The 134,555-nt window shown below is 36.2% G+C and overlaps 2 protein-coding genes across 2 annotated transcripts; one reads left to right on the forward strand and one right to left on the reverse strand.

The window, feature by feature from the left end:
* Window positions 1–32,132: 32,132 nt before the first annotated feature.
* On the reverse strand, window positions 32,133–101,527 carry LIPI (lipase I). Its single transcript, XM_057545583.1, has 10 exons — window positions 101,374–101,527; window positions 82,490–82,875; window positions 79,531–79,639; window positions 77,575–77,676; window positions 71,339–71,428; window positions 70,155–70,217; window positions 68,354–68,458; window positions 62,241–62,352; window positions 51,997–52,173; window positions 32,133–32,287 (listed from the first exon to the last, which is right to left on the reverse strand). Exons 2-10 carry the CDS (start codon window positions 82,799–82,801, stop codon window positions 32,200–32,202), a joined length of 1,158 nt encoding a protein of 385 aa, XP_057401566.1. The 5' UTR covers window positions 82,802–82,875; window positions 101,374–101,527; the 3' UTR covers window positions 32,133–32,199.
* Window positions 101,528–101,539: 12 nt separating this feature from the next.
* Window positions 101,540–114,832, forward strand: RBM11 (RNA binding motif protein 11). Its single transcript, XM_028167369.2, has 5 exons — window positions 101,540–101,670; window positions 105,148–105,310; window positions 106,640–106,712; window positions 111,068–111,164; window positions 113,537–114,832. Exons 1-5 carry the CDS (start codon window positions 101,575–101,577, stop codon window positions 113,819–113,821), a joined length of 714 nt encoding a protein of 237 aa, XP_028023170.1. The 5' UTR covers window positions 101,540–101,574; the 3' UTR covers window positions 113,822–114,832.
* The last annotated feature ends 19,723 nt before the right edge of the window (window positions 114,833–134,555 follow it).

Below are 134,555 nucleotides of genomic sequence, written 5' to 3' on the forward strand. Positions count from 1 at the left end.
AAAGCGATTATCATGGTAATTTTGGAGGTAAATGGCATTGTGGGTTATGGCAAAATGTCTCTGTTCAAATTACTTGATTTTTTTTTGGCCAGACCATGCGGTATGCGGGATCCCCAATCAGGAATCGAACCCTCGCCCCCTGCAGTGGAAACGCAGAGTCTTAACCACTGGACCCCCAGGAAAAGTCTGAATTACATGATTCTTAACAAAATAATTATCTCAAAGAAATATCTGTATCGCATGAGTACAAAAAAAAAGAGCATTCTCAAATTTAGATAACTTAAATCTTTATTTAAAAAGAGGCTACTGGGCTTCCCTGGTGGCGCAGTGGTTGAGAGTCTGCCTGCCAATGCAGGGGACACGGGTTCGGGCCCTGGTCTGGGAAGATCCCACATGCCGCGGAGCAACTGGGCCCGTGAGCCACAGCTACTGAGCCTGCGTGTCTGGAGCCTGTGCTCCGCAACAAGAGAGGCCGCGATAATGAGAGGCCCGCGCATGGCGATGAGGAGTGGCCCCCGCTCGCCGCAACTGGAGAAAGCCCTGGCACAGAAACGAAGACCCAACACGCCAAAAATAAATAAATAATTAATTAAAAAAAAAAAAAAAAAAGAGGCTACTTACAAAGGTGTGGGGAGATAGGAGTAGAGACACCACAGTAAGTAGTACAGTAACTCCGGCTTAGTAGCGGCAGAGAATCCTGGGGAAGAAGCCACCTTGAGACAAGAAAGGAACATGACCTTCTTAAGAGACAGATTGGCCAAGGAGACCTAGTAGGAAGGGACCTTGTGGAATAAACCCTGACCCCTCTCTTCCTCCTCACTAATCTCTTGAACACAGACAGAAGCCAAAGAGTAAGGGAGCCCACTGTTATATTCAATACAGGTCATTCTACTTGGATAGAAGTGGGGTAAAGTGTGGAGTACAACTCGGAATAAGGAGCAAACAGAATATTTCACATGTGCCAGTCTAGATCAATCATGTCAACAATGGGGATTTTCAGTATTTGAGTTCTCCAATGGAACTCACATGCATCACTGTATTGTTTTCCATTTACAATGATTCCAGATGTGGGTGCAGACATGAAACTTTTATTACCTTCATTGTGCTTAAATATGCAAAGGCTTTGGCACAACTACACACGATTTATCATATAAAATGTTTTATTATAAATTGATTTCAAATTATTTCTTTTTATTAATTGGGACATCACATTTTTTAATGACTTGAATACATATGTCTTCACTAACATTTTAGAGTAGTGAAGAGGCCATTTAAGAACTTGTTATGAAGTGGAGATATTGGATCAGATAGAGCTGAGAACCATTGACTTAGATTTATCACTATTCATTCTAGGGCCAAGGAGGGCCCACTGAAGCTCATGGTGTCCAATTCCTACATAAAATAGGAGTTCTGTTAACCAGAGGAATAAAGAGTGTTTCTTATGAAAGTAAAAAGTATATCCTCTATGGCTTATAACCTATGCACTGTCTAATAATCAAATAATTAAAAGTTAAAGCTTCATAATTTGAAAGACATTTGATAAGTAGTTTGAAACAAAAAATATGGTCCCTGTTTTCAAGTAGTTGGCAGTCTGATTGCTGAAGCAAAATAACAGGTCTTTTGAAGAACATTAAATGGAAGAGAATGTAAGAACGTCTTCTCTGTGTGTCTGCAGTGTGAGCTTTCTTTTGCTTCCTGTTAAGGGCACATTCATATGATTTTAATAACTGAGCATAGAGCAGCCTAAAGGATAGTTTATTATTTTATTTATTTGCCAACCAACCAATTTCTAGATCAAAAATCAGCCATCCTTTCCTCAGGAATCAGCCCTAGGAGAAGCTGTGGGCAAAGGCAAAGGGCAGTTGTAGCCCCACAATAACTTTATTCTGGAAATATCCAGGCTGTCAATGTCTAAAGACTACTTTTTTCTATCAGTCAGGTAACGATGTAATTGAGGTAAGCTTGGCATGACTCACTCTTAGTGAATCTCTGCTGCCAGCTTTTTATCCTAAGTGCTCTCAAAACACCTATTTAATGGACCTTCTTGAAATTGTGCTCACAATCAATATGAAGCTCATTGATATAGTATTTTTGGAATTCACCATTTGCTTCTTTATTAAACCTGGAATACTTACCTATCTTCAGGATTCTAATATTCCAAACCCTCTCCTCGAGTTTCTCAAAATCACCAACATTTTTTTCCACTAGGATTCCTAGAAGACTTCTTGATAGTGTATTTTTCTGACACTTAAATTATTTTATAGCAAGGAGAATATAACATTATCTTTCCCGAACCTAAATTCACAATTACACGTCTTGAATCATCATTGAGGACCTTATCCTTAATACCAGAGATCTCTTCTTTTATAAATTTTAGTCTTGGAAATAATTTCTAACTTCTCTATGAATTTAACCCACATTCTTGTATTCTGCTATTAAGAGAATTACGTAATATATTGAAGACTAAAACCTGCCCAATTTTCTGATGGGAATGGGAAGGGTTTTTTTTTTCTCCTAACTAGGCAAAGATCTTGATTTTTCATGACAAAATATAGGCAAGCTCAAGCATTCAGGCTCTGAGATTCTAAGAAACTTGACACAAGTTGGCTTTGGGTAGTTCTAGTTTCTAAATTATAACATGGGCATGTAAACATAAAGGGGAAAATTGACTACTACTATGTAAACTTCATGATATTCAAAGGAAACTATGTATCCATGTGTTTGGGCTTACAGAGCAAGAAGTTTAGCTTGCTTGGATGTCACTAATGAAAACTTTTATTACTATTCATAGAATTCTAATACATTTAAGCCATCTCCAGAGTAGCACCTGTGGGGAAACGAACATATGGAAAACTAATTGTTTTTTGATTTGGCATTCCTCTGGATTAAATTTAGCACTTTCTTTTTAAACTCTCTCCCTTTGCAGGTCATATGTAATAAACTTTCTAGCTGTACAAGAGCTACTTGCGTAGGAAAGGATGGAGAGCACTACACCCAACAGGGATTCTTTGCTTGATACAGCCAAGCTAGAGCAGCTTCCAAAGGTGCGTCTAAACAGTGTTCTTCTGGATTCATATTATTCACCCAAGTATGCCCTGAAAATCCTATCTGTTTATGCCATTTATAAAGCTAAACTAAGAGGTCACAAGTGTAGCATTCACAGACTTGAGATTCTGACAAAAATGAATAATTCTGTACAGTTCAAAGGATTTTTTTCTCATTTGTTTTATCCTTCTGCACACAGTTATAATGCTATTTTGCTGACTGCCCTCTGGGAGCAAAGTCATACCAACCACAAATACGTACCTTAAAGAGAGATGTTTATTACTCTGCTATGAATTCCATCTCCTATTATGCTTTAAGGATGCTACAAACTTGAACCATTACTATGTAGATGACATTTCCAGCAAGCCTCCAAGTAACATTTTATGAGATTTCAAATGCTAAGATTATGAAGCAGTAAAAGATTTAAGGAAATAAAGGAAAGAACAATATATGTATAGATGGTATTAAAACACAAATTTGCAATTATGAAAGCATATAATAAGTAGCAAGCTTTATTTTATTTTTTTTTAAATTAATTAATTAATTTATTTATTTATGGCTGTGTTGGGTCTTCGTTTCTGTGCGAGGGCTTTCCCTAATTGCGGTGAGCGGGGGCCACTCTTCATCGCGGTGCGCGGGGCTCTCACTATCGCGGCCTCTCTCGTTGCGCAGCACAGGCTCCAGACGCGCAGGCTCAGTAGTTGTGGCTCACGGGCCCAGTTGCTCTGCGGCATGTGGGATCTTCCCAAACCAGGGCTCGAACCCGCGTCCCCTGCATTGGCAGGTGGATTCTCAACCACTGCGCCACCAGGGAAGCCCGCAAGCTTTATTTTAAACACCAGTTAAGTCAGAACCACCACACAGGGAATAAAAGTGAATATTAAACGATTGTACCAACAATAACAGAAGTTTCTCTTGCATGATAGAATTTAGTATTTACTAAGGAAAGTATAAAATAAGATGCCTTTAAGAATTCATCTACCAGACACAGTGTGGAGTAAAGGGAACCCTCTTGCACTGTTGGTGGGAATGTAAATTGATACAGCCACTATGGAGAACAGTATGGAGGTTCCTTGAAAAACTAAAAATAGAACTACCATACGACCCAGCAATCCCACTACTGGGCATATACACTGAGAAAATCATTCAAAATTCAAAAAAGAGTCATGCACCACAATGTTCATTGCAGCTCTATTTACAATAGCCAGGACATGACAGCAACCTAAGTGTCCATCGACAGATGAATGGATAAAGAAGATGTGGCACATATATACAATGGAATATTACTCAGCCATAAAAAGAAACGAAATTGAGTTATTTGTAGTGTGGTGAATGGACCTAGAGTCTGTCATACAGAGTGAAGTCAGTCAGAAAGAGAAAAACAAATACCGTGTGCTAACACATATATATGGAATCTATAAAAAAAAAAAAAAGAAATAGTTCTGAAGAACCTAGGGGCAGGACAGGAATAAAGACGCAGACATAGAGAATGGACTTGAGGACACGGGGAGGGGGAAGGGTAAGCTGGGATGAAGTGAGAGAGTGGCATGGACATATATACACTACCAAATGTAAAATAGATAGTGGGAAGCAGCCGCATAGCACAGGGAGATCAGCTCTGTACTTTGTGACCACCTAGAGGGGTGGGATAGGGAGGGTGGGAGGGAGATGCAAGAGGGAGGGGATATGGGGATATATGTATATGTACAGCTGATTCACTCTGTTATAGAGCAGAAACTAACACACCATTGTAAAGCAATTATACTCCAATAAAGATGTGGAAAAAAAAAATTTGTCTACCAAACTTAAGAAGTGCATACACTGGCCAATAAATAAATAAAAAGCAAAATGAATATTAGTCAACAACAAATTACATTTATTACCTTTATATTAATAATATGTTGAACATTATTAAGCATTAACATTTCATTCTTTGAGCCAAAACATACTTAACATCCACCGCACACAGCACTGATATACTATTGAGAAAATAAAAACTTACCATCTTCCAGTTCCTTCTAAAGCCTTTATTTGTTATTTCATGCAATAATTACAATAAATCTATGAGGTATACACTGACTTTATCATTTTACAGAGAAGGGAATTGAGTTATACAGAGTAAGTTGTAATGACATCCATATAATCAGTGGCATAGTTGAGACCTGAAGTCATCAACTAGTAGAGTTTAATTTATGAAAGAAGTACAAATGATGGTTAAAAGCATGGGCTCTGGATTCAAATTCTAGCTCATCCCCCTTAGCAGCCGTGTGATTTGGGGGAAAGTTCCCTTACCTCTCTATGTCTTGTTAGTTTTACCTATGCATCAATCTGTGCCTCTTTTGTGAGCTGGTAAGTATTATACTAGTTGATGCTTATAGAACACTTAGTGCCTGGCTCTTGATAAAGATTAGCCATCTTGTACCATTTTCTTTACTTTGAATAGTTCATGGCCTCATAGAAATCAATGTCAATATGGATAAATGCTTATAAAGGCAACAGGAAGAAATATAAAACCATATAAACAACTCCACTTTACTGGAAAGCATATTTGAAATCTATGTTAAATTGAGAAGGGGAAGGGAAAGCCTCTAAGGGTGAGCTCATAATGGGGGATCAGTGACTGGAAACTGATGAGGCTTGTCTAGAACATTCTCTTGGAGACCCTGAGACTTAAAAGTTTTGACAAAGGAGGAAAGATGATTGAATAGTGTTGGGAAAAGACATTTCTGAAGCCAGCAGATATGATAATTCAATAACAAGAAAGACAAATGCAGTAAAGGGAAACAATATAACGTTATTTAATAAGTAATAACGTTATCAGGTATCAGTAATGTCTGTCCACAGCTGATCAGACCCTTACAGCTTGGATGAAATTGATTGTCTTTAAATGCAACTTTTAAGATTTAAAAATCTATTGTCAGTGAGTAAAGTGGGGATTACCATCAACACCTTTACCTCTAGTGGGTTCTCAGATCACATTACAATGTAACTCTCTTTTATCACATTCCAGACATTCCTTCTTCCTCCTGAAAACATCTTCTTTGAAGATTGTGGCATCTCTACACCTTTTATGTCTGTCATCCATAGACCATCAGCCTCTTGCTTAGTCTTCCATTTAATCCTGAATTCTGTTTATCCTATGTCACATGCCCTCTCCCCCAATGCAGGTTCTTGACTGTATTCTTAGCACTGACTGTGGTTACTTGGCTCTGTTACCCACTCCATTCCCCGAGCTACATCTTCAAGTATTTCTTTCTGAACTTCATCTCTAAGCACCTAGGATCAATTTCTTGCTTTCCAACTATACTTTCCCAGTGCTCCAAGTATCCCCTATGACCTCTTCTACTCTTGCTTTTCATTACACAGATCTCAAATTCATTGATCCCTCCAATTTATCACATTTTTTTGCTTATTCCAAGCCTTTATGTGTCCCTGCAATCTGTATATTTCCTCAGGAATTATGGCCCCACGGTGTATTTATGACAGTAGACCCTATGTTAGGCACTGTAAAAATAAGAAGAAATCCTGGCCCCTGCCTATAAGAAGCTAGTTTCTAGCCTAAAATACTGACAAGAAAGTAAAATGCAGAATGGTAAGTCTCCAGAAGCTGATGAGCACATACCCAATTCAGATTGGGAATATCAAGGAAAACTTCTTGAAAGTGCTATTAACGTGCTGTGACCAGAAGAACAAACAAAAAAATTAGAAATAAATAGAAATAGAGGATTATATGGATGTGAGTGCAGAGAAAGGACATCCCTGTAGGCCAAGGAAGCTTGGAGATGAGAGAAGGCATGAGAACATATAGGAAAGTTCATTAGCTCAATATGGTTGGAGAAAATGGTATGAAAGGAAAAGCAGGAGAGAAAGCTATAAAGAGAATTATATTTTATCACAGTAGGGTCTATATAAAACGCTAAGCTATTTGGACTTCTTCCTTATGGCTACAGGAAGACCTAGAAGAACTTGATGTAAAAGAATGGCACGCTTAGATGTGTGTCTTAGAGCACTCACACAGCAGTGTGGAAGACTTAGAGAGGAGACAAAACTTCCAACGACATGAGATTCTGAAATCAGGTACCATCAGTGGAGATAGAAGGAAAGGGTTATAGAGGTTAAAGAGTTGGAAGAGATGGGCTATGGAGGACAAGTGTGCATTGGAGTAGAGGAAAAGATGCTGAGTATGACCCATGGCTAGAGGTGGATGACCCAGTGGCTGGTGGTAGCATTCACAAAAGATTGAGAAGTAATAACCAGAGAAGTAAGGAGAAAATTATTGGAGTGTTATATTTCCTTCTTAGTAGAAACCTAAGTAAAACTTACAATCAAATACTTGATCTTTTAACTGATCTCTACTTATATTGCTCCTGAATTAACATACATTTCAGTCTGAAAAACTGCTCAACACTTTTGGCTGGCAGGTTTGCTATTATACCCAGGTATTTTTGCTAACACCAGCTGAGGTATAGGTTTACGAAGGGTGCCTAACCTGTTCTCTACCATATATACCGTATTTTATCATTGTACGTACAAGATTATTTAAATATTATGAGCATCAATAGCATGAGTATAAATTTAGTTATAAATACTGTGAAGATTAAATTGATGCTTTTTCAGTGGCTGTCACATCTTAGATGCTGAGTTTGCAGTATGTTTCTAATAAACAGAATAATTAAACAAACTATCTGATTCATGGTTGTCTATAGGGGAGAGACTTTAATATTGCCCTGAAACTTAGAAAACAAAGGACCATCAGAGGAGTGAATGGTGATCCAGAGTCTGTACAACTTTAGCATAAAACACAGTTCACCTGAGTCAAACATTATTGCTTTAGGGAACTACACTTTTTAGTCAATATCCAAAATTTATAATTTCAAAAATAAGGCATTGGTCTGGGAAAATTACCATTGCATATATGAAAAAATGGAGAAATCTTCCCAAGTGTAGAAATTCTAATGATTTCCTTCATCAGCTGTTTCCAAATGCAAGCCTATGGAAAGCATACGTTCGGGTTATTTGGAAGGACATGCAAAAGTAATACATATCCTCAGCTCCCCAACCCAGAAATCTAGGAGAAAGGCTAAAATCCTGCCCAATCATAGATAGATATCTCTATGTTACAGTGTTGTCCGTAAAGGCTTCTAACAATGCCTCATGGTTACACCAGATTTGATAATTAAAATGACTGAAAGACTCTCATAAATGGTTCTTGTTATTCACATGACATATTAAAATAATATTTCCCAAACTAAATATTGTCTTTCATGAAAAATAGCCAGAAAATCATGACCCAAGCTTAGTCCATAATAACTGCAGAAGCATTCAAGGCATACCAATGCCTCCTGTGTTGAGAGATTAACAAGAAATTACATGTTGTTATAATGTAAAATTTTATCTCATTTGATAACAGGTGATCTTCATTATGCAGCAATAGAGAATTCTAGGATTTATGAGATTCCAGTTTCTCAGGAAGCTGACATTTCAAGAGGAAGCCATAAGGGAAGGAAGAACGTCAACCCTCATTGCAGGTAATCAGAATTTAGCAAATATCCTTCCTTTGTTGACGTCGCAATGGGCACTTCAATGCTATCATTAATTCTTTCGTTATTAGATAATACTGTGGGAACTTCATGGGAAATAGGCAGTATAGCTCCGTCACAAATAGAAACAAGGTCTTTTTTATGAGAAGAATCCCCATAAAAGCACAGTTGCAAGATCACAACTCCTAGATAATTTACTTATTACCTCTACAGATCATGAATTGTCTGATCAGCTTTCCTGTATCTTCACTTGTTCACATTTGATTCCATCATTCTATCAGTTGTTACAGAAACATCTTACATTAACTTCCCAACTACTGTTTCGTATAATGTCGGCTTGCCATCTTGAGCAACAAAATAGAGGGCTCACTCAATGAGGTGATGTAGACTCTGGCCTGTGCAGTCTTGCTTATATATGGCACCATTTTCTACCAACGCCAAGGGCAGCCATACCTACAGCCATCCAGAGAACACTGAAATGGGAGAGTCCATAGATCAAAAGGCAATAATAAAGGGTTAGTATAGGATAAAAAGGCTACCTAGACTCCTGCTTAATCCAAATCTGAATGGATTCAAAATGCTGGTGCTATTCATGCCTGTTCAACAGTTCCAAATCTATTGATTTTTCTGGGCTACACCTTCCACTGCTAAAATTACTAAATGTATAGAAAATACTACTGAATGTTGATAACCTTGTTTTGTGCCTTTGAGTGTCCTTATCTATAGTTGTGTGTTTCAGTGATCTAACTTGGGTTTAGACCCTAAACTTTACTTGCCTTGATAAGGTAAAGTTGTTAAGATTCTGCTTATTTCTTGTTTCTTATTATATCAACACTTGATTTACTGAATTCAACAGTGAGAATAACAAATAGATATGTCCTGTAACCTGGACGCATCTTAACCAGGCATGTTCCTTGGTCGTGCTATGTACAAAAGTGTGTGGAGATAGATGACCTGCAATGCTGCATTTGTTGCCTGTGGGAACAATGGGAAATGCAGGCTACTGAGCTTTACTTATGCAAGGCATATTTCCCACCAGCAGTTTTGGGAAGCTTTACCCACAGCCCATATATCTTTTGATATGTGGGTTACCTCTAAGGGAGAAAAACTGAACACAAGCATCAACTTACATAGAGCTGGACCTGTCCCAGAGCTTTTGCATAAATTTGCTTATTAAGCAACTGTTGTACGTCAGCACATTCACACTATCAAACTTCAAAACAAGAGACCAAATTGTATATTTACAGTATTCTGTAAAATTTGATAAAAATATTTTTAAGCTTATACTCTTACAAATGCTGTTATTAGATTTGTATGGCATATTAGGATATGCCAATTAGGAGATTACTTTCAATTTAATTTAACCAGCCCCCTGCAGGTGGGCTAATTAGTTATACATCACAATTATATTGGTGGCCATGGGTCTCACAAGAAGGTCCCAAGAGTGTTATTTCACCTACAAGGGCATGAATGAAGAGACTTAATGAAAATCAATCATTACAAAGGAAGAACTGTGGTAGCCTAGCTTTTCACTTGTAAAATCCAATTAATTTTACCATTTAATATTTTAACCTGGCAGGCATTCCTCTTATAAACATGTAAGAATAGAACTTGAAACTTGCTAAAAATCCAACTATAAATGTCCTATACACTTTGACGGAGGTAGCTGTTTGGTGTTGAGCTTTTGCCAACTAGACACCCCTAGAAAATCTGGGGGGGGACTTTTCAGGAAGTCATCACACCCCCTAAACATCAAGGTTCTTGCTTTTAACATAAATATAAATAATTTATCCACTATCAATCACTTTCAAGAGTCCAGTAAGTAGTCTTTATTGCTCATTGCACTGGCATGATATACATAAACAGATGATCCATATTCTGTGGTACATTCAGAAAGTTCTACCTGGTAAAGTCAAGTTTTGAAGTTACCTTCCATCTGATATTTTTCTTATAAAAATTTGTCCACTTAAAGGCCTATTTCTATTTTTTCTCATTTTCACCTCCACCCCATCGTTTGTCTCCTGCCTGTACCTCATGATCAGTGCCCTGTAGCATTATTTCTGGAAATGCTTCAACATAAAGTTATTAGATATAGAAAAAAAGCACTTTACCAAACTTTGTTTTATTCATGGATATCTTTACCTACTCATCTATAGATAACTATTTATAGGTTCCATATGCTATTTATATGCAGTTTAGAAGAATTTCCTTCAAAATCAAAAGTTTTACATAATTTAAATTATATGCTATTGTAACTATACAGTGCTTCCAACTTGTATTTCAAAATTTAGAAATTGAAGGAATCAATGTCCAGGTGCATAGGATTTATAATACAAGAACAAAGGTTGCTACAGAAAGCTGTCTGCCTTATATATGTGTCTAATGACTGTTTATATGATTTTGTATATACCAGTAACTCTGGAGACCTGGACTGGTCAATAATTATATTAAACAAAAGAAAGAAATGTTGCTCAAATTTCAACAACCAGCCAAACTGAGTAGGTTAACCCTTTGAATTAAACAGACACTAGACAGCCTTTACAAATTAAACATTTTCACTGTTTTAAAAAATTATATAACCATCAGAGTAAGAGGAAAAAAATGAAATAATCTACTTTAACTTTTTAAATTGTATTAACCAGAGTGCTTATATCCTAACTTCATTAGTGTCCTTTGGGTTTAAAAAGAAATCTTTCTTTGAAAATTCACACAAACTAATGTTGGCATTTATTTGAGGTACTCTTTAACCTTGCGGACAACATTTTGAGAACTCATTAGCCACATATCACCATAATACAGGCTAGTAATACACGGAAATAATGAGTTCATTGTAAAGTTTAAATCAGTGATAGCGTGATCAGGAATTTTCGTTAACCTAAAATGCATAATTAGCTCTAGAGGTGGAATGAAAGACAAAAATCACTTCACATATTAGTAAAAAACGAATTAGAACATAACTTTATAAACCACTACTGTTCCTTGGGTACTAAGAATCAGTGAAATCTATAATTAGGGAACATTAAGGAAAGGTTAAAGATGAGAATACATGCAATCTATCTATAGGAAACCTTAACTGTTTAGGTTAATGAAATGTCTACTAATTAGCAAGTTCACAGGAACCTAACTTTTATTTTATAAATGCCATAATAGAAAGTATTAGAGCTCCATGCACACACCTGTGTCCCAACTAGGTTACTGCACAGTGCTACCTCTTTCAAACTTCTATTCAGTCCCCCCCCCATCCCCGCCCCGCCATGATCTGGATGCTATTAAGTATCACACATTTCTGGAAATTCTTCATGAAGTAGAAATTTCATTTAATGATATGGAATTGAAGATGTTGAGAAACAGTAGAAACTTCCTATTTTTTAGAAAAAAGGATTGTTGAATTTTCAACGTTTCATTAACATAATGTTATAAGATGCGATATTTCCTTATTTTCCTTTGTCATTTCTAATGTTGACCAAAACTATTCCTTTCATTCAAAGATGAGAATTTTACCCATAAAAATCCAGTTTAAACTGGAAAACAGAAGGCTAGAATCAAATCATATATGAGGGATTGATTGTATAATAAGTAGCAGGGCCAAAAACAAAGACAAAACCAGAATATTATCAGAATCAATCATTACCACAACACCAGTTCCATTTCTATACCATGAAGTTAACCACTTATCCACAGAAAAACAATCGCTGAAGGCAGATTTTTTTTTGGTGAAAGTTGATTATTGTTGTCCTTGCCTGCATCAACTAAAATGATACCTGCAAATAATACCTTTTATCACTGTTCTTACTTTCAAATGTATGGGTATATCTGATTAGCTGAGCCTAAATTTTATATGCACATCTGCCTACATGGGATATTGGAACTTCAAGCCTTGATTCTGTTTACAGAGGGATTTACAACTTGGAAATTTCTTTAAATATAGAGAGGTCTTTTCAAAATACGATGTACAAAAGTTTAAATTACAACGATGTGGTAGTAGCTCATATCTGACTAACTCAAATGCGGAGGAAAAAATATAAACTCAGATCAATTGAAAGACATTTGATATCATAGAATGAAAAAGTAAATAGGTAGAGATATCAGAGTATGAAAGAAGATGACAGCATTAGTTAAGTTTGCACTAATTCAATTTTATATCTGATGACACTCTGCAGTCTCTGAAGAACTGGATGACTATATGAAGCAGTAAAGTTTTTCTAACTTGAGGAATAAGTAATAAGTACCGAGTTCCAGGCTAAAAGAAAAGAAGGGCTGGGAAATTGAGTGGGGTGGGAGAGAATCCCATACAACTGAAAGTCACAGAGGAGAATGTCACAGATAGTGAAGATCTGAACTATGCAAATAAATACCATTCAGATTATGGGTGACCCCTAAATTACACACCCATAGAGGAAACTCCATTAGACCCCAGCAGAAAGCAATAGCTGGGGAATTAGAGCAGAGATTTCAATTACTACCCACCACAAAGGAATGAAAATTTGATGTTTGAGTACAGATAGATGCATAATACTAGAAGAAGGTCACTCTTCAAAGGAAAATAACAGAACCCAGAGTCTCTACACTGTATCAACCACAAAATCTAGTATATAATTAAAAATAGCTAGACATAAAAAGAAACAGGAAAATATGACACATTAAAAAAAGCAGACAATGGAAAGAGACGTTGAGATGGAGTACATGTTGGAATTTGAAGACAAGGACTTTAAATTAGCTATTATAAGTATGTTCAAGATTAAAGGAACGGGTGGTCATACATACGAATATATGGGGAATTTCAGGTGAGAAATAAAAACGGAGAAATGAGGAAATAGAAATTCTAAAACTGAGAAATACAATATCTGATATGAAAAATTTACTTGATAGGCTTACCAGAGATGGCAGAAGAAAATATCAGTAAACTTGAAGACAGGTCAAGAGAAATTTTCCAATATGAAGAATACAGAGGAAAATATACCAATTAAATTCTGCAATGGAATGTAATTTCTCTAAATTGACTGGAATGTTCATTGTCACATCATATGCCTTTTTCATCACTTTAATCCAGTGATTTTCAAACCACAGTAGATTTGCTTAAAGTTTTTAAAATATCTGTAAGAGCTGAATTAGTGTCTTAAGGAGTAACACCCAGACTTCTAATTTTTTTTGTTGTCAACTCCCCAGTGATTCCACTGTGCAATCTGGCTCTGCCTTATTCAAACACATGTACTTCATTAATTTTCTCCAAACTCAATTTTCTTTTATATGTGAAAGCCAGTTTTGACTATAAACATGACCACTTAGTTACTTTGCAACTACAGTATATCCATTTATTTAACCAATATTTATTGACAACTAACTATATTTTCAGTTGCATGCTAGACTCAGGAATGTAGCTGAAAATTACCCAGGTAATTTTGCTGTTTGTTTGAAGACAGAAAGAGAAGTACACTCAGTCTAGAATCAAAAATGAATGTAGAGTTCCAACAACAGAACTACATTATTCTATGAAATTCCCAACTGCTTTTATAATTTAGGCTGAAATTCTGCTAATACACAGGAAATTACTATACCATGTCATATAGAAATGGTTTAATTTTTAGGTTAATAATCTTCAGGTGTTAAAAATGTACTGTCAATGCCTTTTTAAAATATTTAATTTATAAGTACTTCTCTTGGAGTTTGCTTGTCTAATCTTCAAGTGTTAAAAATGTACTATCAATGCCTTTTTAAAATATTTAATTTATAAGTACTTCTCGGAGTTTGCTTGTCTAAAAATCCTTCAGTCATAAATTGATAAATAAGTTTATCTAATTACATTCATTTCATAAAATGCTGATTAATGGGGCACAAGGCTTTGAATTATAAAATAGAGATAAATTTTAAAAAGCTAGCCAAGTTCATAACATACATAATATATATATTTTAAACTATTGTCATTAATAATTCTCTTCATCTTTAATCAGATTTGTTCTAATAGTTTGAGACTAAAGTGAACTGTAGTGATTAGATTAAATGCTTTATTATGTACAGATGAAAATTTTTCAATGCAATTTTACATGATATTTTGCTGATATATTATCCAAGTTCCCACATAATTTATATTTTAAGGTTTCGCTTTTAGTTTTTCCAAAGAGTTTAATGAGTTTCTTCCCTGACATAAAGTAAGTTTAATGAAGCTCAAAATGCATTGAAATATTTATATTTTAGATTGAAAATTGATGAGTTACTATGATTTTTATCATCAGGAGGTAAAAAGTAGATTTTTAAATCTTACTAGTTTAAATAAATTCCACTCTATCTCACATAAAGATTAGCTGTGTATATGGTATCAATATTTAGGGGTAAAGAACATAGTTGCTCTATGTTTACATCTGGCTTGACAGGTGTGTAATGTTTCCCATCATTTTTTAAATTTATGAACGCAAGTGTCACTTTATACTAGAAAGTTTTCTGCTGGTGACAAGGCTGAGAATTGCTGTAAATTGCCACCAAATGGATGACAGTGGCTGATGCATGCACATGTCATGTGTGCAGCCACTAGACGGCAAAATTTAATTGTCACTTCACATTCCCCTTCATCTTCTCCCCAAAATTGCATCTAGATTCCAAGGACCACGGAGGGGTTTTCTGTATTGTTGAGATTTTGCAGTGGGTGGGAAGTAGCACCAAAGTTAACCATCAAGATAGACTTACTCTTATTGGGTCTTTAGTCATTAGTCCATGAAGATCACTGCTGTGTCCACTTTGTTCCAAGGACAACCATAAGACCTCTTCAGATCTGCCAGGTCTGTGGAACACATATTTCTGTTATCAGGTTCACAGGCTCACGAGGAAGCTCTCTTGTCATTCCACCTACTGCACAAAGTGCACTAATTTGACTAAGCACCTCACTTTTTTCTTGAGAGCAATGTCCAGGATAGGGTCACAGAGAAGCTTCTCAGGCCGATCTGATTCCACCACAGTGCAGACATTTCTCCTGCTCCTACAGGAGCTGCTACAGAGGAACTTTAGGATCTTGTTTTTAACCACTCTTGGATTCTCCAAATCCGTTTCCAACAGTCACCCCCCAATACCAGTTTAAATCTGAAGTGAGGAGAGGTTCTCACCATCAATTTCTAAGCTATCTTAGAAATTGCTATCTGTGCTTCTTCTCCTCTGTCTTTTCTCTTCCCTACCCACAACCTAACCTAGGGGATCAAGGGGAAGACAACTTCTCTACATCTGTGATCCCAAAATGTTTGGGTCCTGACCTAGGCTTTAAAACCCAAGAGCCTGACAAAAAGTTGACTGGTTTGTTTTTTTGCCCTAGGCAGTGTCATCCATATTCAAATAAAAAACATATAAATTTATAATTATACCACATCACCCAACAACTGGTCTTTGTAGTTTATTCTGTCTCTTATTTTATGATTTTTTTTAAATACATAGTTAAACAAATTTTAAAAGGGTATAAATAGTGACATAATTTAGTTTCCTCTCAATGAACGGATGTTTTATCTGGAGTCCTAGAGCAATACCCAGACTCTTTCAAGAGTGCTTAGTTGGTATCAAATTCTTTTTAATTAATTAATTAATTAATTTTTTAATCTATTTTGTTTTTGGCTTGTGTTGGGTCTTTATTGCTACATGCTGGGTTTCTCTAGTTGCAGCGAGCGGGGGCTACTCTTCATTGCGGTGTGCAGGCTTCTCATTGCAGTGACTTCTCTTGTTGTGGAGCACAGGATCTAGGCACACAGGCTTCAGTAGTTGTGGTGCGCAGACCCTAGAGAGCATGGGCTTCAGTAGTTGCAGCGCGTGGGCTCAGTAGTTGTGGCACACGGGCTTAGTTGCTCCGCAGCATGTGGGATCTTCCCGGACCAGGGCTCGAACCCGTGTCCCCTGCATGGGCAGGCAGATTCCTAACCACTGCGCCACTAGGAAAGCCCCTGGTATCAAATTCTAAAGACCATCTACAATGTCCACTTGCAACCCAAAAAAAGGCAAATTAAGGGGAAGAATAGTTCTTCACTAATTAAAAAAAATTTTCATATATGTATACATAAAGCTGATTCACTTTGCTATACAGTACAAACTAACACAACACTGTAAAGCAACTATACTCCAATAAAAATTAATTAGAAAAACAAGAGAAACTTTCAAAACTCACAAACCAGTGAGTATAGTTGAACAATTAAAGATCTATCAGGAAAGAAAAAACAATTCTTTCCTGCCCCTTTACACTTTAATTCCATATGTAAGCCAGGCTTATTTCACAGTTTGTATTAACCCCAGGAACTGTGCTGACTCATGAGTGTTATCTTGGAAATTTGTGAGGCAAATGTAGTTACTGAGAACCAAGCTGGGTAAAGAGGGAAAGGCCTAGCTCTGACATAAAGTCCACACAAGGAGTGGGTCATATGCTATTAGACAGACACCCCCAGCCCCCTTCAGGGTTTGGTAAAGAAGGTCTTTGCTACTGGGAGATAATACAGATTAAACTATTTGAATTACATTCAAGGTAAATGGATTGGCAGTGGTGTCTAAGATGATGAAAGAGTATATTACCCACAAAAGGACATTTAGAATAGTCAGTACTTGAAATTCAGAAAGAGATTAGGCCTTTAGGTTGAGTGAAACTTGCAAGAAAAGCGGAGATCCAGTTTTAGAATAAAATTAGGCCCTAGGAAGGTTTATAATTGAAAAATTTAGAAGAGGCCAAAGCAGAAGGCTGTCTGCTGGGGCTTTCAGGCAGTGAGAATGACTGGACTACTCAGCCAGTTACCAAAACAGGAGCTCAGGAATATGGATTCTTAGGGGCCAGAAACTTACTTGCCAGATTATTGAGGTAATTATGAGGTAGACAGTGGTAGAGAGAAAGAACATGAGTCTGGAAATAAATGGGGTAACCTAAGATCTTAATTGGAAAACTCCATAACTGTCAGAGGTGATGCAGAAATAAAACTTTAAATGTGAGCTCTTTTAATCCCCAGGATTGGTTCTAGAGACAGGGAGAGGGATATAGGCTACAGATAAGTGTGTGTTAGTGGCAGGGGATGAGATTGTGGATAGGAGAGGGGTATTGGGTTGGCCAGAAAGCTCATTTGGTTAACAAATATGTTGTTCAATAAAGTTCTTGGTGAAAATGAAAAATGTGTCTTTTATTTTTACTTCACACCAAATGAACTTTTTGGCAAACCCAATGTTAAGGCTGAAAACCGGATGCAGTCTTTAAACTACACAGGGGCATTTGGCCTTTGCTGCTCCCTGCCAGCAGCTGCCAGTAGTTCTCAGTCATAATCACCTGGAGGCTTGTGAAACCACAGTTGGCTGGGAGAGTTTCCAACTCCATAAGAAACCCAAATTGGAGCAAGAGGGGTTAAGGTGGACATTTATAACACTGTGGGGTGCTCCTGGAAAGAACATTGACTTTGAGAGAGGTAACTATTCAGCTTAGGACAGGGGCAGACAGACAGGGAGAAATGCTGACGCGGATGATCTGAGCCATACACCAAGACATCTTACACTTTACTCTTTATCAATATATCCACATGGCATTGTGTCTTTAGACGCTTTAAGAGGCTAAAAATTAGAAACATACATCCAATGACATTCATTTGCCCTTGGGTAATATATCAGTCTGGATGCTTCCAGCTTGCCCTTGCTGGGTTAGAATTTTGGGTAGCTCAGAGGAGAATTTCACCTGTGATCACATGAAATTTTAATGCATTCAACTCAGCCACTGACCTACTGTTGACATTTAAAAGATACAACCTATATAAACCCCTCTTTCTACATGAGACAATTCAGCTCTTGTTTTCCGTGTGGATTTTAAATATTTTTCATAGTAGTAATGCAAAACAACATGCATAACGCAAAAAGCTGCTTGAATGCTTTGTATTGTTTTATCATTATTTAGTTATGTGGATTAAAGTAACCTTAAAATTTCAAGGATTGACTATAGTTTGAGGAACAATTCATGTTAAAATGCTGCCCTCTTGTGACAATCTGTTGTGTGTTTTACGGGTAAAACGACCTTATACCCTTTAGAATCCAACTCATAATAGTATTAAAAAGAAATAAAACCTGAACATATTTTGAGATATTTTAATAATATTTTGCGTATATGGAAATTTTGGATAATGGATAGTTCTGATTAGATAGATGTTCCAGGGAGATGAAGGTTTAAACTTGTCTCGTTATTTAATTTACTTAATGGATATATTTCTAACATTTATAAACCACTTTTCTGTTTCTTTTAAAAAAATTAGTTAAATTTCACTATAGATCAAGGTGTCAGTGGCACATATCATAGAACTTAACAGCTTAAGTTGTCATCTATGTTACTGTAACTATGAATATCACCTCCAGATTGAAGAATCAGTTAATCAGTAAACATCAGTAATGGAATGATGACTAGTACATATCTTCTGGCTTTCAAATGCTCTTGGTCTAATGTAGGAGAGAGATGATATAAATAAACAATTGCAAAGAAAGACTGTAATGTTTTGTGATGTCAATTTTGGGGTTTCTTTTTTATTTCCAGTATTTTCTGAGGTCTTCTTCCCCAGTTCTAGGAGCAAAGCTATTCTGGTCTCACTGATTTAGAGAAATAGCAAAGAAGAAGGAAGAATTTCATGGAAAGGAATAAAAACCTGCAATTCTTTCTGTCTTTTGACTTCTAGAAGCCTGAGCCTTAGGGACAATTTAGAAGCATCATGGAACTGGTGGAGAGAAGTATTTTGCTGAGTGAGAAAGACTTGTATACATGTGAAAGGAGAAAGCTTGTCCCCAGATTAGGAAAAAATCCACTGTCCATACCTCTACACTCTCTTCCCATGGTTGAGATGAAGGGAAAGGAGGGGCCCCTTGATGAACAGTAGAGATCTAGGAGCAGTTCTCTAGAAATATCCCAGGAGATGTAAAGGTCCCAGAAAAAAAACAGCAACAAGGGTGTCTAGGCGGAAGGGACCAAGGGGAGACTCATGGAGGATTTTTGTGCTCCAAGTACGATAAAGCAGCAGAAGTGAGCTTGTTGTCCTAAATGTGTCATGCAGGAATGGACGAAGAAGAGGCCAGCAGCAGACTGTGTGGACAGATGGCCAAACACTAAATGCCTAACCACCTCCATCCCCCATGCTCTGGCTCTGCTCACCAAGGCTATGCTCTGCCACCCCGATGCCATCTTCAGGACTACGGCATCATTCTTCTAGCTCCTGGGAGTGTTGACAGCTGACTCCTTGCAATAATGCCCCCAGATGAATAAAATGATCTCATCCAAGTTCACAGCCCCTTTTCAGGGACAGTCCATATCCAAAGACTGGTCCTGTGGACATAAAAGGCGTGGCTTCTTTACCCTGATTTAGAAGAATTTTTAGACCCCTCAGAGTCAAAAGAGGAGTAAAATAATTTTATCAAAGACTTAATAATCAATCCTAATAGTGTAACATCAAAATTGCAATTAAACATGGCACTACGTGATTACTTAAAATGAATAGTTTAACTCCAGGTATGAGATATCTGGGATATACAAGAAATTGGTAATAGTTTTGTCTCTAGAGCAGGGAACTCTGGATCTATGTCCTTTTAGTGCATTTTTATTCTGTATCATATTGAGAGAGAAACCCTTAAACAAGCAATAGGAAATTCCCTGTAACACTATATACAGATTCCAAAAGTTCTGTAACTCAGACAACTTAGACAGGAAAACTATGGCCTACAAAACCCTGTAAGATAACTTTAAAGAGGGCTTAATTGATTAAAAAAAAGATACTTATGTAAAAAAATACATGTGAAGAGTTTGGGTAAATTGTTTCATGAAAAGTGAGAATTTCTATATCAGCATATCATCTTACATAATATGTATAATTAATAAATTTTATAAGTAGATGTTTGACTTTTATCCACAGCATAACTTCTATATTCAATTTATACATTCAAGTTTGCTCACATGAAAAACTGGATCTTCTCAATGGGAAAATTTGGGAGATCTCTAATACCCTCCCATTCCCCACCCAGGGACATAAGTAGATACATATAGTTATTAGTCAGTGATTTTTTTCCTAGGAAGAAAGAGAAAATAAAAATAACATTTAAGACACTTACCATGATCTCTTAAAAAAAAAAAAACTGAGCAAACAAAAAATACCCTTATTCTGCCTTATTCTGGAGAAGGAATTGCCGAGATGTGATGCAATTTGGGCCTAGAGAGTATTGATCTAACTCATTTGGGACCTCTATGTTTGGCAGGCATGGATTTTCAAACCATCACTACTAGTAGTACTTCAAATAGCAGGTCCCATTCAGATTTTATCTCTATTATGTAGATCAACTAAATCTGCCATGTTCTTCAAGTCCCTGCTATTGCCAGAAAGAAAGACTATAATATGGTCTTTCAAAATAAAACCCATACAGTTTTCAGGTGGATGGTATATAGCAATCCTTAATTGTTTCTCTTATGTTTTTACTCACTCCATTTGAGGACATTTAACAGAACTCCCACTGGGTTTTCCCTTTGGAACTCAAAAGGGGTCGCAGCATGTATTAGAGAGGGGATGAAGAAAATGATGTCACGTTAGAGGGCCACATCTACACAACACATGAACTTTTCCTTTGCTCTTTCCAGGCTGTTGTGACAAAACTCCAATGTATCACTGTGCTGAATCCCTCCATCTTTTATTTTCCTTGCTTACCTAACATCTCCTTTTATTATCCTACCTCGGTATGTTCAGGGCTCCAGCAGAGGGGTTGGTAACGTCCTCTCCAATAAGGCATATGAGAGATATGTCTTTTTAATAACACAAGTATGCTCATGCCCTATTGTTACCTGATAATCTTAAATAATTCCTAACTAGAATAACTCCTTTTCTATGACATACAAAACTTCATGTAATCTGACCCAGCTGTATAACATCTGTTCTCCCTTCTTGCCTCATACTCTACAACTGTACCAAGCTACATTCTCCTCTATAGGTCTCTCTTTGCATGAGCTAATCCCTGAACATCCATCAGGAACCAGCTTAATCATCTCTATCATCAGTCAAGCCTTCCCTAACCTCCACTGCAGCTGATACTCAGCGTCTGCTCCACACCAGCCCCCGGAATAATCATTATTTCTGCAATAATCACAGGGTATGACAACATATGTTTAACCAGGTCGCTTTTCTAATAGAATATAACTTCCTTGAGTCTAGGAATTCAAATTTCTCCCTTTTTATATTCCAAATACCTAGCATACTTGAGGAAGCCTCGTTGTTAAGTACACAGTAACCTCACTCCTTTCAAGGAGATGCATGAGGAACTCTTGAATGTTTACAAATATTTTAAAGCTGCAAAAGTAAGTCTTCAGAGATACACTCTCTAAAAATTGTTTCAGGAGATAGCTAGCACAAAATTGAAGGAGGTGAACAAAGTTGGAGGACTGACATTACCCAACTGTAAGACTTACTCTAAAGCTACAGTAATCAAGATGGTGCAGCAAAAGGATAGCCAACTAGATTGATGGAACAGAACAGACAGCCCAGAAACAGACCCACATAAATATAGGACAAAGGAGCAAAGGCAGGGCTTCCCTGGTGGCGCAGTGGTTGAGAATCTGCCTGCCAATGCAGGGGACATGGGTTCGAGCCCTGGTCTGGGAGGATCTCACATGCCGCGGAGCAACTAAGCCCGTGTGCCACAACTACTGAGCCTGCGCGTCTGGAGCCTGTGCTCCACAGCAAGAGAGGCCGCGATAGTGAGAGGCCCGCGCACCGCAATGAAGAGTGGCCCCCACCTGCCGCAACTAGAGAAAGCCCTTGCACAGAAATGAAGACCCAACACAGCCATAAATAAATAAATAAATAAAATTAAAAAAAAAAAAAAAAAGGAACAAAGGCAGTACCGGGAGCAAAGGTCACTTTTTCAACAACAGTGCTGGAACAATTGGACATCAATATACAAAAGAATGAATTTAGACAAAGACCCTACCCTTCACAAAAATTAACTCAAAATGGATCATGGACCTAAATGTAAAATGCAAAGCTATTAAACTCCTAGAAGATAACATAGAAGAAAACCTAGATGACCTTTATCATGGCCATTGCTTTTTAGATAAGACAACTCCAAAGGTATGATCCATGAAAACAGTAATTGATAAGCTGGACTTCATTAAAATTAAAAACTCTGCTCTTCAACAGACAATGCCAAGAGAATGAGAAAATAAACCACAGACTGGGAGAAACACATCTGATAAAGGACTTATACAAAATATACAAAGAACTCTTAAAATTCAACAATAAGAAAATAGACAACCCTATTGAAAAATGGGAAAAAACCTAAACCTTAACAGACACCTCACCAAAGAAGATATAAGGATGACGAATAAGCATGTTAAAAAATGCTCAACCTCATATGTCATCAGGGAAATGTAAATCAAAACAAAAGTTAGATCCTACTATACATCTATTAGAATGGCCCACATCCAGGACACTGATAGCACCAAATGCTGGTGAGGATGTGTAGCCACAGGAACTCTCATTCATTGCTGGTAGCAATGCAAATTGGTAGACAGTCTTTGGAAGACAGTCTGATGGTTTCTTATAAAGCTAAACACACTCTTACCATATGATCTGACAATTCTGCTCCTTGATATTTACTCAAAGGAACTGAAAACTTATGTCTACACAAAAACCTACACGTGGATGTTTACAACAGTTTTATTCATAATCGCCAAAACTTGGAAGCAACCAAGATGTCCTTCAGTAGGTGAATGGATAAATAAACTGTGATCTATCCAGATAATGGAATATTTTTTCAGCACTAAAAAGAAATGAGTTACCAAGCTATGAAAACACATGGAGGAAACTTAAATGCATATTACTAAGTGAAAAAGCCAATCTGAAAAGGCTACATACTGTATGATTCCAACTATATGGCATTCTGTAAAAGTACAACTATGGAATTTATCCAAACCCATAGAATATACAACACTAAGAATGAACCATAATGTAAGCTACAGGCTTTGGGTGATTATGATGTGTCAGTGTAGATTCATCAACTACAGTGTAGATTCAGCACATGTTCCACTCCGTGGGGAATGTTGGTAATGTGGGCGGCTCTGTTAGTATGTGAGCAGGGGGCATATGGGAAATCTCTGTACCTTGCTCTCAACTTTGCTGTGAAGCTTAAACTGCTCTTTTAAAAAGTCTTAATAAAATAAAATTTTCAAGCAGTATTCAAATTGAGACCCTCTGGCTCACAAGCAAGCCAAATGGGCAGCTTCCAGTGATGTCAGAGCACAGTGTTACCCTGACATATATTGCCCATGCATCATGGCTGCTCTGCAGCTCCTGAAGTAGCTGACACCAATGACCAGTGTCCTGCTTCTGGTCTCTACCATACATAAAGATAACAGTTACAACAATTACTATATCTCTGTGAATTCTGTCATCATGTTCTAGACATTATAATTATTTAATCCGCACACCAACCCTGTGAAGAAAGTATAATTAATACCACCACTTCTCAGCTAAGGAAGTGGAGACACAGGTGCTTAAGTAGTCAGGTGAAAAGCACCCAGATGGGAAGTGGAAGATCCAAGATTTGAACTCAGGAAGACTATCGCCCAGGCTTGGATTCGAAACCACTCTCCAGCACCACATCCTCCAGCAGAGTCAGAACCCCAGACACTCTGATTCTGTGAAATGCATTCAGAAATGCTTAAGACATGAAGTCCTGAGGGATGACCAATTTCCTTCTGTAGCTTATTTTGCAAGATGAGATTTCAGGGAGAAAATATAGTGACAGTAATAGAGACATTGTATTGTTTTCCCCTATACATGTATTCATCACAATGTTTTATGCCTAAACACGTAATTTGCATGTTCATTCCACACTTAAAAATAGATGCACTCAATCTGGTAAAACCCAGAGGAAGTGGGCAGAGTATATTTACAATCTTGATAAAATGTTTCAAAAATAACCCCATTCCCAGGCTCTTTTGGATCAAATGCAGAGCCACCCATGTACTGGATTCCTTAGCTTTAGCTTGGTAGCCTTGAATGTGGGTGTTCCATGTTGAGTTTAACTTTGATTGCTCCTAAACCATAGCAGTTGGTACATACAGGACTCTACAGAGTTCTCACTGATTTAGGTGTTCTGATATTCTGGCAGTCCTCACCATGAAGGGATGGTGCTTCATGGGCATTTCTGTTGAGATTCTCTTCTTTTTTAATCAGAAACCAATTCCTCTTGCCCCACCTACATTTGAAAATTTACCATTGAATTCATTTATTCTAATCTCTTTTTCTTTTTCGTCTATCAATTTTACAGTAGAAAATAATCGCTACACTATTACAACTAGAAATGATGACTGGCATTATTTGTACGTCACCTCACAATATATTGTTTTTTTTCTTAATACTGTAAAGTTAATATCTCATAGTTATTACACTATTTAGAGTGGTACTAAATAAAATCAAATTCATATTAATCTTCTAGACTCAAATTAATTTTTAATACCATTTCAGAATATGATAGCACATTAAAGGCATAGTGTTATGTATTTTAAAAACTTGTTTTTCTTTTTTAAAAAAACAGGATTTTGTAGGCAGTGGTGGGAGGAATGTAGATACAATTTTTGGGTCTCTTTCGTTTCTGCCCAGTTTGCAAGCACTGACCTCCTAGTTCTTGACTGTCTTTGAGGATGTCTATAAAGAAAACCGCCTTAGAATATAAACCAGTGTCTCCTTCCGGAGCAAAGGAAAGATTTGTTTACTCTACAGTATAATACAGATAATGTCTCCCTCTGGGGAAAAGTTCTGCAAGTGAAGTGCATCAGCGTCCCTACGCTTGGGTTGCTCTCCTGCACTGCAGTGTTCACGCATCACTTGGCCCACTTTGTGTTGCCCTGTGAGAGCTGGAGCTGTCAGAGTTGGATACTCTGCCTATGCTATTGCGAGGTTATTTTTTTCTCTGAGTCAGAAATCATATATCTTCAGCCAGCATCCATAAAACTATAGCAGAGAAATTTGTTAGCTTGCAAGTAAGGAAATGTCTCAGGAATTTCTAAGTTACTGACAAATATGATCTAAAAAATCTTTCAGTGTACCCTTTTATACAGAGATACATGTTTGGAGTCAATCAGTGAAGTGGGGAGAGAGAAAGAAATTAAGAAAAATGCTCAGAGGAATAAGATTTTATGATTTTAAATTTTACTTTTACTTAGTTTTCCATTTTTCTATAATTGATAGGTTTATAAACATAAAAATCAATGTTTTATAAAAAATAATAAACTAGGTATACTATACTTTATTGCAAATGTGAAGTAGATCTCTTTTATAATTGTATTTTCAATGTTTTGTAGCTAATAATATAGGGAAGTTATTAATTTCTGTGTATTCTTTTCTATCCTACCACTCTACTACATTCTTATTTGTTATGAGGGTAGTTTACTCAATTGTGTTTTGTTTGTAGACAGCATTATCATCTAATAACTTTGGAAAGGAGAACTCACAACATTGTTTGCAGATGGTGGTAATATATTTTATTGTAATATGTTATACTAAAGTATCCTATATAACATTCTTCTATAAGATACATATTATATTTTGTTTGTTGTCTAACAATTATATATATAAAATACAGTTTTTCTTGCTGTCATCCATGTTCTATGTATTTCAAGTTTCAGAAAGAATATTGCTTAACTTTTGCTGTATAACAAACCGTCCCAAAACAGTGTCTTAAAACAGCCACCACTTTATTTAGAGTTCATGACTTCGTGGGTTGGTTGTGTGTTTCTTCAGGTCTGGGCCAGCTCTGCCAGTCTCTGTGTCTGTGGTCAGTCCTTTCGATGGCAGTTTTTGGCTGGGGTGTTTCAGTTCTCCTCCATTTGGTGTCTCATCCTTCCAGGAGACGAGCTTGGGCATTTCCACTGAGGTCTCTGGGATCCAATGGTATCAGGTACTTTTCAGGACTCAGCTTGCGTCACATTTCGTTATTGTACCAGTGTCCAAATTAAGACATATGTTCAAGCCTACAGTGAGGGTTTGAGGGGCTTATCTACAGGAATGGTTACAGGGAGATTGTAACAAATTGAACAAATTGCGGGCCATTACTGAAAAAAAAACTTTACCACAGGTGGCAAACCATCATTGCCTGTCTATATTTGTTTCCAACAGCATAATTTTCCTGGACTTGTGGGCTCCTGATGACTGGAAAGTGAAATAATGGAGGAGAGTGTGAAAATTTTCTTGCTCTCAGAAAGTAATTACTTCCCAGTAGATAAACGACCATATACCTCTAGTTGGAAAGTGAAATGGAATCACAGAGCAAATGGGTCAACCTCTTCCTCCTCATTCTCAGCTCAACTATCTGCCTCAGTGTCCTATTTGGCTTTGATTATTATAATTTCCTCCTGAAGTTTGGAAGATTGTGAACAGTTTTCCTAGATAGCAGAGATTTTCAAACCTAGATTCTGTGTATTTCCTTGACTCGTTCAATGGGAAGGGAGATAAGGGTGAATCCAGCACTGTTGGTTGCCAGCACCCTAACACTGGGGTGTCTTTCAAATAATTTTTATTTACCATATGTGAAAGACTGTGCCTATATTCAAATCTATAAATATTGATCAAGTGTTTTTTGGTACAGGCTGTGGGAAAATAAGGTTGAAATAAGATAGTCCCTATGTTCAGTAACTCATTATTTAACAGAAACCGTATCTTGGCATTTAGAATGAAAGTTTCCTGTGGGAAGTGACCCAGGTCACATGGTTCTGAGAATACATTTACTTTAATCATTAAAATAATATGTACTCTTAATAAATTCTGAGTCTCTTTGTCACTCTCTCTCTTTCTCATCCCATATCCCCCACTTAAAGAGTATTCTGCTAGGAGTAAACCCACTTTCTAGTTCTTCACTCTTCATTCATTTTGACAACACTTATCTTGAAAAAGCTTTTTCCATAGACATTTTCCTAATTAAACATCTCTCCTACCAAGTGTTAAAGTGAAACACAACACTAATAAATATTAGAGAGTAAAAAATCCTTTGAAAACTTAAGACAGGTTCCACTGACAAAGTTCCAATGATTTCAGGATCTATGCCTGCAGTAGACTTTTTTTTAACCCTCAGATTGTTTCTTTTCCCAGAGAGTTATTAAGGAAAAACCTAAAATTTATAATTCATCTGTGTTTAGAATGTTACTATTTTAGTACTTTAACACTATATGTAAAAGAACTTTTAAATTTAATTCTAAATGCAAATTATTCTTAAATACTATAATTGTCTTGACTAACATCGACTAATATTAAAATCAAATCTGGTTTTACGACATTCTTAGAAAAGAATGTAAGACAAAGATAATCTTAAATTATCTTCGTGAGGGCTCTCTGATCTCTAACCAGAACCACTTGAAACATTTTGTTCTTCTAAGTAGCCAGCAATCATTGGTGTCTGCCCACTCTTACCCAGCTAAGCCAAAAAGAAACTTACTGCTTCATTTATTTAATTTTGCATTTATCATTCAACAAATGTTTATGGAGCTCCTGAAACAAACCAGGCATTCATCTAGACCCTGAAAATACAAAAATGTATATATAACACAAAATTCCTTACTCTCAGGAAGATCCCATTCTAGTGATGGATATGAACAAGTAAGCAAAGAGTTATAATACCCTATGCCGTAACAGAGACATGAAATAGCATCTTTGGGAAACAGAGGAGGAGGCAAAAGCAAAGGAAGGAGTGAGTTTGGGAGAGATAACAAGTTAACCATGGAAAAGGCCAAGAAAGGGCCCAAGTGTGAAGGAAGGTGCGAGGGTAAACCTGAGTTAAGAGCTGGAAGGTGCTGATGGGGATCAATAGGAAATCTGGAAGAGTTTTCAAAGGGTCCTAGTGAATCTGGGTGAATGATCTGTTGCTTTGAATCTTCAAACACTTTCTGCAATATTATGTTCCATTTAAAGCACTTTAATCATGACTGCTAGCCTACATGCAAACATTCTTCCATGTCCCTGGGAGATATATAATCCTACCCCCAGCCAAGAGCCTCACATTCCAGAAACTCAAGCCATGGTACAGAAATCCAAATTCAACTCATCAACACCATCTGCATGACCAGCTGTTCACCTCCCATATAGCCTTCTTTTTTCATGTGCCACATGTTCATAGGAAAAAAGAAATTATGAATGAAAATGCTATCTGTGCACTGAAGTCCTACATTTCATAACTCCAATGTCATCCCCTAATGTCCTCTGACAGTTCTGTTTATGCCACTTGGAGAGGCAGGTTATATATTATCTTGGGGAAGGATTCAGGTATTTGGTAACTTTTAGCAGCGTCTTCATCCTAAGATCCTGAAAGCACAGACCAGAAAACCAGCACATGTGTCTGATGACTTGCTGGGCTGTTCCCATGTAGCAAGCTTCATGGCTATTGGCAGGCACTCACTGGCCACGTCACAGTTTCTCAGGGCCAGGCTTCCCCCTTTGTCCTGTGCTTTTTATCTGGAGGATTTGACTTCCTCTTCACCCATTCACAAACATTTACAGGATGCCTAATAATACCCAATAGATAACTATCAAAACACAACAAATATATCTTTCAAGTATTGAAAGTAATAGTCTGAAGGATTTTTTTTTTTCTATTTCTCCCCTTAGTCACTGAAGGTGATAAAATAACATACCTGATAGGGCATTTGTAAGGACTAAATGAAATATTACAAATCAAAGACTTAAAACACAGACTGGCATATAGTAATTACTCATTAAGTACTTGCTATTATTATTATTAGAAAAAACAGGATTAATGCATAGACCATAAATGTTATGACTCGCGACAACACTTTTATGATTACAGCTGACTGTAAGCTTACATAATTGTGCCTTGTCAATAATGGGCACACACACACAATTAAACAATTATCCAGTAAATTAGATTGGTATTGCAACTTATCTGAATGATGCAATCTTTTAAAATTGTAGTTTGTTAAAACAAACAAAATCTAGTTGCCCTTTGATTATGTCCACTTATCATTTCAGTCAACTATTGTGTGTAACAAAGTATGATTTGTTGCTTTGTTGATTTATTTTTTTAATAAGATGTTTATTATTCAGTGGAAACACAAAGAGGGCACATCAGTAAAATATGGAACATGTTATTTAGGTAAATCCTCAAATTAACTTAAAAATACACTATATGTTGTTGAGAGGACTTTGAACGACAATGTTGAGTTCGAGTCTATGACCCATGCCAAGTAGGCCTCCTGAAGGATAAAGAACTTAAACAGTTCATCTCTCTGTAGCTTTCTGTATCTGATCCAGAGCAGCGTGTCTTCAAAGCAGCCTGGTGTAACGCATTTTGTGCATAATGGCTGTCTGTTCCTTCTGTTGTCCTAGATAATTGCTATAAAAATACCTGTGTTTCACCACAGTCCTTCGAACAGTTAATTTTTTTCCTCTTACTACTATTTTTGATCTATGATTTCTACAAATTTGGAAAAAAACAAAAATGATTAAAAATATTGCTTGAAGACTTGTGGATCAGAGGAGTTTACTTCCCTCACCCTCAAGACAGGCTCCAAAGCTTTCCTTTCATTGTTCATCTTTTAAAAAGTAGAGGGTATTAGGACACTGGTGAAGGTAATGCAATAGGAAAACCTATAAACATTTCATAAGTTTATATCTTCAACTTATCCGTGAAAGATTCCATCACTTATGACAAGGAAGTTTTCTTACGATGGTTACAGGGCCCTAATTTAATATGCTGTGGGACAAGTCGGGTACTGTTTCTCTGCTACCCAGAGGCCCTAAGCAGTCACAAATACTGGAGCAGGATTTCTGCCCCTAGGAACATATCTCTAATGCATTTTATTTAATTTTAAATGTCACAAACTGAGATTCAAAATTTCTGGGGATATCTGACAAACTACTTGAGGGGGATTGGAAAAGTGAAATTACATAAGCGTTCGTGGTTTTGTTTAAGAATGTGGGAAGTTTGTGAGCAAATGCCTAAGTGACAGAGAGGAGAGAGAAGGTAACTATTGCTTGGAGTCAGAGCCCTCTAGAGTGAAGGGATGAGGCAGAAACTGAAGGAGCTATTTTCAAGAAGGACTGACAGACAGTAGAGGTGCAGGCAGCACTGCTTAAATCCCTAAGCAAAATGTGAAGAGCCTTCTACTTGTCTCTGCCTGGAACACGCATATAATACATCAAGGGTCTTACACATCAGTGTTTTCCAGGTAGGCACCAATAATGGTCCCAATTCACCTTCAAATGTCATTATACAAAGGTCATCATTGTGGAGCTAATGAGTGATAGAAGGTATTATGAGATGAACTTTTTCCCCCCAAAATTCATATGCTAAATCCCTAACTCCCAGTACCTCAGAATGTGAATACATTTAGAGACAGGGTCTTTAAAGAGGTGATTAAATTAAAATGAGTCCATTAGAGTGGGCCATAATCGTATAAGGACACAACTACCCAATCCTGGGTAAATTAGTTAACATTTCTTTGCCTCTATTTCTTCATCAGTAGAGATAACAAGGCCAATCTCATAGGGCTTTTGTAGGGATTAAATGAATTGATGTATATAAAGTATCAAACTATGCCAAGAATACAGTGATGTATGTAAGCGTTAGCTGTTATTATTTTTATTATTATTATCACTATGGGCAGACACTAGTCAAAGTGTTGAATCAATCTTCACAAAAATTCTTAGGTAACTGCAACATGGTGAGGTAAATTTTGTTACTCAAGATCACACCATTAGTAAATGGCAGACCCCAGATCTGACATTAAGGATTTCAGGCCCATAGATTATTGTGCTCCACAGAAACAAAGCCTTTATTTACAAAATGCCAAATAGCTCACTAAACGGAAGGTGTATTTATGTTTACAAGATTTACATTAATCCGTGAATTCTCAAAATGATAAATTTACAAATTTTTTAAAAATTCATTTATTACTGCATTCTGAGTGGAGAATGATACTGTTTAGACAGTGTGTTGAAGCAATAAGCTTCTCTCTTTTTCTAAAGACATATTATCTATTAATACTAAGTAATGGAAACATTCAATGAGAAACATTTGATTAAGGTAAACAGAAATAAATAGCTTTTAAAATATATTCAGAATGCTTTAGCATATGCATTTAAAAATATTCTATATTTTTGATTCTTAAAAATTTATTCAAGAAGTAGAAATATCGGGCTTCCCAGGTGGCGCAGTGGTTGAGAATCTGCCTGCTAATGCAGGGGACACGGGTTCGAGCCCTGGCCTGGGAAGATCCCACATGCCGCAGAGCGGCTGGGCCCGTGAGCCACAACTGCTGAGCCTGCGCGTCTGGAGCCTGTGCTCCGCAACGAGAGAGGCCGCGACGGTGAGAGGCCCGCGCATCGCGATGAAGAGTGGCCCCCGCTTGCCACAACTGGAGAAAGCCCTCGCACAGAAACGAAGACCCAACACAGCCAAAATCAATCAATCAATCAATCAATCAAACATACGCATCTGATTCAAGATCGTCAATTAAAAAAAAAAAAAAAAAAAAAAAAAGAAGTAGAAATATCTGAATTTCAGATTGAACAATGCATTTTGAAAGAAATACTAATTGCGTTGTTTCCATTTACAAGTTCTTTAATTCACAAACAAGTTGTTATATTTGATAGAAGAAGGCATTTTATATTTCATTTGGTGCGCATGTATTTGGACTGAGAAATATTTCCTCACTTTCTTTAAGTACAAAATTATAAGTGCATAGTGGTGGTCTGTGAAAGAGAAAAAGAGAGAGAAAAAATAACTATTAGTAAAACAGCAAATTTATTTTCTTCTCATAAATATTGGAATACCCTATGCCTGTAACTAACTAGTTCTCTAAATGCAGGGAGTTGAAATAAACCTCTGGGATCATTTCTACTCCATCTCATTTGTCTACATAGGGATGAATAGACACAGTATTTGTAAGAAAGAAAAAATTCTCTGTGCTTCAACATCTTCTCTCCTTGCTGCTTCACTGGAATACTTAACATTGAATGGGAAGTATTTTTGGATACTTAAATAGCTGAAAACTGAACTCAACTCTTAGTGGCTGGGCCACTTCTTCTACCATGATAGCCACCATGGAAGAGTTGGGCTTAATTGCACAGAAAATTTTGCCAAATGTTTTAATCAATCCTCTGCCACCTGCTAAAATGGAAATAATAACATTTAAAGTATTCTATATCTTGGAGAAATTGTGTATTTAGTATTTGAAGGTTTCTGAGAAGTCACGTCACTGTGGTGAATCAGGCATCTTGTCTCGTAATTTATCTTCCTGTTAATGTCTTGAAAACTTCAAAAAAGCAATCAACTAGAATAAGCAAAGATTGGTCAAAATTCAGGAAAGGAGCTAAAGGAAAAAAATGGTGTAATAAATGGAAATCTCCTGTATCAGCCATACTAACTTAGTCTAGGAAAAGGGAGCAATTCAGCTGCACAGGTGCTGGTAGTTCGCCTTTATTTGACATATGCACTGCTCTAGTTCAAGAGATATATTGCTCTCTGTCTCCTTCTAGCTTGATTAAGACATCATTGAACATGTTTTAAAAATATCAACAGTATTGTTAGGTTAAATTCTTCCATTTTAAATCAATTTCCTATATCTGCTAATATTTGAAAAGTAATAAAATATGAACATATTCATCTTTAATTCTAAAAGCTGATATAGAATACTACAATATTTTCCACTTGAAATAATAAATGCATCTAGGAATTTTAATTTTAATAGTGTAGAAGTAAATATGAAATGACAGTACCTCAATTTGATAAGATTCTGATTCTTAGATATTAGCAAAAGTAGCTTTTTGTTAGATTGTCAGAGTTCAGAACATAATCGAAAAATCAGATATAATCCTTTCTCCATTATTAAGAAATAAGTGGAAGAATGACTTTACCACTTCCCCTAACAAATACATATATACTTATGTCAATTTCTAATCTAGCCTGCTACAGCCTTTATTCAATGAGTGAGCCTTCAATGTTCTGGATATCCCTGATCCGCCTAATTTGTAAGTTGTCATCGTAGGACAAGGGTGTTATTAGACTTATTAATAAATTACCTCAGTCATTAAGTAATTGTTCTATTCACATATTCATAATACAATATTATGGCAAGTGTGCTCTTATTTATTTTCTATAAAAAAATAAAAGCTCATAACCCTGTTACCATTGAAATATGTTCAATATAGTAAATGTATATTTTAATTAAATATTCCACATTTTACAAAGCCTCTGCAAGCATTACAAAACAGTTTAGTCAGGTTCATTATGCCTACCAAAGTTAAATTTTACCAAAACATATGAGAAAAATTAATTTTCTTTGTTTTTACATTGTGAAAAGCCTATCTAGTTCTACTGCCAGGACTCTGATTTTGAGATCATTTATCCTATGTTTATTAATAGTTCCTTCTCCCCGAATCAAAATTTTTAAACTCTATAATTTAGAAAAAACTATGTGATATATGTTGAACTATCATAGGAAGAAGACTATTCAGTGGATTTTTTTAATTTAAAAAAAGAGCACTGAATATTGCATTTCTAATGCTTTGTTTACCACAAATTAGCAGAAATGAGCACAGTACATTGATAAAGTATAAACTTTAATAAAAAATAATAGAAGAAATCCAAGGGTTAAAAAATCTCTCTAAAATTCAAATATAATTAGCTTTTAATTTTAATCCATATATAGTCTACCAAATTATAGGGAATAGACATGCTTCTTTATTTGAAAAAGCTCCCTAGGGCTTTTGTACAACATATCACCACATCTATGCATCTAGTATTCTTTTTAAAACTTACTTAGGATCAGGTTCCCAGCACTAACAAAGGTGTCTGTTCCTACCTGCCAGATGATCACGTAAAAAGAACAGAATCGTCTTGCCTCAGTAGTGGGGGTAATTAACCCTAAACTTAGCACTACTCCAGTCCTGCCTAAAACACCTTGAAGGCAGGACCTCAAAGAATCAACCTGTTTAGAAGTAACTTAACAGCATCTTGAGAATAAACCTGAAGAATATTTATAAGAATACAAAAATATGGAGCACCTAACATGATAAAATACACAATGTCTGGTGTCTAATCAAGAATTACCAAGCATGCAAAGAAGCAGGAAAATGGAACCATATGAGGGTCAACCAATTGAAACCAACCGAGAACTAGCATAGATGTGAGAATCAGCAGACAAAGATATTCAAAGAGTTATTATAACTGTATTTCATATGTTCAAATAGCTAGGTAGAGACATAAGAGATATTAAGAGAGTCAAATCAAACTTCCATAGGTGAAAACTATAATATCTGAGTTGAAAAATACCCTGGATGGGATAAATATCAACTTAGACATTGCAGAAGAAAAGAATAGTGAACTTGAAGACACAGCAACAGAAACTATTCAAAATGAAATGTAGGGAGTAAATGAAATTTAAAACTTCACAGAGTATCAGTGAACTGTGGGACAACTTCAAGCAGCCTAATAAACTTGAAATGAGAGTCCCCAAAGGGAGAGGAGAGAGTAGGGGCATAGAAAAAGATATTTCAAAAGAAGTTAAAAATTTAGATAAAATCTGATGAAATCCATAAACCCATGGATCCAATAAGGTCAACAAACACTAAACACAAGAGATATGAAAAAAAAATTCCAAAAAGCCACATCGAATCAAACTGCTTAAAATCAGTGATAAGGAGAAAATCTTAAAACCAGCCAGAGAAAAGAGGCTTATTTTCCTCATAGGAACAAAGGAAGGATAGTAATATATTTCTCATTAAGATCAATGCATGGTCTAAGACAGTACAGCAACATTCTTAACGAACTGAAAGTAAAACAACAACAACAACCGTCAAACTAGAATTCTATACCCAGAGAATTTATCTTTCAAAATAAAGACATCATAAAGACTTTTTCAGACACACAAAAGTTGAAAGAATTCACAACCATCAGATCCTACAGAAAAATCTTAAAGGAACTCCTTTCGTTATAAGGTAAATTATACCAGGTGGAAATACACATCTACATAAGGGTTAGAAGTGCACCAGAAATGGTAACGATATGGAAAAAATATATAAGACTTTTCCTAATGATTTATGTATCTTTAATAGACATTATCTCTTTGAAGAAAAGTGATGCACTGTATTATAGAGATCTTAGCATATGTATAATTAAAATGTATGCCAACAACAGCACAAGAGAGAAATGGAAGTATACTACTGAAAGGCTCTCATGTTATATGTAAAGTAGTAAAATTCACTTGAAGGTACATTGTGATAAAATAAAGATTATAATATAAACCCCAAAGGAAGCACTAAAGTAATCAAACAGTTATAGATAATAAACCCACAAAGAAGATCAAATGTAATAATAAGACTCCTCAATTTACCAAAAGAAGGCAGACAATGAGAAATTGGGAACAAAGAACAGATGGGACAAACAGAAAACAAAATAGCAAGATGATAGATTTAAACCCAAATATATCTACAATTACATTAAATTTAAAGATGCAGATACCCTCAATTAAATGGCAGAGGTCATCAACATCATTTGTCATTTGAGACATGCAAATTAAAAACACAGTGAACTACCTCTACACAAGTATTAGAATAGCAAAAATAAAAAACAAACAACAAAAAAAAACTGTTGAAGATGCAGTTTTTGGTGTAAGAGAGCAGTAGAACTCTGGTAAGTGCCAGTGGGAATACAAAATGTACAGTCACCTTGGAAAACAGTCTGGCAGTTTCTTATAAAGTTAAACATACACTCACAATATGACCCCACAATCTCTCTTCTAGGTGTTTATCTAAGACAAATGAAAACTTATGTTCACATCAAAACCTGCAGGCAAATATTTATGTTGGCTTTGGTCATGGACAGATATCAAAAATTATGAACAAATTATATTTCCTCCAACTGGTGAATGGATAAAGGAACTGTGGTATAGCCATACAATAAAATACTATTCATCAATAACATTCCACTGATATAGGCAACAACATGGATGAATTTTAAATGTCTGAAGCTAAGTGAAAGAAGCCATACTTATAGGGCGACATACTATATGATTCCATTTATATAATGTTCTGGAAAGGGCAAATCTAGGTGCAGAGGTTGTCAGAGAGTGGGCATGGGGGGTTGAAAATAAAGGGGCAGCACAAGGCAGTTTTTATGATTGATGGAAATGTTCTGTATCTTAATTGTGGTGGTGGTTATATGACTCTATGCACTTATTAAAACTCATAGAACTGTATACCAAAAAGAGTACATTTTACTTATTAAGTAAAGTTTTTAAAAGTAGATTTAGTTCAGCTTTTCTCAGGCAGTCATCCGGGTACCTCCACTTGAATATCCCTCTCAGTCCCTAAGTTTGAAAGCCTAGTCCGCTGGAAAAGCTCAGAAGAACTATGTTGTTGGTGTAGTCTCTATCATAGTTTGTTACAGAGAGCTAATTACTGATTGAGTAGATACACAGTTTAGTCTGGACCATAAGGCATCATATTTTTATAACTCACATTCCCAATGATTTGGCAGTGCTAATTCTCATTGATTGCACATTATCTGTATGGACAGATCTAAATGGGAAAAGCAACTAAATGGTTGCTGCAATTATCTAGGTAATTAAACTTAAAGCACACATTTCATCCAAGCATCTGTTAGCATCCAAAGCCAACAGGGAATGTTAAGAGTTTTGTCAACCACCCACAAAATGTATTTTAGGTTTTTTCTTCCCCCTGAGTAGAAGTAATTGCATCTAAATTTTGTAAATTTAGTCAATTTTCATAGTCTATCCACTGTTTAGATTTTACATAAAAACTAAAATGACACGCATGCTTATTTTTTTCTCTGTGGCATATCCCAATGACTTTACCGCATTTCTTACTTAACCAATGAAGGGGTTGTATATAACATTTGTCTGTGTAAAACATGATTAAGGAGACAGTGAATCAAATATAATAGTGGACATACCTGTCTGCCTTTACACTTTCTTTTCCTCTTACAAGCGACTTGAAAAAGAGAAATAAATGGAGCAACCTATGACTGTCGGTAGGGTCACTGACATTCTGTGTCAAGGTGTGAACATCATGTGGTGAGGTAAAAGATTTGAAAATGTTCTTTCTATGAATATAAAAAAGGCACTTGTTTAAAGTGCAGATAGTTGTCTATGCATGGATAGTGTTTATGATAAACAAAACTTGGGGGAAAAGTATTCAACATAAAGGAAAATCTAAGTTGAATATTCTATAAAAGATGAAATATATTGAGTCATTAACTTACAGTTAAAAAGAGAAAAATTGCTTATAACCAGCTACATGATGTTGCACAGCTCCAAGTCCAATGTGGTCACATTATTATCTATGTGAACAGTGACCCTTGAAGCTATTATTGCAGTGAATAAGCTGCACGATTCTACACAAAAAGCCTGCTTATAATTCAATGTAAATAATTAAATTCATGATTCAACTATAGCATGTGTGATTATAAGTATGACAAAATATTAACAGTGTTATCTCTTAGTTGTAGGATTATATATGAATTAAATTTTCCAAATGTTCCACAGTGGGAATAATTGACTATATTAATTACTGAAAAACTGTTTATTCCTATAAAAAGAGCAGCAACTAAAAGCAAAGAAAACAACAAATGAAAAAAGCCAAGAAAAGTTTGGCTTCGAGTCATTGTGAAGGCACTTCTCAGCTGAGAAACCTTAGACATGTTATAAAACCTCTGAGTTTCTGTTCCCTTACTAGTAAAACAAAGAAAATACTTAACTCATGGAGTTGTTGCAAAAATTGTAAAAATAGCATTTGGGATATAGTAGATGCTAAATAAATTTAACCACTATAATTCATCTTGAAAGCAGTTCACTAATATTAAAACAAACTTCTCTGGGATATCCTTTTAATGCCTAAATCTTCAAATAAGTCATCAATCCTTTGTACACAATAATGTTTCCTTGAATCACATGCATCATCCAAAACATGCATCTTGGAAAAAAACCTAAAAATCCTCCTTCGTATATACTAGTTCCCTAAAGGAGAAGGTTAAATTGAGTTTAGGGCAAATAACTCACAAGATACATTCCACTTTATGAGATAAATTTGCAATCAATCCAGATTTCTTTTTCTGAAGTTCTTAACTCTGCTGAGAGTCTTCCTATATCCCCCAAAACTCTGATGGGTGAGGATTCTGATCACTACATTATAAGAGTGGGAAGTGTGGTAGAAGTGAATAGAGAGTTTGGATAAGTTTACAAAGTATTAATGAATGAAACTTGTACAAAAAGGTAGGGGTGTTTTTATGGTTGGAGAATGTGACATAGTTTCACAGAATTATTGGGAATAAAGCATTTTATTGATGAATTACTTCAGCAAAACAGGCCGATATTTTTCATACAATTATGGGCTTGGCCAGTCTATTGCTTGAGCTGTGTATTTGTAGCTAAAAGGAGGTATAAGAAGAGTTAAATTGGGGACCAACAAGAGAAGGGAATAAAAATGAAACGAAAGGATTGCTACTAACTGAGCATCTGCTATGAGCCAAATGTATACTTCACATATACAATGTCACTGAAAACATATGGAACATATTGCAAGGCAAATATAGAAAGAAAAGCAACTATTTTGTGAACACGGGTTGATTGTAAAATGCATTTATATTTATATATTTATTTGTGTAATGTACTTTTAATCAAATTTTGTTAAGATTTGTGTCAATTATTGGGTATTTATATAATAACTATAATTGTATCTTACAGCATAGTTAGTGAAAATATATGTGCTGTAGTTTTTAGGATTATAACCTGAAATTTCTTGCTTACATTGTCCAATTATACAATTACCATTTAAAATTATGTCATAACTTTAGGCAAATTAAAAAGATAATCACTTATCTTAATCATCAAATATTTTTTAAAAATTTATTTAACTGCAACAAAATTTTAATCTAAGATAAATAATTTTAGAAGTAGAATATGAATAAAGTATCTAGTCCCTAAATATGGTAAATAAAATATTGAATTTCTAAAAATATTTAGGTATAGTAACCTTTTTGTTCAATACTCTAATGGTATACAAAAGAAGCTCATTTCCAGTCATCCTAAAACCTTATTCTTATATGAGGCATAGTATAGTTTACATTACATATAGAAACACGCAGTGGCTATTCACACTGTTGACATTGTTTGGAGTTCTTTATCTGTATCACCTCTCAGCATTACACAGACCTAGAGCACCATTTGAGGACCCCCAAGAAAATGGGCTGTGGATAGTGAAGATGGAGGACAGGCTTCAGAATGAGTGAACAAACTTTGTAAAAATGTAAAACAGTTTTGCCAAAATTGTTACCTTTAAACGCCCTTCACAATTCTAGCGTTCCAATCCCCACATTCTCCCAAAGTACCCTTGGTCTTTTAACCGGGCAGTTTAAAAGACAAAAAATGAAGCAGCCGCATAGCACAGGGAGATCGGCACGGTGCTTTGTGACCGCCTGGGGGGGGGGGGGGGGGATGGGGAGGGTGGGAGGGAGGGAGATGCGGGAGGGAGGAGATATGGGAACGTGTGTATATCTGTAGCTGATTCACTTTGTTATAAAGCAGAAACTAACACACCATTGTGAAGCAATTATACTTCAATAAAGATGTTTAAAAAAAAATGAAGTGTTAATGACTTCAGCACAAATAGTATAACTGTAAATTGGTTTTCTGAGGTTACTCTCTAAAGACAGTTCTTTGGCTGTTCTTAACCAAATACTTACCCTCATTAAATCTAAGCTTCATGTATAATATTTTCAAAAGAATCTTGAAACTATTTAATGAAATGAAATACTAAATTAACAAGAGAAGTTACCATGAAGTAAGTAATGCATAGAGGCCAAAGCTACAGAATTATAGATTTAAATGTTTAATTAATTTGAAAAAGGACAAACGTCTAAATTTATACATAAACCCTCATGATACTGGAGTAAATTATTTGAGGAGTTACTTCGATGTTTAATCTCACATTGTCTTGTCAGTCAAAATATTACATTATAGTCATGCAGAACTATAAACATACCTATTTAAAAAACCTAACTTACCCCCGAATTGTTTGAAGTATCCAGACCCTGAAAGATCTGAATTTGAGTGCTCTAGCTTAGCTATTCATTTATTGCTTTCATTCACAAGTTAATTGTGTCAGCCAGTCAGAATTATATTTTTTAGTTAAATCAATATTTAACTTTAGTAAGATATATTACAAGCCAGACAGTCAACGTTTAATTAATGTTTTGCTGACTTATCAAAATATTTTCAGTCTCTCTGTAGTGGTCTGTTCTTTTTGCCACCAAGCATCTATCCCTTTCGGGTAATATTACCATCATCATTCTTTACCCCACTCTCAATCTATAAACTTTGAATGAACTTGATCCCATCTTGTCTCAGAGTTAAGCATAAAACACTGAAAGAAATTATTTCCCTGGCCGATCAGAAGAATATAATTCCCCAAGCACAGTGTGAGGTTCAAAGATAGGTACTTGCCCAATCAAAATCAGTGAGATGCAGTGGGACCTTAAAACTTTTTTTTTCCCCCTGAGGGGTGTGAACTTGGAATCAGGTAGGTATGATATTTACCTATCATAGTACCTATTACCATCATAGTGTTAGCTAACACATGCATCACATCACATCACATCACATCACATAATTACCATTTAGTTTGTGGTGAGAACATTTAACATCTACTGTATTAGCAACTTTCAAGTATATAATACAATATCTGTTAACTATAATCATTCTGCTGTACATTAGTTCCCCAGAACTTATTCATCTTATAACTGGAAGCTTGTACTCTTTGACCAACATCTCTTTTCCTCCGCCTCCCAAGCTCTAGTTAACCACCATTCTAGTCTCTGGGTCTATAAGTTCAGCTTTTTTAGCTTCCACATGTGATATCATAGAGTATTTCTCTTTCTCTTTCTGACTTATATCACTTAGCATAGTGTGCCCAAGATTCATCCATGTTGTCACAAGCTGCTGGATGTCTTCTTCCCTGTGGCTGAATAATATTCCATCACACACACACACATATACACACACACACACACACCCCTTCCACATCTTTTTTTTTTAACACCCCTTTCACATCTTTTTTTTTTAACATGTTTATTGGAGTATAATTGCTTTACAATGGTGTTGTTAGTTTCTGCTTTATAACAAAGTGAATCAGCTATACATATACATATATCCCCAAATCTCTTCCCTCTTGTGACTCCCTCCCTCCCACCCTCCCTATCCCACCACTCTAGGTGGTCACAAAGCACCAAGCTGATCTTCCTGTGCCTATGCAGCTGCTTCCCACTAGCTATCAGTTTTACATTTGGTAGTGTATATATATCCATGCCACTCTCTCACTTCGTCCCAGCTTACCCATCCTCCTCCCCGTGTCCTCAAGTCCATTCTCTACATCTGCGTCTTTATTCCTGTCCTGCCCCTAGGATATTCAGAACTATTTTTTCTTTTTTTTTTTTTAGATTCCATATATAGCTAGCATACGGTATTTGTTTTTCTCTTTCTGACTTACTTCACTCTGTATGACAGACTCTAGGCCCATCCACCTCACTACGAATAACTCAATTTCGTTTCTTATTATGGCTGAGTAATATTCCATTGTATATATGTGCCACATCTTCTTTATCCATTCATCTGTCGATGGACACTTAGGTTGCTTCCATGTCCTGGCTATTGTAAATAGAGCTGCAATGAACATTGTGGTACATGACTCTTTTTGAATTATGGTTTTCTCAGGATATATGCCCAGTAGTGGGAATGCTGGGTCGTATGGTAGTTCTATTTTTAGTTTTAAGGAACCTCCATACTGTTCTCCATAGTGGCTGTATCAATTTACATTCCCACCAACAGTGCAAGAGGGTTCCCTTTTCTCCACACCCTCTCCAGCATTTATTGCTTGTAGATTTTTTGATGATGGCCATTCTGACCGGTGTGAGATGATATCTCATTGTAGTTTTGATTTGCATTTCTCTAATGATTAATGATGTTGAACATTCTTTCATGTGTTTGTTGGCAATCTGTATATCTTCTTTGGAGAAATGTCTTTGGAGAAGTTTAGGTCTTCTGCCCATTTTGGGATTGGGTTTTTTTCATATTGAGCTGCATGAGCTGCTTGTAAATTTTGGAGATGAATCCTTTGTCAGTTGCTTCATTTGCAAATATTTTCTCCCATTCTGAGGGTTGTCTTTTCGTCTTGTTTATGGTTTCCTTTGCTGTGCAAAAGCTTTTAAGTTTCATTAGGTCCCATTTGTTTATTTTTGTTTTTATTTCATTTCTCTAGGAGGTGGGTCAAAAAGGATCTTGCTGTGATTTATGTCATAGAGCGTTCTGCCTATGTTTTCCACTAAGAGTTTTATAGTGTCTGGCCTTACATTTAGGTCTTTAATCCATTTTGAGTTTATTTTTGTACATGGTGTTAGGGAGTGTTCTAATTTCATTCTTTCACATGTAGCTGTCCAGTTTTCGCGGCACACCTTATTGAAGACGCTCCCTTTTCTCCATTGTATATTCTTGCCTTCTTTATCAAAAATAAGGTGACCGTATGTGCGTGGGTTTATCTCTGGGCTTTCTATCCTGTTCCATTGATCTATATTTCTGTTTCTGTGCCAGTACCATACTGTCTTCATTACTGTAACTGTGTAGTATAGTCTGAAGTCAGGGAGCCTGATTCCTCCAGCTCTGTTTCTCTTTCTCAAGATTGCTTTGGCTATTCGGGGTCTTTTCTGTTTCCATACAAATTGTGAAATTTTTTGTTCTAGTTCTGTGAAAAATGCCAGTGGTAGTTTGATAGGGATTGCATTGAATCTGTAGATTGCTTTGGGTAGTATAGTCATTTTCACAGTGTTGATTCTTCCAATCCAAGAACACTGTATATCTCTCCATCTATTTGTATCATCTTTAATTTCTTTCATCAGTGTCTTATAGTTTTCTGCATATAGGTCTTTTGTCTCCTTAGGTAGGTTTATTTCTAGGTATTTTATTCTTTTTGTTGCAATGGTAAATGGGAGTGTTTTCTTAATTTCACTTTCAGATTTTTCATCATTAGTGTATAGGAATGCAGAGATTTCTGTGCATTAATTTTGTATCCTGCTACTTTACCAAATTCATTGATTAGCTCTAGTAGTTTTCTGGGAGCATCTTTAGGATTCTCTATGTATAGTATCATGTCATCTGCAAAGAATGACGGCTTTACTTCTTCTTTTCCGATTTGGATTCCTGTTATTTCTTTTTCTTCTCTGATTGCTGTGGCTAAAACTTCCAAAACAATGCTGGATAATAGTGGTGAGAGTGGGCAACCTTGTCTTGTTCCTGATCTCAGTGGAAATGGTTTCAGTTTTTCACCATTGAGGACGATGTTGTCTATGGGTTTGTCATATATGGCCTTTATTATGTTGAGATAAGTTCCCTCTATGCCTACTTTCTGGAGGGTTTTTATCATAAATGGGTGTTGAATTTTGTCAAAAGCTTTTTCTGCATCTATTGAGATGATTATATGGTTTTTCTCCTTCAATTTGCATCTTGACTTTCTGGTGGGCAGGACCGTGTCCGGTGGTGTGTTTTGGGGTGTCTGTGACCTTATTATGATTTTAGGCCGCCTCTCTGCTCATGGGTGGGGTTGTATTCCTGTCTTGCTAGTTGTTTGGCATAGGGTGTCCAGGACTGTAGCTTGCTGGTCGTTGAGTGGAGCTCGGTCTTGGCGTTGAGATGGAGATCTCTGGGAGATTTTCACCATTTGATATTATGTGGAGAAGGGAGGTCTGTGGTGGACCAATGTCCTGAACTCAGCTCTCCCACCTCAGAGGCACAGGCCTGATGCCTGGCCAGAGCACCAAGACCCTGTCATCCACGTGGCTCAGAATAAAAGGGAGAAAAAAAGAAAGTAAGAAAAATATAAAAAAATAAAATAAAGTTATTGTAATAAAAAATAATTATTAAAAATAAAAAATTTTTTTAAAGTAATTAAAAAAAAGAAAGAAGAGAGCAACCAAACCAAAAAACAAATCCACCAATGATAACCAGCGCTAAAAATTTTACTAAAAAAAACACAAAAAAACGGACAGACAGAACCCTAGGAAAAATGGTAAAAGCAAAGCTATTCAGACAAAATCACACACAGAAGCATACACATACACACTCACAAAAAGAGAAAAAGGAAATATATATATATATCGTTGCTCCCAAAGTTCACCGCCTCAATTTGGGATGATTCATTGTCTATTCAGGTGTTCCACAGATGCAGGGTACATCAAGTTGATTGCGGAGATTTAATCAGCTGCTTCTGAGGCTGCTGGGAGACATTTCCCTTTCTCTTCTTTGTTCGCACAGCTCCCGGGGTTCAGCTTTGGATTTGGCCCCGCCTCTGCATGCAGGTCACCTGAGGGCGTCTGTTCTTCACTCAGACAGGATGGGATTGAAGGAACAGCTGATTAGGGAGCTCTGGCTCACTCAGGCCGGGGGGAGGGAGGGGTACGGATGCGGGGCGAGCCTGCGGCAGAGGGTGGCGTGATGTTGCAGCAGCCTGAGGCGCGCCATGTGTTCTCCCGGGGAAGTCATCCCTGGATCACGGGACCCTGGCAGTGGCGGGCTGCACAGGCTCCCGGGAGGGGCGGTGTGGAGAGTGACCTGTGCTTGCACACAGGCTTCTTGGTGGCAGCAGCAGCAGCCTTAGCGTCTCCTGCCCGTCTCTGGGGTCCGCGCTGATAGCCGCGGCTCACACCTGTCTCTGGAGCTCTTTTAGGTGGTGCTCTGAATCCCCGCTTCTCGCGCACCTGGAAATAATGGTCTCTTGCCTCTTACGCAGGTCCAGGCTTTTTCCCGGACTCCCTCCCGGCTAGCTGTGGTGCGCTAACCCCTTCAGGCTGTGTTCACACCGCCAACCCCAGTCCTCTCCCTGCGATCCGACCGAAGCCCGAGCCTCAGCTCCCAGCCCCCGCCCGCCCCGGCGGGTGAGCAAACAAGCCTCTCGGGCTGGTGAGTGCTGGTCGGCGCCGATCCTCTGTGCGGGAATCTCTCCGCTTTGCCCTCCGCACCCCTGTGGCTGCGCTCTCCTCCGTGGCTCCGAAGCTCCCCCCTCTGCCACCCGCAGTCTCCGCCCGCGAAGGGGCTTCCTAGTGTGTGGAAACCTTTCCTCCTTCACAGCTCCCTCCCACTGGTGCAGGTCCCGTCCCTATTCTTTTGTCTCTGTTTTTTCTTTTTTCTTTTGCCCTACCCAGGTACGTGGGGAGTTTCTTGCCTTTTCGGAAGTCTGAGGTCTTCTGCCAGCGTTCAGTAGGTGTTCTGTAGGGGTTGTTCCACATGTAGATGTATTTCTGATGTATTTGTGGGGAGGAAGGTGATCTCCACGTCTTACTCTTCTGCCATCTTGAAGGTCCTCCACATCTTCTTGATCCATTCATCCTTTGATGGATACTTAGGTGGTTTCCATATCCTGGCTATTGTGAATAATGCTGCAATAAATACGGGAGTACAGATATCTCTTCAATCTTCAATATCCTGTTCTCATTTCCTTTGGATATATACCCAGAACGTAGAGTTGCTGAATCATATGGTAGTTCTGTTTTCAATTTTTTGAGGAACCTCCATTCTGTTTTCCATAGTGGCTGCAACAATTTACATTCCTACCAACGGTTCACAAGGGTTTCCTTTCCTCCACATCCTAGCCAACACTTATCTCTTGTCTCTTTGATGATAGCCATTCTAATAAGTGTGAAGTGGTTTTGACTTACATTCCTCTGATGATTACTGATATCTGTTTTATTTCTAAAATGGCATACAATGAAGAAAACCCAAATGGCAATATTTTATCTATCTATTTTTTTATTAATTAATTTATTTTTATTTTTTTTGGCTGCGTTGCATCTTCGTTGCTGTGCGCAGGCTTTCTCTAGTTGCAGCAATGGGGGGGCTACTCTTCATTGCAGTGTGCGGGCTTCTCATTGCAGTGGCCTCTCTTGTTGCGGATCATGGGCTGTAGGCATGTGGGCTTCAGTAGTTGTGGCACGTGGGCTCAGTAGTTGTGGCTCGTGGGCTGTAGAGCACAGGCTCAGTAGTTGTGGTGCACGGGCTTAGTTGCTCCACGGCATGTGGGATCTTCCTGGACCAAGGATTGAACCTATGTCCCCTGCATTGGCAGGCGGATTCTTAACCACTGCGCCACCAGGGAAGTCACTATCCTTTTTTGAGCTATAAATCAGATAACTACTTATTGAAGATAAAATATAAAATCCTCAGTGATTTTTTGGAGGAACCAAAGATCTCAATTCTAATAACTACCACAAACTATTATTTGCCTCTTTGTTTTTAAGGAGTCTATAATTTTTAAAAATTCAAGAGGTAAATATGGAAATAATTTTAAAATCACATCATCAACTTCAAAATCCAAAAACAATTTCTTGTTTAAATATTAAAATAGTCAACAATTTCACTTTTTGTAAACACTACAGTTTTTACTATATGCTAATTTTTCTACATAGTAATCAAGAAGAGCAATAATTGTTAAAGTATACAGCAAATTACAACTTCTTAAGAAAGTCCTTCACTTAGTATCGTATAAATTTATCAAGATCCCTTTATAAGAGAAAATAATTTCATTAAGTTTTTTCTAATTATGGCATACATATATTTTTGTTATATTAAAAATGAGTCATTAACCATTATGTTATGGTAATTTTGCCATTTTAATGATTGCCTAACATTTCATATTGTGGATATTCCATAATAAATTTATCAAGTGCCTCATTGTTGAGCAGTTAATTTATTTCTAATTTTCAGCATTATAAATCAGACTGTGAAAAGAGTTCTCTTCTATACAAATATTTATGTGCATTTCTGATATTGTATCTATTTCACAAACATTTGTGTAACCCTTATTCTATGTCAGACAATATTTTATATCCTTTATAAATGTTACAATATTTAACCTTAGTAGTGAAGTTGATTATCACTACGCTCATTTTACAGATTAAAAAACTGAGACACAGAAGGATTAATCAATTTGACAAGGTCACAGAATTACCAAGGAACTGAACTAAAGTGAAAACTCAGGCACTCTGAACATTACCCTATGTTACCTAGTCTCTGAAGTATAAGTTCTAGAAGAAGAAATAACAGGCTAGAAGTATTAACATTTGAGGATTCTTGACATATTTTGCTAAATTCTTTCCAGAATGTGCTTATAAGTTTACACACCTACCAGCAGTGAAATACAGTGGAAATTTCTATATAACTTCAGCAACAACAGATTTTTTTTTTTTCCTATTTGGGAAGAGATATATCTCATTGCCTTAATTTTAATTTATTTGAATACTATTGGGGTTACAATTTTTAAAATATGACTATTAGCCATTTATTCCTTTAATTTTTTAAACTGCTCTTTGTCAGTTTATTTATTTCTGTGGTTCTTCATTCAACTATTCACTTAGTGTCTATTTTGTACCAGGCACAGTTGAAGTACTTGTGTGAACAAAATGGATAAAATCAATGTCCTCAAGGAACTTAAATTCTACATGGCGAGAGACAACCAATAAACAACAAACATAATAAATAAGTATGTAGTATACTACCTATAAGTCCTATGAGGAAAAACAAAACTTGAGCAAGGTCAGGGAGATCAGGAGTGGTAGGATTGCTATATTGAAAAAATGACATCTGAGCAAAATCTTGAAGAGAAAGTTAGCCTTCTAGGGAAGGAAATTTTCAGGCAGAGGAAACAGCCAGTGCAAAGGTTCTAAGAAAGATCCTGCCTGGTATGTTCAAGGAGCAGCAAGGAGGCCTGCAATGCTGGAGCTAAAGAGCCAGTTCAGTGAAGGAAGAGCTGAGGTCAAGGAGGTATGGGATAGTGGAGGTGTAGCCCCCAAGTCAGGTGGGATTTGTAAACCATTGTGAGGGCTTTGGCTTTTATTGAGACTGTGGTTGAATACTGGATATGTTTAGAAGGTAGGGTCAAAAGTTTTTATGATTGGATGTGGAGTGTGACAGAAAAAGATGTCTATGCTGAACCCAGGTTTTTTGACTAAGGCAACGAAAAAGATGTTTCTCTATGTTTTAACTGAGATGTGTCTTTCTGTATTTTTGTAAAATGTATTAATATATAAATAATTGAAAGCCATTCTATATCCCATACATTATAAAAGTTTTCTTATTTTGTTTTTGTTAATAATGTTTGTGACATACAGATTTTATTTTTTTAATTTGTATGGAGGCAAATTGATTAATATTTTCCATTTAGTTTCTCTGTCTTGGCTTTCATTATTCTGTATACATAAACATTTGCCTATGTTTTCTCCTTACTGTTTTATATTTGATATGTTACTATATCTATAATTTTGAATATGTTATAATTAAGACAAACTCTTTTTCAGTTGTCATTTATTCTTGTGCCATTACTTGAAATGTTATTCACATCATCTACAAAATTACGTTTTGGAGTTTTCCTTTTACTCCCTTAAATGCATATATATTCTTCTGCCAGTATCAAACTTTTAAAATTATTGCTGTTTTGGAATTTGCTTTTCTGTTTCATAGTTAAAGTTATAAACACGACTCTCATTATTCAAATCTTCTTGGCTCATCTCAAAAATTTGTTATTCCAAGTTAAGTAGGAAGAGCTAAGCCATCTCTTCTGGAGATTTTGATGGGAGTCATGTTAAACTTATAGGCGAGTTTAATAAGAATTGCCATTGCTACAGCATTAAATCTTCCATTCCATGAAGAAGTCTTTGAATACTTGCAGAATTCTATACTTACCACTCAGTCTTAAAAATAAAATATATGAGTGGCTCTAAATGTTGCTCTCTTTTAGTTTCCTGGTTCTTAGTTCATTCTATCAATGAGATCTGTATCTTCTTCAGTTGAGGAGAGATTCTTTCATCATATCTGTAGTTACTTCTTCTGTTGTGTCTCCTCTTCAGCAATACTAGGTATCTACATTTTTGCATTTTAATTATTTTCCCCAAAAATTATTCCTCAATCTTCTCTATTATATTACCTTATTCTGTAGGTTATTAAAAATGAGTTTTCTACATTATAATTCTACTCTTTCTTGTTTTTAATGTTGACACTAAATTTGATGTTGACCTTAGTTTCTTAACTCTGTCAGTTCCATTTAATCACGGTCAGTTGCTTGATCATCTTGCTCTTCACTTGTTCCTTCACGGATTACTGTTTCCTTATATATTATTGAGAACACCAAGCAATTCTTTGTGAAATTTCCTGTAATAAATCTTTTAAAAAGTCCATCTTATTTCTAAATCTTGATTGTTGGATCTTTCTTATGTTGCTGATGCTGAATTAGGCACCATTTTGTTGTGTTTTTCCTGTTCACCTCTGCTTGAACAATGAGAGATGAGTATCTAGCTCTGGCACCTGCCCGTATATACAATATTATCCTTGGTTCCTTTTACTGTACACACGTATGGAACTAAATTTCTCTTTCTCATAGCGAGCTCATGTGCTGTTTTATATACAAAGATTCTAGCTAATGCCTGGCTGAAACTTACAGCATATGCTTCTTCTAGACTGAGGAAGAAACTCTTTTGTTTCTCTTTCCAGTTATGATATACAGGGAGAAGACTATATTCCAGAACAATATAAATCCTTTACATTTAAGTGCCAGAAACAGAGCATGCAAAACTATAACAACTACACTTCTTTATTCATAGTCAGCATCCTGAGGCTCAGAGAGGTATTAATGGAGGAGACTAGGGGAATATGATAGTGCAACAACCATGACCGGTTTATAATCTATTTTTTGAGGACTACAAATTTCTATTTGTAGGACTACAGTTTCTATTCTTATATTTAGCATAGGTTTTCGTTGTTAAAATAATAGATACAGAGATCAGTTGAAAATTAAAAATCTTGCAGCTCTAGTCCTTTAAACATGACCCTCCCCAAACTTTCTCTTTCTCTGATATACTTTGGTAGGGAATGGTTTTGCTAATGTTCCTAACTGAAAATGTCCATATATTTTGGTATTTTTGTAAGTATTTCAGTCAAAGGCAAAAGTAAAATTACCCCTTGTTATCCCTCCATTACAATGACGTTTCACTCATCGACTTTTTTAAATAAATTTATTTATTTTTTTAGTTTTTGGCTGTGCTGGATCTTCGTTGCTGTGTGCCGGCTTTCTCTAGTTGTGGCGAGCTGGGGCTACTCTTTGTTGTGGTGCGTGGGCTTCTCACTGCGGTGGCTTCTCTTGTTGCAGAGCACGGGCTCTAGGCCTGCGGGCTTCAGTAGGTGCGGTGCTCGGGCTCAGTAGTTGTGGTGAGCTGGGGCTACTCTTCGTTGTGGTGTGCGGGCTTCTCATTGTGGTGGCTTTTCTCTTGTTGCGGAGCACGGGCTCTAGGCCCGCGGGCTTCAGTAGTTGTGGTGCTCGGGCTCAGTAGTTGTGGCTCATGGGCTTAGTTGCTCCACGGCACGTGGGATCCTCCCGGACCGGGCTCGAACCCTGTGTCCCCTGCATTGGCAGGCGGACTCTTAACCACTGTGCCACCAGGGAAGTCCCCACTCATTGACTTTTGAATGACTATTCTCATACCAAAAGTTTACAAAATAACATACTTCAAAGAATTTTCCCAGTTCTGCTTTGTGAGATAGACCTCATCTAAATGCATATGCTTACCACTAATTATTTTTATTATTTTTATTCTCCAGAGATTCTTATTTACTGTGTTTGACATTCACAAAAAGGTAATTGGGAAATCAAGTATATAAATACAGGAACATAAACAGAGATAAAGAGAAAGTGTTGCAGTCAACCAAAGAAGAGAGATTTCTAGCAATCCAGAAACCCGTTGAAATGACTGATAAAGTTCTAAGGCAGACATTTGTCTCACTTTTTTCATGTTTATTGTGTCTCATGAAATGATTGTATGTGTTTTTTCTTTGCTTGGGTAATGTGATTCCAAAATGAATCTCATCTAAGCCAAAAAAAATTTTTGTATCTTAGATATTCCAATATTTATATAAAATACAATCTAAAATACACAATAAACAGATATTCGAGTACATGAATTTTTAAACCACTCCTTAGCAAAGCAATATTTTCAAGTTTAAGAGATAACATTGAGGGGCTTCCCTGGTGGCGCAGTGGTTGAGAATCTGCCTGCCAATGCAGGGGACACGGGTTCGAGCCCTGGCCTGGGAAGATCCCACATGCCGCGGAGCAACTGGGCCCGTGAGCCACAACTACTGAGCCTGAGCATCTGGAGCCTCTGCTCCGCAACAAGAGAGGCCACGATAGTGAGAGGCCCACGCACCGCGATGAAGAGTGGCCCCCACTCGCCGCAACTGGAGAAAGCCCTCACACAGAAACGAAGACCCAACACAGCCAAAAATAAAAATAATAAATAAATAATAAATTAAAAAAAAAAAAAAAGAGATAACATTGAAATCAAAATTTAGTTTTCTTACCTTTCTGGATATGTAAGTGATTTTAACTTGAGACGTTGAATAGTGTATTTGCATGTGGAACATTGCTGATTTGAGCTCTGAAAATATGCCAAACTAATGCTTGAAATATTTACAACATCATTTAAAAACTGAGCAAGAATCTTGAATTCTTGATGTTTACAAAATAATCTGTTCTTCCTAAACAGAAAATTTAATATCTCATCATATTAGTAATTTAAAATGTAATACAACTTCAAAATCAATATAATCTTATAAACATTAGATAGAAATACCAATATTATAAGGAAAAGGCCAAACAATAAAACATGTGGTAAAGTATTTATTAAAATAATTTAGATAGTAATTAAAAACAAAATAAAATAATAATAATATATATATCCCCACACTCAAATATTTTGGGAAAACTTTTTTGAGAAAAAGTGGGACATCTTGTCTTTCCGATTTGGTATCTAGATTGTACATATAACTAAGATTAGAGAAGTCACATTTTGCTTCTTTTTATAGGCCCCTGAACAACTATCTCCATTCTTTGAATAGACTGGGCCCTCAAATAGTGATCCTTTGTTGTTCTGTGCCACTTTATCATTTCATGGGTCTGCCTGACTCCAAAGGAAACAGCAAAGGAGTATGAGGAGGAGGAGAAAGGTAAGAAAGAGGAGGAGGAGGAAAGAAAGGGAAGGGGGAAGGGAGGGAGGGTGGGTGGAAGATACAAAGGAAAGAAGGAAGGAAGGGGATGAAGGAAGGAGAGAAGAGAAGGAAAGGGAAAGAAAAGAGGAAAGGAAACTGAAAAAAAATCTGTTGAAATAATTTCTTCCTTTGAGGCAACAATGACTTACTTGAACAAAGGTAACTATCACTCATAGAATAGCTGAAAAGCAACCAGCGGGACACCCAGCACTTCTGCCATCTTATATTTGTCCCTGCTCTCTTCTCCTTTTGATTCTCCCACAGCATCTAGATCCAAAAAAGGTTATCACTCCCCTCAAAACCCATCCCTGCTCCCTTGTGGCAGTGACTACCTCCTCTTTCACAGAATATAATGTCATTGGTCATATCTCTAATTTCTGTCCAAGAGCTTATCTAGATTTCTCAGAGATACTTCAGAGTCAACATAGCCAGATGGAAACATGTTGTCTTCCCCCCAAAACTCACATCTACTCCACTGGTTCCAAATACCAACTGTGTGCTCCACCAAGCTTCTGCCCCCAGCTGAGCCCTGTCTGATGAGACCCAGACACATAAACCTGCTGTTATTCACTATGTCTACTTGGATATCTCAAGGATGCCTAAAGCTCACTAAGTTCAAATTTAATGACATCTTCCCCAACACTCACCTCTCACCAAAAAAGAAAAAAAAAAAAAAAGAAAAACAAAAACAAAAACCCTACAACAGGGGTCACCAACCCCCGGGCTGCAGACCAGTACTGGTCCATGACCTGTTAGGAACCGGGCCGTACAGCAGGAGGTGAGTGGCAGCCGAGTGAGCGAAGCTTCATCTGCCGCTCCCCATTGCTCGCATTACCACCTGAACCATCGCTAGCATTACCGGCTGAACTCCCCCTGCACCCCCACAGTCCTTGGAAAAAGTGTCTTCCACAAAACTGGTCCCTGGTGCCAAAAAGTTGGACACTGCTGCCCTAAAACTTAGAAATTTTCTTATAATTTTAAGTGGCACCACTATCTATTGCCCAAGCCAGACAACTAGGCTTTGCCCTTGAGATCATCCTCTCTTTTTTATTTTTTAATTAAAAAAAATTTTTTTAGCATCTTTATTGTTGTGTTAGTTTCTGCTGTGTAACTAAGTGAATTAGCCATATGCATACATATATCCCCATATCCCCTCCATCTTGCATCTCCCTCCCACCCTACTTATACCGCCACTCTAGGTGGTCACAAAGCACCGAGCTGATCTCCCTGTGCTATGCAGGTGCTTCCCACTAGCTATCTATTTTACATTTGGTAGTGTATATATGTCAATGCTACTCTCTCACTTCGTCCCAGCTTATCCTTCCCCCTTCCTGTGTCCTCAAGTCCATTCTCTACGTCTGTGTTTTTATTCCTAACCTGCACCTAGGTTCATCAGAACCTTTTTTTGTTTGTTTCTTTTTTTTTAGATTCCATATATATGTGTTAGCATATGGCATTTGTTTTTCTCTTTCTGACTTACTTCACTCTGTATGACAGATTCTAGGTCCATCCACCTCACTACAAATAACTCAATTTCGTTTCTTTTTATGGCTGAGTAATATTCCATTGTATATATGTGCCACATCTTCTTTATCCATTCATCTGTCGATGGACACTTAGGTTGCTTCTGTGTCCTGGCTATTATAAATAGTGCTGCAATGAATATTGTGGTACATGACTCTTTTTGACTTATGGTTTTCTCAGGATATATGCCCAGTAGTGGGATTGCTGGGTCATATGGTAGTTCTATTTTTAGCTTTTAAAGGAACCTCCATACTGTTCTCCATAGTGGCTGTATCAATTTACATTCCCACCAACAATGCAAGAGGGTTCCCTTTTCTCCACACCATCTCCATCATTTATTATTTGTAGATTTTTTTATAATGGCTATTCTGACCGGTGTGAGGTGATACCTCATTGTAGTTTTGATTTGCATTTCTCTAATGATTAGTGATGTTGAGCATCCTTTCATGTGTTGGCAATCTGTATATCTTCTTTGGAGAAATGCCCATTTAGGTCTTCTGCCCATTTTTGGATTGGGTTATTTGGTTTTTTGATATTGAGCTGAATGAGCTGCTTGTATACTTTGGAGATGAATCCTTTGTCAGTTGCTTCATTTGCAAATATTTTCTCCCATTCTGAGGGTAGTCTTTCCATCTTGTTTATGGTTTCCTTTGCTGTGCAAAAGCTTTTAAGTTTCATTAGGACCCATTTGTTTATTTTTGTTTTTATTTCCATTTCTCTAGGAGGTGGGTCAAAAAGGATCGTGCTGTGATTTATGTCATAGAGTGTTCTGCCTATGATTTCCTCTAAGAGTTTTATAGTGTCTGGCCTTACATTTAGGTCTTTAACCCATTTTGAGTTTATTTTTGTGTATGGTGTTAGGGAGTGTTCTAATTTCATTCTTTTAAGCTGTCCAGTTTTCCCAGCACCACCCACTGAAGAGGCTGTCTTTTCTCCATTGTATATTCTTTCCTCCTTTATCAAAGATAAGGTGACCATATGTGCGTGGGCTTATCTCTGAGCTTTCAATCCTGTTCCATTGATCTATATTTCTGTTTTTGTGCCAGTACCATACTGACTTGTTTACTGTAGCTTCGTAGTTTAGTCTGAAGTCAGGGAGCCTGCTTCCTCCAGCTCCATTTTTCTTTCTCAAGATAGTTTTGGCTATTCGCGGTCTTTTGTGTCTCCATACAAATTTTAAGATTTTTTGTTCTAGTTCTGTGAAAAATGCCATTGGTAGTTTGATAGGGATTACATTGCATCTGTAGATTGCTTTGGGTAGTGTAGTCATTTTCACAGTGCTGATTCTTCTAATCCAAGAACATGGTATATCTCTCCATCTATTTGTATCGTCTTTAATTTCTTTCATCAGTGTCTTATAGTTTTCTGCATATAGGTCTTTTGTCTCCTTAGATAGGTTTATCTCTAAGTATTTTATTCTTTTTGTTGCAGTGGTAAATGGGAGTGTTTCCTTAACTTCTCTTTCAGATTTTTTGTCATTAGTGTAAGGAATGCAAGAGATTTCTGTGCATTAATTTTGTATCATGCTACTTTACCAAATTCATTGATTAGCTCTAGTAGTTTTCTGGGAGCATCTTTAGGATTCTCTATGTATAGTATCATGTAATTTGCAAACAGTGACAGTTTTACTTCTTCTTTTCTGATTTGGATTCCTTTTATTTCTTTTTCTTCTCTGATTGCTGTGGCTAAAACGTCCAAAACTATGTTGAATAATAGCAGTGACAGTGGGCAACTTGTCTTGTTCCTGATCTTAGTGGAAATGGTTTCAGTTTTTCACCATTGAGAACGATGTTGGCTGTGGGTTTGTCATATATGGCCTTTCTTATGTTGAGGTTGGTTCCCTCTATGCCTACTTTCTGGAGAGTTTTTATCATAAATGGGTGTTGAATTTTGTCAGAGGCTTTTTCTGTGTCTATTGAGAATGATTTTTATCCTTCAGTTCGTTAATATGGTATATCACAATGACTGATTTGCATATATTGAAGAATCCTTGCATTCCTGGGGTAAATCCTACTTGATCATGGTGTATTCTCCTTTTAATGTGCTGTTGGATTCTGTTTTCTAGTATTTTGTTGAGGAATTTTGCATCTATGTTCATCAGTGATATTGGCCTGTAGTTTTCTTTTTTTGTGACATCTTTGTCTGGTTTTGGTATCAGGGTGATGTTGGCCTCGTAGAACGAGTTTGGGAGATTTCCTCCCTCTGCTATATTTTGGAAGAGTTTGAGAATGATAGATGTTAGCTCTTCTCTAAATGTTTGATAGAATTCGCCTGTGAAGCCATCTTGTCCTGGGCTTTTGTTTGTTGGAAGATTTTTAATCACAGTTTCAATTTCAGTGCTTGTGATTGGTCTGTTTATATTTTCTATTTCTTCCTGGTTCAGTCTCAGAACGTTGTGCTTTTCTAAGAATTTGTCCATTTCTTCCAGGTTGTCCATTTTATTGGCATATAGTTGCTTGTAGTAATCTCTCATGATCCTTTGTATTTCTGCAGTGTCAGTTGTTACTTCTCCTTTTTCATTTCTAATTCTGTTGATTTGAGTCTTCTCCCTTTTTTTCTTGATGAGTCTGGCTAATGGTTTATCAGTTTTGTTTATCTTCTCAAAGAACCAGCTTTTATTTTTATTGATCTTTGGTATTGTTTCCTTCATTTCTTTTTCATTTATTTCTGATCTCATCTTTATGATTTCTTTCCTTCTGCTAACTTTGGGGTTTTTTGGTTCTTGTGTCTCTAATTGCTTTAGGTGTAAGTTTAGGTTGTTTATTTGAGATGTTTCTTGTTTCTTGAGGTAGGATTTCATTGCTATAAAATTCCCTCTTACAACTGCTTTTGCTGCATCCCATAGGTTTTGGGTCGTCGTGTTTTGTCATTTGTTTCTAGGTATTTTTTGATTTCCTCTTTGATTTCTTCAGTGATCTCTTGGTTGTTTAGTATAGCGTATTGTTTAACCTCCATGTGTTTGTATTTTTTACATTTTTTTTCCTGTAATTGATATCTAGTCTCATAGCATTGTGGTTGGAAAAGATACTTGATACGATTTCAATTTTCTTAAATTTACCAAGGCTTGATTTGTGATCCAAGATATGATCTATTCTGAAGAATGTTCCATGAGCACTTGAGAAGAATGTGTATTCTGTTGTTTTTGGATGGAATGTCCTATAAATATCAATTAAGTCCATCTTGTCTAATGTGTCATTTAAAGCTTGTGTTTCCTTATTTATTTTCATTTTGCATGGTCTGTCCATTGGTGAAAATGGGGTGTTAAAGTCCCGTACTATTATTGTGTTACCATCGATTTCCCCTTTTATGGCTGATAGCATTTGCCTTATGTATTGAGGTCCTCCTATGTTGGGTGCATAAATATTTACAATTGTTTTATCTTCTTCTTGGATCGATCCCTTGATCGTTATGTAGTGTCCTTCTTTGTCTCTTGTAATAGTGTTTATTTTAAAGTCTATTTTGTCTGATATGAGAATTGCTACTCCAACTTTCTTCTGATTTCCATTTGCATGGAATATCTTTTTCCATCCCCTCAGTTTCAGTCTGTATGTGTCCCTAGGTCTGAAGTGGGTCTCTTGTAGACAGCATATATACAGGTCTTGTTTTTGTATCCATTCAGCCAGTCTATGTCTTTTGGTTGGAGCATTTAATCCATTTCCATTTAAGGTAATTATCGATATGTATGTTCCTATTACCATTTTCTTAATTGTTTTGGGTTTGTTATTGTAGGTCTTTTCTTTCTCTTGTGTTTCCTGCCTAGAGAAGTTCCTTTAGCATTTGTTGTAAAGCTGGTTTGAATTCTCTTAGCTTTTGCTTGTCTGTAAAGGTTTTAATTTCTCCATCAAATCTGAATGAGATCCTTGCTGGGTAGAGTAATCTTGGTTGTAGGTTTTTCCCTTTCATCACTTTAAATATGTCCTGCCACTCCTTTCTGTCTGCTGAAAGATCAACTGTTAACCTTATGGGGATTCCCTTGTATGTTATTTGTTGCTTTCCCCTTGCTGCTTTTAATATTTTTTCTTTGTATTTAATTTTTGATAGTTTGATTAATATGTGTCTTGGCGTGTTTCTCCTTGGATTTATCCTGTATGGGACTCTCTGCACTTCCTGGACTTGATTGACTATTTCCTTTCCCATGTTAGGGAAATTTTTAACTATAATCTCTTCAAATATTTTCTCAGACCCTTTCTTTTTCTCTTCTTTTCTGGGACCCCTGTAATTAGAATGTTGGTGCATTTAATGTTGTCCCAGAGGTCTCTGAGACTGTCCTCAATTCTTTTCATTCTTTTTTCTTTATTCTGCTCTGCAGTAGTTATTTCCACTATTTTATCTTCCAGGTCACTTATCCGTTCCTCTGCCTCAGTTATTCTGCTATTGATTCCTTCTAGAGAATTTTTAATTTCATTTATTGTGCTGTTCATCATTGTTTGTTTGCTCTTTCGTTCTTCTAGGTCCTTGTTTAACGTTTTTTTTATTTTCTCCATTCTATTTCCAAGATTTTGGATCATCTTTCCTATCATTACTCTGAATTCCTTTTCAGGTAGACTGCCTACTTCCTCTTCATTTGTTTGGTCTGCTGGGTTTTTACCTTGCTCCTTCATCTGCTGTGTAGTTCTCTGCCTTCTCATTTTGTTTAACTTACTGTGTTTGGGGTCTCCTTTTTGCAGGCTGCATGTTTGTAGTTCCTGTTGTTTTTGGTGTCTGCCCCCAGTGGGTGAGGTTGGTTCAGTGGCTTGTGTAGGCTTCCTGGTAGCGGGGACTGCTTGTGTTCTGGTGGGTGAGGGTGGATCTTGTCTTTCTAGTGAGCAGGGCCGTGTCTGGTGGTGTGTTTTGGGGTGTCTCTGAACTTAGTATGATTATAGGCAGGCTCCCTGCTAATGGGTGGGGTTGTGTTCTTGTCTTGCTAGTTGTTTGGCATGGGGCCTCCAGCACTGCAGCTTGCTGGCCATTGGGTGGAGCTGGATCTTAGCATTGAGTCAGAGATCTCAGGAAGAGGTCTCGCCAATTGATATTACGTGGGGCCGGGAGGTCTCTGGTGGTCCAATGTCCTGAACTCAGCTCTCCCACCTCAGAGGCTCAGGTCTGACACCAGGTTGGAGCACCAAGACCCTGTCAGCCACATGGCCAGGTACATGGGCCCTGTCAGCCACATGGCCAGGTACGTGGGGATTTTCTTGCCTTTTGGCAAGTCTGAGGTCTTCTGCCAGTGTTCAGTAGGTGTTCTGTAGGAGTTGTTCCACATGTAGATGTATTTTTGATGTACTTGTGGGGAGGAAGGTGATCTCCACATCTTACTCCTCTACCATCTTGCAGGTGCCCCCCCCATCCTCTCTTTGACTCCTACATCTAATCTATCCCATGTGCCTGCTGACTGTCTAATGAAATATCCTGAATCTGCTTTGAATCCATCCTCATCCTCATTTTTCCATTTCCACTGTAAACACTTTATCTCAGGGCACCATTGTTTCTGGTCTTTATTCTTGCAACAGCATCCTGTCTTTTCCCTCTCCAATCCACTGTGGTTAAATTGTTTTTCCAAAATTATAATCCAGTCCTGGCTCCAACCAGACTGCCCCAGTGCAAACACTTCATTGGTTTTCTCTTGCCCAGTGAATAAAATAGAAATCCTTGAACATGTCCTACAAGTTCTAATTCCTCCAAAATCTAAGTGTTTTTTACCTCTCTCATCATTGTCTTCCTTTCCCTGCCTCTATTCTCAGACATAATAAACTTCCTTCAGCTCCCAAAATGGACTATACTTTCTCCTGCTTCAGGAGTTTTGCCTTTGTTGGCCCCTCTGCCCAGAATGCAGCAGAGCGACTAACTCCTGCTCCTCATTTTGGTCTCAACTAATATAAAAAGGCCTTAGAGAAAGTTTTAGTGACCCCACTAACTATTTCACATTCCCTATTTTATGTTCCCGTACATACTATAATTTTCCTCAAGACATTTTTCACAGACAGATTTTTATTTACATATTTTTATAATTATTTGTTTTATATCCCTCATTAGACTGTAAATTTAATGAGGGTAGGATCATGTCTGTTTTTCTCATCATAGTATATTCAGCACCTAGTACAGTGCCTAGCTCAATGTAGATATTCATTAAAAATTGTTTGGAAACAGGAATGATGAACATCATCATTTTATTTGTATTATGTATTTGCAAACTGCTCACTAGACAAAAATTATGAAAGGACAGAAATCTAATTTTCCCTAAATTTTTTCCTTAATTTCTAGTACAGTTCAAGAAATTTTATTGAATCATTAAATTGGCTCCTCTCCATGTATCTCCTAGCTCAGTAAATGGCACCATAATTCAAATAGTCGCCAAGCTTAAAACTCAAAGTCACTCCAGATTGGTTTTTTTCCCTTCACTTTCACATGTTTAATTAATCACAAAAACAAATCTACTGTAAATCCTAAAAACCCACTTCCACTGACTCGATCCAAGCCTCCATTATCTTTCATATAAATTATTACAATAGCAACCACTCTGGACTTGTTCCACACTAATCTCCCCATTACTCATCCATCTGGGGAGTCATTCTATCCTGAATACACAATATTGACACGCTCTGTTTAAAATCCTATATTGGCATATTAATATATTTGGCATCATATTATGATGTGTAAGTGATTTTTAGTGACACAGAAAAAATGATCACACTATCGCATTCAGTATAAAAATCAGAATGCAGAACACATTTGCAAAATGATCCTAATTTTGCTAAGTAAAAAAATAATGCAGGCATGTGCAGGGGCATGTAAAAGAAGAAGAAAGAGGAGGAAAAGGAAGAGATGAAGGTGGAAGAGAAGGAGAAGGAAGAGGAGGGGGAGGAAGAAGAAGAAGAGGAATGTTTATAAACCAAATAGTAATGTGAATATCCCTGGACAATGTAATTATAGATTATTCTCACTTTCTACTGTATAATATAACACATTTTCTACAGCAAAAAAAATTCCTATTCTAATTTTGAAAAGGGAAATAAAAGATCATTTAAAAGTCTCTGACTTCCCTGGCATCTAAAAGGGTTAAAATCCTAAAGCATGATTAAATTTATTAGCAAAGAATTATTAATAGAAACACAAGAAAGCCATTGGCCAGGCTTAGATGGGTAGATTTACCATGCGTATGGGTTTTATATGTTACATTGTTCATGAAAAATGCACTAATCAAGTGTTTGAATAAAAATGCATCAGTATTTCATGGTGTTCTGCATAGAACATGATTCTTGTAAAGGAAAGCAAGACTCACAATTTGTTTGCCTTCTGAACAAGTTTGAAACAACTGCTCTAGGACTGCAATCTGTGCTATTAATGAACTCACGTACTTTCCTATCCATGCCTTTGAAAGCACCATCTCCCATTCCCTGACTGCAATACCACCCTTTCAAATGCTTCCTTGCTTCTTTCTCTGTACTCCCATAGCATATAAGTGTTCTGCTACTATAAAACTTATTACTTAGAGCTGTAATTATGCATTAGTCTCCTCCAGGATTCTGTGACCTCCTTGAGCACGGTAACATTACTATTTTAGTTTGGATCCCCATCATTTGGTGAAATGCCTGAATACGTTTGGTTGGTTCTGAATAACACTCGTTGAATACGTGAATTCAAAAGCTAACAAAGCATGTGTCTGAAAAGAATTAGTGATGAATCATACGTATATGTGTGCATGGGTATATACATATATACACAATTCTAAGCAGTTTAAAGTAATAAACTGTTATGGGGTGATATTATTAGTTATTACAACACATTCTATCAGTGTTCAAAATTAGGTGGAAAGTTTCTTCTCTTCTTCTAACTCTTGTAGTAGCTAGATGTATCACGTGAACAAGTTATTTAGTTTCTTTCATATTCGGCATCTCCCTCCATAGAATGAATGAATTAGAATATGACACCAGAGATCCATTTAATATTTAACAGTTTAAGACTCACTGCATAGAAAATTTATACTATTTAGATTATCCTCCAAAAGCTCGAGAAAACATATTTTATAAAACAAAAAGATACTAAATTATACTTACTTATAGAGCCTTGGCTCTTCAACCATTCCAAGTTGGTTTAATAATTTAAATGTAATATAGCCATCCTTCATCGTTTTATCCAGAACAGTTATACTGAGAACAAAATAATAGGCTACAAAACAAAAATATGGAATGCAATTCATATTATTTTTTAACTTTGTTTTGGTGCAGATATGCATGTAATATATATTTATGTAATCTAGGCATATATAATATCTGCAAATAATATTGAGAGGCACTCATTTGGTACATAAGTAATATTTTTTACCTCTTGTTAATCTTTTTTTAATATTTATTTATTCGGCTGTGCCGGGTCTTGGTTGTGGCACGTGGCCTGTGGGATCTTTAGTTGTGGTTTGCGAACTCTTAGTTGCGAACTCTTAGTTCCTTGACCAGGGATCGAACCAGGCCCCCTGCATTGGGAGCACGTAGTCTTAGCCACTGGACTATCAGGGAAATTCCCTCTTGTTAATTTTTAACTAGTCTTGAAAATGAGGAATAAAAGTTGCCAGACAGTCATGGGTATGGTGAAAAGTTGGTCAAATAATTAGTAAATACTAACTTGTCTGCAAATCGAAAATTATCAGAATTTAGGTCAATTAAACAATTTTTCTCTATCAATAGCACATCTAAGGTAAATATGATAAGGTTCCTTAATTATCTGATTAATAGTCCTAGCTAAATTTGCTTGACAAATATAATTCCCAATTTCACTGGTTGTTTTGGAATGCCTGTAAAATTAGACAGTCCTATATAGAGTGAGCTCATAGTAGTTCTTTTTCAAAATGCCCATACAAAAAAATTGATATATCTTTCAGAGGCAAAGATGCTGAACTCATCCCTATACCCGATATTGTCTGGGCTACACAGAAAGTTCTTACTCTCTGTGAATTTTCCCAATATTGTGCAAAACTCTTGGAAGACAATGTATATAAACAGAACATGGGATAGATGAACTTTTCTTGTGAAATACATATGTACTAAAATTGTGCATGCTAGCTGTTAAATGTTGCTACTAAACAGCCCAGAGTAACTTCCTGCCTATGCCAGATGCTTAGTACTACCTCAAATAAGTTAATGGATTTATAATTGACCCTCATCAACTGCTAACACAAAAGACATAAAGGAACACTTCTTACTTTGAAGTGACTGCCCAGCTTTAGATAAAATACTTCAGTCCCCTCACCCAAAAAAGTGGGTGCTCATACTTGCTCAGATGATTCCTGGCAGTATGATATATTGAGATGTTACATAATAAGCCTGCCTCCTGCTACAGACATATAGAAATTATGGGTGTAAATTGAAAACACGACCAAGCTCAGATGAAGGAAGAGAAAATATCAGGAGACAGCAATGAAGAGAAATTAAAGGCAAGGCTTAAGAAGAACTGAAGCCCTGGATCTGCACGGGACTTGAGAACTGGGTGTAGCATGGAGACAAAGGATGAAGTGTCAATTTCCATGCTACAGCAGGAGACAACACTAAGTGATGGAGCTACAGTGAAAAACCTTGCACAGTCAGCGACCTTAGCTCTCTGCTTTGTCATTGAAAGAGAAACTTGAAAAATTCTTCCTATTGGTTGTGTATGGGTCTTAAGTGGAAAAATAAATTCCTTAAGACTAAATAAAACTCCAGGTAACACAGAATTTAAATTTACAAGTCCCCATTGGTTAAGGACCTCCAAAAATTTACATGAAAAATCCTCCAGTATTATGGTACCTAAATTCTGGAAAAAACAAAATCCAACTTGTTCTGAAGGGAGAATTTTGAAGAAGAGCAGACTGATGAGAGTTTTCTGTTAAAATGTGACATGAATCTTTATTTTGAAATAGCACAAATATTTTTTCTTTAATAGAGATTTGAACTGACCACTGAGACTAGAAAATAACAACAAATCATGCATAAATTAATAGATGGATAAATAAATACATATATACATACATAAGTTTAACCAGAAGAAAAATATAGATTATCTGCAGGGAACAATTAGACTGCTAATAAATGAAAAAAAAATTATCTTAAAATGAGAGAATTAATATCTTCAAAGTACTCAATGAAAAAACTCTCAATGTAGAATTCTATTCTGGACTAAATTTACATTCCAGAGTAAGAAAAAGATAAGGACATTTTCAAGGAAACAAACAAACAAACTGAGAGACATTACTTAGTGAAAAGTCATTAAGGATCTATTTTAGCAAGATAGAAATTAAATCCCAAAGGAAGGAGTTGGGAAGGGAGGAAAGGACAAGATAAAATGTAGAAAACTGAAATTGGTAAATATAAGTGAGCATTTGATTAATGATAATATTCATAATAATTGTTTATTGTTAAATAAGTGAAATAAAATACTACTGAATATAATATTGAGGATAGAAAAGAAGACACAAGATTCGAAGGCTCTATGAGACAAATTGTTGTTGTGACAAAATCTGATAAAATAGTCTGTGAGGCAAAAAATAATGCATTTTTATTTATGAAGCAAAAAAAAGGAGCAAAGGAAAGCAAATCACCAGGAAAATATGATAATCCTGAAGCTTTATGTAGCTAAAACTCACAGCCTCAAAATACATAAAGCCAAAACCTAAACAATGTAACTCCTGCTAAAATAGAAGATTTAAACAGGACTCAAATTGTTACATAGAGAAAATGTCCAAGATGTGATTGAAAATTACCCATTATACCAAGAACAAAGAAAATCACAACTCTGGTGAGAAAAGACAATCGACTAATGCCAGCACTGAAATGAATCAGAGGCTGGGATTATCTGACAAGGACTTTAAAGGAACTGTCATAAAAATGCTTCAAAGTCAGAGTCTCTTGAAAAAAAATAAAGGAATAGAAAAATCTCAGCCAAGAAATAGAAGCTATAAAAGAAAATAAAGTAGACATTACATAAATGACAAATACCATAATGGATACAGAACTCACTGGATAGTCTCAATAGCAGAGTGGAAATGAAAGAGCATAGAAATCAGTGAACTGGAGAACAGATCGATCTGCCTGAAACTCAACCTGAAAACAGAGAAAACAGACTGAGAAAAAAAATGGACAGAACCTCAGGGACCTGTGGGAGTATAACAAAAGAATTATAATTAAACTTCAGAAAACTAGAAACAAAGAAAAATATCTTGAAAGCAGCCAAAGAGAAATGATGTGTTATCTACAGGAGAACACCAAATTGAGTTACAACGGATTTCTCATCTGAAACCACAGAAGCCAAAAGGAAGTGACACAGCATTTTTCAAGTGCTAAAAGAAGGAACTCAGCTCTAAATCTTATACCCAGAAAAACTATCCTTTGAGAATAAAGGAGAAATAAAAGACATTCTCAGACAAAGAAAAACTTAAAGGATTTCTCTTTAACAGACCCATTCTTAAATATTGTAAGAAGGAACACAGAGGAATTGATGAAATAAATAATCTTGGAGTATCAGAAACAAAAGGTAATAATAGGAAGAGAAGAAATATGGGTGCATACAATAAATTATCCTTATCCTTGTGAATTTATACATCATATTTGATACTTGAAATAAAAATTATCACATGATCCGATACTCAAGATGATATATAGAAGTGGAGAATGTAAAATAACCTAAATGGAAGTGAAGTTCCCACATTTCACTTGACGTGGTAAATGTTGATACCAGTAAACTGTGAAAAGTCACATACGCATATTATAATTGTGGTAGACCTCCCCAAATATGTCCGTGTCCTAATCTCTGGAACCTGTGAATATGTTACCTGAAATGGCAAAGGATAATTAAGATCTCAAATGGAATTAAGGTTGCTAATCAGCTGCCCTTGAAATAGAGAGATTATCTTGAATTATCCAAGTGGGCCCAATGCAGTCCCAAAGATTGTAATCACAAACCCTTAAAGGTAGAAGAGGAAGACAGAAGAAGAGAATCAGAAAAGGAGATGTGATACAGAAGAAAGGTCAAATTGATTATTTCTTCTTTATTCTTCTTGGCAATGATTACTTTAGATATTCTAGGGTATGTACTTTTCAATATAAATTTAAAACAAGGTTGTCTATGTTTAAAGGAACACACAGAACTATAAAACTGTTAGACAAAAATTTAGGGTGAAAATCTTCAGGACCTAGGACTCAGCAAAGAGTTCTTAGATACCGAAAGCATAGTCCATGAAAGGAAAACATGATAAATTAGACCTCATCAAAAGTAAACACTTTTGCCCTTGTGAAAGCCCTTGTGAAGAAGATGAAAAGACAGTCAAGTTTCAGACTGGGAAAAAATAATTGCAAACCAAATCTTCAACAAGGAAACAAGGACTACTATCAAAAATATATAAAGAATCCTCAAAACTCAACAGTTAAAAAAAATCCAATTGGAAAATGAGCAAAAGATATAAACACACATTTCATCAAAGAGGATATACAGAGAAGATACACAGTCTCATAAGCCATTAGGGCAACAAAGATTAATACCTCAACAAGGCATCACTATATACCTATCAGGAAGGATAATTTTTTTTTTTTTTTTTTTTTTTTTTAGGAAGGATAATTTTTTTAAATAATGACAACACCAAATGCTAGTAAGAAATCACTCATTAGATCACTCATACTTTGCTGCAGGTAATGCAAAATGGTCAGCCACACTGAAAAACACTTTCTCAATTTCTTATAAGGTTAAATGTACAATTAACTTCTGACCTAGCATTTGTATTCCTGGGCCTTTCTAACAGAGAAATGATAACTTAAGTTCACACAAAAACTTTTATACAAATATCCATAGCAGCATTAATCATAACAGCCAAATCTAAACACGTGCCTAATGTCCTACAAGAGACAAGTGATTAAACAAACTTCAGTACATACATACTGTGGAATACTACTCAGCAATAAAACGGAATGAATTATTGATACATGCTGGATGAAGCTCCAGAGAATCATGCTGACTTTAAAAAGGCCAATTAAAAGGTCACATAGTGAACGATTCCCTTTATATAACATTTTCAAAATGACAAAATTTTAGGAGTATATTAATGGATGTCAGGGATTAGAAACAGCAGGACAAGAAGCTGGTATATATGGCTATAAAAGTGCCACCCAAGTGGCCTGTTAGTGATGGAATTGTCCAATATCTTCACTGTGGTGATAGATACAAAGCCCTATATGATGATTAAGTTATACAGGGCTAAACACACACACACACACCAGTGAGGAAATATAAATAAAATGGATGGATTGTAGCAATATCAATATCATGTGGTAATGATATTACATTTATTCTATAGTGTTACAAAATTTTGCCACAGAAGAAAACTGAATAAATTGTACACAGGATCCCTCTGCATTATTTCTTATATCTGCATGTGAATCCAAATTTAATTCAATAAAAATTTTAGATTAAAAAATGGATGAGCCCAATTCTGAATGACAGGGCACATCACAAATGTTTAAAGAGTATCTTAAAAACTGATAATAACTTTGACTGCAAAACATCTGCAATAACTGACCTAAAATATTTTAAAATAATAAGTCTATTTTAAATATTTATTCCCCAGTAACCAAGATCAATGGCAGTGACTGGAAACTTATTTCATAAGATTCTTCATATAATAGGATTTGCTTTTATTTATAAAGCACTTTAAGATCTTGCTCTCCAAATAGAATAATTTTACTTTTTTAAATAGCTCCTCATAAAACTAATTAGTTAATACATTTCTGAGATTCTCTTCTGTTCTTCAATTTTTTTCCTCTTGTCTAACTCTAAATATATTGGGAAGATTATTATTTACTTGCATATTTTTGCATTTATATAATTTAGTTTCAGTTTCTGAAAGGGTGGTAATAGTGTAGATAGATGTCTTAAACTCTGTAAGCTGTTATATGCTGACATAACTCTAAACGTGGGAAGGATAATCATGGAAATTGGGGGTAAAAAAAGAAGATCTTGATTTTTTTGGAAGAATATTACCCAAAGCATATGCTCATTTTATTCAAAAATTAAGTCCTTATTTGAATTTGTATAACTGGCTCTAACAAAATTTAAAGTTCCTTGAAAGTACATTATGAGATTTGAATTTTGAATAAAAATATGAATTAGTATATAAAACTAATCATTGGTTCATTTGTTAAAAATGTTAACTTACTACAGAATGGATTTCTGCCAACAGTATCCAAAAACACAGTGGTCCTGAGAGTTCTGTTCTCTATTCTCTCTTTTAAAACATCTTTCCATAGCTCAGTTTGATAACCTGAGATTTGAGAAATAGAATATTAGTAATTGGACTTTCATCAAATAGCATACAAAAATATCAAATCACTAAAAGAACTAAAGGATCAATGTATTATAATAATAATTATAATTTATGAATTTTTATAATTTAAAAATCATTTTTCAAATAATTTCACATTCTATTTATTTCAACTACAATAACAACTCTTACATTCAAGATTCACAAATAAATCTACTCCCTGGAAACCTTATCAGAGCTTTGCATACGCCATATAGTTAAAGTCCATTTGTATAAGTCTTTACTATTACAAATGCAGAATTTTACTTGAAACTCTTTTCAGTGAATTCAGCAGAATAAATTGATTAGATAAAACTTGAACACAGAATTTAGCTCCATGAGCACAGCCTTCAATTATCCTATATACACATTCATACAGATACAGTACGCATATGTATACATTATATATACAATGTATATATTATAGATAGCATCTATGTACACTATATATTGTATGTATAATATATATTTCAGATACAAACAATATTCGTACATACAGAATATATAATATGTACACACACACACATATTTAATATGCTTCCTACTTATGTATGTGTCTATTTCTACACTGCTACCTCCGAATTTGAAATTTGAATGCAGTAGAAAGAATACTGAATTGAAAATTCAGAGATTTAACTCCAGTTTTCACTTGTGCACTTCAGCAATCCTTATGTTCACGCGGGGTCACAATTTCCTCATTTATATGGAAAAGCAACGGGACCAGAAAAGCACTCCCCAACATGAGGCCTGAAGAAAACTAATCCCACAAGATATTTTGTGGACAGAAGGGGTCTATGAGGAAATAAGTCATGCAAAGCCTGCATATTGCCTGCCTCTTCTAGCAATTCTCTAGTATGTTAGTATAAACCTCCTGTGAAAGAAAACCGCAGGAGGCTGTTTAATTCAGCCTTTGTAATTGCTATCCATTTCATTGAGGTTACTTGACTTTGGAAACGTTTCTGGTAGAGCCTATCATGATACTGATCAGATGCCTACATGCCCATGACATGCTTGGGGTCTGGTATTGTCTTTGGCAAACCCTGAACAAACAGCCTCTGAGATTCTTTCCAGCTCTAACATTCTATTTTTTATATGGATTCTTTTTTTCTCTACAATTTCCCACTGGCAGGCTTTAGTTATCAAAAGTTGCAACACTTAACTGCTCTTAAGTTTATTGATTTCACATGCATGGTGTGAACCTTGCATGATTCATATCTACTTGCTAATAGCAAATGAAAAGCTAACCATGGTTCACACCTCTTCACTTGTTAAGACTTCCCATAAAAATACAAACTAACAAACAAACAAAACCCTCAGTACCACTAAGAATGCACAAGTTTCTTTCTTTAGTGGAAATATAGATGGATGCTAAATAGTGAGATCCTTTTGTGAATCAAGAACAAGGATCATCATGAGGCCACCAAATGCGCCCACTACATGGAACACAGAAAGGAGGTTGACCAAGTTCCTCTCACTAAGAATCTGAAAAATATTTAGTAGGAAATAAACTATTTTCTCTGTTCCTCAGAAAATTTTTCCATAAAATGTTAATAGCATATTCACAAGTAAGTATGAAAGCTTCCAGCAGAAAATACTGACACAATTACGTTGTTCATTTTCCACAAAGAAGTACAGTAATTATGACAATCTCTCTTACCTAGTTTAGGACATGATTTTTCCTTAAAGTCGGCACAATCCACACATGAACCAGTCTTGTAATCTTTGTATGAATGACAAGGAAATGAAATAAAATTGCAGCTTGTTTCCAAAGCTGCCATGAATAAGTAAACTGCTCTCTGGTGGTTGCATTTAATAAATTCAAGTCCTTAAGTGTTCAAAGTCAAGCAGTTAGATGTATTAAGCCAAGTTCAAGTAAGTTTGAAAAAAAAATTAAATATTAAATTCTACCTAATGCTGTGCACTGTATGAATATCAAAGTGCTGACTACAATGCAGTTTTTTTTGTTTTTTTGTTTTTTTTATTTTTTATTTTTTTTTACAATGCAGTTTTATCTCAGGCAACTAAACAAATGTTACCATTTAAAACTTAAAAGTAATATGCCTTTTACATGAGATTTATTAGAAATTCTTCTAAAGTAATAACACAGCAAAATTGTTTAATTTCAATTATTCAACAAACTCTACACACAGAGCTACCATATTTAATAACTAGTGTACACATATCTCCCTTCTAAACTCCCACGCCTAACATTTCTGTTCAGTGTCGGAGATGTCTATAAAACAAGGTGACATTAAAACTTTATCATTTCTCTTTCCTTTCCTAACTTCTCACATCCCTATCGCTTTAACCAAACTTCTCTAGTTGCAGTGGCCTTTAATGATGTGGTACTTCACTGGTTGCCACTGTAGACATCAGAACATTTTTTTGCCATAGCTCTGAAGTGAGCCAAATTCCACACCTGGAGCTGTTGCTCAGCTATTTATGTACAGAATAACCAAGTGCAGAAGTTCATAAATCTGTGTTTGTACAATACTATGGTAATGGTAAAAATTAAATCCTGAAGCCAAACTTGTGTTATATAATTTTGCTATACATGCTTCTTCATTGACTTATAACTTCTCCTAATGTTTAAAATGATAAACTAAAACTGTTGAGACTATAATGTAATAGGTTTCACCCATAACCAAATGGGATGTCTACTGGTAACATTTATGAACTGAGAAGGATCACATTAAACCATTTTCCACCAATAACCCCTGAATCATGAGCAATGGTGATAAAAAAAATCTTGCCCCCAGATTAATAAGGGAAAAAAGTAAACTGATTTTCTTTCATTATTTTGACTCATGCACAATTTATACTAAAATACTATTGGTATACCTGAAAAAATTGATTTAGGACAGCCAGGTTGCTTTTTCCCTCCATTTGGATAGAAATCTATATGTCCCAAGGGTTCTTTAATGCCTAAACCTGAGAAGAAAAGCACCCAAGAATCACAAAGTAAATATAATCAGGTCAGCAACACTTATGTAAAACAAAATCTCCTATAAAATCCTTTGAAAGTGACTCAAAATTTGAATTGAAAATAAGATAAATGCCATTTTTTAAAAGATGAGTTTTTCTGGTATTAATTCCTCAATTAATTCCTCATGCAAATTATGTTTCATTAATTTAACATATTTACATGTGATCAGTTTATTATGGGTCCATCACAGTTCTTTGTGCTATGAATATATAAGTGAAAAAGGAAAATAGAGCAAAAATCCTTATCATAGTGGAAATTACATCCTAGTGGGAGAAAGACATAATAAACAAGTAAAAATACAGTATGTCAGGTAATAATAAGTGCTGTAGAGAAGAATTAAGTAGAATAAGGAACAGTGAATGCCTAGTGAGTGTGGTAGGTTGCACTCTTAAGTAGTTTGGTTGGGGAATTTCCCACTGAGGAGGTGAGAATTGAGCAAAGATGTGAAGGATGTGAGCAAGGCTGTGAGTCAAGAAGGTACCTGTGTGCACATGGAGTATTCAAAGAATCCAGGTTAGCTGGTGTAATGCGTGAGAAAGAGCATTGGAGGAAATGAAGCCAAGTCATTTAGGACCTTTTAGGTGAGTGTAATCATTCGCTCTCATTCTGGATAATAATGTGTAGGATTTGGTGCTAGACTCACTAACTGGAAAAATCGAATGCTGCTTCTGCTGGAACAAGTTGGGCCAGAGTGACATGAAACATGTAGCTATGATTTAAGAGTTTCTGTATACACTTGTCCATTGGTATCCATGGGGTATCGGTTCCAGGACTGCCCCCCCCAATCTCCCGCCCTCCCACACGGACACCAAAATCTGAGGATGCTCAAGTTCCGTATATAAAATGGCGCAGCACAGTCGTCCCTCTGTGCCCAAGAGTTCCACATCCGCAGATACGGACGGCCAACTGTATCTGTAGAGCCTTGGGGCACCAGGGAAGGGGCAAGTTCTGGGTGCATTACCACTATGGGGTCTATAACCCAGGGGAGCCATAGGACATGGCTTTTGCTGAGATGAATTAAGAAATTGATTTTTGAATGTTAAACTAAATTTGCTTTTTGATAATAAATCTAAATGGATGTGATTCAATACCAATTTTATATGTTGCTGGCTTACTAATGTGGTATTTTCTGCAGAATTTTTGCATCTATGATTATTACAGAGAATGTCCAGCAAACTGTCTTTTCTGCAATGTCTTTCTCAACTTTTGACATTAAGTTTGTGATGGCTTTCTAAAAAGGTTGCAAACCATTTCCTATTTATTTGTTATTATCTGAAGGTGTTTGTGAAACAGTGGCCTTATTTATCACTTAATTGTTTGGTAGAGAACAAAAACTTGCCTGGGAATTTACTCTGATGGAACACTTTAAATTACAGCTTCTATTTTATCAATAGTTAAAAAACTCTTCAAATTTTCCCTTTTCATTTGTCAGTTTGGTAAATGCTTTTGCTTTTCATAAGAATTTTTATATTTCATATATCATACCATATGGTCATATATTTTCATATTTATTTGCAAAATATTGTTCATTACCTTGCTTTGTGATGATTTTAATACCTATAGTATCTGTAACACTATCTCCTTTATTAGTATTGATATTAGTTGTGTTTTCTCTCCTTGTCCTTTCTGTTTTTTCTCTCCAAGGACTCATTAATCTGGAGGGTGATATATAAAGTTCAAGCATTCTATGTTCCTTTCATTTTATTGAAAGAAGGTAAAAATGACACAAAGTTTAAATAATTAATGTTGTCTTTTTAAAGTGCAAATTTTTGGCTTTTTAAATCACTTCTAATTGATATTTTTGTTCCATTTTTGTATGTTTATCATCAGCTTCTTAATATCTACGGGTACGTTTTATGTTTAATTCTTAATTTCCCAAGATAGATGCTTAGATTATTGATTTTCAGCCTTTTAAAATATCTGTAACTGGACATTTACTTCTAGTCATGGCTTTTGCTGACTCCTACAAATTTTAATATGTAGTAACTTTAATACTATTGAATCAAAATATTTTATATTTCCATTATTATTTATTCTTCCCTCATTAGTTATCTAAAAATATGTTTCTTCTAAAAATATATGGATTTTCTACTTATATTTTTCTTATTTATTTATAGTTTAATTGCTTTGAATATAGAGAATATTACCTTTTATGCTTCCCCCTCTATGAAATTTTTGAGAGTATTTTTAAGGCCCAGTGTATAATGTTTCTCTAAAATATCCATGGTGCTTTAGAAGAATGTATATTCTCCAGTTGTTGGGTATAATGTTTTATAAATGTCCATTAGATCAATTTTTCTAATTAAAATCTCCCACTATGATTGTGCAGTTACTTTTCTTTCTGCAATGGGATAGTGTAAAGTTTGCTTTATGTAATTTGAAGCCATGTTATTAGGTATATACAAACTATCTTCCTGGTGAGTTGAAAGTTTTATAATTTTAAGCCTTTCTATGTTTCTACTAATTTTGAGATAAAATTATTTTTGTCTAAGTTAATGTATGTAGATTCACCACCTGTTGGTGGATAATATTTGCATATCAATGTTCTACTTTCAAATATTCTGCTTCCTACTGTTATATATGTCTTTAATAAATAACACATAATTGAATTTTTGTCTTTTTAACTAAGTGTGACACCATATTTTAAATGAATCTAATAGCCTAAATTTAATTTAGGCTATTTACATTTAATGGTATAGCTGGGTTTAATTTTACCATCATATTATTTACTTTGTCTGATCTTTATGATTCTTTCTTTCCTTTCTTGCCTTCTTTTGGACTTAAAAAAAATGATTCCCTTTTGTCCTCCATTGGTTTGGAAGTTATATACTCTTTTACTCTTTTCTTTTTGGATACCTAGAGATTTAACAGAAAGCCTTGATTTATAAATACCAACTGTTGACAATTACTTTTAACCTTTCTTCCATATAATTAAAGGAACAAAAAATGCTTGAACTTCTTTAACAGCCCCCAAAATATGCTATTTTTGTAATGTATTTTAATTCTCTCTCTATATTCTGACTTCCATAAAACAATAACAATGTTTTATGCCATCAACATCCATTTAGATTGAACTGTATTTTATCATTTTCAATACTCTTCCTTCCTGAATAGCCATCAAAGAATAATTTTCCTTCTTTTGATGACAGTTTCTCTCAGTGTATACTTGTCTGAAACTATATAGTTTCCATTTTTTTTCCTGAAACAGATTGGGATACTAGGCAGCTATTTTCTTTCACCATATTGGAAATATAACTCTATTCTTTCCTAGCTTCCACTGTTTCTGTTGAGAAACTAGTTGTAATTTGGGTCATTTTTTATTCATTTAATTTTATGCTGTATGCTTTGATGTGGTCTTTTCTGTAACTTTACTATCATGTGTCTCAATGAGGATGTCTATTTATTCACATTGGAATTAACTGTGCATTCCAATTTTTTATTGATTATAATTCCTCAGTTTTTAGAAATTCTGAGATATTATCTTTAGATATCATTTCTGTTCCATTTTTCTCTCCTTTTATTTTGAATTTGAATGAAACATGATTGACCTTCTCACTATTTATCCCATGTACCTCTTACCTTTCTGTATTGTCTGCTCTCTTTGATTTTTGCTCCATATTGTACCCTTTTACTTTATTCTAGAAATAGACTTCTTACCTATTTTCCAAGTCACTCGCATTTTCTTTTTACCAGATTCAAAATTTCTGTTAAACCCATTCAATAATTGTCAATTATTTTATTTTTTAAGTTAAAAACTTTTATTATTTTTATCAAATATAATAGGTCATATTTATATTTAAATGTCATTCTCTGCTGATATTTGCAATCTTATGTTTTATCTCTTTGAAAATATTAAGCATGTTTTAGCCAGTGTATAATAATTCCAATAGTTGAAAGCCTATGGGTCTGTTTCTATTGATTATTGTTTCTGTTGGTTCTCATGCATGTTTCTTGCTTCAAGTGTACCTGGCTATCTTTATTTGGATGCTAGACATTTAAAAATATATTTATAAAAATAACTTGAGACCAAAGATGATGTGATCTTCCTACAAAAAAGGACTATTATTGGCTTCTATCAGGCACCTAGCAGGTCCAACAATCCAAGAGCTCCTTAAACAAAACACAATAAATGAGATTTTTCTGGCAACTTCAGATTATTAAAAGCTTTGCTAGAGATTATAAAAAGGCTGGTTTATTTCAAGTTTACCTTTATTCCTATAGTGCTACCCTTTGGGGTCCCTAAAGGTAGTATAAGATGTTTTACAAGCCTCATATGAGGGTTTCAAAAACACTTCCCATATTCTCTGCACCAGAGAAAAGTGACTCCAAATTACCAGTTCACCTCCGTGGAATTTTTCTATCTTCTGGATATTAGACTGGTAATTTTTTCCTGATATCGCAGCAGGAATGTTTGTTCAAATTACCTAATCAACAATTATGAAAGGCAACATAGCTTCCTTAACATATACAACTGAAAAAGGACAAGAATTACTGGCAAGTAGAAAATTCACTCATAGGTTAGTATTTAAGGAAAGGGCAGTATCTCATTCAGAGATTCCTTGAGACAGGTGAATATGCAGTGTCAAAAATCTGTGTTCCTCATCTGTGATAGTCATAAAAAGATCAGTTAAAGGTGCTAACTATGTGGCATCTAGTGGCAAGTTAGATTTGATAAGCTGAGTCATCAAAAGATATTAAGAATATAAGACAATCCAAACAGTTTATTAGGAAAAGTCAAAAATGCAAACAAAAACAATAAAAAGTATGAAGAGCTAATTCAAAAGGCCATAAGCAGAATTGAAGTTGGAATTTCAAAAAGAAGAGTTCAAAATTGCAGAGTAATTGGCACTAGGTGTGCTGTGTGTGGGAATGTTAAGCTGATATACAGGGCTAGAGATAAAGAAAACGTGAAAGGTTGAGGGTATCAGAACTATGAGACTTAGGCACTGACTCTCTGTATGATGTAGATGAACTTAGATTCATATGCTCTTAGATAAAGAGCATAATTGTTCTAATTATAGGCTCAGCCCACTGGCATATAGACATAGAATTTGAAAAATTGTCATCTATGGCATCAATGGTATTTATATATCTCACAAAATCATTGGTGTGGATCACCACAGGGTAAATTCAGAATAATATGGGAGAAAATAAATTACCTGGACTAAAGAGAAAATAAACCTGAGGAAATAGGGAATTGGGAGCAGTCTTTGTGTCACTTCCTCCTGTCTCTGCCTTAGCACTATATCCTCCCCATGCACCCCAACCACAACACATGTAAATTACCAGTTAATTTCAGCAGCATACTGGTGAAGTGCAGATTTTGGAAGCAGAAGATTCTATTTCAAATTCTGACTCTGCCTCCTACTGGCCTTGTCACCTTGACCTGAGCCTCTTCTCCATTTGTAAAAGGGGGATGATAACGTTTACTTACTCATGGGGACTTAGGAGAATTCCATAATTAATTCACATAAAGAACTTGAAGTGCCTGGTATATAGGAAGTACTCAATAAATATTAGTACCATCAGTTTCAATTCAGGAAGGGGATCTGGGCCATCTAAAATATTACCTGAAAGTGTCTGTCCAATGCACTCTGGCCAAAACGATCAATAGTCGGTTAGACATTTTGAGGAAAATAATTAAAAATCTTTAGGGAAAAATACTCTCTCTGTGCCTGAAGATCTGTGCTCAGTTTGAGTTGACATACAACAAAGTGATAAAATGAGAAGAGAGAATGGTAATCTAAATGCATCAGGAACATTAAGCATGAGGGAAGTTGTAATCAAATCAATAAAATTGTTAATAGCATGAAAAGGATGAAGTATATTTTTTTATCAAATTTCAGTTTTTTTAGGATGACATGACAGTTCTTGAAACCTGAAGGAGGAAAGCTGAAGGCAAAGAGTTCCATTGGACACCACAGGTTATCACTAACTCCAAGAAATGTTGCTTGTGGGAAATATAATCATTATAGAATTACAGTCTTATCACATCATCCACTACTCTCTCTTATTAAGTTTTCCTCTTCCCCAGTGTCTACATCTCCTTTTCCACTTTCAAATAATTAAGCAATAAATCCTACATTGTTACCATTGGTATCAGTGTGTATGACATCCACAATATTTGCATCAGTGTAATCTAATTTGCCCTTTGATGGTTTTCCAGAGAATTGTGGTCCAGCAGGGTCAAGACCTGAAATTCAAGAAAGAAGCTATTAATCTATAAATCAAGTCATACTACAGAGTTCAGTAGATCATATGCTTGCATTATTATTACATTATAAACATAATGAGCGTATACAGTTTTAGCTTAAACCTGTCCAAAAACAAATCTAACAATAAATGAAATTAGATGAATAGCAAGTATCTTCTTTATTTGAATAATCTTTTTTCCAGTCTTCAGAGTTCGTCAATGATGTAGTGTTAAGCCACACTACAGATGCCTAGGCAAAATACTGTGGAGTCTTTTAGCATTTTTACTTAAGAAGTAATTAGGAATACACTGATAGTAAATCTCTATTTAATAGAAAGTAACTACTACTACTGCTGAGGAGGGGAAATAATAAATACTATCCTGGTCCTGTCTTGAGCTTCGTTCTGCACCATCTCATCCTGGATCTCTCTATAGGTCTAAAATGTTAAGTGCAATTTGAGCTTGGAATAAAACATATTTATCATTAGCTTATCATTCATTTCTCACAAAAGTTTCCCGCATACACATAAGAAAAATATATTAAAAGTTTCATAAAATATAGATATTATTTCTGGTGTACTTGAAATTCTAAATAAAAATTTGAAGCTCATGACCTACTGCAGTGTGTCAAAAAAGGTGAGGCGGACATGAAATGCAATGCCTTGAGAACATCTATGCAATAGGGCAACAATCATCTTAAAAAGTAAAATACAATATTGCTTTATCTCAGTACCTTCTGTTATCCCTAGTTTATTTGGCCCACATGACTGAATGAGGCAGAAACTTCTCTCTTCCTATAAATTGTTCTGATGTAGAACCACTGCATTTGCTGGCTTTTTAAACCTTGATGATTGCTTGGCATGTGGAACCATTCAAACTAGACTAATATGTGAATCAACACACCTTAAAATAAAGTAGGATTACCAGCAGATCAAACTGAGCTAGTATGGTGGTTGAAAGAGAATGGGCTTTGGATGCTAGAGACATTTGTATAAATCCTGGCTTAGCTGTTACTAACTTTTTGACCCTCCTGCATTCATTCAGTTAACCTCAACTTTCACATCCATATAATGAGAATCAAGTTAAAACTGATCAAAGTAAGTAAGGTATACTTAAGGTTTGTAAAGATCCTAAATATCTAAACAAGTTATTCACCTCTACCCTCCCCCTTTGTTAACTTAAGACTCTAGCATTAACATTTGAAATTATTATAAATCATCTATGGGAATAGATCTCAATAATTCTAAAAAGCTAAATTAACTGGGGAGGGATACTATCCTTCTAGTTTTAAAATCACCACCATTCCTAAAGGGAAGCCTGAACGTCCATGTCAGCATTATTTGGTTACTAAGCTTTGTGGATGCAGTAACCTTGTCAAGGAAATACAAGGAGAGCTGGAGTCCAGAATCCCTCAGGCATGGATATCAACTCCTGATTCTCCCTTCTAGTGTTCAAGTAAAATTGTTAAAAGAATTAAAATACATTAAAGTTTCTAAAATTTAAGTACATGGTAATAGGTTATCTTCTTAGTTAATACATGAAAAAAGTTTTACACTTAATGGGCCAAACTTTCCTTAGGATTGTTACAATAATGTGTCCTTAAAATTCATACGGGACTGCAGAAATTAATCATTTTCCTCCCATTTCTATATGGGTAACTTAAGTTTGGTTAAGAAATAAGTAAGACGTAAGAGTCTAACCAAACAAAGATCAGCATTTGAATATAATATAGAAAAAAAAGTGTGTGTATCATTTCCTTTCCTTAAATATTGCCCCTGTTAAATGTTAAATAAAGTAATAACTTCTGATGCTTAAAAGTATACTAAAATATTAATTTTGTCAAAAATATTTTACCTGTTATTCTTCCAACTTGACCATGAAATATCTTTCCAACAAATCCACTAATATGAGCCCCTAAGCTCACACCTATGAAATGAAAATTATCAAGAGATGCTCCATGCTTCTGCAATTCAAAATACAATGTTACAGTTTTCATTTCAGAAAATCACAAATTATGCCTGTTGCATCAATATTCTAAAATTCATTATTTTTTCTGGTTTAATCCATTTCTAGGAGACAGGGAATGGGATTTTATAATTTCAAATAACTATATCTTTGTTCAACTTTTTCCATAAAATATCTGATTTTTCTGTACACAGTTTTAATACCATTAAATTTTTATTTAAAAATTTAGAAAACGTCATTTTTATCTAGAATAGCATATGCAAAATAATACATTTAATTAATAAAGCATTTTGTAATAATAACAAAACTTACTTTGTGCTAGCTACCTTGGTATGTGTTTTTTAAATCTCATATGTAATATTCACAATAGTCCTATGAGTTACATATTTTTATCCTATTGCCTAAAACTTTCCCCAGCACCTATTAAATGCTGAATAAATACGGTTTGATAATGAGTTGCCCAAAGTCTCATATACTTATTACTATAAGGGAAAAAGACTTGAAATCCAGGTCTGTTCAACTCCAAAATATAAACTAATCTACCTCCCTGTTTTGTCTGTAGATTGTGTCAAAAACTTTAGGAAGGGCTTCCCTGGTGGTGAAGTGGTTGAGAATCCGCCTGCCAATGCAGGGGACACGGGTTCGAGCCTTGGTCTGGGAAGATCCCACATACCGCGGAGCAACTAGGCCCGTGAGCCACAACTACTGAGCCTGCGCGTCTGGAGCCTGTGCTCCTCAACAAGAGAGGCCGCGACAGTGAGAGGCCCGCGCACCGCGATGAAGAGTGGCCCCCGCTCGCCGCAACTAGAGAAAGCCCTCGCACAGAAACGAAGACCCAACACAGCCAAAAATAAATACATAAATAAATAAATTTATTAAAAAAAAAAAAAAAAAAAAAAAAAAAAACTTTAGGAAGACCAAACCGTGTGAAAAATCATCCTTACCCTGGAGATGATAAAATGAGACTCAGAGATTTTAAGTGATTTCCCCCAACACAAGCTGGAGAGTAATGGAGTCTGATCTTCCAAGCCCGTTTTTTTTTTTCTTGTTTTTTTGTTTTTTAAAGATTTATTGATTGATTGCTATGTTGGGTCTTCGTTTCTGTGCTAGGGCTTTCTCTAGTTGCGGCAAGCAGGGGCCACTCTTCATCGCGGTGCGCGGGCCTCTCACTGTCGCGGCCTCTCTTGTTGCGGAGCACAGGCTCCAGACGCGCAGGCTCAGTAATTGTGGCTCACGGGCCCAGCTGCTCCGCGGCATGTGGGATCTTCCCAGACCAGGGCTCGAACCCGTGTCCCCTGCATTAGCAGGCAGATTCTCAACCACTGTGCCACCAGGGAAGCCCCAAGCCCAAGTTTTGAACACCTTCTAGAGTCTCAGCCCAGGAGAGGGGGATGGGGGCATTAGGAGCTTAAATGAGGAAGAATTTCTTATACCACACTCTCAGGAAGCAGGTCATGGTCCATTCTACACAGTGACACATCCAATGGCTTACAGAAAGATGTGGAACATTTACTCTAATGAGAAACTAGATTCAGGTTTTCCAGGCACAGAATGATAATTTTCGTCAAATTTCTCAGACCAATGCCTGGAACCTCCAGGGAGTATCACTCTCAACTTCAGTGCTACTGAACTTTTCATCCCTTCTCCTTAATATGGAGACTTTGCAAGCAAAAGCACTGTTAGAAATCTAATACTACAATTTTCCTAAATTTCTCTATTTAACATTCACATGTTCCATAGTTTGAGGTACATATTTATTAATTAGAGAAAAGACCACTGCTAAAAGGAAAAATCAATTATGCAATTTATAGACTATCAGTAAGAAGAGGTGAATCAATTACTTCTTCTGTCTCCAGAGGCATGGTTTGGTTTTGTCCAAATTTGAGGATGTAAAAATAATAATGATAGCTGATTTTATTCAATGGTTATTATATGCCAAGTGCTGGTTAAGAATTAATTTCATTTAATACTTAAATAAAATATTGTTAGAAAGCTTTGTTATCCCAAATGTATAGACAAGGAAATGAGGCAGAATAGTTAAGCAATTGCTCCAGCTCACACAGATGATATGGATTTGGTGGTCTTTGAACCCCTCCAGTCTGACTCCAACCACTATGTGCAACTGCTTCTTGGATCTATGATGCTTGCTCGACTTCAGCAGAGGCTTGGAAGTTCAGCACAACACAACTCAAAGGCGATTTCAAGCTCAAGAATGTCCCCAAATCATATATCACCCTTCTTTCTCTCGAGTGCCACCACTACCACCTCCCTCTAGAACAGACATGGATCTTCATATGTATTGACTTAGCAGTCAAAGATCAATCAAACTATAGATGACCTAGAACTGGCCTGAATTTATTTGACTCGTCCCAACCCTGGGTCTAAATGCTGGATAAACCTAAATGGAACTGAGACCTGCCTCCACTGTTGGCAAAAGTATGCTACTGTTCAAGCTGTTTTCCCCTCACTTTTACCAACGCACACTTGATTAATTTGAAACATTTTAGACATACCTTAGAAAATATATCTAAAAAATCTAATGATTATATAGTTTATCCCCTCTGCACATAGAATCACTACATTATCCTGAAGTATAAAAAAACAAAAATCTTAAAAGATTTTAAGATAAAACACAATAATTGAGTCCTTAAGATAATTTTTAAAAAATAAGGTCACGTCTAGGTATAGAATTATCCTTACACAAAGAAAAGATGGCTGCATACGTTAGCATATCAATGCAGTAATTCTAAATGCTACAGGAAAATGGTATTTTATTACCACTTTACAGTATTATATAACATTACTGTATATTGTATAACATATATAACACATAAAATTCCAGACTTACCAAAAGATTCTGAATGTACCTACTCAAACTCACAGCAACTTTTCTGGTATTTTTAACCGCTCTACTGTAAAAAAAAGTTGTAGCACCTCGGTTCCAGTCTACTACAATTATATTTATATCGTCTTGGTCCAACAAAATTCTCACAAAGTTCTGAAGCCATGGTGGAATGGAGCCCATTGGTCTGTATCCATGAATAAGCCAGACTGTTTTCTTTCTTGGGTTGAATTTAACATTAACTGAGTTATCCTGCTCAAACAGTGACTCAGCACAGCTCGGGTTGTTCCTTGTATACAATATCAAAAATATCTCCATTTTGGGATTAAACAGATCTCTGAAGGAATCCTTTAAACTTAGCCGAGAGAATTTAAGGCATGGTCCTTTATTCTCTGAAATAAAAAAAAGAAGTCAGTCAAGCTGAGTATTGGGATAGTATTTGATTCGATTCCTGTTGCTGTTGCAAAGAAAAAAATTGAACTTGGAGGGTGGGGAGGTTTTCACTTTATTAGCATTTTAACATAATTTTCTGAGCAACTACAATGTTTTAAGTAATTCGCTGATTATTTAAATAGACCTTTTTGAACTAGATGTATTCAAAATTTACAATGAAATATAGAAATAAATGTGGTTGGCTAAAAATTAAGAATTAATTTTTATCTGAACAAAATAGCAACCGTGTGATTAAAATCGTTAATATTGTTAATAAGGAAATTGTTATACACACCAATAAAAGCCCATAAATTGACTACGAACTTTAAAAGAAATTTTACAGGGATTTCCCTGGTGGCACAGTGGTTAAGAATCCAGCTGCCAATGCAGGGGACATGGGTTCGAGCCCTGGTCCGGGAAGATCCCACATGCCAGGGAGCAGCTAAGCCCGTGTGCCACAACTACTGAGCCTGCGCTCTAGAGCCCTCGAGCCACAACTACTGAAGCTCACGTGCATAGAGCCCGTGCTCCACAGCAAGAGAAGCCACTGCAATGAGAAAGGCACGCACCGCAACGTAGAGTAGCCCCTGCTCGCCGCAACTAGAGAAAGCCCATGCACGGCAACGAAGACCCATCGCAGCCAAAAATTTTTAAAAATTAAAAAATAAATTTACAGAAGAATATTTAGGTACGGATAATAAGCATTAGAAAAAATATATTTTACCTGACTAGTAATCAAATAAACACAATCAAAACAAAAAATATATCATTTTTTTCCTATCAAATTAAACAAAATGATAAAATCCTTTAAATACATAATACTTACAAGGGTAAATTTGTAACAAATATTCATATACATGGATGCTGAGAGCATAAGTTGACACATCCTTTTGAAATTTTATATGTGTCTAAGTGTATACTACACAGACATAATCTTAAAAATATTTACTCTTCCTAATTTTCTTTCTAGGATTTACATTAATGAAATAAATAATTTGTATTAAATATAAAGACATTAAATCAACTATCCTCCAATACCAAAAAAAAACTCTAAAAAATATAAAGACATTAATCAGAGGGTTATGCATAATCACACAAAAATCTAAAACACCTTAATTATCATCATATAGAATTTCATCAATGTGTGCATCCTATTTGTCTATCTATCTACCTACATACCTACATATCTATCCATCCATCCATCCTAGAAAGAAGTAGAGCAGAAAATGAAATAACTAAACCAAACCAACAGCAATAGTCATTACTAGGCAGTGAAACATGGCTGCTTTTTATTTTCATAGTTTTTAAGAATTGTATTTTTTTTCCAAAATAAGCATATAATCTCAAAAAAATTTTTAATGAGAACATATGTTCGTACTGCTTCTGGAAATTTAACTTGGTAAGAAGATTTGGGAAAACAATTTGTCAATATATATCAAAAATGCACAAAAATGTTAGTAGTGTTTACGCCAGTAATTACACTTCTAAGAATTTATCCCAAGAAAATAGCCTGAACACATGTAAAAAATGAATATACATTATTTTAATACTGGAGAAATAGAAGTGATTTAAATGCCCAGAAATAATGATGTGCTTAAGCCACTACATATATAGGTATTTGATACATTTAAATGTTTATTTTAACATATATAAATATATATTTAAAACTACACATATATATTTTATATGTAGATATATTTGGTAAATCCATAATAATATGCACTAGTTGCCATCAGTCTAGTTTGGAAATTATATATGTGACATTGTCACAATTATTTAGAAGAAGATAAAGGACGAAGGCAGTGAAGAAGAAGCAAGACCTGCATTCAATTCTCAGATTAACAGCTGAGAGATACTTGGACAAGTGAAAAACTTTGATACTTCATTTGTTCTAAGTACAAAGGAATGAGGAAGTGGAGAGGAGAAATAAACCTCAGTGCAATATCAGTGCTTACTACACAGTACAAATTGTGTAGGGAATTGTGCTTATCCACCTTCCTACCAGCTGGAACTCTGAGAAGTCTAAATGCAATTGATACATCCAAACTGCTGGTCCAGTCCAAGCCAAGGTAGATTTTACCTGGCCCTGGAATGAGTAATGAGGAATAAACAATGGAATCTCTGTGATAAAATAAGGGAAAGAAATAACTTAAAACATTCAACAGAAAAGTCTATGGCCTATTACCAGGATCCAGAAGTAATAGCAGAAAACTCTTTAGCACCCTCATTAGAATGCAAGAAAAACCACATCTCAAAAACAGGAGGCCACTAAGAGAAAATTTATTGAGGCGAAAAACAATAGGCTAAGTTTAAAATGGAATAACGAGGAAATTCCCTGGCAGTCCAGTGGTTAGGACTCTGTGTTCCGCTGCAGGGGTCACAGGTTTGATCCCTGGTCAGGGAACTAAAATCCCGCGTGTGGCGCAGCCAAAAACAAACTGATAAAATGGAATAACAAAATACTCCACTTCAGGAAAAGTAAAAATGCAACTGCAGACTAAAAATTCACTTTATAGATGCTAAAACCTGGAAATCTCACCTTATAGTAAGAAAATGAAGGAAGAAAGATATTTAAATTATGAAGGTAAACACAGATATGGGATAGGAAATAATGAATCAAATTAAAAATCATCAATATTCCCCTGGCAGGTGGGGGAGGAATTGGGGAGAGAGAGGTTAAAACAACTAAGGAAATAATTGCATACCAGGGTGTGCAAGCTGAAAAAGGCTCAGCATGACCTAGAGAAAATCAGTTCATCAGACTCACCAAGAGACCTCCTAGAACCCAGTTTTGGTTTCAATGAAAGAAAAAATATCCTAAAAATATCAAAGCAGAAAATCCAGGTACAAATAGAAGAATGAAGTTATGGTGACTTCAGATTTGTCTTCCAAAACAATACATCAGACAGATAAAAGTGTAATAAATGAAGATTATAAGTGCAAAAGTTTGTGGCCTAATAATTTTATATTCTTCCTAAAGTATACCACCCATAACTGACTAAGTACAGTTCCTGACATCATTACTGTTAAGTAAATGATAGATTTATTGAAGACAAGATCCATAAAAACTCACAGTATAAAAAGAATGAAAGTGAGCATAGAAACAAGTTAGACACCAATATAAGTGTAAACAGCATAAAACTGAGTAAAAAAAAAATGCAATATCAGAAGTTATTCTTGTTCAAATGTTTAATAAGAATATTTAGTATAAGTCAATATGCTAATAAAATGGGAATGTAGGTTAAAAGGGGTATAGAGAAAGTAAGTGTGGTACAAAAATTCCTTAACTGGGGGATTCAAAATATGTCAATTTAAAAAAATTTAATAAATAGGTAAGTATGGGTTTTAAAAAATATTGAAAACCTAACTGTTAACCATTACACTACATAAAACAGTACACATAAATTTCTACACACTAAATAATATAAAAGTATAGCAACAGTGTATATATACAAAAGACAAAAAGAAAATGAAAAATATAGAAAGTAGAAAGCATAAAACAAAATGATACAATTACACAAGAGAAATATATATGATATATAAACAATTATGTAACTATAATAAAGCCTTCCTATTAAAAACCAAAAAAAAAATCAGCTTTCATAAAAAAAGAAACTTATCTATAAATTATTTAAAGAAGTACATGGGAAATTTTAATGGAGAGGTAGGTATATTCTACACAAATAAAATAAAAGGAAACTAGGTTGATATACTAGATTGCAATGATGGCTCCAATTCATCACTCTTTCCTGAGTCCATGCCATTTGTCTTGTAACTTTGAGGTATTCCCATGATAAGTGGGGTGATTTGCCCCGCTTCCTGATATGGGTGCAAATAGTAGAGCTTGCCCTGGAAAATAGGACGTTGGTAGACGTAATACAAGCAGATGCTGAACTGGGTTTGCATGTTAGGGCTGGGCCTCCCACACTTCTGCCATCACCGTGAAAATACCCCAGGTCTGGCCTGCTAGAAAAGTAAGGACAGGTGTAAAAGAGCTAAGTTGTGTCAGTCTCCCCAGCTGATTGACAGCCAGTCAACAGCCAAACCTGCCAGCAAACCCAACAAAGAAAAGCAGTGCCGACCCAATTCCCACCTGACTCCATAAATGTGAGTAATAACTGCATTACCTCAAATGCCACTGAGGGTCTGGGTTTTTATTTTGTTTTGTTTTGTTTAGCTTTATTGTGACATCATATAATCAATTTCATCAGCAATATTAATATTAGGTAAAGAAAATAAAAACAAAACTTTTCCAATGATACAAAAAAGTTAAACTAATGTACTGTAAAACTCTTAAAGAACATCGAACTGACTCAACTCGGGTAGATTATAGGAACAGAAAGAAAAATAAAGTTCTAGGCATCAGATACTTACAGGAATCCCCAATAAGATTATCAGTGGATTTCTCAGCAGAAACTTTGCAAGCCAGAAGCAGTAAGATAATATATTTAGAGTGGTTAAAGAGGAAAACTTTCAACCTAGAATTCTATATCCAGCAAAACTGTTCTTCAAAAATGAGAGAGAAATAAAGACATCCCCAGACAAACAAGAGCTGAGGAGTTCATTATCACTATAACTGCTCTATATGAAACGCTAATGGGAGCCCTCAAGTTGAAAAGAAAGAGTGTTAGACAACAACTTGAAGTCATATGAAAATATAAAGTTCTCTGGTAAAGGCGAATTATGAACAAATATAAAAATCAATATTACTGAAATTTTGATTTGTAACTCTACTTTTTATTTTCCACAGGATTGAAAAGACAAGTGCATAGAAATAATTATAAATCTATGTTAATGGGTATGCAATATATAAAGATATAACTGTGTCATCAGTAACATAAAGTGAGGGAAGCAGAGCTTAAAGGAGTAGAGTATTGTTGGGAAAACTAGTAAAGTAGTATTGTTCAGGCTTCAGAGGCAGAAGCAGGCCTCTGCCGGACCTGTGACCCTTCCTGGGCTGCGCGCCTGCTTGCACACTTAACAATTGCTGCTAGCAAGTCAAAAGGCACTTACGATAAGAAAGGGAGTGGGTCTTGGAATTTCTTGAGCCCTGGAGACCTGGCCAGTCCCCCAGGATCTGGAAAACCTTGCGACTCACATGGTGAAACCAACAGCATTGTTAAAAGTGAATCCAGAGCTGCATTTTTGCACGCGAACTGATGATATCAGTTTGCGGCCTGGAATTATAAACAGAAGCCCCCAGAACTCCAATCTGAAGTCTCACCCATGGGGTGGATGCACCGCCCTGGACCCTTCCCAACTGGGGCTCCAGATTGCTGTCACCCGGGACTTCGCAGCTGCTGTTTGGATCTGGAAGTAGGTGTTGGCCCAGTTTGGTGATGTATACCCTGTTATGTTTCTGTAATATTCTTTTTTCTTTCCTTCTAATGATTGCATATTAAAATTAAGTTAAATCACCTTTCATTAAAGAGTTGATTAAAGCTGTTTATTTGTGTGAAACGAGTGGTTATTTTGCCAGTGAATCCAACGAACCTTAAAACTGAAAGCAGGCTTTCGGCAAAACAAGTATTTTATGTGAAAATTAAGTTTTTACTGAAGTCTTTATTGTCTTAATTGGAGTTAAGTTAGTATCAATTTAAGATAAATTGTCATAACTTTAGATGTTATATGTAATCCCCATGATAAACACAAACAAAATAATCTATAGAATATACACAAAAGAAAATGAGATGGAGATCAAAATGTGTCAGAACAAAAAATAAATTAAAAACAATGAAGAAAAGAGACAACACTCACTTCAAACCCATTAGGATGGCTACTATTAAAAACAAACAAACAAGGAAACAACTCTTGGCAAGAATGTGGAGAAATAGAACCCTTGTGCATTGCTGAAACGTTTCAGCTGCTGTGGAAATGTTATGGTGGTGCCTCAAACAATTAAAAATAGAATTACTACATAATCCAGAAACTCCACTTCTGGGTATACATCCAAAAGAATTGTAAGCAGAGACTCAAAGAGATTTTTATACATGCATGTTCATAGCAACATTATTCACAATAGCCAAAAGGTAGAAGCAACCCAAATATCCATCAAAGGATGGATGGATAAACAGAACCTGGTATATACATCCAATGGAATATTATTCAGCCTTGAAAAGGAAGGAAATTCTTACACATGTTACAACATGGAATAACTTTGAATATGTTATATTAAGTGAAATAAGCCAGTCACAAAAATACAAATGCTGTATGATTCCACTTAAATGAGGTACCTAAAGAAGTCAAATTTATAAAAACATAATGTATGGGGCTTCCCTGGTGGCGCAGTGGTTGAGAATCTGCCTGCCAATGCAGGGGACACGGGTTCGAGCCCTGGTCTGGGAAGATCCCACATGCCGCGGAGCGACTAGGCCCGTGAGCCACAATTATTGAACCTGCGCGTCTGGAGCCTGTGCTCCGCAACAGGAGAGGCCGCGATGGTGAGAGGCCCGCGCACCGCGATGAAGAATGGCCCCCGCTTGCCGCAACTGGAGAAAGACGTCACACAGAAACGAAGACCCAACACAGCCATAAATAAATAAATAAATAAATAAAATATTTTAAAAAAACAACAACAACATAATGTAGAACAGTGGTTGCCAAGGGCTGGGGAAAAGTGGAAAATGGAGAGTTCAAGGGGTACATATTTTCAGTTTGGGAAGCTGAAAATGTTCTGGAGATGGGTGGTGGTGATGGGTGTACAACAGTGTGAATGTACTTAATGCCACTGAACTGTACACTTAAAAATGGTTAAAATGGTCATTTCTAATATATGTTTTACCACAATTAAAACAAAACAAACGAACAAACAAAAAATCTTACAGAATCCAATTCCTGTCATTATAGATACTATTCCAGACATGCTTTACTTCTGTAAACAACTAGAACACTTGATAAAATATATGAAAAAAAAAGTTTAGACACTGGACAACAAGAAACACAGGACTATAATAGCTAAAAAAAGGTAAACAAATGATTTGAACCATATACCTAATACCTTTCTACCTGGAGGCAGTTTCCAGGCTTCAGTGCAGGAAGGTTGAACCCAACAAAGCATGGCGGTTTTGCCAAGTTGAGGAGAAATATGGGAGTTTGAAGAAGTTGAAGCAACTAGGATTTGTATCACAGTGTGCCACAAAGGAGGGAGCCATGCAGAGGCAGAGCTGCAAACCCTGCAGAGGAGTCCTCTTGAATCTGTTGCTGGAGACAAACCTATGCCTGCGTAGGGTGAAACTCCACAAAGAGCTGTAAGCTCAACAATTCCAAAGGTCACATCAGGCTAGGAGACACTGAAGTTCTGACCAGCCAGAGGAGAAAAACCTTAATGAACATCAGGGACATTCAGTGGGGACCCCAGAAGGGTCAGACTTAGTTACGGTGGAGCTAAACTAGTTCTAGAGTAAAAGAGAACTTAGACCCATTCTTCCTCCTTCTCATTCTCTCAGCTCTGCTTGCTTTGATTTGGCTTCATTCTCTGGCAGGCAACAGGCCTTGTGTGTGAAATACTGAGAGAAAATATTAACAATTTTGAGGTAAGCAAAGATTTTTCAGATACAATAGAGTAAGCACGCAACATAAAAGTGATAAATTGGAAATTGTCATAGTGAAGGATGTCTGCTCCTAAAAGGACACTGTTAAGAATGTGAATATGCAGGCTTGCAAAATATACACCTGAAAAAGTACCTGTATCCTGAATATATGTGTGTTATGTTGTATGTGTGTGTATACACACACATATATGTAAAATAGGAAAATGTGATTTTTAAAAAATGACAAAAGAATTGAAGATACTTCACAAGAGATGGTCTAATGGCCACTAGGCTCAAAAATGATGTTCAACATCATCAGTTATCAAGAAAATGTAAATTAAACCAAAACAATGTATTGCTACACAATCACTAGAATGGCTACAATTTAAAGACTGACAAAACCAACTATTTGGGAGGATATAGAGCAACTTGAAGCATCCTACAGTGCTGAGGAAAATGACAAAATGATACAATACTTTGCAAAACAGTTGGCAGATTTTTTCTAATGTTAAATATACACTTACATGACCCCAAACATTCACTTCTAGGTGTTTACACATAAGAAATGAAAACATTTGTCCACAACATGTATAACAAGTTCATAGTAGTTCTTTTTCATAAAAGCCCCAAATTGGAAAAAAGCTACATGTCAATCAAGAGGAATCCAGATAAACGAATTATGGATTATCTACATGTCGTAATACTACCCAGCAATAAAACGGAATAAGCTGATTACACATGCAACAACTTTGATGAGTCTCATAAACATCACCCTGAGCAAAAGACTCCAGAAACAAAAAAGGACATATTCCCTCTTGCACTGTTTGTGGGAATGTAAATTGATACAGCCACTATGGAGAACAGCATGGAGGTTCCTTAAAAAACTAAAAATAGAATTACCACATGACCCAGCAATCCCACTACTGGGCATATACCCAGAGAAAACCATAATTCAAAAAGACACATGCGCCCCAGTGTTCACTGCAGCACTATTTACAATAGCCAGGACATGGAAGCAACCTAAATGCCCATCGAAGGACGAATGGATAAAGAAGATGCGGTACATATATACAATGGAATATTACTCAGCCATAAAAAGGAACGAAATTGGGTCATTGGTAGAGACATGGATGAATCCAGAGACTGTCATACAGAGTGAAGTGAATCTAGAGACTGTCATACAGAGTGAATTAAGTCAGAAAGAGAAAAACAAATATCGTATATTAACGCATATACGTGGAACCTAGAAAAAGGGTACAGATGAACCAGTTTGCAGGGCAGAAATAGAGACACAGATGTAGAGAACAAACATATGGACACCAAGGGGGGAAAGCGGGCGGCGGGGGGGGTGGGATGAATTGGGAGATTGGGTTGACATATATACACTAATATGTATAAAATAGATAACTAATAAGAACCTGCTGTATAGCACAGGGAACTCTACTTCACTTCGCTGTACAGTAGAAACTAACACAACATTGTAAAACAACTATACCCCAATAAAAAAATAAATTAAATAAATAAAAAATAAAATAACAGAAAAAGGACATATTGTTTAATTCCATGTATACGAAATTCTAGAAAAGGGATATCTAATCTAGAGTGTCAGAAAGCAGATCAGGGTTGTACGGAGCCAGAGGTAGGGAGCAGATTAACTGCTAGAAGCTACCTTTTTGGACGCAAGAAATGTTTTGTATCTTGATTTATGAGATGTCTTGGGGAAGGGGAAAATTGCACAAGAAAAATGAATGAAATTTATAGATAATAAGGTGGCAGGATTAAAATTATATTTATATTTTAAGTCAAGTAAAAAGAGGCCTATGAAACTGAATCAAGAAGTGACAGATAGATTAATGAAAAAGAATGGAACACCCAGAAATACACTCTATTATCCATGATACCTAAGGATACCTATTTTAAAATAAATAATGGCTGTGATAATTATTTGATTCTAGTTATATAAAAAGCATTCCATGTAAAAGTAAAATTATGTGAACTAGAAGAAGAATACAGTTAATATGTACATGATCTCAGATTGAGGAATGACTTTTTAGCATAAAAACCAAGGAAGAAACCATAAAGTATGACCAATAGATTTCACAGCACATGAATTTAAAACTTCTGTAACATAAACACTATAAACTAGCCAAATGGAAAAAAAAAAAACTTAGGGAAATATTTTCAGTGTAAGGTAGAAAAGGAATTTATATATATAAAGAACTATTAATGAAGAAAAAGAACACCCCAATTGAACACCAAGTGAAGAATATAAACATACATTTTACAAAATTAAATATTCAAGCATCTCATGAATGTATCAAAATGTGTTCAATCTTAAAATCTAATAAAAATTAATTAAAATAATGACATATCATTTTTACCATTATACCCATGACCATTAACACCAATGTATATCACAGAATTTTTAAAAGTAGTTATTTAGGAAATCAACTAAATATATGGCAATGCAAGTCTATAAAAATAAATTATGATGTATCCATGATAATGCAGGAATTAAGAAATCTATATAGTCCATAAATATACACATATAGTCCTAATTTTAGCTGTAATATATAATGTATATACAGGGCACTCTAAATGCACATTTGTGCACATACAAACATATTTATTGTAATAGAGCTGGTAGGAAATAAACCAACACCTTAATTGTAGTTTGTGATGATGGTAATATTGGAGTAGATTTTTTATCTGTTTTTCTATATTTTTCTGTGTGTTTTCTCTCTCTTGTATTTTAATCTTTTCTGAGTATTCTAGATCTAACATACTCTTTGTTAGTGTTATGAGGAAAAATGGTTTAAATAGACTTCAGTTAATTAAAAACTGATAACAAGTAATGTTACCAGCAAAAAAATAAAGATATTTAGAACAGAAAAATAAGCACTGATTTTGTTTGAAAATTTAACAAATTCAGGTTCTGGGGACTAGACTAAGTAATGCTACTGTGATTAGAAATTTAGTAGCAGGGGCACAGTATTGGATTTCATTGCCAAATATGTAGAAAGATGATGACTCTAGCAGTAATCTCAACAGAGCAGTACACAGAAAGAATTCTGAAAATCTTCTTAGGTTTCAAATTATAGAAGCAGTAAAATTTTTTAAAATATCAAAGACATATGAAGTTAGGAATGATGATTCTAGGTTGTTCAGCTCTATCTCTGAAATATATTTCCATTATAGTTGCAATGGCTGTGAAGAGGAGGACAAGGAGATCAAATGGACAGAGTCCAGAGGTGTGGACAGCACCTTGGACGTGGACAGCTGAGACCCAGGTAACTCTAGCTTCTCTCAAACCTCCCTTGTGACTCTGAGCAAATTTTTTTCTCCTCTCACTTCTGAGCCTCAGTTTCTTTAAATGGAAGGAGTTGAAACAAATGGTCCCCTATGACTTGTGTTATTCTAATATTCTTTGATTTCAAACCCATTTGTGCACTCGGTTAGCTGCTGAGACAAGTTAGTCTGTCTTGCAACTTTCAGCATTGACCAAATGAATAACAGAGGGGCCTCCAAACCCAGTCATAAAAAGTTACCAATCCTAACACATCCTGGAAAGATTTAACCCTTCTTCCTTCCTCTGAAAATCCTCTGAAACCCACATTTATCCCCAAAAGCCTGCATGAAAACCTCCTTCCTTCTCTTTCTCCATTTCTGAAAACGAAACGTATTTGTTAACAGCAATAACAATAACATCAATAATGTTAATAATTGCTTATGTTTATTTAGGAATCACTCCATGTAGGAACTGTATTGTTTTATATTTGGTATCCTTTCCCTCATTTCATGTATGAAGAAAGTGAAATTTAAAAAGATTAAATGGGGCTTCCCTGGTGGCGCAGTGGTTAAGAATCCGCCTGCTAATGCTTGGGACACGGGTTCAAGCCCTGGTTCTGGGAAGATCCCACATGCTGCGGAGCAACTAAGCCCATGTGCCACAACTACTGAGCCTGTGCTCTAGAGCCCATAAGCCACAACTACTGAAGCCTGCGTGCCTAGAGCCCGTGCTCCGCAATAAGAGAAGCCACCACAATGAGAAGCCCACGCACCACAATGAAGAGTAGCCCCCGCTCACCACAACTAGAGAAAGCCCACGCGCAGTAACGAAGACCCAGTGCAGCCAAAAATAAATAAATTAAATAAATAAATAAATAAATAAAATTAAATGACCTGTGGAAGGTCACACAGTTAGAAGCAACAGAATATTTGTGGGTGAGATCTGAAAAGCATGAGCTTATTTATGGCACAAGTTATTATGCAAACAGTTGAGCAACATAAATAAGACTCAGAAGTTCACTAACTCGATTATTTATTCATGTGTAATAAGAAGAATGAAGACCTTCTGGGGCCAGCAGAATTCCAGATAACAAACGGCTGACTGATTTGATACTATAAGACAATTAACTGAATTGAAGACAGAGGTTTGCATGGCCATAGAGCCAGTTGAGACACAAAACTGTAGGTAGAAGTTTAAAATCCCTGAAGGCTTGTGACAGAAAGTGATACAGTACGTTCAATTTTCTGATTCTGAAGCAATCAAAGCACATTTTGAAAACATACATTTATTTAACATGTCACAAGAAATCAAGATATTCAATCAGTAACTTTTTCAACTATGCAAATGTTTGGAAAGCTGTTGAAAATGAAGCTGACTACACAAGCAAAATAAAGTAGGTGACTGATAAGTCTTTAGACCAGGAATTCCCAAGCATGGGTTTAAAAATGGGTGTAAAAAATGACCGGGAAAGTTTATTCAAATGTACTGTTAGTTTTCTGGGCCATCCCCAGAGATTCTGATTTGGTAGGTACACCTACGTTTTTAAATGCATAACTCAGGGAATTCTGATATACATAGTCCATACAGGTCTAACATAACTGTACACAGGTAGATACAGTGTGAAGCCCTACACCTGGAAATTACTCTGAGAGAATTACAGAGAAAATGCATGTGGAAGAAAACACAGTGGATTATTCTAACCTAATTTATATTGCTTTATAATTGACCAAATCACTCATTTATGTTATCTCTTTCGAGCTTTACAATGCACTGAGATAGTATTATAAATTTTACTTCCATTTAAAAATGAGTGAACTGATGTTCAAGGAGGTTAAGTGATTTGGCCTAGGAGAACAAGCCACCAGAACTAGCCACCACTACTATACATTACAAAAACATAAAATGCCTATCAAGAGAATTCCAAGTGAGTAAAATATAAATAATAAACTGTATATTATTACCATTTAGATTCTGTATTTGAATGTAAAACTCAAACATTTCCAGAATGTACTTTTAGCTCACATATACAATTGAAAAGAAATAAGGAATAATTTGAATTTCTAGCCGACATTTTAAGGTTTTTCAAGTATGCATTCAAGAATTTTTTTAAAAGAAATTTAAAATGAAGGAAATGGCCTGCTTTTGCAAAATCTCTACAAAAAACTATTCATTGTGAATTGTAAATTTGCTACTTTTCTTATTATCATAAAGTAGAACAAGTAGTCCTACTTTATTACCATAAAGTAGTAAATGATATTACTAAAATTAGTAAACTTTATTACCATAAGCCAGTAAACCAGGACAATAAAGTTCTACTTTATTACTGTAAACTTGTTTTGGTTTGGTGTAATAGGACAAAAAAAAAGTTGTAGAGTATGTTTATACTGTTTATTTTAAAATTGACAATTTACCCATGTAAAAATTTTCCTCAAAAGTAGGGTTATTTGAACAAATGAAATTGAAACAAGATGTTTATTAAGTCATGATTTCCAAATACTGAATTAATTTCTCTATTACTAAATTATTCTAAATTTCTCCTGAATATTCATATTTGTTCTCTATTTATAACTCCTTGTAAAAGATTTTCTAGTTACTAATTATCTAGAAAGTAAAATAAAATACAGAACATACAATTTACCAAGCACACATACATGCACGCACACACACAAACTTTCTTCATAATAATCTGTTTGATATAATTAGTATCATAATCATAGTATATTTTTATACCATAATGTCATATCATTCTTTATTCCAGAATACAGACCATACTGATTATTTTATACATAATTTTTAAAGATAAATCAAAGCATTAGTTCTTACCAGATCTTGCCCAGCACATCAAACAGAGAAAAATGTATACTCTCATTTGGAATCTGATAAAAGTAAAAGAAGCACTCAGGTTCACCAAAAAAGAAATTCTGAAATTCATTAAGGTTTCTCTGGTAGGATTGTCACAGTCTGGTAGGTTTTAATGTAAAATACCCCTGGCTTTTGCTCCTCCCTGTTTGTTGAAAAGGTGAGGCAGTTTGTTTTCTCCAATTTAGCTTGTACTTGTGAGAAGGATTTTTAAGTTAAAGACTGTAATAAGTCACAAACATTCAGCTACACAAGTTGAATTTAAGGGAAAGAAAAAGCTAAAAATATCTTTCTTTATTCCTCTTAACCTCAGGATTTCAGAAGTGGTTGGGAAGAATATGTTTCTTGAAAGCCTAAAGCAAATGTAATGTTAGAAAATGCTAGAAATGAAAAGAGTCAGAAAAAGTTGTGGTTTATGTTCATTTTGATTACAAACTAAGTTGTCTTTATACACCATAAAATCAATAATAAAATCCATATCCACCAAGCTGCCAAGTATAAAATATGGCCCTTTTATATTTATGTCATTTTGCAACCCAAACTCAGTGGCTATTTTAAAATTCAAAATGCTAGCCTGTCTCTTGAGACCTACTATTTGAAAATTTTAAAAAATTTTCTGTTTTCAATATAACAAACATTTAAAAATTATTACAGGATTTCTTTTCACATGTTTACTTAATTTTTCCCTTATTTTCCTTCTTAGAAATGGACTTTAGTAGGCAAGGAAAATAGAGAATTGTTATTCTCTATGTACATGCCTTATAAGTTCAAAAATTAAATTTGTGTTTTGGAAATTCAAATCTCTGTCAATTTCCAAAAATACTTTAAGAACAGACCTGTTTAATTTACCTCAATCAGTAGAAACTATGCTGAGGTCTGGGGAGGTGTTTCAGAGGAACCACAAACGAAATGAGGCATTCATTTAAAAATCATGAAAAATGTAACCACTGATGAGATGTCATCATTATTTTGGCCTGCTTGATCTCTTGGAATTTTATGTGAGACTTCAGTTTTAAAAGGGTGCCACCGCGATAATTTGACTGGAGACCAACAAATAACCTAGGTCCTTCCACACCATTTAGCTGTAACAAGTACGCTTTTCTAACAAAGATATAAGTAAACTACATCTTTTCAGAATGTGGGAAGAAAGATAATATGTCATTCATCTTAAGAGAAATTCTTAATAAGTTTATAATCAAATTAATAGATAAGTCTTTCCTATTTAACATATCATTTTTCTTTTGCTCTGTGCTTTTGATGTGACACTGTAATATGAATCTTGCAAATTACTTTCATCTCAGCCATTCTAAAGTGCTCATTGAAAATATCAAGTTGGCATTTAAGACAATACATGGCAGAGTTTCAAAATATAAAATTATATTTCATTTTCATATTTTTCACTTACTGTCAATACTGAGAAAGTTGGGATTGTTCATGGCCATTGCATTAAATAGCAAAATATTGAGGAATGATGAAATATTATATAAAAGGCCTATAGTTCAGTAAGACAATATATATGTACTATTTAGTCTCCTTGGATATAAAAAAAATTATTTTAAGAATCTTGCAGACATGCATACAATATAAATCATACTATAAGACTGAAAATGAGAATGATGATGATGAAGATATAAAATTGATGGAGCCCTATGCATCAGGCAAACTTCTAGGCACTCTATAGCTAATTACAGTAGGTAGTTGAGTTGTATTTATTGAGATGAGGAAGTCATTTTTTTGTCAGAATATATTGTGGCACAAAAAGTTGAATAATTTAGCAACATGTGTCAAAATGCTTAATGATCTTACCATTTGGTTCCGTAATTAAATATCCAAGATACTTTCCCACAAAAATACTAACACATGTGCACAAAGATATATGAGCAAGGAAGTTCATCTCAGCATTTTTATAATAGCCAAAAAATGGAAACAATATAAACGTCTAACAGTGGGGGATTAGTCTAATTATATACATACTGTGAATTAAAATTAATGATGTAGAGAAATCAGTATTTATTGGTGTAGAAAGCCTTCATTACATGGTTTTGGGGTTATAAAAGGCAAGCTAAAAAACAGTATGTATAGTAAGGTTTATTTTCCTAAAATATGCTTCATGTATATATGTATAGATCAAAGTTAGGAGGATTTTCCTCCAAAATGTTTATATCTGCATGGTAGACTCGATGATTTTCACTCTCTTAGTTATCTCTTTAAATATTATGAACACGTCTTTACAATAAACATCTTATGTAAGTGAAGCAACACAAAGTTAAATTTACTTGGGACAAATATGGTTAAGAAAATCAGAATAAAGACAAAAAGACAGTAAGAAGAAAAAAATGAAGACAAAATTGAGGTCAATTTTTAAAAGGCATCCACTACACTCCCTTAACATTAATTTTCCAAGTTTCTCCATTTATTCATTCATGTGTTCATTGATTTATGCAACTTTTATTAAGTATCTGTTAATTTCCAGGCTTAACTTAGTTGCTGGACATACAAAGTAGAGACATTCATTTAGTCAAAGTGTATTATTTCAACAACTATTTATGATACATCTACAGAGGTATCGGGGATTGTTCTAGGTACCGAAATATATTTATCCTATAGTACTTCACAGTGAGGAGGGCTTGGAAAAGGTATATCTAGGAAACTATGGAAACACACAGGTGGAACAGCCAGCTAATCTACAGTGCAGAATGGGAAGCCTTGCAGGAAATGCTGTCTACAAAAGAGACAAAAGAGCTAAACTACAAGAGAATAAGTCACCTGGGCAAAAAAGGGGAGAAAGGAACTCTAGAGCTCTAGACATATCTATATCTCTATCTATCTATGTATACACACACACATACATTTTCATTTTTGATGTCTTCATGCAGTTAGGGGTATAAGACATCCTGATATGAGTGAAGAAAGGCTAATTCTTTATTCATTCATTTAACCCATTAAACCTTATACGTGACTAATGGCCCAAGAAATTCTGAGAATAAAGTGGATTCTTTTTTACCTACCACTAGGTTTATCACCATGCATTCACTCAATTTCAATTAGGAAATACAGTAAGCTTACATTAGAAAAACTCTCTCTCTCTCTATATATATATAGAGGTCAAATTCTGAGCAAACAGCTAACTGCATTGAGCTGGCCTTCAGAGCTTAAAACATTAAATAATTACTCTAGAAGTACATGGGCCATAAACTTATGTACTGCCAGAAGAAAAGAGGATGTGATAAGAACACCAAAATCATACACACTGTAGACAAAGAATGATGCAAATTTCAATCCAGCAAGAAAATATAATCATGACTTATATGCACTACATATTTTACAATGAAACCTGAAGTTACAGCTCCCAGATAAGCAGTGTCTGAGGGGAAGTTAAAGAGAAAATATCTTGGTTTGGATAAAATTTATGGGGTAAATGAATTTTAAAAATAAATAGGTCTGCACATAATAGAGACCTGCAAGTATACACTCATTTGATCAACATATATTTGTTACATGCCTACAACGTGCAAGTTTTCTCAACCCACTCCTACCCTACTACAACAATATTGATGATAGAAGAAAGAAAGAAAAAATGAAGACAGGACTTATAGATTCATAATATATCAACCAAAGGTAACTACTGAAAGTTACTGACACATGATTTTACATTTATATGTTCAAGAAGTCTGTTTCTCCCATTATGCTGTACGGTTTAGGAGGGCAGATCTTTATACTCACCTTTGTTTCCCAAGGATTAAAAACAGTGCCTGGCATGTAGTGAGCACTCAGAAAATATCTATTAAATGAGGTAATTATATTAGTCCAATCCATTCCTTAAGAAACAGAACTTGAATTCCAAAAAGTGAAATTACTTGCTTAAAGTCATAAAATTAAGTATTGTCAGAGTTCAGTTAGAAATCAGGATTCCAAACATGTGTCCCTTTTCATTAGAAAAGATGATTTCTTTGGTCCAGTAACCATGTAAAAGAATACCTTTTCAATTAAAAATGAATTATCACCACACTTAAGTAAAGGCCAAATAGTCTCCTGATTACTTGCATGATATTTACAGTAAGATTTCAGGGTCCTATGTAGACATATCGTATCAGAAAGGAAGCCAAGTTAACAGTTGACAGTTAATTTATCAAAGCACTGAGATTCTAAGTTTTCTTCCTCCTTTCTTTTAATTATCTTTATTGTTTTTAGGATTTTTTTTTCAATCCTCAAGTAAGAATTAATTCTTCACCCTGGTCCCACAGCTTACAAAATACAGCCCTGATACAAAATACAAACATTGGATCCTACTACAATCACCCAGCAGCCATCCTCAAGAATTCTGGCTTCAGTAACAAAACTTGCTATATTCTTTCCTGTATTCCTTGGTATAGTCTGTTTTCTCAAGTTCAAATGCCTTCTGCAGTCCACCTAAAACCTGTGTCCATTTTCACTAGGCACTAGGGAGCGCTTCCTAGGTAAATAAACTAATTCTAGTACTCTACTGTATCCACATCCAAGCATGCATGCATGCACTCACTCTTTCAAAAAGTATTTTATGAAGAATACAAATTTCAAATCCCAATGATTTATTCATTTACTCTTTGGAAGCAAAGAAATTAGTCTTCCCCCATTAGCCTGGGAGCTTCTGTAATGAAGTTAGTATGTTTTAAATCACCTCTATAGTCATTTTATTTAAAACGTTTGTTGAATAAATCCAAACTCTATCATAATGTCGTGCCCTGGGAAATGAAGGAACCTCCATAAGCAAGAGGTCAAGGCCCCTTGCACACTAATCTTACTTATTCTCACTCACTCTCCCAAGGTCCCAGCCGGATCCGGGGCGCGGCGAAGGCGCGCTGGGCGGTTACCACGAGGTGCTGGGGGCGCGGCGCCGCAGCCTCGCTCCGCCCCTTGCGCGCTTACTCTCGTAGCCGGCTCCGCTGGTGAGGAGAGGGGGCGTGGTCTCGAGGCCTCCTCCGTTCTTGGGCCGAGGCGAAGGCATGTTCCCTGCTCAGGAGGAAGCCGACAGGACGGTGTTTGTGGGAAATTTAGAGGCCCGAGTGCGGGAAGAGATTCTTTACGAGCTGTTCCTTCAGGTACTGTCGGCGGGGAAGGGATGGCTGAGGGGCGGGGCGCGTCGAGCCGGAAGCGCAGCCGGAGGGGCGGGCCGCACCTGAACCATCCGGAGCCCGGCCCTCTTCCCTCCCCGTCCTGTGCCTTGGTTTTAATTTAGTTCCGCTTTGGCGCACCTGTCTCCAGGTGAGCAACTGGGTAGTGAAGTGACAGAGTGCGCCCCTTCCGCATCCCTTCCGCATCCCATCCCCACTGCAGAGTCCTGGGGTGAGCAGTGCCTGGGCCCCCTTCAACCCCCAGCCCTGAGTAAGGGCTTTTCAGAGGCTGCCTGGGCCTTGAGTGTGTTCAGGCGAAACACAAAACAGCCCTGTCGCTGTCTTGCTTCAGGTAAGAAGCACCTCACCCGTTACATCCCGCGAAATGAGAGGAATACATTTTAACATGTTTCCATATACATTACTTATTCCCCCCAAGCCCTTTTACACGGCAAGTATTTTTACTCCAGAATGATAAATGAGATTTGAAATGATCTGGGCAGCCAAATCATGACTGTGACCAATTGATTCCCTGGCCAGTTCCCTTTATTTCATACCAGGAGGATCTTATGAAAACTTTTCCAGACCTGGTACCTCCAGGATTAAAACTCCTGTCTCCTGTAAACGCTCACCTACTGTATACACATAGGTCTCACTTGCTAAAGAGATGTCTTCATTCAGCCATTCATTTAACCATTTAATGATCTACAATTATGTGACCAACAGTAAGTAAGGTGCTGGACATACAAATTTAAGAGACAGCCCTTGGTCTTCCTAAAAGGAGACATTTCAAATTAATTACCATGATTTAAGATAATCTGCAAAAAAGAGGGACACATAGTATAGAAAAGTTGTTTAGAGTGTGAATTCTGATGTCAGCAATGTGACTTTGGCCAAGTAAGTGAATAGCTCAGTGCCCAGTTTCCTCAAATGTCAACGGGAGTAATAGTATCCACAATATGATGTGGTGTGAAGATTGAATAAACTAATCCAGATAAAACAAAACTGAACCTGGCCCTTACTAAGTGTTTGCTGCTGCTGCCACTACTAATATCGCTACTATTACATTCAGTAATAATACTGATACTAACATCAAGAGAAATCAAGAGTGACTTCCTCTTATCAGAATAAGGGCAAGTTCAAAGGGAACAATAGCAAAACTAAATATCAAAGGCTAAGTATGAGTACCAGAGGTGAAAGGGGTTCTTTATGTAGTTTCTGAAAGGCTCTACCTTCATCTCTGAACTAAAGCACCCCTCTGTTAATTACAGATACACACAATTTGATAGGATTTCCTCCAGGAACTCAGTTTTCTTTCCTGGACATAAAACATTTTTATTATTTGAAAAATATTGTTGATTTTAAGGCTTTTATTCTTATTCTTCTAACTTGCTGTCTTTTTTAAACTCGGCTTTTTTAATCTACTCTAATACTTGTCTTTTCCTATGGTTATTTTTTCTCCCAGTATTACTTGAAACTTATCATTCTAACTTAAAAAAAGGGGGGGGGGGAAAGGAAGGTAGGGAGAGAGGGAGGAAGGGAGGGAAGGAGGGGGAGAGAGAGAGAAAGAAAGAAAATTTACAGTTCTTTTTCTCCAGGAGGCTTCTTTCATGTTGAGCCAACAAAAAAGGAGCAGAGGGGACTGATGAGGGGAATGGGATAGGCATGAAGGCCCCCATGCACATATATTATTTCTAGTCAGTAGGGACTGGATCTATATCAGTTGTGTGTGGATCTACAAGATAGATAGGTAGATCTCATTGTTTATAATTTCTCCCTAAACAAAATGTTCGTCTCTTTTAACAGTTCAGACAACCAAGCATACGTTTTTATTTTTGCCTAAGCCCTTCTGTATTCTAGAAGAATTTGCTAAAGTGAGGTATCTTTTAGGAAGTCTTCAACCCAGTAAAACTTAGCAGATCTTGACAACTGGCCACACTGTTTATGTGTTTCATTCTGTTTTAAAGAGACTAAAAAGTTTTGATGTGATTGTTGCTACTAGCAAGCCTTCTTGTTGGACTTTATCTTTAAAAATGCACGGTCATAGTTTTGAATTTGTGAAACTCAAAGCATGTAAGCACATTCTGTCCATTTGAGATTTCATATATTTAATATCAGCAGTGGAAAAGTACTGATTAAAACTGATTTATTTTATTACTATATATAGTTATCCTTTTTACTGGTTTCTTTCAAATTTCTGCTTATCCTTGGAAGAGTGGAAATCAGTTTCAATATCTTTGTACTTTTAACCAAGAAATACTGAAGTAGAGATTTCAAGGGGAAAGATAATGAATTCAGTTTCAAATATGTTGAGTTTGAAACACAATCACATGGAGGTCTCTAGGAGACTGTCTCCATGAATGAGGCATGAGTGGGCAAAATAGATTTGTTGATGCGGTGGCTGTTGAAGACAGAAGGGAGGGTGAGCTACTCTCTGGGAAAGTAGAGAATAAAAAAAGAAAGATTGAATCTTAAAATACAGCATCATTTTGAAGACGATAATTAACATTTTTCTTTAGACTAAAAGCAATTTCTTAATATACTTATCCAACTCAACAGAGATCAGTAATCAATCATTAAAGTGCAATGGAAAACTATGAGCCCTTCACCATTAACTCTTAGCTATTGTGAGTCTTGGTGAGCACTTCCTCAAATCACTATCATGGTGGAGAGGTAACATTCTTTTGGTTGTAATTAACACATTTTACAATAGTTGGCTCTGCTTTTTTACTCTGTATTGCTAATTATAGGTTTTATTATCAATAAAATCTGAATATTTTCCATTTATTTTATTTTATTCTATTTTAATAATACACCATGGAGTAATATTCTCCTGTTGTTGGATTTACAGCCTTCCTCATTTTTCATTCTTATAAATAATGCACCTAACTAAAAGTGTTAAACATATTAAAACATTTTTCCCTTTGGGAATATTTACCAAGTGGGATTACCAGATCAAAATACGGTTTCTATATAGATCAAAAATTTAGTTTCTCCTGTGAAAATGTTTAATCTTGTCAGAAAAAATTAGGCTTTGATGTAATGTTACCAGTTTCTTTAAGATAAGTCAAAGAACATTGGGTTTGTCATTTCAATTATTTTTGAGTTATACACTGTTAATATGTGTGGAGACAAAGTAGTATTTTAACCTTAGATTTAAATGCACTCTAAATTGTTTTGTTAGGCCTAACATAAGGGTAACATATCTTTCCTTTTAAGATTTGGAACTATTACCTAAAATTTCCTGATCTTAACACCATAAATGTTTTTTGATGAGCCAGAAAAATGCCAAGAAAGTGTGATGAAGTATGATATTTATTGTTAGGAAAATACATTATTAACAGAGCTACATAAAGCTGTTATTGCTTACAGATTTTTTTTTAGTCTAAAGTTGAGTATACTTGATTTTCTCAGTGTAAAAAAATCTTTAGATTTATGAGAAAATAATTTTTAAGTTTCTTACAGGCTGGGCCATTAACCAAAGTGACTATCTGCAAAGACAGAGAAGGAAAGCCGAAGTCTTTTGGGTTTGTCTGCTTTAAACACCCAGAATCGGTGTCTTATGCCATAGCTTTGCTGAATGGAATTCGTTTATATGGAAGACCAATTAACGTGCAGTATCGATTTGGTAGGTTTTGTCACTGATGAATCTTCCAAGTGTGTTTTGTTGGTGGGGCTGTTCCCAGAGGTGTAAACATTTTTGTTTTCTATATTTTAGCCTAAGACCAAAAGAGTGCCCCTGTAGTCTCTTAAAATTTCTCAGAACACATTCATAATGTTATGCAATTAGTTAATATTACCAATTAGGTTGCCAACTCTATAGCATCTTTTCTGTATTAAAATTTTAAATGTTCTATTTTAATGTCAGCCAGCAAATAGCTATGATAGTTGCTACTGGCTGTTAAAAACTAAACAAATCTAAATGAACTGGGGACACACAACTCTAGCTTCTATATAGCAAGGCTATTTGCTTATCTTCTTGTCAGTGGTATCAAATATCTACTATTTGGAAGATAGGGTGGGTGCCTAGTCCTTCTCCTGGTGTTACCATGCTATACATATCACCCTGGATCTGAGTCCCTGTAAAAGCGCTGGCCAAAGGCTGACCCTTAATGGAAGAAAGCTTCCTGACGTGAACGGCCTCAAACGCCTTCTCCTGCTACACGTCAAGAACTGATCATCTTTGATTAGATGCCCAGAGAACATTGTACTATTGCTCTAGCCCTTTCATAGTTTGAGGGACCGATAGAGGCAATGCTTATGCTTTTGCGGCAATGTTTGCAATGCTTATGTTGCCTACCTCCCCTAATGATTCAGGTTTATTGATGTATCTCTTGTTTGTTTGGTTTTTATTCTTCTTGCTATACTAAAAAAAATAAATAAGAATAAGAAAACAATGCCTTGTTGCAAAGGAAAAGCATAACTTTGCATTTCGTTTTGTTTTATTTAGTCTTTGCAAAGATAATTAATTGGTTGCATTATGCTCTCACGTACTGTCCTGTTAACTCATACTGACTGGTAAAACGGGCCAGGCCATATCGTGTTCTTACATATCCCCAGCCAGCTGCTCATTATCCTCTGTCAGGTTGCATTCACTTCTGTCAGTACAGTTTAGAGAACTCATGCCTTCTACACAGGAGGCAAATAACACTGATTATTTACCATTTTTAGTTTCCAGGTGTGTATTTGCCATTTTTAATTTCCAGGTGTGTAGAACCAAATAGCGTCACCTGTCTTATATGGCCCCATGTCAACATAATTCTTTTCTACACCTATTGCTTTGGACAAAGCTTGGTTATAATTCAGTCATTTATAGTGATGTAAACAACCTATAAATATTACTTGGGAGATCAAAGATATATTCATGTATCTTATATGGAATTTTTAAAAATGGTTTAATGTGAGAACTCCAAAAACTTGTACCATGAAGTAATCTGTTATTCTGTTTCTTTTAAAGGGAGCTCTCGCTCTTGTGATCCAGCTAACCAAAATTTTGAGAGCTGTGTTAAGATAAATTCACACAGCTACAGGTAATTAAAAACATTTTTTTCAGAAAGGTAAAGCAAATAAATATGGTCTCACGCCAGGAAGGGTGTTTATATATTCTGGACTACTGTAAAACCTTACTATTTAGACATAGGATAATATTAAGGAATTCATTTTTCCTGAAAACATGAAAAGCGACAGAAAATATTTTCATTTAAAGTTCAGTCAATATTTTCTGCAGTAGGTGGGAGAGATATATATTTGTGGCATTCTTTATAGGTTACTGCGTACTTTTCATAACTGTTAAATCACTTAAGCATCCAAAGTCTCATTGCGATGGATCACAGAGACACTATTATCCATATTTTATACTTGAATAAACATAGAGATGCAAAAGTTAACTAACTGCCAAGGGCACAAAGATGAAAAAGTGATAGTTGCTAGGCTTAAAATTAAGCCTTCTGACATTAAGCCACTCTACTGTTTATTTTACTATTTTTAAAAACTTCTCTATGGTAATTTTCAAAATATTCTCAAGTTTTGTGTAGGCTGATTTCTCGATGCAGTGGTAGCCTGCAAGGACACTCTCAGTTCAGCTATACCAAAGGTCATGGAACAGAAATTCTCCCAAACCAAAGTAACGTGCTCAAATAGCACCATTTAGTAAAGCAATTGAAAAGATACAGTCAAAAGCAAAAGGAAAGGGGCTTCCCTGGTGGCGCAGTGGTTGAGAATCTGCCTGCCAATGCAGGGGACACGGGTTCGAGCCCTGGTCTGGGAAGATCCCACATGCCGCAGAGCAACTGGGCCCGTGCGCCACAATTACTGAGCCTGCGTGTCTGGAGCCTGTGCTCTGCAACAAGAGAGGCCGCGATAATGAGAGGCCCGCGCACCGCGATGAAGAGTGGCCCCCACTTGCTGCAACTAGAGAAAGCCCTCGCACAGAAACGAAGACCCAACACGGCCATAAATAAGTAAATAAATAAATAAATAAATAAATAAAATTTAAAAAATAAAAGCAAAAGGAAAGATACTGGATAGTGAAAAGCAAAAGGAAAGATAGTGGATAGTTAGCATAAAGGGGCGGAAGGAGCATACTAGCTGAGTTCTGATTACACTAATATTCATATGCCCTGTTTCTCTCTCTGCTGCATCAACCTTCCCCACTGATAGTGTGGTCATGAACCCTAGAGTTGAGATTTGAGTAAGGAATTCCATTCAGATAGAAAGTTCCCGGAGCTAGTCTCACTCACTTGCTCTCTCAAAAAGACATAGGGGCAAATACACCTGGCTACGGAAGGAGCTAAGATGCTCACATGTTCTATCTGAGTTTCTTAGGCAGAACAAAAACAAGAAGAGCAGAATAACTGTTAGCTCATAGGTGCCATGATAAGGAGTAGGTATTTCCTTCCCTTTCTTTCTATGAGTAACAATCTTATTTGTTCCATCATATTTTCTATCCGATCTATCTGTGGCATCTCTTAAAACATACTAACTTATTTATTATGCATATTTAATATATATTATGAATTCTGCCTGTGTCTCCCAAGTCACTTGCTTATTCTGTTTCTAACACAGTTTCATTGCTATTTCATAAACTCATATTAGCTGAGTTTTGGCTGCACTAATATTCGTAGACCCTGTTTCTCTCTCTGCTGCATCAGCTTCATCAGTGTAGCGTACTTAAAGGCTACCCTAAGCATTTCTTGTGAGTTTCATCCATCCCTGTTGTTTTCTTGCTTTCTGTAGCAGAACTGAGTATTCTCCAGTAGGCTAACAACAGTTGAACCTCCCATGCCTGCTAATTATATCAGCCCTCCTAGGCATGGAAGAGTGGCCTCTTAGAACTGACAATTTCCCAGTCTTATCTTTAGGAGAAGTACTGCACTCCAAGTATGACACGGTGTGCTCCACGTCTTCATTCTCCCCCACATTTCGGTATCAGTGAAATAGAGACAAAATAGGTACTGAAACCAGACTGCCTGAATTTGAATCCTGCCTCTGTCACTTTATTAACCTTGGACAAATTATCACACTGTACCCCGTCTCTAAAATGAGGATAATACCTCAGAAGGTTATTGTGAGAATCAAATTTTATAATAAATTCAAGGTATTTAAAATACTGAGCACATAGCAAGTATCCAATAAATACTTTCAGCGAATGTTAGCAAAAAGGGGTAGTGATTCACTTCCTTCATATGAGAGGAACTATGGACTCATGAATTGAGCCATGTATGTAATATAAAAGCTTCCCCTCTTCTTCTAGTGGGAAAAGATACCTCTTTTTTCTCAGGAGTTTGGAAAAAACAAGCTATTGCTAGGTTTGGGGCAGAAGAAGAAAGACTAGATAAACAACTAGGAGATGGCAGTAACTCGCATTCTCTACTTATGTTTGATGTACTTTTAATCATCACAAATTCTAGGGTAGAAGATCAGAAATATGTGTATATTCCGTAATACTCCACTTCACTGGTTGTACCTTATTCTTCTAGTATGTGCTACATTATAAAGGAAGAATGGGAAAAGGTTATCATGTTCTAGAAGTGTTGTGCAGAGAGAAATGGTGCACTTGTTATACCCTATAGTCTTTCTTGGAAATGGGCTTTTGTGCCTGTTGTTGCCTCTTAGGCAATAAATAGTTCTGTTTTTAATAAATAGTTCCTCTATTAGCATTCTAAGGCTACCATAAAAAGTACTGCAAACAGAGTGCTTAAACACAGAAATGAATTGTCTCACAGTTCTGAAGCCTCAAAGTCCAAGATCAAGGTGTCTGCTAGATTTCTTTATCAGGGCTGTGAGAAAGAATCTGTCCTGTGCCTCTCTCATAGCTTCTCCCGGTTTGTTGGCAATCTTTGATATTCCTTGGCTTGTACAAGCATCACCCAGCTCTCTGCCTTCATCTTCATATGGTGTTCTCCCTGTGTGCATCCATCTCCAAATTTCCCCTTTTGATTATAATAAGTAAGGGTACCTGTTTAGCCCATCCTACTCCAGTATGACCTCCTCTTAGCTAATTACATCTGCAACAACGCTATTTCCAAATAAGGTCACATTCTGAACTATTGGGGGTTAGGACTTCAACATATAAATTTTGAGTTGACATGGTTCAACTCACAGCTCCTCCCAATTTACATGTGATTCCTCTGTGGAGACAACTATGCATGCCCTGAGATTCACATAGGAAAGATAGTGGTTTTAGAAAGTCTGCAGCTGTTTTCATAACGGTGCTAATCTCACCACCTGTGTTACTGGGTTGTATCTTCCCCACTCTATAACTTCATTGCACTTTTTATCTTGTTTCTTTTCCATCACTTACCCCACACACATGTTCCAATCTCCTTGAACTCTACCTCCAAATCATGCTGTTACATTTTTTCCCCTTCCTCTCACTGAAAAATTATCCTTCGCATCCTTACCTCCTGTTCACTTCTTAACCCCGTTGTTATGTGGAAGTTGTTCTTTTAAAGGTTATCAGGAACCTTCTGATCAACAATTGAGTAGCTTTGGTGCTTACCCAGTTTACTGTTCTGTAACACCCGACACTAAGTATTTCCTTAATGGAATGCATCTTCCACTGGCTTCTGTGATACTACTCTCACCACTTACCAATGCCTATCAATCTGACTGCTTCCTGTTGTTCTCCTGCCCTTGCCTTTGCCTCCACCTGCCTGTATTAATTTCACCCTTCCCCACAGTAAACTTCCTGTCCTAAGATTAGTAGTATTAGCATTAAAATTGTGGAATACAATGGAGCAAGTAGACTAATGACTAGCTGTAGAGTCTAGTCAGTATGCGTACCATTGGAATTTATTAGACATCTCCATAGAAGCAAATATTACATGTATAAATAAAACTTTAGGACACTACTGCTTTTAAATTAGGGATTGGTATTGTTTTAAATAGTGTGTGGAAGAAATCAGCAAATATGTGTTCATGTCAACATAAGAAGACCATTTAGGAAAGAACATAATTTTTGTAGTTAAACAGTGAAGATTCCTTCAAAAATAAACTGAGAAAATTTCTACCTTTCTTTCACTTTTTTTTTTTGTAGAAGATTGAATGCACCCTTGGTGATTATTAATGACTGGCTTTGCTTTCTTCATATCTAAGTGTTCTTTGTCTTTATACAACTATAACATTGATTAACATTTTCCTATCAGAACGCCAAATGTGACTCTAAATATTGAGATTTCAATATGTAGCAATTAGTAAGACTTGCAGTACTGCTGTGTCACTACATTATCAGTGTAATAATGATCGTGTGTTTAAAGTTATCCTAATTGAGTTCTTTTAGAGAAGCTCTTTTTTTAAAATTATGAAGACCTATCTTATTTTAAGAATAAAGGACATTTATGCATAGGAATTTTAACTTTGTGTTACTTCTTTTACGTCCCCCAAGAAATGAAGAAGTCGTGGGCAGAACTTCCTTTCCCATGCAGTTCTCTCCAATTAATAATGCAGCTTTACCTCAGGAATATCTTTTCTTTCCGAAGATGGTAAGTTTGATATGCCTTTGGTTCAATATGTAGCATGATACAAACTATAAAGAACATGAAAACTACTTGGAACTTAAGCTGCTCAAATCTAAACCTAGAATGAAGGCAGCAGCTGCCCTGAGTTCTATGCCCCAATGGCAGTCTGCTCTAATGCAATCATCTGAAATCCTACACATAGTACGTAAGCAAACAGCCAGTGTGTCAACAGAAAAGGAGCAGGTGCTAGTGATGATACACTGTGGTACAAGTAAAATTTGACTATAGAGTTCTCATTTAAATTGATACAGCCACAGTATAAAACAGTATGGAGATTGCTTAAAAAACTAAAAAATAGAATTACCATATGACCCAGAAATCCCACTACTGGGCATATACCCATAACCCATGTACCCCAATGTTCATTGCAGCACTATTTACAATAGCCAGGACATGGAAACAACCTAAATGTCCATCTACAGATGAATGGATAAAGAAGATGTGGCACATATATACAATGGAATATTACTCAGCCATAAAAGGAAATGAAATTGGGTCATTTGTAGAGATGTGGATGGACCTAGAGTCTGTCATACAGAGTGAAGTAAGTCAGAAAGAGAAAAACAAATGTCGTATATTAACGCATATATGTGGAATCTAGAAAAATGGTACAGATAGACCTATTTGCAGGGCAGGAATAGAAGTGCAAACGTAGAGAATGGACACATGGACACAGAGGGGGAAGGAGAGGGTGGGATCAATTGGGAGATTAGGTTTGACATAAATACACTACCATGTGTAAAATAGATAGCTAGTGGGAACCTGCTGTGTAGCACAGGGAGCTCAGCTCAGTGCTCTGTGATGACCTAGATGGGTGGGATGGAGGGGAAGGAAGGTCCAAAAGGGAGGGGATGTATGTATACATATAGCTGATTCACTTCATTGTACAGCAGAAACTAACACAGCATTGTAAAGCAATTATACTCCAATAAAAAAAAATGTGGAAAAAAATGACTATTTTAGAAGATATGTTTTTAGAATCAAATAATTTCATTTAGTAAAATATTTTGGTAGAATGTAATCATCAATCCAAATATATTGCTTTTGGACATGGATATTTTTAAAAATAAATTTCTTCTTTTAACTAAAGGCAAAGATTCTCAACTGGTCGAGTAAACTACATTATTTCCAAAGACTCTCAAAAATATGGTTCTGGCCTAGAAATCATAATGATGGTCTATATTGTTAAAGGGGAACTTATGAAATTTTTTTCTTCTAACTGCTCATTTTATACATAATAAAATTGAGGTTCAGAGGTATTAATCAACAAGCCCAAGATTATACAACTTGTTAATAAAAGATGTGGGACTATAACACAGGTACTCTGATTCACAGGATGTGATTTCTTGCAAACATCCAACATACATGTGAGCTTCAGATTTTTCAAATAGCCATTTTCACTTGGCAAACATAAGGAAAATTGATAATTTAACTTTTAGAAAAAACTTTTCATAGTTATAGTGAGATATTAATAAACAGCCAGTTCTTATCTAAGACTGTCAATATCTTCTTTCTGGCATTTTTTTTTTGTCTTTGATGAGATAAGAAACACACACACACAAGATCATGTTATCTCTATTAATCTTTAATCTACTTCGAGTTAAAAACTACTTTAAAAACAAGAAAGTGCCTATCTTAACAATTGAAAACTGCTGTACAATATGGTGGCCATCAGCCATCCATAAGGAGCTGAGTTTTAAATTTTTTTTAATTTTAATTAATTAAAATTTAAATTTAAAAACAGAGACTTGATTCAGTTATTGAAAAACTTTTAAGTATGTTTGAAAGAACTTGGGTAGTATATCTACTTTTTCAACTAAATTTTATGTAATCTAAATTCAGATGAAGTATTTTCAATGAAAATTTACCATCCAAATCAAATACGCTGTAAAAGGCACACCAGATTTCAAAGACTTAGTATAAAAAAAGTAAAATATCTCATTAACAATTTTTATATTGGTTACTTGTTGAAATGATAATATTTTGGATATTTGGGGATAAATAAATTACATTATTTAATTGCACCTGTTTCATTTTTATTTTCATATTGTGGCTACTAGAAGATTTAAAACTACATACGTGGCTTACATTATATTTCGATAGGACAGCACTAATCTGTATTGCAGTAAGCTATACACTACCTTGAATCTTTATGTTAACCATTTAAGGAAACTACCATATCCCTAGTATGAAAAGTCACTGTCCTTCATATACCAGCACATGGTTTGGTTTGCTTGTAGTTATTTGTGTAATGAATGTAAACTGTTAACTTTTTTTTTTTTTTTAACTTTGTGGGCTTGTTTTGGTAGATGAATGTTTGTGGGTTTTTTCCACAGCAGTGGCATGCATATAATCCAGCACTGCAGCTTCCTTACTATGAGATGACAGCACCACTTCCTAATAGCACTTCTGTGTCTTCCTCACTGAATTGTGTTCCAGATCTAGAGGCTGGACCCAGCTCTTATGAATGGGCTCACCAACAACCAAGTGACTCTGACCTTTATCAGATGAATAAACGCAAGAGGCAAAAACAAACCAGTGATAGTGATAGTAGCACAGAAAACAATAGAGGAAATGAATATAGCCAAAATTTCCGAAAGTGTAAGAAAAAAAGATACTAGTATTTACATTCTAATGAAATGTATCTACACTGGTCTTCATTCTCTTAAAAGAAAAGAAAAATCTGTATTCCACTAAATGACCAATTCCATGGCTTTCTTGTCTTCTTTGAAATATATAATAATATGACATCTGATTTGCTATTCAATTTTTGTCTTGAATGACAAAAACTTAAAAATAATATAGTGTGCTTTTTGTATTTGTAATGGTGTTGTTAACAAGAAATGCACTTTGAGTTGTTATATTTTAGTATTATAATGAACTTGCACTAAACTGTTAATCAAAAGTCACTTACTGAGCACTTATGGATAAGGCACCATGCTCTTCTAGACTCACCTGTAACCCTCGGCTGTAAATAGGCTGAGATGAGAAGTGGAGTGGTCAATTTTCTGAATGAAACTGGTGTAAATATTTGAGTTGCATGTTTTACCTAAGAAAACAGAATAAGCAGAGTTTAGTTTCCTCTATTACTAATATTTAATTTTTTATGTCTAAATATGTTGTCTCCGAGCCTTATTCTCATACACGTTTATTTAATAAAATGATGTATCACAGTGATACCAAAGGAAAGATGATTATCACATGGCTAGTTTTTGGTCCTTCCCTTTTCATATGATTGTGTATAAATAGGAATACCTGCCTTTAGTTGGCTATGTCATTATTTATTATCCACCTCTTTTGCCAGCTGGGTTTGAGAGGGTGTATTCGACACATTTAAATCTTGGCAATGAATAATAAATGAAATGATATTTCATTAATGTATGATATTTAATGTTTATCATCAAATCAAGTTTCCTATTTCTGAATCATTTATTTGCAGAAGGTAATTAGACTACATGTAAAATTAATGATTTATTTGGATGAGTTTGTTAACTTTGTAGCTCATCATAAACTAGAATGATGAAAATATTTATTTATTAAAGCTAATTGAAAGGATCTCACAACTTCATTGGGGGTTAACCACCCAATTCAATAGGAAAAGCCATTCTTTGATATTTCTTTTGTATGTTGCATAGCACTTTATAGGTATTTATTATTTAAAATAATAAAAATATTTTTAACAAAATGAGTAACTGAATTTAACTTTTGTTTATAAATATACAATGCAGTAGTGTTTTAAATGTAAATATTAGTCTATTTCCATCTGATCAACATGAAAAACTAAATTCTGCTTGATGTAGCTTGACCTATATAACTTCATGTTCCTGAATATTCAAACTAAAAAAGATGATCTTTTTTTTAAAAATTCACACTTTTGCAATTTAGAATCATACCAAAGGAAAAATATCTTTCTATGTAAATAGGAAATAATATATATTTAAACACATTAACTTCACCTCAGCCTTTCCTTCAACTCTTAAACCTTACAGTTTCCCTAAGGCCCAAATTATCTCATTGTGATTGACGTTATAGGGAATATATATATAAGAAATATCTTAGCAAGTAAGGGTGGCATATTTTTTTAAAAAATTATCTTGAAATATTGTTACATGATCTAAAATCTTAGTTGCAAGTAATTCTTGCAACTTCTTCCATCACAGGCAGGAATTATCTGGATATCAACTCTACCAAGTCAACCAATTTGAACCAAGCAGAAGGCAAATTCACCTATCTCCATTGGTGTATTTTGTTATTAGAAAATATAAAACTTTCCTTAAAAAGGTTAATATCATCTACAATCTTGTGTGATTTTAAATTTTCAATTTTCCCAATGTTATATCTTTGAGTTAAAAATTATTTAAATTATTTTCCTTCAGTATTTAAATTATCTTTCCAATTTTAATTCTCCATTCTCAAAATCTATTTATTTAAGTATATATGTACACATTCTACTTCAAATGCTAGAAGCTTGGAATTTGTGAACAATCATGTTTTTATTCTCATTCACTACTTTATTTTGTAAATGAGTTTCTGTAATATTGAAAAACAAGGCAGTTGAAGAACAAGACAGAAATTACATTTAAAGTTGGTCAAAAAGATGAATGCAGAACACACCCTTGAAATCTTTGCTGAAATGACACGTCCTGAGGTATGGTTTCAAATGTATTGCTGTTAAAACGAGTATATCACCTTTGAAATATTAGCATTAAATGCAGCTATAATAAGATAATAACTAATTTATTGTAACATGATTATTATAAAATTCTGATGTAATAATGTTTTTGGTAACAGTTTAATGAAATAAACAGCGTTAAGAATTATTACTGTTCCTTTAGCACCGTCCAGGTGCTGGGGCATTGTACACTGACATGTAGTCAACCCCTTCCTTTGTATCGCTAGGATAATAACTGATGGGTGATTAGAGAGTGAGATCTCTCCCTCTTGCCAGTACTTCCAAAGCAGCATCCCCAGACCTTTTTCTCCTGTGCCTACAGAGCATACCTGGGTGTCTCATTAGCACTGCAATTCAACACTTTCAATTTTACCCTAATTTTTTTCTCTCCAGATATTTTCTTCTTTGACCAACTTGGGCCAATATTCTACTATGGACCAGTTGCTGGCGGGTTTCGACAATTGTTGACCTCGTTTCAGTGACTTAACAGAGAGCTGTTCAGTCCCTCTTAGCCCACTTGCATGCTTCAATGGTAAGGAAGCACTCTTGATGTCAGACACTTAGAGAAATGAAAATAGGCCCATTTATCAGGATGGTGAACAAAATGAAAAGATAGATGTGACACTGGTTGTTCAGCTTCATCTCAATTTAAACATATTTAAGAGCTGGGTGTATTCTCCCTCAGGGTGAATGTGGCCTGTGGCAGATGTGATTTCAGTAGCTATTCCCGGAGGAAGACTTGGCTGTTTGGTTCCCAGTCTTCCGTCTCTCTAGGAAGGGGCGGAAGGCTGGAGGAGTAGAGTTACCTCCTATAATATCATCCTAAAGAACCGACGGCACACCAACTGCAGCCACTCCGGTCTGTGTTCAAAGCTCAGGAGCTTTAGAGTGTCCATATCCTACCACTATTTTCTATTTCTGTACATCCCAGTAAAGTTAGTTAAATCAGAATTGAGTTTGTCTCTCATTAATTTACGTACCATCAAGAAAAGTAAATTGATAGCATGGGTGTGATGTTGGTGAAAAATGAACACTAATATATAAATCTCTATAGAAATCACATTTAACTTCAGAAAGGTCAGAAAAACCTCTTTTTAACAAAGATGATATCTACATCTATACCTCAAGCCCACAAAAGTTCAGTGAGCACAGCCTTTCCAGTCTGCACTAAGCAATATTTGCTGAGGTGGTTAGTGATGATGTTTTTCTGCCCAATCAGGATGAGATCTATGAGGTCACATGTCCCCCCAGCTAACTGTGGGCTAAGTCTCTTTATTCCCAATCATGCCCAACCTGCAAAAATTACTTCATGTACATGCAGAAACTACCTTAACAAGTGAGACAAGTGATCTATTATCTGGTTCCTGGTAAAACTTACTTTCGAGCTTCCAGTACTACCTTGTTACATTATCAACAGGTTATATATTGATTAAGAAACACACAAGCTACTTGCATTGTAATTAGACAACATAACCAGTAGGTAAGGATACTAATATATTTCCTGTGTTATAAAGTCTGGGAAGGATTGAGCCCAAAAAGCCTGTATAGTATCTACTGCAAGGAACCCAGATCTAACAATAATTGGCACAGCTACTTGACCTTGCTTGAGGAGCTTAATAAATGAAAACATTTTTAGATGCATACTGTTGATCAGTTCAGCACACTAGTTGAATCCTAATAATTAATGTCTTTGCTTCTATTTTTAAATGAGAAAAATGGTAATATCCTGGATAGAAAAACAGCCCTCATCTCAGCCATCTATCCCAGCCTGAAAGTATCTTTGTTATTCTATTCCATCTCCAAGTCAATCACAAGTGAAACATTGCAGACTCTCCTGCATGCCAATCAAAACCCTGGGAGTTACTCTAGACAATTTTCTTCACTTTGTTTCTAAGTGGTTATTAGCTCCTCATTGTGAATTTGTCCAGGTTCTGTTCATTTCCTGCTGGGAGTTTTCATTAAGCAAACCAATCAACAATGAATGAATATCATTCTGAACAGAGATTTTGGTGCTGAGGTTACATCACTGAAAGAGTGCGGTCCCAACATTCCAGGAGCATGTGGTCTACTAGCATAGCTTGACAGGTAATTTCAGGATAACATTATAATATATATATATAACACATATATAACATGTAAACACACACTGCAGTGGGAGTGCATGAGAGTCTCCATTCCTCAAGAAAATAAATCCTGGGAGGACAGAGACTTGCCTGCTCATCCAACTACATTATTTTAGAAGTGCTTCTTTATATCAGAGAGATTTTCAATTAAGACATAAATTCAAAGATTTCTATGTTCTGAGGCCTCTGGATTTAGGGCAGTTGTGTCTTTGGAATATCTGTGTACTGCATTCCACAAAGGCTTTAGAATACTCTCCTTCCCTCCAAGCGCCTAGTTCTACTTTAGCCCACTTAGCTTTTGAAGGGAAGTCTTCTCTGGCTCCTATCAAGTCCTAAATATCAGCCAAGAAATGGCTCCAATTGGGCCATTTCTTGATCATTTGGAGGAGGGCCTGGGAGGGGGTCTGGCTGTTTATATACTCAGTGAAGAGGATTTTCTCCAAGGGGCCACCTGGCTTGTCATATGACTCTAATATAATCAGAGGTGGGAAGGACACTCTTTGGTAGCCCTATGAGTGGGATTGTGGATGGCCACCCATCTTTCTATTGCTAGTTCTTCTCTGGATGTAGTAGGATCTCCAGAAAGTGGGGGTGAAAAGGGTTTTATAATTTAGAAAGTCAGCTGCTGCACAGGATTCATTAATTCTTTGTGGTGGGGATACAGGGAACCTGCATAATGGGGATTTCATTTCATAGGAAGGCTTGAGGCTGGTTGGGCCTGATTGTTTTAGGCCTGATTACAGAGTCACCGAAAGTAGGTGGAATCAAAAGGGATGGTAAAATGAGCCTTGCTGTGCATCTCTGGGGCTTCAGCTAGAGCTACTTCTTGGTTGACAGTAGTCATGTGAATGACTTGACTGCCTCATGTTTTGAGGTCAGTTTTAAAAGCCTCCTATAATTGTTGTAAGGAAAGAGAGGTTAAAGCAGGTGGTTAGGTGGTCAAGAGATTTTCTGGGGAAGCCAGAGAAGTTTGGGGGATTAAAAGAATTGGTTGAAGAAGTGGGGCTGGGTTTGGAAGCAGGTAGATTTGGGACAGGGGTCCAGAGATCTAAAAGATCTTCTGCGGGGTCAGGAACAGGGAACTGGGGCTAAAGGTGAGTATAGGAGGGAGGCAGAGGAGAATTTATGGTGAACTTAAATTTTTGTCCTAAGTCTGACTTCTGCTGTTTGATTTTGTTAAGGGAATCTTTTAAGCCAGCTGTAATACTTTTTTGTGACCTGCTTTCAATTTGATCCTCCCAGAGGTACCAAGAGGGTATTTGTTTAGGCTGAGAGCTCTCTATAAATCCCCTTAAATATGAAAGTTTTATAAATCATAGGACCCATTGTCTGGCCACTGACACTTAGGATCTGCATAAGTATACCTGTTCAAATGTAACACAAACCAATAAGTCTCTTTTTGGGAAGACCTGGAGGTAACCTTCCAGGCTTAGAATATGATTTAACTATGTACACGAGAGGTGTCCCTGAAGAGGGCACAGAAAATGCAGCCTCCATAATCCAAAGTCACTCCCAAATATAGCTGGAAAGAAGGAGAACAAGTTGCTACCGGCAGTAAGAATGGTACTCCAGTCTCCCACAAAAGTGAGACACCTCTAATCAGGAACCATCTAATCCATGATTCCGGATGGGCAGTACTGAGAAAGGAATCTCAACACTACAAAGGCAGTGAGATAGGAAAGGTTTTAGATTAGACAATCCCCTGAGAGCTGATAATGGTAGCTCGTGTCTCAGAACCCTGACCTGACAGTCAACCTCATCCAGGCACAGACCCTATAATCTGCACCTCCAGCAGGCAGAAAATGGTTCTGACCATTCTCAAGAGAGAATGCTCTTTTCTGGAGCTAGGCCAAGCTCTCAGAACACAAAATCAAGATGGAAGGAGAGCCTCATCCAGTTTTATAGGTGACTCACAGAAAAGTTTGTCCAAGTGAACAGCAGTCCAGTGAGAATCGCAAACTCACTGGCCGATGAGGCCAGCTCAAACAACAGATTTATAAAACCTATGCCTGTATTCAACCCTATGATTCTCATTCTTATGAAAAACACTTTTAGACGGCACAATACAAAACAGTAACACAAAAGACAACGACAAATGGACACAATGATTTTCCCTGGGAAAGACTAATCCAAACCAAGAATCACAATACCCAGAGAACTAGTTCTAGCCAAAAAGTTTTTTTCTTGTAAATCTAAATTATGGATATTTCCCTTTTTAAAAGTCAAGGGAAAGTTCTTATTGCCCTCACTTAATTGGACACTTAGCAGAGACCCAAGACTGGTAAGAAAGCTTACTTTCTCTGGCTTTGTTGGAGGTTTCAAAATCTCAACTGCAGGGACTTCCCTGTCGGTCCAGTGGTTAAGACTTTGCCTTCCAATGCAGGGGGTGCGGGTTCAATCCCTGGTCAGGGAGCTAAGATCCCACATGCCTCGGGGCCAAAAAACCAAAACATAAAACAGAAGCAATATTGTAACAAATTCAATAAAGACTTCAAAAATGGTCCACATCGAAATGGAGCTAGAGACTGTCATACAGAGTGAAGTAAGTCAGAAGGAGAAAAACACAACGTATATAAATGCATATATGTGGAATCTGGTACAGATGGTACAGGTGAACCTGTTTGCAAGGCAGAAATAGAGACACAGACATAGAGAACAAATGTATGGACACCAGGAGGGGAAAGGGGGAGAGGGATGAATGGGGAGATTGGGGTTGACACATATACACTAATATGTATAAAACAGATAACTAATGAGAACCTGTTGTATAGCACAGGGAACTCTACACAGTGCTCTGTGGTGACCTAAATGGGAAGGAAATCCAAAAACAGAGAGGATATATGTATACATATGGCTGATTCACTTCGCTGTACAGTAGGAACTAACACAACATTGTAAAACAACTATACCCCAATTTAAAAAAACCAAAAAAACAAAATCTCAACTTTAGCCTCCAGAGTGAGTGGGGAGCCTGGAATACCCCATCCTCATTACCAGAACTGTTGGGAGAAAACAGTTCCTCTATCAACTTATGTCCAAGTGAGTGGGGACCTGTGAATTAATTAACAACATACAGATCAACAAGATGTATTGGAGTTCTCTAGAGTAACAGAACCAATAGGATTGGTTGGTTGATTGATGATTGATTGTAAGGATTGTAAGGATTGATTGTAATTGATTGTAAGAATTGTCTCACATGATATGGAGGCTGACAAGATCTGCGGTAGGCAAGCTGGAGGTTCAGGGGAGCCAGTGAAGTCGTTCCAGTCCAACTCAATGCCTGAGAGTCAGGAGAGCCAATGGTGTGCTTCCAGTCTGAAGGACATTAAAAAACCAATGTCCCAGCTTCAAAGCTGCCAGGCAGGAAGAATTCCCGCTTATTCAGGGAGAAGTCAACCTTTTGTTCTACTCAGGACTGTACCAGATTGGATGAGGATAACCTACATGAGGGAGAGCAATCTGCTTTACTCCATCAATTTAAATATTAGACTCATCCAAAAACACCCTCCCAGAAATACCCAGAATAATGTTTGACAAAATATCTGGGCACCCTGTGGCCCAGTCAAGTTGATACATAAAATAAACCATCACATAGGAGCAAAGTTTGATCCACATGCATGTGGGAACACTCTAAGGAGGGGTTCCCCAAATTGCCAGAGGTCATGGTTTATACACCAGTTTAACAAAAGGGGAGGGGTGGTTTAGAGCTTCAGTGGGAAAGTATAGAAGTTTCTATCAGGCTTGTTTACACAATTTTTCATCCAGGTGCTGGGGGCAGTCTCCTTCTGGGCTGGAAGCTCCCCCAAAGCGGAGTTTATGGCAGTTGAACTCTCACATTCCAGTGCTAAGGATCAGTCTTCTCCCAAACAGGAAACTCCTTCAGAGAGGGCATTATGGCTCTGCTCAAGTCAGTAAGGGGAAGTTTAGATAAGGTTTCTTTCTGAGGCTGCTGTTTGTTCAGATGTTTTCAGTTTAAAGTAATCCTTATACCATTCTGGTGGGTGGTTGGTCCCTTTATTAACAAATTCACTTGTCTGTTTATATTTATGTAAGGAACCTGATACTACATTTTGAAAAAAATTAGTCTTTCTTAAGTGGCAAAATTCAGTAACCCTTAAATTCTGTTTATTATGAGCTAAGGCGTTTTGGACTCAACTAACACATGCCTCTGTATGCATGGCCAGACATTTTTTAGTTGTTCAAATGTCTGTACAGCACTTGGTCTGAAAAATTGTCATCTTTTTTTAACCAGAGATTCTTAAATGATTATATTGCTTTAAAATTGAATTAAAATCGCCTGGGCTTAAAACATTACCCCTAGGTAGTAGCAAAGCTCAGGGCCATACAACCAGATTTTGGATGGCAGATCAGATCAGCCATTTGCCCCAACTTGCCCTAACTCAGAATATGTGCACAAAGATAGAATCTGATTAAAATAAACATCATACCCAGGAAACAAGAAGATAAGAAATTCCAAATGTCAGCCTGTGGGTTGTATGTGAACATAAGAGAGAGGCAGTTACATGCCATTACTTTGATGAAAGTCTCAGATCTGTCTTTATCACAAATTGGTACCACCTCCAGCTTCTGCCCACAGATTATCCAGCTGCCCATGCAGCAGGTTCTTCCCTCCTTGTCCTCCATCAAAGTAGGACTAAGACAATCGTTCTGGTCCACTGTACCACAGAAGTAATTGGGAACCTTATGAAAGAATTGTGCAGTTTACCATAATGTACTTTTCTGAAGAACACTGAAGATAAATTCACTGAACTGCTTCAAAGAACTAAATCTTCAGGCAATAGCAGAAGAGAACATCAATCAAACTTTGTTTACTACAGGAGATGTTCATTACTTGATTTGGGGAGTATGAATGAATGAATGGGTGAATGATTAATGAATGAAGGACTGAAGCTGTAAGAAGCTAATAATCTGAATAACTATTACTTATTCAGGCTGCTGTGTGCCAGACATTAGTCCTGAGAAAAACAGCTGTAAATGAGGAAGCTGAAGTTTAATTGCCCAAAAATGCACATCTTTTTTCAGCAGAGAAAAGCTAGGATATAAGTGTCATGGGACCTGTTCCAGGGCTCTAAATATACTACCACACTATTGGTACTAAAGATTTACTTGCAGGATCCATAATAACTGATTGGTGCTTTTAAATGGAAATTTGTTAACAGCTATCATAATTACCTCTTGCTAGAATTGATTTCATTGTCACTTCTCCTAGATATAAACCTGGACCTAATGGTCAGTGTGACTAAAAATGAGGCTCTGTGTAAAGACTCTGCCTTAACTTAGTATAAATTTCAAATCTATTAAGGTTACTTTGGGTAAATTAAATGGAGGCTTTCCTGCAAATATTCTTTGGAAGAGAACCATTTTATGACAAAACTGCTTTTTCATTCTTTGATCCCCTAATTTTCCTATTTTAGTCCCATATTTCCTGAAGTTTCAATTCTTTTTTCTCCACATAACATTCACCACTGAGAATAAACATGAGAAATTTTAAAAGAGATAGTGGAGTGTGTGTGTGTGTGTGTGGATGGGTGTCTGTGTTTAAGAGTTATCAGTATCAAAAAAATCAAACAAAAAACAGAAATTAAAAGAATTTTTAATGCAAGACAACACCTCCTACAAAGATGAATGATGATGAAATGACATACTTCACTTTTAATTTTTGCTTGGTTAGTTTTTATGTCACTTGCTTAAAGAAACCTAAACTTGAGGCATATTGACTGTATCGAAATTTGAAAGAAAGGTACAATATAAAGCAGGATTGTTGTCTGGAGAGAGTAGCCAGCTCCCTGACAAGAGGACTTACAAGGTGGAATTGTTAAATTTAATACAAAGAGCAGTCTATGAAGAGTCTGTTCCTCCATTTCAAAGTTCAGAAACCTGATTATACGTGCACACCTATTGTGGATTGACTCACTTTAAATAATCTCATTGAAATACCAATTCCCCACCACCATGATCCACACTATAGCAGCCAAAGGACACTGGTTCCTCAGTCATGAATGTTTGAAGCAGCTAAATATACAAAACCCAAGCCTAGCCAATCAGAGCCTCTTGGTGCCTTCAACTTCTGGCCAAAAGGGCTTGATCAGAATTGGCACCCAATCCAGGATGGCTCAATCATGGTCTCTTCCTCTGGAAAAGACAACAGAGAAAGAGAAGGAATGGCTGTATTCAGAAAATGTAAATTCAGGAGATGTCTGTAGCCGTTTTTCATCTTGTGTATAAGAAAAACAGATAAAGTCCTTTACAGAAGAGAATAACGTAGATATGCAGAGAAAAGCAGAAACAAAAGAAAGTAATAAAGGCATTTGAGACCATGGTTCAAATAATCTACCTAAGAATCTGTAGTTTTACAATAAATTCCCTCTCTTTGCTTAGGTCTTTGATTTAGATTCTAAATAATATACTCCTTAAATCCAAGCATTTATTGTAACATAAGGATCATAGGTCGAGCTAGTAGTGATCTCTTTGTCAAAATCCAATCTGTTACTTAGGGTAAGTGGCTTAACACATCTTATTTTGGTTTTCTCTTTAGAAAGATGATGGTAATCTATGTTTCTATCAGCAGTATTAGTCACTTCTGGCTGCTATGTCAAATTACCATAGACTGGGTGTCTTATAAATAAATAAAATTTATTTCTCATAGTTCTGGAGGATGGACATCCAGGGTGTTCTCTAGTGAGAACTCTCTTCCAGGTTTTAGGCAGTGACCTTCTCATTGTATCCTCACATGGCAGAGAGCAGAGAGGTGAGGCAAGCTTTCACATGACTCTTAGAAGGGCACTAATCCCATTCAGGAGGGTTCCACCCTCGTGACCTCATCTAGTCCTAATTACTTCCCAAAGGTTCCACCTCCTAATACCATGACATTAAGAGGTACGGTTTCAACATATGAATTCTAGAAGAACACAAACATTCATCTATGACAATGTAAGATGATAGCTCATTTTCCAACAATCTTACCCTCACTAGATATTTAATTTCTTTTATAATTGCCAATCTCTAATAAGCCAAGTATGTTATCTTGTTATTGTTGTTACTTTATTATAAATGAAATTTATGAGAAAAAGAGGGTGAATATTTTATTTTAATTATTGATAACTTCCTGGTCTGTGTAAATGAAGTTCTTTGTCCATTTTGTCTAGTGGGGACTCATATTTTTCTTAATTTTCTTAGTTATTTTAAGTGGATCCTTTATGAAAGGAATACTAACCATTGCATTCATAGTTGTTACAAATGTACTTTCCCTGTTTGTCAAGTCTTGTTTGGGGACCTTTGAACTGAAGAATTTACAATTTGTTCTCAAGTCTGTCGTTTTTTCCTTTGTGGTACCTTCTTTGGGTGTCATTCTTAGGAAGGCTTTTTCATTATTAAATTATGTGACTTTTTCCAGCTTTACCTCTGGCATGTTATTTCATATTTAACATTCAAATATATAATATAATCTATCTAGAATTAATATTGTTGTGTGGTATAAGTTAAGGATCTAACCTATTTATTATCCAAATAGTTAGTTAAAAATGACTCCTGTGTTACATAATAAATTCTTACTTGTTCATGTTTCTGTGCTTTTTACTATATTCCATTGAAGTATTTGGCTTTACAAAAATACTACATTGTTTTAATTACTCTAGCTTCAGAATATAATCTCCACAGGCTTTTGTATCTCCATAAAACATTTAAATCCGTGCAATTTTACTGCAGTCAAAATTTGTTTTTCTTCTTATTTTATTTTATTGATGTAAGATAGTTTAAATTCAAGAACTACTTACCAATAATTAAATGCAGAACCTAGCAAAATAATCACCTTGAAGGGTTAATTTTGCTTAGGATTCCTTTTTTCCTTCTTTTCTAATGTGAGTTAAAATATCTACAGAATTTTTTGAAGTACTGGCAATTTATTTTGAAAATATATATGAGAAGGCTGCCCTCTTGTGTCAATGTAATTTACATTTTATCAGTCATTCCAGTTTTAAGTAGTCTCTATTCATGGTGAAAAGGATAAAACAAAATCAATAGTTTTGAACATTTATATGACTGTGTCATGAGAAATAAATAAAAAGGGAAAGTGAACAATCTAATATTGCTGTCTTTCTTCTTCTCTCTTCTTTGTTCAATTGGTAGCTCTTGTAACATGATTTTTTTTTTCTTCAAGTTCTCTTCCTATTATAAAAATGTGCCAACCCTAGTTCCAGTGGTATTGACACATAATACTTTAAAAGGACTAAACATCCCCAAGTCCTTGAATATTTATATCTGTGTAAGACAAGTGTTTCCCCATGGAGAGACCTTCAATGGTATAGCCTTTTAGCATACAGAAACCAGGAAAAGGCTAATCTGGAATTCATATAACATGACCTCTGGCTCAAGAGCAGGAAGTACTAGAGTTATAACAGGATGGTGTAGTTATTACAGGTGGACATGCAAATATTAACTGTCTTAAATGAACATGTACATGAAAGTTATGGAATTCAGAAGTGGAGGAGAGACTGACAGAGTTATCTGTTCTCTCTGGGCTGTTAGGTACATGAACACCAGAAACATCAACAACAGCTTCAACCAAGAAATCTGCAGAGGAAGTTTTCTCTAGCTGAAACAAATGTGAAAGCAGGAAGATTTTGTAGGTCTAAGCAATTCTACAACAAATGGTAGAAGCAACAGGGCTAAAAATAACCTTCCCATATGTGGAGTCCACGTTACCTGACAAAGCTCCCCTTTAATACAGCAATGAAGAGCCAGGACATGAAAATGAAGAGGGTTTTCCAGATTGCAAAGAAAAGGTTCCAACTTTGCAGATGTCCACACTTTCTAAGACATTAGCAATGTTTTGATTGCCACTTCGGGGAAAAAAAGGGTATGTCTTTGTGGATTTTACCCAGAAATGTGGTAAATGCTTGTACCAAAATAACCCTCCTACAGGAATGAGATGAGGTTTACAATTTATGTATCTATACAGTGAGCATTGACTATCTGGTATTAAACGGTTAGCACTAGCATTCTGACAGAGCTGAAACCAGGATGCCCTACCCATCGTCCCATCTTCCCGTCACTACTCATTTACAGCTAAGTCTCTTGCAATAGACTTTGGCAATGCTAAATATTGAGTTCTAGAATAATAGTCCTCATGGCTAGGAATTGGCTTTTTTCTAAATTTGCTGAGGGTTTGGTCAGTGCTGGGATATTTATGAGCTTCCTACTAACTCTTGAACTCTTTAAAAGTTGAGGTACATCAGAGACTTGGTAGGAATGAACTCACCTCAAAGGACTTACACCCATTTTCAGTGAATTTGTAGTGTGTCAATTTAGCTGAACTGGAACTACATTTCCCAGAATTCTTGTCTCTGTAATTCCAGGTCAGGTTAGGCATATGGAAAACTGTATTTAGAAGGAAACATGGAAGCAGCAACAGTTAGGCTTTGAAGTTGCGTGTGGGACGTCAGACACTGTTGCAGCCCACTGCCACACTTTTACTGTTCTGCAGGTTCACGTTCAAGCCCACAGCTCTTCAGTATCCCAGGGATCTCCTTGTTCAGTTTTTCTGAGTCCTGGGGCAGGCGTGTGTTTAGTTCTGTGTGAAGCGTCAGCTGCTTCTGCAGTCACTCACATCATCCTGGTTGGAAATTCTAAGAAATAAACATAGATTCCTGTTTGTCCTTGATCACCCCACTTTCACATCCCCTTTTTTGCCCTCTACTTCTGGCCGTAATGATCTATAGCAACTTCAGGCTGGCTACTGGATGCAGAGGTAACACTCTTCCAAGACTTCTCCACCAGGTTCAATGATAGTGCAAGTTTTAATCCCTAGAATAAATCCCCATTCCTTATCACTCATAGTAGTTCTTCTTCCTTGGTTGCATCCTACAAAATCTGGTGCCTGAAATAGAAATGCTGTCATAACAAAAACCTAAAACAACTGACCCTGGCTTTGGGACAGCATAGCAGGAAGAGGGCAGCTGGCCGAAGCTGGAAGGGTCTTCCCAAGATGATTCGTTAAAGTTGAAGAGTCTACAGAAGACAGTGAAAATTTGAAAAACAGTAAGAAAATTTTTATTGGAAAGTTTGGTAACATAGCTCCTAGTCATAATGTGGAAAATAAATATTTAATGAACTCGCTGATCTAGCTGGAGAAATTTATAGACAGAATGTGGAAAATTCCAACAGGCTTCTTTCTATGATTAAATACAAAATGAAAGGGGGATGGGAAAAGAAAGAGAAACTAAAGAAAGTATTGTACCATTTTCACTTAGACTTTAAGAATTTAGAGGAAATACAAAGAATCCAGGGATTGTCAGGTTTGAAAATAAAATGGTTTTTCCTCCCTAGTCATTCCCCAAAAAATTCTCAAAGAAAGAAATAGCCTCAGCAAATATAAAAATCCAGTGCACTAAAAGAAACTCACAGTAAAGACTGTAAATGTGTGGCTGCTATAAATCCCCTTGTTGAGACCTCAAAAACATGTAAGCGCATGACTCCTAGGACTCTAAATGATCTTATAGATGTTGCCCCACAGCAGCCTTACTCTCTGCCCGAGGTAGAAGAGGGCCTGTATCAGTTAGAAAAAAAAAAAAAAAATTGTGAGTGGTTTATGCTAATGGCATGGATTTTAAAAGTACAATACAAAATACAAAGGAGTCTTTGGACCTCCCCAACCTACTATGGGCAGGAAGCAGGCTGAGGAGGTCACTTGGTTACAAAAAAAAATTGATCAGTGCATATAGATAAGGACCTAAAAAGCAGAACCAAGAGCTAAAAGGCAATGCCAAGAGCAGAGGTGAATCATTCCCAGGGAACAAAACTGTCCCCGACCCTAGATTTCAGTAACCGCTGTGCCGCTCATTCCCTCCTTATTTGAACTGAGTTTCCTGCTGCTCTTATTTTGTCTCACCATTGTGTGGTGGTAGGAAAACGTGTCTCTTTAGTTCATAGCTCATCAGATAGAGAGGAATCAAGCCCCAGGAGCCAAGGAGGCTCATCCACACCTGGAACCTGGCCTAAGTGTGTTGCTGTAGTGCAGTGAGAACTCAGGGGGGTCATGGGAAGGGCTGAATGTATTTTCTGTGTAGTCAAAGGGCAGGCAAACTATCACGCGGCTTGAATCTGAGTGGACTCTTTGACTTCTTTGCAAATAGAATGTGGCTAAAATGATGAGAGGCTAGATTCTGGGTCCAACTCTTAACAGACTAACATTTCCATTTCCTGTATCTCGAATATTCACCTTTGGAATCTTGAGTCTCCATGTAAGAAGTTCAGCTGGAGGAACCATGTGGAGAGGTCCTGAGACTGCGTGGAGAGATGGAAGAGCATAGTTGAACCCAGTCTTCCATCAATCTGTGCTAAGACAGGCATGCGAGTGAATCCATTTTGGACTTCGGTATCAGCCCATCAGCTGAATACCCCCAAATGACCCTAATCAAGACCATGGGGAGCAGAAGAATTTTATAGCTGAGCCCTGTTTTGATTTCTGACCCACAGAATCATGAAATATAGTAAAGTGTTTTGTTTTTAGCCACTTAGTTTTGGGGTAGTTTATTACTCTGCCATAGGTAACTGGAATGACATTCAGTGTGAGACATCTCAGTGTACAGCAGCTGGGATATGGAAAAAAAATTCGTATCATTTTAAAATGGAAAAAAAGAAGCACTGCTCTTTCCCTTGGTCTCTTTAGTGGTCACTTGGGCTCAAGGTGTAGTAATTCTCTGTTCCTCATACCAGAGATTTTACCAACACAACCTTTACTACGTTAGTAAACTTTTTGGATTTTAGAGTCTGATTATTGGGACCATTTGGATCTAATACTCCACTGCATCTTCCCGCCAAGCTTTATTAATAAAAAGTGTTATGTTTTGGCCTCCATCTGCCACTTCTTTTTCTTCAGACATCTTTGGAATTCAGGCAGAGATGTGGAGGGATATTTTCTCATTCCTCTCTAAAGTATTTCTGCCAAGCCCAACTTTCAGAATTTTAATGCAATCAGATTGGTTTTATTTGCTTTAAAATACCAGTGAGATGGAAAGGAAAGCACTGATTTTTTTTTTTTTGTCATCTTCCATTAACCAACGCAAATAACTTTCAATATGCTCACTGAACAATTTAAATGCATTTCTGCAAGTCAGCCTGCCTTTAATCTTTTTTCAGCATATTTGTTAACCGGGAAGTTTAGATCTGCGTGACACCTCTCCCTCCTTATGGTTAGAGAGTGAGTAAAATTACAGAGCTTTAATCATGAGAATAATCTGCAAAATTTTTTACTGCTCATTTCATTTTAACCATAAAAAATCCCATTTAATCATATGCTGTATCCATAAACAGATATTTTAAAACCTGGTCTTAAAAAGTCTTGGGAAATAACTTGCATTAAAACTATTCTAAGAATTTACATACTCTGCTTATTTTTGGCTTTTAGTTCCCCTCTGAGCTGGCCATCTGTGTAGCTATCTCTTGGACTTCCTTTGTCACACCTAAACTCTGGCTACCACAAAGCCACATAACCTAGAAAGCTTCAAACCCAGTTTAATCTTCTCAGGTCAAGTAGATTACAAAAGCTCTGTTTATGTCACTAAATGCCTTTCGTTTCTTTACATTTCATTCAAGGAGACAAAATAGTGTCTTCCCATCTTCTTTCCAAATCCACCCTGTTTCTTCACAGTGACCGTGGTGCAGATCCAGCTGTGTCATTCTCAGGCTTCCTAACTCTAAACATCTAAGTGGTATTAGGCCCCCCAGTATTTCCTAAAACTATTAAATAAGAATCTAGGTATAAGAAAGTATAGAGTATAAGGTATTCTATAAATAAGAATCTGGAATCTATAGCTCTTTCATTGTTAAATCAGAGTTCTAAATCCCTCAGTAGACTGGATTATTGGGGGCTCCATCCAAAGGGACAGCTGTGTACTGGCAAGATGCCCCCTCCTCTGGCCGCCTCAGTGAGAGTAAAGGAGTCTCCATATCTGTGATGCTCTGGTGAGAGCCTCTTCGCTCTCTCTCTCCCTACCACCAACCCTGGTGCTCACAGCTCCTCTGTCACCATTTCCCCTGGGCCCATTAAGACGATTCTTATTATGGTATCCATCTGGATTGCGTTCAGTTGCTACAAAAAAATACATCAGGTCATCCCTCCTCTCCCAGACTATAGGGACCATGAGGCATCTGAACGTCCCTCCTCTTATTCATGTTCCTCTCCTTTTCACTTCCTGAACCTTCCTGCTGTGCTTTTAGGACTCATAGTCGTTCAGTAGAAAAACCCCCTGTATCCTTAACCTGTTCCCTTAACTACCTGCTCTAACTGAGACTAAGTTCTCCTCTGAGGACACTGGTTCCCTTGCAGCCCTCTCTGGTGGAGGCACCCACCGCACACTGCTCAGCCTGGAGGAGGGGTGGCTGGCTCTTTGCTCAGCATTGCCACTTCAAGATCACTCTCCCTTCTTCCCTCTATCGCGATACATCACCAGCCATGCCTGCTCATTGCATCATTCACAGTGCTCTCTCTCACTTCTTTTTGTTTTTGACATCTTTATTGGAGTATAATTGCTTTACAATGGTGTTGTTAGTTTCTGCTTTATAACAAAGTGAATCAGCTGTACATATACATATATCCCCATATCCCCTCCCTCTTGCGTCTCCCTCCCACCCTCCCTATCCCACCCCTCTAGGTGGTCACAAAGCACCGAGCTGATCTCCCTGTGCTATGTGGCTGCTTCCCACTATCTATTTTACATTTGGTAGTGTATATATGTCCATGCCACTCTCTCACTTCATCCCAGCTTACCCTTCCCCCTCCCCATGTCCGCAAGTCCATTCTCCACGTCTGCGTCTTTATTCCTGTCCAACTTCACTCCTGGCTCACTGTCCATCTCTTCAATGCTGTTCCTGCCAGAATTCTCAGTGATTTCAATGTACACCTAGCTGATCCTTCCAAAGCCCTGGTTACTTAGTTTCCTGAACTCTTCTCTAAGGATCTCAACTCTTGCCCTACCTCATACACTCACTCCTGTGGTCATATCTTAGATTTTGACTCATTACCAAAAAATGTAACCACTCCATATTTCAACTTCAAGAATTCTGCTCTTCAAAGACCAACTCCTGTCTTTCCATTAACAAGTGTGGGCAAGAGCAAGATAGAGACTAGAGCTCATATGATCACATTTTAAACCCCAAGCTAATACAGACTAGAGAAGCTCACATTTCATAGTATTGGCTTCATTACTTTATTGTTAGGAATTTGAAGAGTTTTTCACTAACATAGATAATGCTGTACTAGACATCTCTGTATAAACTGCTGATTGTTAATGGCTTTATTTAATGACATACATTTGTAGGAGTTAATAGATTCAGAAGGATGAGCTCTTTTAGTCCTCCTATTGCATTAGTTGAAAGTGGCCAGCTTTGCTCAGAGGAGTTATGGTGAAGGTTGAGAGACACAAGAGACTTTTATTTTTTCCTTTATACTTCTACAGTGTTTGAGTTTTAAAATAAGAACCAACATTTATGAATCAGTTGTGAAACTAAAATCTTTTAGTTTTAAAAATAGTAAATAATATTAACCAGTGATTCACAAAACAAGAAAAGTAAATTGCCAATGAATATGTGAAAAAAAGTTTCCAAAGATGAACTCTGAGACTGGTATAAATATTCTTTCATTCTTTGTAAGTAACTTTTAGTTATCCTGCCTTGATACTTCTAGAATTTTTCTATTTACCATTCTGTTTCTTAAAATATGAAGGTATGTTCAAGGTGTTAATTTCTTTTCGTTCACAGGATATTTTAAGGTGCGAATTTATTATCATTGACTTTACCCGGAATATGCTGTACTCTTCTTCCAATTTGGCTTTTTTTCAGTTATGGAATATACTAAGTCCCTCTTTTTCTCACCCATCTCCTTTTTATCATGTCTTACTCACCTTCATGCCAACCTGCTCTTTCTTTGTGGTCTTCTGCCATGCTTAATTAATGTGGAAAACACCTTGTGTCCTGAGGAAAATTAACATGCTGATCATTATATGTCTTAAAGTAAATAATTTTTGGAGTCTCCTCTTTCTCTGAAATTTCACAAAGACTTCTTTTCTGTTGCTTTATCATACATTTTAATTTCCCTCTTTTAAAAAAATGTACTCAGTCCTAAATAAGGAGAACTCTCCCCAGGCACAGTGATTACCACATCACAAGGACCGAGGAATGAGTTTATGTCCATTGTGATCCAACTTGTGTGCAAGTCCCATTCTTTTATTGGGACTTTATCCAGAACACTGTTTCAGGAGCATGTGCTGATTTCATATGCTCTTTCATTACTTAGAAGGCTTTTGTCTATTTGGATCCTGCAGGAATGAAATGAGCCCTTTCTATACTCACCACCTGGGTTTTTAACGTTCTGAACGAATAACACACGTGGATCTGTAGAACCCTCAGTGTGTACCATGACCGGAGGTCTTCCTGACCCCATCCCTCTTTCTCATACTTTATTTGTGTGCATTACATCTTGCAGAAGATAGTAAGCTGGCACCACCAGTCTCAATTTTGGGTGGCCCCTGGTTCTATCCCACTAGTATTACAGAAATTTTGGTCTCTAATTAGATGTAGAAAAAGTTGAGTCGGGTTGTAGACGTTGACATCACAAAGTAGCATCTAGGAAGTAGAAGAATAGCTGTCAATTTTTCTATTTGATAAAGATCTTCAGGTTCTGAAACAGGAAGAAAATGGCAGAGGATGCAGAGAGAATGGCTTACTGCTTCCCATCACTGAGCTAATTGGTTTCTCATTTCTATCAGCCTGGCAGTTTGTAGAAAATGTTCCCAAATTCAGTTAGGTTTACTACCATGGCTGTTGTGAGTTTTTATTTTCTTCTGTTTCTAGAATCGGTTATCTGAGTTAGAAGTTGAGTGAGGCAAATTAATTATAGCCATTTTCTCAAAAGACAAGAGATCATTAACTAGATGCTTTTTATTCATGAGGTGTAAAAAGGAAACTAAAGCAACCGGGTGGAGAAAAATACTGTATAAAAGATTGATTTTGTTTTCAAAATTTAAACTACTGATATTTTCTGCCATTTTCTTTATCTTTTACTAAGAAAAGCATTTAAATACATGCTGGGGCACAATTAATTTAAACAGAAAGAGTAAACATCTTATAAAAAAAATCACATTAGTCTTGATTACTTCTCTTAATGGCAGTCATATCATGAAAGCAAGTTCATCTGTTCCTTCACCATAGCTTCTAAGGGAGATAAATAGTAACTTTGAATCAAATGGACTGTGTATTGATTGTTCTTACCATTCATCTCAAGATATCATTGTTTACTAATACTTAGGTACTTAAGTCAGGATGCAATGAAAAATAATTTTACTGTAGGAACATATGCAATTAAATTGACTTATATCATTACTTAGGACATTTTCATAAATTACCATGTACTAATCATCTTAAATTCCCTATAGAACAGATCCTTAATATTTCTTCAAGAAACTGAATATCTGAAATCTATGTCCAATTCAAATCAAATATAGAAACATGCAGCAATAAAACTTTGTACAATTTCTCTTCTTAGTT

Source organism: Balaenoptera acutorostrata, chromosome 4 (assembly GCF_949987535.1).
Source record: "Balaenoptera acutorostrata chromosome 4, mBalAcu1.1, whole genome shotgun sequence".
NCBI lineage: Eukaryota > Metazoa > Chordata > Mammalia > Artiodactyla > Balaenopteridae > Balaenoptera > Balaenoptera acutorostrata.

Excerpts from the sequence above, each read along its gene's own strand:
- LIPI (XM_057545583.1), bottom strand. The coding sequence starts at position 82,801 with ATGGAGATATTTTTGATATTGTATACAAGGAACAACCCGAGCTGTGCT. Across the intron at positions 71,429-77,574 it reads CATACACACTGATACCAATG|GTTTAGGCATTAAAGAACCC; the intron begins GTAACAATGTAG and ends TTTTCTTCTCAG. Across the intron at positions 68,459-70,154 it reads AAAATCATGTCCTAAACTAG|GTTATCAAACTGAGCTATGG; the intron begins GTAAGAGAGATT and ends CTCAAATCTCAG.
- RBM11 (XM_028167369.2), top strand. The coding sequence starts at position 101,575 with ATGTTCCCTGCTCAGGAGGAAGCCGACAGGACGGTGTTTGTGGGAAAT. Across the intron at positions 101,671-105,147 it reads TTTACGAGCTGTTCCTTCAG|GCTGGGCCATTAACCAAAGT; the intron begins GTACTGTCGGCG and ends AGTTTCTTACAG. Across the intron at positions 111,165-113,536 it reads ATCTTTTCTTTCCGAAGATG|CAGTGGCATGCATATAATCC; the intron begins GTAAGTTTGATA and ends TTTTTTCCACAG.